Source organism: Chelonia mydas, chromosome 1 (assembly GCF_015237465.2).
Source record: "Chelonia mydas isolate rCheMyd1 chromosome 1, rCheMyd1.pri.v2, whole genome shotgun sequence".
NCBI classification, from domain to species: Eukaryota; Metazoa; Chordata; order Testudines; family Cheloniidae; genus Chelonia; species Chelonia mydas.
Genome location: NC_057849.1, coordinates 175356385 through 175500563, shown reverse-complemented (window position 1 = coordinate 175500563; position 144179 = coordinate 175356385). Strand labels below are relative to the sequence as shown.

The 144179-nt window shown below is 40.1% G+C and overlaps 2 long non-coding RNA genes across 2 annotated transcripts; both read left to right on the top strand.

The window, feature by feature from the left end:
• Window positions 1-35155: 35155 nt before the first annotated feature.
• Window positions 35156-85386, top strand: LOC122464108. The gene is made up of 6 exons (XR_006287992.1): window positions 35156-35202; window positions 35674-35914; window positions 36127-36231; window positions 36927-36962; window positions 84078-84218; window positions 84630-85386. It is a non-coding gene; the product is annotated as an uncharacterized LOC122464108 (long non-coding RNA).
• A 13748-nt stretch (window positions 85387-99134) lies between these two features.
• On the top strand, window positions 99135-107205 carry LOC119565232. Its single transcript, XR_005223871.1, has 3 exons — window positions 99135-99217; window positions 102317-102418; window positions 107181-107205. It is a non-coding gene; the product is annotated as an uncharacterized LOC119565232 (long non-coding RNA).
• The last annotated feature ends 36974 nt before the right edge of the window (window positions 107206-144179 follow it).

The following is a 144179-nucleotide window of genomic DNA, read 5'->3' as shown; positions in this document are numbered from 1 at the left end:
ACCACAGCTATGGGACTTGAAGCAGGAATTCAGGAAAGTTCAATGGCCTGTGTTACATGAGAGGTCAGGATAGATGATTACAATGATACCTTATGGCCTTAAAATCTATGAACTTCTGATATTGTACCCAGTCTGTCTTTCAAAATATAGTATCAAAAAGGAAAACCGCATGAAGTGTAAACATTTCACCTAAGAACTGATCAGCTTTTGTGAAACTGTATTTGTACAAAAACAACAAGGAGTCCGGTGGCACTTTAAAGATTAACAGATTTATTTGAGCATAAGTTTTCGTGGTTAAAAACCTCACTTCTTGCATCTGAAGAAGTGAGGTTTTCTCGTTGTTGTTTTTGTGGATACAGACTAACACGGCTACCCCCTGTATTTGTACGGATAAAACAATATTTGCCTTTCAACACTTCATCGTAGAGTTTTTTCTTTAACTGAAAATGATTTAACTACTCAGTTATGCTCAGCATCCTCAACAGAAAATGTGCTGTTAGCATTTTACAGTATGACTGCAACACACCACTTGAAGGGAGTGTGTGCACTAACAATGAGTCCATGGGCAACAGTGATGTTATGTTTTAACTTCAAATGCTGCAGTTTATCACTATCATGGTTTAAAAAATGTGTAACGATATTACACTTGCTGGTTGGTTTTCAAATGTATCTCAGCTACTTCATACAGATCAAAATAGTGGTTGCTTGCTGAGGAGAAGAGTAAAAAGTCTCCATTCACACTGCATCTGAAGCAAATGTCATTATGAAAACTTCATTAATATGTAAATTGCAACATTTTGATTAGCACGTGCAGACCCCTTTTGTTAAGAAAAGAGACGGAAGGAGCTAACCAGATTGCAATAATTTGCATAATAAAAACTCAGTGGTGGCAATGCCACCAAGAAGAGAATCTAAGGAAGGTGGTAATGTCTCCTTTAACAGCTTAATGCAGTATTAGAAACATACAGCACAAAAGGAATGAAAATATTTTTCTTTAAACTGACAAACTTTTTTTGAGGTAAATTACAGTTGGTCTGTAGTTATTTTAAAACGATAGGCTATAACACATAGCTGACAATAGAATGAATATTTTGAATCGTATGGTGGTTTTGAATTCAAATGAAGAGCTCATTTGGTAACGTTATTAGGAGGAATGTCTCTCCATTGAATCTATGCAATGGGGAAATTGGCCACTGACTTCAATGGGAGCAGGATTTGGTCCCAAGCTTTGAATTTTCAAACTTATTTCAGAATATTTTTAGTGGCAACCCTGTAAATGGCTAAAGATGGAAAAACACAAAATAGTGCAGATTCTCAGTTCTGTTGCGCGCTTACCAGGATTCAGAGGCCCCAAGGCAAAACAAGAAAAAGAGAAGGAAAAAAAAAAGTTTGAAAAGAAGAGGTCAATAACTCTGCTTGGTGCTACTTGAAAGAATATTATAGGAATCATTATCAGATTTATCAGAAGAAACAACTGGGATCTTTGAAAATTAACTTGCTTTATAATATAACTAGATCAAGTGTTTGGTGTAAGAGTTAATAACAATACAGCTTTTTAACATTAAAAGATAGTCTGTTTCAGTGGGAAAAATAGTGCCTATGAAGTAGTCTGCCCACAGGGAACTTCAGAACAGGGATGGATGAACCTACAGATATCTTTTTGGCTTTGTGAAAGCTTTAAAAACATTTATAAAGATTTTATATGTTTCTGATGCTATTTCTGAAACTGAAACTTTTGACAAACTTTTATTTCAGATATAATTCAGGGTGCAATAAATATACCCCTCTCCGACATATACCCATGCTTTTTCCAGCTAAGGGCTTGATCCTGCAAACGTTTACAGGGCCAGCTCCTCTGTTGGTGTAAATCAGCATAGCTCCATTGCATTGGATGAGTTTATTGAGATTAATGGAGCGATGGTGACTAATATCAGCTGAGGATCTGGCACACAGTGTGCACGTGAATAAATTTACTGAGTGGAGAAGTCATGCAAAGAAAAGAAAAGTCAGTGAAACTACTTATGTATATTAAGTTATTCCCATGTACAAGTGTTTACATAACCAGCTCCTAAACATATTAGTTGACACTTCTGGTGCATTATTTTCTTCAAAGGATAACTTTTTTTTTAAAAAAAAGTATTGTAACAAGTAAATGACATTGCCAATCAGCTCTGTGTAAGCTCAAAAGCTTCTCTCTCATCAGCAGAAGTTGGTCCAAAAGGATATTGCCTAACCACCCAGTACCTCTAATTTCCAGTCATTGATGTTAACAGGCAGGTACATATTAGAGCAGTACTGACTCATGCTTTCTTTCTGTATTTGTAGAAAAAAACAGCATTCTGGCCCCTCCTATTACTTCCTGAAAGCATTACTGCTTAAAAAGACAAACCTCTGAGATCTACCACTGTGTTATGGCTACAGAAAGCTTCAATGTATTGCACACAATGCCGAATATATCCACTTCTAAAATTACTGTGACTCCACCACCATGGCCCAGATTCTCTGGTTTGGCTGAGCTATGTTTGGTGCAAGAGAAGACGGGAAAATGTAGCATTTTAGTCATCTTTGTGCTCCCTATTTCTTGGGTCTGACAGATGAGAGTCTGCATTAACCATTCGTCTTCAGGTTAGTTTATTCTAAGATCAGCTACTCATGCTGGACAGGAACCATTCCTGAATCCAAGAGGGTCATGGCATACCCTGACAGCATCTCTTTTCTTCTATGTGACTCCCCACCTCAAACTGGCAAAGGTGGAAGATATAGGAGCTGCTATCATGTCCCTTCATCTTTACCAGCTCTCCCATCGACTTAATTACTCCAGCTCCCACGAGTGTTGGTCACCGTGTCATCAGGAGAAGCTCTCCGCCAACATAGCGCTGTCCACGCTGGCGCTTAAGTCAGTGTAATTTATGTCGTTTGGGGGTGGCTTATTCACACCTGTAGGTGTCATAACTTATACTGAGTTAAGCTGTAGTGTGTACATAGCTTTAGAAGACTTGACAGCCAGGCCTTCTATCTACACTACCAAGGCAGCCGATTTACCATAGTATTAAGTCTTTGCAGAATTCGATTTTTATTTTTGTATGATTTTGATGGATAATATCGATGTTTGTTTTTAAGCATCTTTTCCAATTTTTATGAATTTAATTTTTCAGTTGCTGGACATTATGGGGGAGGATGGTATCAGACAATTATCTGACAGATATTGAATTTGAAAAGTTAAATCTTTATAACCCTTAAAACACATTGTCAACACCCCACATCTAATATACAAAGTAAATATCCTTAAATCAAACTCTACTAAAGTTCTCAAGCAGCATTTTTCTTACTTCGTAAATTTTGATGGGAATATTTTGTGTGTGTGTGTGTGTGTGTGTGTATGGTAAAATCAAATTTTACCAACAAAAATCGAATCCTTCCAAACTTAAGTATAAACAATTCTGCTAGCCACCGTATCTATGTTGACTGGAGTGTTTTTACAATATGTATGGCTCTTTTGAGGTGTGCGTTGAGATGATGTATATTGATACCACTGCACCTCACCAATACTCAGCTTGATGCTGTGGCAGAAAAAAGAGCACTGATAGATATAGTATTGCTGCCCTAGCTACCTAAGAGACAATAGTTAGATGTGAGACAATATGAGTGAATGCCTCCATCTTTATTCCTACATGCATCAGGCAGTTGAATTGGGAGGAAGACCATGTAACCTCATTTCCATTTCATTCTTATTGGGAATGAGCTCTTTACGGGACTCAAAGACATCATCCAAATGGAAATCAGCACTCTATGCTTGGTTGCCTCTTCGCTAATCATTATTTTGCTTATAGAAGTGACTGATAATTTGAGTCAACAGGATGCCATGGGAGATCATGAGTCTGTACTTTCAGATCCCTTTGTGTGATCAGAGCCTTATACTCTACATTTCTAAGGGAAGGGATTTATCACTCCTAATAAAATTCAGTTTTATATTAAATAAATTTTAAAAACCAGATATCCCCAATTCCCATCCCACCTTCCTAATATTCTTCTCTCATGCCAAGCAATGGAAATGATACAAATACCTTTACTCACCATAGCACTTAGGTCCTCTGTAGCTGCAGACGTTTTTAACCTCATGTAAACTTACAATGCTCTCTCTCACTCACACACACATACATTATTGCATGATATATGTAAATCAATATATGGAAATGGATTTTTAAAAAAGCTATGAAACAAAACGTAAGAAATGCTGATGTGTAGAGTATAATCTCTGACCCCATAAATTCTGCTAGGAATCCTAGTGTATCTTGGGGTCAAAATGTCCACTGACTGTGACATTGTGGTGTTTCTCTTAGACATGCAATTTATGTGTCTGGTGCACAGCGTCAGGAATCGGAGGACATTAGAGGTATGTGGGATGCCTTTATTTTGCAATTCCATACATTCTATTATTGTTTTAGATAGAAAAAGGAATTAATTGTAACCCCAACTTTGAAGGGCCTGACTTTCAGACATTGTCTTTTTTAATACCACCACATTCTGTTAATCCCTCCCGTCATCTTAAATTATTGATGCATATTCACAACATTAATTCTAGTTAAAGGGTGGGTTTAATTTTTTCTCTATCCTGAGAATTTACCTTTACAGCATTTTTTTTACAATTGTTATGAAATCTTTCGGAAGCCAGTCTAAACTGTTAATTGTGCATTTGTTCTAACATGGTTCCTTCACTTTAACAGAAGGAATATCTTGTCATTATGCTCTGAAAATGTTATTTTCAATACAACTACTACCATAGCCTTCCATCTGCTCAAGGTGGGAGCATAGGTACTGCAGTGTTCATGTAAAGGCAAATTGGGGTGACTAGATCTCAAAGAACATTGATGTTCATGAAAGCAATATAAAGCAGTAACTGTGGCCTTGGATACTCATATAATCATTCACTTGGACTACAGAGCTATCATTTTGTCCAAGGAGAAAGAAAAATTGGTTAGAGCGACAATTTGTTCCTAAAAATTGGAATCAGCTAATCAACTATCTGATTTATTTGTGTAATAACATGACTGACAATTTACAGCCTTTGCCAATAAATCTCAAAACCACGATTTGCTGCAGCCAAACACAGTTTATTTTATATAGATGACCTTTAATCTCTCTGATGATTGATTAATCAGTGTATCATAAATTGAGTTGTGAGAGCAAAAAAATTTCTTGGTGACCAAGCTTTCCTATGTTTATAAAAAGCTCTGCAACTGTTATAGCCTGAGAGCATGATTCAAGTCAATGGAAAAATCAAAGTGGGGATTGATTAGGGCCTTGAGAAAAGATAAAAAAGGTAGATCTAGTTAGTATAAGCAATTGAACAATAAACAAAAATAATCTTGCAAATCAGTTGGGGCTTGGCTGTAACTTTACAACATATTCTGAGTAAAGGACAGTTTATAGTTGCTTAATCCCAGGAGCAGACCAGAGAACAAACTGGGACTCACTTATATGTCCTCCCTTAAGACCCCCTTGAACTGGAGAGGAAGTGAACTACTTCTCCTTTTCTGCCAAAGCAGCGTACTCGCCTTACTATCTGTGCACTTGGCCAGCTGCTCTGACCTATGAGTAAGGTAGAAGGAGCTTAACCACCATGGCTCCCCCCCACACCTTGCTCTTTTCTGTCCCCTAGCCTCATGTTTGCAGGAGGATGTAACAGGTGAGCAACCCCTGCTTTCTCTGCTGGGGCTGGGATCTCAATCTGAGCAGGTGAATGTGGGGGACCTTACTTCCCTGTACTGCTGAATAAGGTCTGTGACTCTCTGGTCCCAAATCTCTTTTGTGTTTGCCAAAGTATTTTGAAAGCAGGGGGCCTGTTTCTCACCTGTATAGCACATTGTCTAGCAGTGGTGAAACACTACTAAAGCCGAATGGGAATGTTTAATGCTCAGTTTCATTTTGCACAGATGTGAATGACCATCCAAGCTGTGAGCAAGTGCAGAATCAGAACCGTAGTATATGGAAAATACTATTCCTGAGTGACAGCTGGGATGGTGGCTTAATATTCTCTGACTTGCTGTCTCTTGAGCCTTTGATCTGAATCCCTTCATTTTTGTGAGGCCGATGAATTTACAGCCACGTAGTTTTACTTTGTGGGTGCTGCCTGATTGTGTGTCAGGACTAAAAATAGCTCCTTTTGGGTAACGATAGGAGTTTGCCTTAGTGTTTCTGATGCAATATAGTCCCTCCTTCCCCGTCACTGTGTTGACTTGCTGCCACCCTCTGTCCCAGCACTGGTGGGCTTACAGAGCTGCTGTATGTACTGTAGACCGTTTGCATGGCACTTGGGGATGACAAGTACAATATATATGTAAAATATTGTTGTTGTTTATTATTAATAAAGTGCCTTTATTTGCTTAGCAATACCAAAGTGATGTAATCTATGTTCTCCCTAATCTTTCTTCCATCAGTGTCGAAGATTGTTTGTTTGCTGTCTGGTTATAGTATGAATTAGATCTATTAGTTTTTTAAACGAGGAGAACAAGTAATATTTGGACTGGACTGGCAATAGGCACAGGCACCTAGCTGTGCTAACCATGTTCCTTCACTTTCTGGGGTGAAAGTATTACAGATGCTGCATGTTCAGCCCCTGGGGAGAGAGATTACCTCACATCACTCTTTGAATGACTCCACCTTCCCTGGTTCTAGGGAAAAGCAGATGGCCTGTGGAAAGAGGGTGATGTACTGGGGTTCCTCTGAGGGTGTGGAAAAGCAAAACGGGGAGGACGATGTTAAGATTCCCAGGCAAGGCAAACTGATGATGTTCTTTTGATATTTCTAGTTTTAAAATATAGCAATTTTCTGATGACATAATGAACCATCTTTTTATCCGTAATAAGGACTTGATCTGAAGCCCATTGTATCAGTGGGAGTTTTCCATTTACTTCAATGGACTTTGGATTGTGTCCAGCATCCCTAACCTGTGCCCTCCTCTCTTCTCCTTCAAAACACGGAAGCCAGAAAGTACCTCGCAGATCTCTGCCATCAGGCAGCAAATCTGTGTGCTACCTGATCCCTTTTCTTCCTCTGGCTACAACCACCCCATTACTTGGCTATCCAATGGGACAGGTTGATGTTGATGGAGCTACCTGCCCAGATTTTGTAGGTCTGCTTTATGGAAGCTTATTCAATAGTATTTGAATATCTGGTGAATGGTCCTCTATAGCTTTATTCATGCACATCCTAGCAAGGTTGTAATTCTATTTGGTGATTTATGGGATGGGTTGCTTTTTTGTTAAAGGATGAATGAAGTGAAAATATCCCTTTTAACACAGGATTTCCATTGGTATTTTCAAATCTGTAAACTTTTTCCTAAAATACATAGATCCCAATAGAATCTACTATCTACATAGACCCCAATAATTACTATTAACAGGGTTTAGAAAGGAATTCAGGTATTTGGATCTGTGGTTTAAAAAGCCCTAAAGATATGATTATTACAAAGGGTGACGATGTCAGGTTTATTTTCCAAAGGTATCTTCTCTAATATTTGTATGCCATGTTGTAATTTACATGCACTTTATAGCTCCTCTACTCTTCTAGAGTGGTGTAAAGGGGTCTTAGCAAAACTGAGAATTGGGCCTCGAGTTCGCAAGGTCAAAGTTTTAAAACCAGGGATGCAATTTAAAAAAACCCGACTGAAATAGACAGATTTCTGCAACCCCCCCGCCCTTCCTCTCCGGCAGAGTTCATGTATTCAACCATGTAATTAGCTCTTGATTTCCCTTCATTTAGCATGTATTTTAGTGAAAAGAAATAATATTATTGTCAACCCCATCGAAGCAGACACTGACATAGGCTCAACAATGCAATGGAGCAAACTGTTAAGAGAAGACAGAATTGCTTTTGGGGAGAGGGCCAGGGGGAGGAAAAAAACATCAAGTCGTTGGGACTCTCAGATGCATAAATTAAGTTGGATGGCGGAACATTTCTACAAGGAAGCCAAACTAGTTAGAAGACCTAGCTCATAACCTCTAATCTTGTGGTGCTGAACTCTATTATTTGCCATTAAAATTAGAGGTTACTGAGTTGTAACAGATGTCTTCAGCAGACACATCTTCATTACAGTAGTGGTTTAGGTAAATGGAAATTGAGCCCCAAATTTTATTTTGTAGATTATGGCACTGCAGAGCTTTGTAGTTGGACATGGCACTTTAAACATAAATTATAAAAGCTTTTAGAAACCAGGCACTACTTGATGCCTCAGCAGTTCTGCTGAATCAAAATATGAACAAGAACTATTATGAAAAGAGCAGCATAGCAATAAGCAGTTACCAGACTGCAGAGGCGCTGGGTCACACAGTGCCTGACACTATTTAGTGGGTCCATGTTGTGCATCTCAATGGAAGTATTTTAATTAACTACTAAGGGGAGAGGGCGGAAAGAAGAAAATCTTCCAGAAGACTATTAATAAGAACAAACTGGAGGATGCAAGATGTGATAGAAAGATCTTTATGAATATGCACCAGTGCAGGTGTTTGAATAAAAAACAGATGGATTAAGGTGATCTCTGTATTTATGACAGTTTAACAACAACAACAAAAAAGGCCAGAAACCCCATCGGAGTTGTTTTAACGAAGCCATTTAAGCTAGGATATCACATTACTGTGAAACTGCTCTTCGCAACTTGAAATGTCTAATATAAATCTAAACACATTAATATGCCACAATATCTGGGTGCATTTCCATGTGCCTCTAGTCTTGGATTAGAGAGTTTGGATTCCAGAGTTCAATGGTATTTTTTTCCACTTAACTAACTGTATTCAGCAGTGCTTCACAGTAAAATGAGCTTAATCATTTCAAAATGATTCCTCTCTGCCTGTGTGCAGAGTGGAAAAAGGAACTTAGAGATATAGAGCATGTTTGTTTTGTGACCTTTTCAGAAAATAAGTTTTTCCATTCATTGTTTTGTTAAAGGCATGTTATTTCTATGGTAGAGGTAAAGGCATTATTTTGACAAGATATTTTGGTGGTGGTGATGGTTAGAAGTTTAGACCTTGGATATTGTTGAGAATGTTATTGAGGATACATGATTAATTGCTTTTCATTAATTCAGTTACACTTCTGTCCATTTAAAATATATATATATATATATATATAATTATAGGAAATTGGGTAAGAGCTAGTTGTAAAACATACTGCCAGATTTGGCCTGTGATCCTCTGTGGGGCTGCTTGAAAAACCAACATGAAACAGTGAAAATTTTGTGAAGAGGCAAAAATATCTTGTCTTTACATGCCCAAATCTGCTTCCAATGAAGTTGTTTAAATACCTTACTCCAGAAATAATCCTATTGTTGTATATACTACTTAACATGAGTGAAGGGGGAAAGATAGTCATAAGTAGAGTTTTTTTTCACTCGAAAGACCACTGAAAGTTACAGTCACTGGGTTGTAAATCTCTGTTACGATAGAAGTATAAATTAAGAGTTTTCATTTTGTGCCTTGACACAATTACTTCTTGTAGTTTATAATTGGTGAGGTGGATATAACTAAAAATATAACTAAAATATCATTTATTTTCCTTCCTTAAAGTGAGTACTATAGGCCTTAAGCAGACACGTTATTTGCTGTACTGCACGTTTAACAAACTGGTGTCATAGATAGCTTTTTTTTTTTTTTTTTTAACTGAAAATCATTTCCAGTTTGGATAAGTTTGTGGAGATGAAGTTTACCATGGAGCATCTTACAGCTGATTTTGATACAGCTTTAGGAAATGCTTTCTTTCAGACCTGCTTATGAGTGACAACTTGTGGGGGGACATTAGAAGGTGTAGACTGGGGTTACAAATATTTCTGCTTTATTTTTCTGATCTTTTACATTATACTATGTATCATGGCTACCAATGGCTTTAAATAGACTGGAATGAATCAAGGCCTAACTTATGAATCACTCTCGTCTGCATGGATTATTGCCACATAAAGCAAAAATAATTCTGCAAAATTCAGGAGCTTTCTGTGACTTCTAAGGGTGGCATTTTTTTCACTCAAAGATCACTTAAAGTCTGCTTTGCCTCCTAATGGACTACCATTGCTGGAAGCTGGTTAACTTATCCTGCACAACTTTCAGTCTCATAGGACAATAATAATGTCTTTCCTCTTTCCTCCCCACAGTTCTGACCCAGGAGAGAGCACTGCTTGTTGCTTCTAAGTGCAGCAACTTCAGCTAACCCCACCCTGTCGGCTGCCAAACAAGTTTGTTTGGCCAATTGGTTAGGAAGCAGCTGCTGGTGCTGTGGCTCTGTGCTAGGATGAAAGAAGACTTCTTGCTGAGGTTTTTGCCTGGGTCTCTGTGAGTTGGCTCTCTGTATCTGAGAGTGGGATGAGAACTGTAAGTGTGGCTGGCAGCCCAGCACTCAGAAGTGGACAGCTTTTCCTCGGAGGAGGAGGAGGAGCAGCAGCAGCACTAGCAGCAACTGCCCTCCTCAAATCAAAGACAGAAATGGGGGAACTAGTGGTAACAGAAGCTGGGGGCATTGAGAGGAAAACTCTGGCGACAGGTCGGAGGACACACAGGGGAACTTGGGAATGACAGAGGCTAGAGCTGGGGCACAAACTCTAGGGTAAAAAAAGACTCCAATGAGGCCCCTTTTTTTTTGGTTGCACCTTTGACCTTTCCCCTGAGGGTTCTCCTTCCCCAACTCATGAGACCTTAGAGAATGTACAGGACGCAATGCCACCTTCACCACACAAAAAGAAAAGGAGTACTTGTGGCACCTTAGAGACTAACCAATTTATTTGAGCATAAGCTTTCGTGAGCTACAGCTCACTTCATCGGATGCATTCAGTGGAAAATACAGTGGGGAGATTTGTATACACACAGAACATGAAAAAATGGGTATTACCACACTGTAACCAGAGCGATCACTTAAGGTGAGCTATTACCAGCAGAAGAGCAGGGGGGAGAAAACCTTTTGTAGTGATAATCAAGGTGGGCCATTTCTAGCAGTTAACAGGAACGTCCGAGGAGCAGTGGGGGGTGGAGGAAATAAACATGGGGAAATAGTTTTACTTTGTGTAATGACCCATCCACTCCCAGTCTCTATTCAAGCTAAGTTAATTGTATCCAGTTTGCAAATTAATTCCAATTCAGCAGTCTCTTGTTGGAGTCTGTTTTTGAAGTCTTTTTGTTTTAATATTGCTACCTTTAGGTCTGAGATCGAGTGACCAGAGAGATTGAAGTGTTCTCCAACTGGTTTATGAATGTTATAATTCTTGACATCTGATTTGTGTCCATTTATTCTTTTACGTAGAGACTGTCCAGTTTGACCAATGTATATGGCAGAGGGGCATTGCTGGCACATGATGGCATATATCACATTGGTAGATGTGCAGGTGAACGAGCCTCTGATAGTGTGGCTGATGTGATTAGGCCCTATGATGGTGTCCCTTGAATAGATATGTGGACACAGTTGGCAATGGGCTTTGTTGCAAGGACAGGTTCCTGAGTTAGTGGTTCTGTTGTGTGGTGTGTGGTTGCTGGTGAGTATTTGCTTCAGGTTGGGGGGCTGTCTGTAAGCAAGGACTGGCCTGTCTCCCAAGATTTGTGAGAGTGATGGGTCGTCCTTCAGGATAGGTTGTAGATCCTTGATGATGCGTTGGAGAGGTTTTAGTTGAGGGCTGAAGGTGATGGCTAGTGGCGTTCTGTTATTATCTTTGTTGGGCCTGTCCTGTAGTAGGTGACTTCTGGGTACTCTTCTGGCTCTGTCCATCTGTTTCTTCACTTCAGCAGGTGGGTATTGTAGTTGTAAGAATGCTTGATAGAGATCTTGTAGGTTATTGTCTCTGTCTGAGGGGTTGAAGCAAATAAAACTATTTCCCCATGTTTATTCCCCCCCCCCCCCCACTGTTCCTCGGACATTCTTGTCAACTGCTGGAAATGGCCCACCTTGATTATCACTACAAAAGGTTTTCTCTCCCCCCCTCCCCCGGCTCTCCTGCTGATAACAGCTCATCTTAGGTGATCGCTCTCCTTACAGTGTGTATGATAACATCCATTTTTTCATGTTCTGTGTGTATATAAATCTCCTCACTGTATTTTCCACTGAATGCATCCGATGAAGTGAGCTGTAGCTCACAAAAGCTTATGCTCAAATAAATTGGTTAGTCTCTAAGGTGCCACTAGTACTCCTTTTCTTTTTGCGAATACAGACTAACATGGCTGCTACTCTGAAACCTTCACCACATAGTTATCATCTCCTTTCATAAGGCAACTTGAAAAATAACATTAAAGGTTGTTATCCAGCTTGTCCTCCACTATGTGGTTTCCAGTGACATGAAATGAATTAAGGCTGTCCCTCCGGAGAAGGATCTTAGAGGGTAGCAGTTCACTAGATGTTCCATGGTTTGAATATCTTCTCCACATTCACATATTGGGCTGGCCTTTAGTTTCTATTCGTGTTGTGGCTAATTGCAATCCCTATGTGGTCCTGATGTGATTCACTGTGATCCATATGTTACATGGCATGTTGAAGTCAGGTGGCTGATCCATGATTTGGTTTTGATCCTTGACCCTCCTATTTCTCCACCTCCAGCAGCCTCCACCACTTTTCTTTTACATGTTAGTCCTGATGCTTTAAAGATCTGGCTGCTAACCAGAATGGGTCCTGAAGGTGACATCTTGTGGGAGGGATTTGTAGCCCTTCGTAGATGGGTAAGTCTGGGTTTATCGCCTGGTTGTATTCTCATAGGGTTGCTGCTTATAATGCTGGTAAAATATGATAGAAGCCAGATTATTAGTGTTAACTTCAGCATTTCTGTGAAATTTCTTATAGTGTTCAGTTGCCCATTGACAAGTAGAGCATATCCACACTATAGACTTAAATTGACCTATGTTAGGTCGACTTACAGCCATTGCAGTAATTACTGCAGTGACTGATGTTCACACTACCCTCCTTCCACTGACTGAAGAGGGGCAGTGTGTGGGGCTGAGGGCCAGGGCTCTCAGCTGTTCTCAGCTCCCCACCAGAAGTCCAGCTGCTCCCTGGGCTCTCGGCTCCCTACTGGGAGCAGTGGGCAGCTGCCTATGCGTCTCTCATCCCTGAGCAGGAGCTTCTCTCCTCCCTGAGCCCTGAAATTGACAATACAGCCAACAGCTGATGTAAGTAATGCAGTGTCTATACACTGCATCACCCTCATTACACTGACATAAGCCCTATGCCTTTTGTGGAGGTGGAGTTATGTCGGTGTAGTAGGGCATTTACATTGGTGGGACAAGACAGTAGTGTGTATACTGACATAACTAGGTGGATGTAAGCTGCCTTACATCAACCTGTGTAGTGTAGACCAGACCATAGTGTATGTACCCTATCTGCCCATACTAGCGTACAATATTCAGTTGCTGAGAACATGGGGGCTAAGGCGGCTGTCCACAAGGAGTTAGCATTTGATCCCCAACTGGTCCCACTTGATTGTGGATTATATTATTCCTAGGCTTTATATTGCCAGTAGTCTTTGTTAAATGTTTGCAGTATGTGAAGTTTCAATCCAGAACCACTCTGAATTCTTTTGGAAAATCCTCGTGCTTATGTTTGATATTGCAAAAGGTGGCATTAAAGTGCTTTTTTTTTTTTTGCCTGGTGATTGCTCAGGTGAAATGTGGAGACAGCTGTTTTTTCAGGGTTTTGATTGAAGTTACCATAACCAGTAGCATTCCTCCAGTTTCTTCAGATCTTCTGTGACAATGCATTCTCCTCAGATGAAAGTGCTTCCTTGAATGGTAAGTGCAAGATAATCCTCTGAATATCCAAATATCTGTGACTGGGTCAATGGCATGTTGTTGTTATAAATATGAAAGAGTGATAGTGCCAAGATGGATTCTTGTAGGTTTGCTGGTCTGTTCCGTTGGATGTGTGTGAAACTTGCGGTATAACTGTCAGTAGGTGCACTGTTCTGCAACATGCAATATTTGACACTTTTTCAGAAGCTGGCTATCCTGCCAAACCATTTTGTTTGCTGAAGATAGGTCCACAAAGGCCACTGCTATTTTGAGCACAAGTTCATAGCTGGTTTCGATGTAAGTCGTCAGTGTGATTACCTGACAGGTGCTTCGTCCCAGATTTTTCTTTCCGTATGCACTTCTCAAAGATGGCTGTAAGTCTTTGAAATAGTATCCTTTCCAAGAGTTTGTACATTACACATAGTAACATAATCTGGTAGGGTTTTTTTTTTTTTTTTTTTTGGAATGTTGGCTGCTTTCCCCAGTTTCAGGATGGTGGTGACCTTTGCCTGTTGCCATACCTTGAGTGTTTGGCCAAGGACATGCATGTGGGTCTTGGTTATGTTGACCTAGATTTTTCAGAAAATCTGGAAAGATGTCATCTTGGCCTGCAACCTTGCCAAATTTGATTGTTATGGCCTTGTCCACTTCTCTGCTGAATAGCTTTGATAGTTGATGCTGCTCGGCAGTCACATAAAGAGGAGCTTCATTGCTCCCTCACTTTCCTTTTGTGATAAGAATGGCCATACTGGGTCAGATCAATGGTCCATCTAGCCCAGTATCCTGTCTTCTGACAGTGGTCAATGACAGGTGCTTCAGAGGGGATGAACAGAACAGGCAAACATTGAATGATCCATTCCCAGCTTCTGTCAGTCAGAGGCTAAGGACACCCAGAACATGGGGTTGCATCCCTGACCATTTTGGCTACTAGCCATTGATGGACCTATCTCCATGAATTTATATAATTCTTTTTTGAACACCGTTTTGGCCTTCACAATATCCCTGGCAACAAGTTCCATAGGTTGAATGTGCATTGTGTGAAAAAGTACTTCCTTTTGTTGGTTTTAAACCTGCTACCTATTAATTTCATTGTGTGGTGATTCTTGTGTTGTTTACTCTTTCACTTTTCCTTATTCACTCTCTCCACACCATTCATGATTTTATAGACCTCTATCATATGTTCCCTTAGTTGTCTCTTTTCCAAGTTGAAGAGCCCCAATCTTTTAAATCTCTCCTCATATGGAGTCTGTTCTATACCCTCAATAGTTGTTGTTGTCCTCCTCTGTACCTTTTCCAATTCTAGTACCCTTTTTGAGATGGGGTGACCAGAATTGCACACAGTATTCAAGGTATGAGCAAAGCATGGATTTATACAGTGGCATTATGATATTTTTGCCTTATTATCTATATCTTTCCTAATGGTTCCTAATATTGTTAGCTTTTTTGACTGCTGCTGCACATTGAGCAGATGTGATCAGAGCACTATCCACCATGACTCCAAGATCTTTCTTGAGTGGTAACAGCTAATTTTAACCCCATCATTTTGTGTATACACTTGGAATTATGTTTTCCAATGTGCATTACTTTGCGTTTGTCAGCATTGAATGTCACCTGCCATTTTGTTGCCCAGTCACTCAGCTTTGTGAGATCCCTTTGTAACTCTTCACAGTCTGCTTTGGACTTAGCTATCTTGATTGATTTTTGTATCATATGCAAACTTTGCCACTTCAATATTTTTTCCCCTTTTCCAGATCATTTATGAACATGTTGAACACTGGTCTCAGTACAGGTCCCTAGAGGATACCACTATTTACTTCCCTCATTCTGAAAACTGCCAATTTAATCCTACCCTTTGTTTCCTATCTTTTAACCAGTTACTGGTACGTGAGAGGACCTTCCTCCTTATCCCATGACTCTTTACTGTGCTTAAGAGGCTTTGGTGAGGGACCTTGTCAAAAGCTTTCTGAAAGTCCAAGTATGCTATATGCACTGGATCACCCTTGAGCACGTTTGTTGACCCCCTCAAAGAATTCTAGTATATTGAGGAGGCATGATTTTCCTTTACAGAACCCATCTTGACCCTTCCCCAACAAATCATTTTCATCTATGTGTCTGATAAATCTGTTTTTTATTGAATTACTGATCTGTTTGTGCGTTAGAGTTCAGGCCCTATTGGGTGGCGATGGCATTGGCTGTGATGTGTGGCTCTCTGCTTTGGGGAGTATTAGCACCATGAAGATTATGGAAATGCCTCCAGGCTTTCCTTTTAGAGAGAGTGAAATCTGGGCTCTGCATAATTTTTTGCCCATTGCTCTCACCTAGCAGAGTGTACTGATTCCAGGAGTGTAGTTGGAGCAACAGGGTTACCTGGTGTCTTGTATTGCTTTAGGGCTACCCCTCTGTCTGCCAAGAGTGTCAATCTAGCACTTTTCAGAACACTAGCTGTTTGGAAATAAAAGCTTACTGTATATGTGTGCTATGCTTAATATGCAACATATTTGGCATGTGTGATCCTTTGTTAGAAGTTCACAGAGTCCATAAAATGGGAAAGTTTCTACCTGCCTGCTTAACTGTTCAATGTGGCAATGTAGTTTTTGATATTAGATGCGAAGATCAGGGAGGCTGGCCTTGAACTTTGGAAAAATTGCCAATGTGGTCCTTTTAGGTGGGCAAATTTTGCGCACCCCGGTGTAAAGGACTGTAAAATGTGTATCAAGATAACATCTTGGTGGTGATTTCTTTGTTTGAATTATGTGAGCAACCAGACAAGTGATCACACACTGACCTCTTTTTTTTGTTTTTGCTTTGTCTACCAGTTTTCTTTTACCCTTACAACCCAGCCAGTGCTTTAACCAGGACTGAATATGTTACTCTACTGAAATCTGAACAGAAGGCTAATTCCTTATTAAAAAAAAGGCACTAATTTATTTCGGTAGAAATGATCATTCATTGTAAATTTGCTCTCCTTGAGCTATGCTAACATGCTGCAGGATTTTCAGCACTTCTGGCCAGGCTAATCAATACAACAGATCAAATAATATTCTATGAACAGTGCTACCTCTTTATTTATATTTTGAGACAAAGAAGCACAAACATATATTTTTAATTACATTATTATTAATAAACTTTGGTAATGAACATTTATTTAATAATGTCCTTACACAGAGAAAGAAGTGTTCCATAAAGGGGGTGGGGGGAATCAGTTTAAAAAATATGGAGATATTAGATAGCATTACATACTGTTTCTCATTCCCGCTGAAACAGATTATCCACAGGGCATAGTAAGCCTTCAGAAAAAAGATACCGTAGAGATACTGGGGGGGATCTCTAGTCCTATATCCAAAAGGTGGTGTTATACAAAGATGGAATTTGATATCATGAAAGAAAGATAGGTATATCAGTCTTCTTGGGGGAACTAGGCATCCCAATTGGTCTGCTTATCTATTTTACATAGATTTTTGCAGATTTCCAGGTGTCCTCATAATGGATGTGTGTGTCCACAAATGCCTTGTCACAGACACAATTGTTGTTTGCAGCACCATCTTCTTAAAATATACATTTTATAGGTTTATAATAACGCCATCGGGTAAATAGCTTTTGCAAATTGCAAATATGGTTAAAATCAACACAAGATACAAACATTAAACACAGCACTATTTTGCAAGTCTTGAAATATATACATCTGGATTCAATCACCTTTTGCTATAGCTCAGGAATCGAGCTTATTTGTGTACAAACATGAAGCTGGAACATTTCTGTAATTATGGTTTTATTATTCTGTTTGGCAGACTTCATCACAAGAAGATGAGATGTTTTATTCAGATTTAGTGTTCTTAACCTATAGAAAGTGTTAATTACAACAGAAATTATATTGGTGAACATATTAGAAGTTTTCAGATTTAATTATCTGCTGCTGAAGTGAATATGTGGCTGTTTTAATCTCCTTGTGGGACTTCCCTTTTAGCCGGAAACAAATACAAAGTAGGAAACCATATACATCAGGAGTTAGAAGCACATTATAGTATGTACCTAAAACTGAACTGCCTACTTCACTCATTCACAAGATTTTAACAAATTTTCAAAGAATGTCATACATCTGTCTGTTGTTCAATCCTATTCTTGAAAAGTTTCACTCAGCTCTCTTATCTACATCAAAACAGATTAGTTGTGTAATGTGTTCAGATTATTATAACATATGAACAAAGTATATAGTGTGTATACCTCAGATAATCTCAAAATCTAGGAAATAATCTTGATGGTGGGAGGTGGTGAGGGTGGGATATTTCTTAAATCCAGTGGAATCCTAGAAGCCAAAATGCATATCAACCAGGCTATATTCCACTTGACAATAAAACGATCTCAAATGCTATAATTAAAAATAAGAGTAACTTTCATTAAATACTGAACCCCCATTGTGCAAATTACCCTAGCAATGATTTGCATAATCATCATGAATCTATAATGCCGAAAGATACAAAATGAAGCTTACCTTGAATATATGAAAATGTAAGGGTATTACTGCATAATAGTAATTGGTGACGAACAGACAGCAGGTATTCCGCAATGAGGAGGGGAATAGGGGAGCTGATGGGGGGCTGCCAGCTGTGGACAAAGCAGGCAGCTAAACAATGTTATAGCGAAGCATTGCACAACTTTAAATGGAGCATATTCTGTAATTGAGCAGGGCTGTAAGATCAAAACAACGTTAAGCGAGAAGACGTTAAGTGGGGAGTTACTGTACACACAGAAATGGTTACCTTGTGTGAATGTAAGAAGGGAAATGGCCTGTAAATACATCTTTCTTGCTGCAGTTTGCCTGTTTCTTTCGTTCAATGAAAAAGGAACCCCTTGTATTTTTAAAAGTGGGACCCAACCAAAAAATAGTGCTTTGGGGAGAATAAGGAAAAGTCTTAAATGTCCTAGATTTCCCTAAGCCTATGTCTCTTGGTACCTAAATTCCTAAATGCTCCTTTGCTCTCTCTCTCCCTTAGCATAAGCGAGCCTTTCCTGTTTTGTATATGGTCAAAAAGTGAAATGCAAAAATTGATTACTCACTGCATTGACACAAAATATTAATTGGATTAATGTGAACAAGAAATGCTTTTAGTGGAAATCATGATACACTTGAAGGCAATTGATGGGAAAAAAAGGGGATGCATTTGAATGTGGTGTTCTTCAGAAATACTTTGTCCAGCCCATGATGATTGATGTCATTGTCTGGTGATTTGCTTTAATTTAAAACTCTGAAGGGAGTTAGAAGACAATATTCTGTTTATTCACTAGAGATAGATGAAAGCCAGAGTGACCACACTTTTTATGTTAGTGAGGTATAGGTGATAGGCGAAATCCATCCTGTAATCTGGGACTAGGGATGAGAGAGTAGCATAATCCATTTATCCTGAAAGCCACTACTCCATCCTGTGATCTGAAATACCAAGCATAGCCCATTTACTCCACTTCCACGGGTTACCAGGGCCACTAGAGTTCTCATGCTTCTGTCCCAGTTTCAGCCTTTCATGCTGGTTTATGCAAGGTTGGTGTGGAGAGGACTGCCTTCCTGGTGCACCACGGCAGACAGAGGGGCTGCCTGTATAGATTTTCAATGGTATGCAGAGAAGGATAATACCAAGGTGAATTTCATCCTATGTGCAGATAAGAGAACTTTATCAAACATTGATAGTGACTTAAAAACCAACAACAACCAGAACACCAACCATCTGAAACAATTGAAGTTGTTTCTCTTCCTTGTATGAAAGAATAGCCTAAAAGCAAGGCGCTAACTCCAGGATGAGGGTTTGCAGTGTGGTCAGAGAACGGACTTCTGAGATCAAAGAAGCAGTAGCATGGGTATGCTGAATCACCTTCCGAGTTGAGGAAGGGACAAAGACAAAGTGTCAGAGGAGACTATTAAGGCTCATTAATTCTTTCTTTGGATTAGATAATGAGATTCTCTTTGGAATGCAAATGAATATTCATGAGAAGTTTTCATTTATGAAAAGAACTTCATCAGTTGTGACAAAACTATCCAGCAAAATATGATAAGGTTGCTATCCTAATTCATAAAATAAGTGCTTCTTATTTGAAGAAGAATGTATACGTTTCTATTATGTATTGCTTTTTTAAAAATAAGTCTTTATCTCCAGCAATCCACCAAAGTTCTCTGAGATCTGCATAAGAATGCCCCCTTTATTGGCTTCAGTCAAGAAAATTCAGAGAGAACATGTTAACATATTTCTTATTTGAACCAGAACAAAGGAGTTTTATCTCTATACTTGTCTCTTTACATGAACAGATGATTTAGAAGCCATTGATTAATCAAATGCATATGGTTGCATTGTATTAATTTTTGTTTTAAATAAAGCAAATGAGTAAAATAGTTTCAGTAACCTATCTCTGCACCCTGCTTCAGGGGTTTTTTGTGTGCGCTATTTTAATTAATTTCCATTCTTTCTGCCTAAACTGCTAGCTGATCTGCCTTGCTTCATTTAGTGAATACAGTACCACATCCCAGATAGCTGATAGAGATCCACCTTCCCATAGACCTATGAAAATAACACAAAGTCACTTAAAAACAGGGAATTTTAATCTTTATTCCTAACTTTTATACAAAACTGTTCTCCCATGTTACAGCCATTGGGGAAACCCTACAATAAGGAGAAACTTATACCCCCCGCCCCCCCCCCCCCAAGAAGAGGTTAAGAGTTAGGCAAATGTATCTTCTGCTCGTAGAGTTAGGGCTTGATCCTGCATTGGCTTTTAGTCAGAATTAAAAGTGAGTCAGATTCATATGCAGTCTGCAGTGATGTAGCAGCAGATCCATACTGTGGAGGATTTCCTTCTTTGTAGTAGAATCCTGATGTGTTGTATTCCAGCTCCCTCCCAGTCTCTGGACTGCTGGTAGCTCACAGAAGAGCATCATTTAAGCTGCTCTGCTTTCTGCCCAGGACAGTGCTGCTACCAGTGAACCCCGGGACTGGGAAACCACCAATAATTTGTCCACTTACTTCTAGACTTGGGCCAAGCACAGCTGATCTGATACTGGACCACTATGTTCATTTCTGGACTCAATATTAAAATTCAGTAGAATCAGGTAGTTGAAGGTAATTTAGAGAAGAGTCATACAAATGGTTAAGAAGCCATAAAGATTTCACTCATCAGAAATTTTGTAATGGCTTGACCAAAAAGACAATAAGGGAGTAGATGTTAGGTCTAAACTCTAAAAAGGTACAGGAATTTTTAGGTGATACAATAATAGGAATGAGGGTAAAATAACAATTAGGCTATCAGGACAACATTTCCAATGTTGAGCTAGAAGACAGGCATTGTAATAAACACAGTAGGTAGGATTCGCACTAAGTAGGTGCAGCTTTTGCTATTGCTGAGAATGAGAAAGAGCTGCGATCTTGAGGCTGAATATGGAGAAGTGACTGGAGAAGCTATAAACTGATTCACAGCTTTCATAATTGTGACCGATACTGTCACTGTATTGTCGGTTCTTTTCTTAGATAAGATGATCTCCTTTCCCTTGGCACGTTCTCCAGTTCTCTCCTGATTGCAGGCCTATATCCAGCTTGGTTTTCAGTAACCTAGAGGCATCAGTCTTTGCACCCTCCCTTTAGTCATGTTACACACTCCAGATTTCATTTATTTTGAGGCAAATGCCAACTTGACCAATTTGCTCTGCCTAAGGCCTGAGCCTTTCCATTTCCATCAATGTAAACAAACAGCGCCTGAACCCACAAGATGCCAAGAGCCATCGATTCCCATCGACTGCGTGTGTGCTGAACATACTTTGAGATGTTCTGATTCTGCTGAACACACATTTAAGATTAGTCCCTTAATAAATACTGGGTCAAATTCATCCCTAACTATGGTTACAATGGTGTGAATCAGGGCTGCAGTTTATTCTTATTCCTGTTTTTTTTTAAACGTTTAAATACAATTTCCTCCTGCACCATTGAATTTTGAGACCACAAATGTGCCATGATTTTTATCTTAGTATTATGCTCTTTTCTCTGGATAATCCAACTATGCATCATAAAATTTGAGATGGGCCTAAACTAGCACAATTAACTAAATCCACCTATGACTTTGGGAAGTGGCTCAGTGGCCTGGGTGTTTTGAAGTAAAACAGGTTTCAGAGTAGCAGCCATATTAGTCTGTATCTGCAAAAAGAAAAGGAGTACTTGTGGCACTTTAGAGACTAACAAATTTATTTGAGCATAAGCTTTCGGGAGCTACAGCTCCGATGAAGTGAGCTCTAGCTCACGAAAGCTTATACTCAAATAAATTTGTTAGTCTCTAAGGTGTCACAAGTACTCCTTTTCTTTTTGAAGTAAAACATTGACTGATAAGAGGTTTTCACACTCAAACAAAAACCACTTCCATTCTGGTTTCCTTGTGTCTAAAGAGAGATCAACAGTTACCACACGTTGTTTTCTGAGATATCACGTATTACTACTGATTCTAAATACAGGGAGATAATATAATATCTCACAAACAATGGTACTGGTGAAGTAACCACAATGTGTATGTGTGGGTGGGTGTGTAATGTGTGTCTAAGTATATATGTATGTGTGCGTGTATGCGTACATGCAAAGAGTAGTGTGTATATGCAGAAAAAATGATACAAATATCTGTACTTATTTTTTTCTGGTACATGCTGCTGTTATGTTTAGAGTAGGTCTACTGTAGTATAACTACTATTAGCATGTGACATGGTATTTAGGTATCTAGATTCAAGTAGACAACCAGTACAGTAACAATATGCTACAATATTCCCACAAAGGGTCTTGATTCTACTTCCTATGTGATCTAAATACATTATGAAACCTCTAAGACTCCATTCATGGGATACATAAGAAAAGAGCATACAGAGTATAGCAGAGCTCAAGAAAGTGCTGATGGTTTTCAGTACTGTCATCCATCACCATAATGAGCACCCAAAACCCCTTTGAAAATTAGATGTCTGTGATTACACAGATTTCATAGCATAGGGACCTTCTGTATCTGATTCTGAAATATATTAATATGAATGTTATGCTAATATATATGCTTTTGACCTAGAGTTTATCTCAAAGATGCAAGAGGATATTGCCTCATTAACTAACTCACTCACAAAACAAAACTGCTATCACTTTCTCACTTCATTAGGTGAAATTGTTGCTTTTCTTCTTTATTGGGAGGAGCGCATAAACAAGAGTCCTTAAAGATATGTCATATATTTCAGCCTCATGTAGTAGTTGCTTCATGCATGTGTATATAATAGTTTTAAAAAATTAGTATTCAGCTCTAATTCTCTCCAGTCTAATGGATGGTGTTTTGATGGATTTGGGAGTTTCTAGTCTGTCTGGGAATTTTAGTGATGGGGTATAAAGCAGACCAAAACCAGCTTGATTTTCATAAGCTAGTTGACCTTGCAGGTCTGAGAAGCCGAAAACGTTTGATGTTAAACTGAATAAATGTTCCTATCAAGCAATGAAATGACTTAGTGTATGTCTCCACCAGCATAAAGCAAAAAGCACAGCCAAAATAGCCAAAATTGGCAATGCATTCTAAGTATTAAATTTCTGTTGGACAAAAATACATTTGTTCAGCTGTCTTAAAATATTTAGTAACCACAAAATAATTCTGAACATATCTATATATCCACATTGTAATTATTTGATGGCTTCGGACGTCACATTATGTTTTGTCAGAATGTTCTAACCAAACTTTAAAAACATTGCCTAATAAATTTGCATACACAATTCTCCATGTAATACAGTACTTGGTGGACTGATCGAGCTCCTACTGCATTCAATAGGAGTCTTTCCATTGGATTATACCTATTGTCATTGCTTGCTTGGTTTTTGTTTTTGTTGTACCCACAAATGTTTGAGCATACCACATTACAGGTGGTGTTGAAGTGGCTTTGCCTGGCTCCACCTTCCAACTGGTGGAGAGTGGTTTCTCGCCATCAGTCTCAAAGGGAGGCCATGCCCCCTCACTACAAGCAAATCTTATTTTTATGAAGTTGTTTCCAGTCTACAATTTAGACAAAATTAGTTGGAACAACCAGACTCATAGCTGCTTATCTGTGATTTGATTAGTTTCAGTCTTAGGCTATGTGTACACTGCACACCTTACAATGGTGTGGCTGGGCTGCTGCAGCAGTGCTGTTCCAACGTAAGCAGTGTAGCCACTCTTTGTTGCTGGGAGACAACTCTGGCGACGAAATAAAACCACCTCCAATGAAGGGTGGTAGCTTTGTTGCTGAGAGCCTGGCTTCCGCTGATAAAGCGCTGTCCACACCGGCAGTTTTTGTCATTAAAACTTTTGACATTTGGGGTTTCACACCCCTTAGCAACAAAAGTTTTAACGACAAACGTGCCAGTGTAGACAAAGGCTTATTCCTGGCAAACAATTGGAACATTGGAAGTATGTGGTGGTTTTCATTTAGAAACTGCCACAGTAAAAGACCAATGGAACAAAATGTTATGTAAAGCCTCCGCTCAATCCAGTAGAATGCGATTGTAAGATTTGTAACTTTTCAGTCATTGCTAGTATGTATCATTGAGTTCTGTAACCTTTTGCAAACTTCGTAACTTTAGTTATTGTTAGCATAGCCTTTTATGTTTTGTAACGTTTGCAAGCTTTGTAACCTTTTCAGTTACCACTTTTCAGTTACTATGAACCTCCAAGCTTTGCAATATTCCATCACGCGATCAGAGACAGTGTGAACAAGGGAGTGTGTGTGGAAGATAAGGGAGTGTGTGTGGGACTGGGTGGAGAGGAACTGCAAGGAGAAAAGAGCCCGGAGACAGGAGACAGGTGTGTCTCATATAATCTGCCCTGAGAAGGCAATTACGGAGTGCTGGAAAGAAAAGAAAACCTGGTATGCATGAAAGGAATGAGGCCTGGGAATGCTTCTCGGTGACGGACACAGAAGGAAAACTCAGTGTACATGACAGGAGCAGCCCAGTTCCAATAGAAGGAAGCAGGCACGCACACAAGCCCCTGCTCCTTCTTGACCTGCTCGCCGGCCTGGATCCGTGACTGTGCCTGCAGGCGGACACACCAGATCTACTATGCTTCGGTTTCCCAGCTTCCTACGCTGTCTCCGGTAACTCTCCGCCTGGGTGAGTGTGTGGGTGCATGAGTGTATGTGTGCACACATGAATAAGCACCAACCTTTTCTGTTTGATCCAATAGCGGCATTTAATAAAACCAATATAAGTGTAACCCTGGGTTGGTTTCTAGGGAAACTGAGGTAACACATGACATAATGTCTTTACTCTATCTACATTTCTATAAGTTTAGACATCACTATGGTCTGTAAAGTCCAACAACAATGGCTTATATCAGTTGGTGTAACCTCCAAAAGAAGATTAAAATGTTTCCTCTGGGCCATAATGCTCTACATGGCTGAAGATTTTACCTGAATCTCTCCTACCCAATCAACCTGTAGTATGAGAACTGATAGCCCTCGTAATTGTTTTCCTAACTAGTGTGACTACAGATCCTATTCATATGGTTTGCTTGGTTTTAGTTTTACCAGCCTATTTACCTCAATAAAATCCTATGGAGTACCCAAGGCTGTTTAGGCACCCCATCTGCCCTTTGTGTGAAGCTGTCTTGTCTGTGCCTGCTGTGGATTAGTTCCCTGAAAACCATCAGTCTCTGTCAGCATAAGCACCAACTTTTAGGACCCTGCAGATCTCACTCTCTCTCTCTAAAGGTAGCAATATGTATACACCAACCCAAAATACTCTGTAAACACTCACAGAATTACCAGGCCTGCTATTCCCAACAGAACAGCACAGACCAACTTGTAAGAGTGAACTCAGGATCATGGCTTTTGCTGAACACCACAGCAAATAGATAAACTTATACTTGTTTTCATTATAAATGTATTCAAGTGATAGTAAGAATATTGGAAACAAATGGTTACATATAAAACTAAATCATGCTTTCTAGTGACCAAACATAACTAGCAGATTAACCTTGTGTCGAAAGAAGTTTCTCTTACCCAAAGTTCTATTCAGCATTTTCAACCAAGCCAAGCTGAGAACCTTGTTGTATAAAGTAAAACTTTCTGTCCATTTATCTTGGCATCCTTCACAAAGGAAGTCTTTCTTTACCCTCCAAATATAGTAGAGCAGACCTTTGATGTATACCTCCCACTACTTTTTATCTCTTCCTATTAATTGCTTTCTGAAGTTCTTACAATCCTTCATTTGAATTCAGTTCAGACTGATGATAGGAGAGCCATTCAGATAAATGGACACACTTTTCTTGTCTGACAGAGCCTGTATTTTTTCACCTTTGACCCAGTACCTAGACATAGATTTTTAAGAACAGATTTTCTCTGTGTGTGTACACATACAACTCTTTACACAACATAAATGCATTTCACAATGACATTGATGACCAATGTGACTCCGGCTTTTGAGAGTTCACATGGAAATAAACGAGCCATCAAGTTTAGGCTTGAAATTAGATGAATGTTTCCAACTATCAGAGAAGTGAAGTTCTGGAATATGCTTCCAAGGGGAGCAGTGAGCACAAAAACCCCTAACACATTTCAAGAGTGAGCTTGATAAATGTATGGAGGTGATGGTATGATGAGGTTGCCTACAATGGTATATGGCCCATCTGCAACTGCTATCAGCAAATATCTCCAAAGGCCTGATATGGAACACTAGATTGGGAGGGCTCTGAGTTGCTACAAGAATTCTTTCCCAGGTATGTGTATGGGGTGTGTCGCCCACATGCTCAGGGTCTGTTAGCCATATTTGGGCTCAGGAAGGAATTTTCCCCCAAATCAGTTTGGCAGAGACCTTTGGTGGTGGGTTTTTTTTGTTTTTGTTTTAGTTTTTTTTTTTTTTTGCCTTCCTCTGTAATGTGGGCATGGGTCAATTGCTGGTTTGTACAAGCATAATGGTGGATTCTCTATAACCAGAAGTCTTTAAATCACGATATGAGGACTACAGTAATTCAACTAGAGGATATAGGCCTGTTACAGAAGTGGGTGGGTGAGGAACTATGGCCTGAAATGTGCAAGAGGTCAGACTAGATGGACATGATGGTCCCTTCTGGCCTTAAATTCTGAGTCTATGATTCTGTTTAATTAGAATGTAGACACTTAAACAAAGGAGACTCCTTAACCAATATGCATCACATCTGTGCCCTGTCCAGTTGGCACTTTGATTCCTGGGTGTCACAAATGTGTGTATTTTTATGGCCAGCCTTCCCCCCTCCCTCCCCCCCATGCAGCTACTGTGGCAGCCAGTACAGGCCACTTCTGAGTGGAATGTTTCAAAAGGAGCTACTCGGCTCAGGGAGGGAGTAGAACGTTTATGCGGGTTCAGGAAGGTTTGCATCAGGCAAAAGTGAATCTGTATGGGAGAATTTAAAGGAGGTTGGAGGCTGGCTATTAATTAAAAACAGTACTTGCCTGTTTTCCTCTCCTGAAAAGATCCCCATTGTTGAGAGGGCTAACAGTATACAGAAGGCCTTGTTTCAGTCAGAGGTGCACTATGTTTCCAGGAACATGCACACCAACTTTTACTGTTAGAAAGTTAAGGATAACATTTTGTCCTCAAATACTCATTCACAACTGAAATTCAGGGGTGTGTGTGTGTGTGTGTGTGTGTGTCTGAGGGGAAAATTTTACCTTATTTTATTGCTACTGTAATACTACATTATGGAGAGTCTAATAGATGTCTGAGTCTATAAAACTGGACCAAAAGTCAATTAAGCTTTTTAGTAATGTAACAAAATAAGTAACAAAGTTGGATGACTTATGAATATCAACAGAACTCAGTGATGGAACTCTCTAGTTGTCTATGTACAGTTCAAGATTGTTGCGAATACAACCAAAATTATTTATAGATCTTTTTGGCTTAAGTACTTTATGTGGCCCATACTTGCTTTCATTAGTACAGTAGACTAATGCAGACAGAAGATAGGCCCAAGCTACAAAGCTGAGCAATGCATAGGTCGGTCTTGGTCACTAGAGGGTATGCACTGATCCTGATTTAGACAACACTCTCCCAGACTTCTGGGTGCTTGGAACAAGAATTCTTGGTTGGGTCCCATTTTTTTTCTTTTCCATTTGCCAATAACAAAAGGTAAAACAGAAGTTTAAACTGTTTCACTAATTTTTTTTTTCAATCTAGAGTAAATAAACCATTTAAAAACAAAGGCCTAGATCTTGCTCTATTGAAGTCAATTAGAGTTTTGCACTCAGATACTATTGTGAAGGCTGCCAATATAATGGCATAGATAGAACATAATCTGGCTGTAAATCTGATGTAGCCAGGGGCAATAGTTACTTAAAACCCAGAGTCAGTTGTCAGTTTCAGCTTTTTAAAAACTCATGTAAACTGCGAAGAAAGATGTCACAAACATGACATTTCATTTTATTATTTACAGTTCATGACAAATTCTTATTGTCCATTTGGTGGTGAGTCTACTAATTGATACTAAGATTTCTTTGTTATGGAGTTAACCTTATACTATCGCTATCATTAAGTAATTAATTTGGGCCTCAATTTTCTAGAGAGGGTAATCAGTTTGTCTCAGAACAACCAAAGAGTAACTGTCATTTAAATGGCTTCCAGTTTCTTCCTAGTGTGTGGCAATATGTTCTGAGGAATAGATGTTACTTACCATAGAACTTAAATGTCTTTTATTGACAAATTGCAGGAGACAGACCCTTAGGAAATGTGGCCTTCATTAGCATGTAGCTTATATTATTTTATCAGAATGTTTGATTCTTTACAGTTTTGGGGTGGGGTAGTAAAGGACAGAGAAATAAATCATTCGGCAGAATAAAAGCAATGGTTTAAAAAGTTTAAATCTGTTTTCACCACGTGTGACACAGTCCTAGCAGCTCTACATTTTAAAGGATGGATGCAGTGATTGTAGAAATGATTTTATCTCTTCAGTTGCCAAGGAAGGGCAGAGAATTTAATTTTACACAGCACATTTTATAATCAAGGCATCACAAAGTGCTCTTCCCAAGTAATGATACTGGTGGTAGGCAGTGACTGCATGAATAAAATGCTAATTCTGTGTCTATAATGTACTCATCTTCAGGTGCATTGTAGGGTCAGATTGTGCTTTGCTCTTCTGCGGTTGCCATGTGATGTGGTGGCATGGTGGGCACAAGGAGTTATCCTCCTACCTTGCTAGGCCTGTAATAAGGATCAGGCCCTGTCAAGGTTCCTCCCCCACTCTGAACTCTAGGGTACAGATGTGGGGACCTGCATGAAAAAAACCTCCTAAGCTTATCTTTACCAGCTTAGGTCAAAACTTCCCCAAGGTACAAAATATTCCACCCTTTGTCCTTGGATTGGCCGCTACCACCACCAAACAAATACTGGTTACTGGGGAAGAGCTGTTTGGACACGTCTTTCCCCCCAAAATACTTCCCAAAACCTTGCACCCCACTTCCTGGACAAGGTTTGGTAAAAAGCCTCACCAATTTGCCTAGGTGACTACAGACCCAGACCCTTGGATCTTAAGAACAATGAACAATCCTCCCAACACTTGCACCCCCCCTTTCCAGGGAAATGTTGGATAAAAAGCCTCACCAATTTGCATAGGTGACCACAGACCCAAACCCTTGGATCTGAGAACAATGAAAAAGCATTCAGTTTTCTTACCAGAAGACTTTTAAATGAAATAGAAGTAAATAGAAATAAAAAAAAATCCCCCCTGTAAAATCAGGATGGTAAATACTTTACAGGGTAATTAGATTCAAAACATAGAGAACCCCTCTAGGCAAAACCTTAAGTTACAAAAAAGATACACAGACAGAAATAGTTATTCTATTCAGCACAATTCTTTTCTCAGCCATTTAAAGAAATCATAATCTAACACGTACCTAGCTAGATTACTTACTAAAAGTTCTAAGGCTTCATTCCTGGTCTATCCCCGGCAAAGACAAAATATAGACAGACCCACATACCCTTTGTTTCTCTCCCTCCTCCCAGCTTTTGAAATTATCTTGTCTCCTCATTGGTCATTTTGGTCAGGTGCCAGCGAGGTTACCTTTAGCTTCTTAACCCTTTACAGGTGAGAGGAGATTTCCTCTGGCCAGGAGGGATTTTACAGGGGTTTACCCTTCCCTTTATTTTTATGACAGGCCCAATTTCAGTACCTGTGCTCAAGGTAGTGCAGGAACTGCCTCCTTCCTACTTCCCCAGTGTACACAGTGCCATAGCCCATCCTTCCTTTTGCAATAGTTGCACCTGAAGGGATAGATCAGTGGGCACAGGCCACCTGCATGGCAAGGAGGTCAAAGGTAAATTCTGCCTCCTTGAGGCAGAATTCACCCAGGCGCTCTCCCAGGGACAGTGCATCTTAACACTGCCCCTAATGGTATGCTGTTTCTAGAAACACTCAGGCTGGAGGCCAGGTTCTGGGACCCTCCCCCCTTGCAATGTCCCAGAGCCCAGCCTCCAGCCTGACTGCAACCGTCTACACTGCAGTTGTATAGCCCTGCAGTACAAGCCCAGTGGGCCTGAGTCAGCTGACCTGGGCCAGCTGTGGGTGTTCTGCTGTGGTGTAGACATACCCTGAGGGAGAATCAGGAGGATGTAGTTCATTAAGAGCTTGTCTATGTGGGGACCCTCAAGAAAATTAATCCAAAATAACTAAAGGTGTAAATCTTAAGTGAATTAGTTAAAATTCATTAAACTTGCATGTGGGTACTCTCATTCACAGTTAAAGTGGCCTTAATTTGGTTTAGTTTAATTCACATTAAGATAAACAAATTAAGGCCACTTTCATTCTGAATGAATGTCTCCACACAGGGTTTAATGCAGTTTAATTCATGCCTTTTAGTTAATTTGGATTAACTTTCCTGAACGTGTCTGGGTAGACAAGTGCTTAGTGTCTCGTCCCCCGTAAATCCCCAAAGTGTGAATGGCAGTGGCCGTTTATGTCAGCACTTGCACCTACCCTGGATATAAACACAAGGTCATAAGCAACACACAATAATCAGAAAGAGACAGAATGGATGTCACTTTTTTCAAAACTATAAGTGTTAACAAAGAAGATATGAGAGGTACTGTGTGTCTTTCACTGCAGAACACAGCAGAAAAAGAGACATGTTAATGTCTTTGTCACAGACTTTTGGCTCAAAGCATGGTCATGTAACTTTGAAGTACACATAGCATCACTGATTCAGAATCAAATAGCATTTGGAGCTAAAGTGGGTTTTGTTTTGTTTTTTTAAGAAAAATTAGAGGAAGGTGTTTAAGAGATTCAGAGGTCATGCTGGATGGTGCAATAAAAATTTGTCAAGCCAGTGAAGATGGTACAGTTGCTTTAGAGAAAAATCTTTGCTACTAAGTTCTCCTATTTTCTGATCAATTTGATCAAATAATAGTGAGAGTGGACAATTTTGAGGGAAGAATTGTGTGCTTTCAGGGGCAATTTGTTCACACTGAGGAAAATTGGACCAGCAAACTGAGGAGACCGGGATTGTCATTTCAGTTTCCAATAGGTTATTTAAACTAGTGAGTAGCCACACTGAGCAGTTGGAAAGGAGTACTTGTGGCACCTTAGTGCAGCTGGAAAACTAGATAAAAGCCACAGTTTGTAGCTCCTTGGAAAGTGCAAGTGAGAAGCGTTGCTCACTTTTTTCGATAATAATGCATTGCTGGACAGCCTTATATCTGAGTTTCTCAAAGCTGTGTACAAGCACTAATGAGTTAAGCCTCACTACTCCTCTGTGAAGTAAGCACTATCACCCTCATTTTACGGATGAGGAGTCCACAGTGCAGGATTTAACCTGGGTTACATAAAATAAGTGAATTTACATTTTGGGGGATGGCCACACACAAAATAAGAGCTTTGGTATCAATTAGGGTAGAAAAAAAATATACTGTGAACTCAGTTTCCTGCTTAAAAAGGTGTAGGATGCAAGAAGAAAGATTATATTGTCTGACATATGAAAAGGATTCACAAAAGAATTTAGGCATCTAGGTCTCAGAATCAAGCCCCATTGACATTCACAAACCCCTGCTTGGCTGCCTCTGAGCCCTGGTCTACACTAGGACTTTATATCGAATTTAGCAGCGTTAAATCGATGTAAACCTGCACCTGTCCACACGATGAAGCCCTTTATTTCGACTTAAAGGGCTCTTAAAATCGATTTCCTTACTCCACTCCGACAAGTGGATTAGCGCTTAAATCGGCCTTGCCGGGTCGAATTTGGGGTACTGTGGACACAATTCGACAGTATTGGCCTCCGGGAGCTATCCCAGAGTGCTCCATTGTGACTGCTCTGGACAGCACTCTCAACTCAGATGCACGATTGTTTGCCATTGCTCTGACGCAGGAGGGGCGACTGACGACACGGCTTACAGGGTTGGCTTACAGGGAGCTAAAATCAACAAAGGGGGTGGCTTTACATCAAGAAGTATTTCAGGCAGGACTTCACGGAGGGTTCCAATAAGAAATGGTGCACTTAAGTTATTGTTCTTATTGGAACAAGGAGGTTAGTCTGGCCTCTGATTGATACATGGCTAGATTTACCTCGCTGCACCTTCTCTGTGAGTGACTGCAGTGTGACCTAGAGGAATGAATCCCCTAGACGGGGGGCGGGGGTGGGGGTTGCAAATGAGTACAAAACAAATCTGGTATATTTCTTGTTTTGATCCACTCCATCTATCTTTTACATCTTTGGCTGGCAGCAGACGGTGCAGAAGGACTGCATGCCATCCACATCTCATGGCTGCCCGGCAGAAGATGATGCAATAGGACTGCTAGCAATCCGTATCACCTGCCTGCTCACCATAAGATGGTTCAATAGGACTGACTGCAGGACTAAAGAGAATGACTTGATCAAGTCACTCCAAATTTAGTCCCTGCGCCCATGTCTGCCCAGGCGCTCCTGATCGACCTCACACAGGCGACCAGGAGCACCTTGGACATGATGATGACGGCTACCAGTCCTATTGCACCATCTGCTGCCACAAGGCAATGGGTTGCTGCTGCTGTGTAGCAATGCAGTACCGCGTCTGCCAGCACCCAGGAGACAGACGGTGACAGTGAGCTGAGCGGGCTCCATGCTTGCCGTGGTATGGCGTCTGCACAGGTAACTCAGGAAAAAAGGCGCAAAACGATTGTCTGCCCTTGCTTTCACGGAGGGAGGGAGGGAAGGGGGGCCTGACGATATGTACCCAGAACCACCCGCAACAATATTTTAGCCCCATCAGGCATTGGGATCTCAACCCAGAATTCCAATGGGCAGAGGAGACTGCGGGAACTGTGGGATAGCTACCCACAGTGCAACGCTCCGGAAGTCGACTCTAGCCTCGGTACTGTGGAAGCACTCCGCCGAGTTAATGCACTTAATGCACTTAGAGCATTTTCTGTGGGGACACACACACTCAAATATATAAAACCAATTTCTAAAAAACCGACTTCTATAAATTCGACCTAATTTCATAGTGTAGACATACAGTCCTGTAGGTGCCTAATCTCCCCAGCACCTAAAGTTTTGTAGTAAAAATTCTCTAGATGCCTATATTTCTGCCTCTGAGAATGTGCACTGCAGCCTTGTTCTAGGCATGTGGACACCTAAGCCATAGAGCAAATGATGCATAAACTGGGGGAAGAGAGATGTTCCTCTGCTGAACTTGCCTACAGGGTTTGATCTGGTAAGTGTTCTTAGAGCTTGCCTACAGGATCAGCCCCCCATAGGCAAGCAAATGGCCCAGGAGGAGAACAGTGATTGCTCCACTTTGTAACTTTTAGCCCCGTGGTTAGGGTACTCACCTGGGGTGACAGAGACCCCTGGTTCAAGTCCCCACTTCCACCTGAGGGGGAAGAAGGGATCTGCCATTTTGTAGGTGAGTGCCCTAACCACTGAGCGATGGGATATTTTGATGTGGGGCTCCCTCAGTCTATTCTGTTGAAGCTGTTCTAATATTGATAAATAATGACTCATTGGGCCCCAGAGAGAGCCTCTGTATCCCGGTTATAGCATTCACTTGGGAGGTGGGAGAGTCAGGATCCAGTTGCCTTTCTCCAATGACATTTTTCATTATGTAGCCATACTGGTACAGCTTTAACAGGACAAACTGAGGGAGATCTACATCAGAATATTACATAGCCCAGTGCTTAGGGTACTCACCTAAGAGGTAGCTGACTCCAGGCGGAGAGGGGACTTGAACCTGGGGTTCCCCACATCCCAAGTGAGTGCACTAACCACTCGTTTAAAAGTTATGAGAGGGAAGGGTCACCCGCCTTTTTCTCCACCCCTTGCAGAAACCATGTAGGTGCATAATACCCACAGAGGATTTGCAGCTGAGAATGCCAAGCAGAGAGAAGCACCTCCCTTCAGCCTACACTTAGGTGTCAAACTCCCTGACAGTGGTGGGGCTAAGGGCACACCTCTCACCTTGGCAGCTCCTATTGGCTAGTTTAGGTGGGGAGCCGCTCTCATATTCTGTCTTTTGTGAATCCCATTCTGAGGCGCTTATCACTCCCCATTCATTGTACAGGAAGAACTATGTGCCCAAATCTGTGAATCCCAGTGATTTTCTAGGTCCCTAAATGTTAGGTGTGGTGATGCTCAGTGTCTCTATGCCTAATTTCCTTTGTGAATCTAGCCCTATGTGTCTGATCCACAGTTACAGCTGGAATAACTTTTTTTGGCCAAAAAAAATAAATGCAAATTTGTTGACACTGAAATGTTTTGTGACTCTCATTTTTGCCAAATTGTTCATGTTGAAATCTCCTTTCCCTCCACCCCCAAAATCCAAAAAAGTTGAAATGTGTTATTTTAAAAATGTTGAAATTAAACATTTCAGTGTCTTCTTTTAAAATGACTTTTTCTTTCAAAATTTCTTTCAAATGTATTTTAAAAATAAAATAAAAACATTAAATGCCTGAAGTCTAAATGAAACATTTTGGGTTGAATGAAATAGTTTGGATAAAATGAAATGTTTTCTTCAGCCTAAAACAATTTTTTTTTATTTTTCAAGTCACTGAAAACTTTAAAAAAAAAATAATTTTTGGTTTGATGTGAAACCATTTTTTTTCTGATCTCTTTTTTCAGAATTGCCAGTAAAACAAACAATTCTTGTTCCCACAGCTCTTTCGGTAGTCCTGTTGGCTTTGTAACAGACCCCAGATTGACAGAGAAGCTAGTCAAGAAAGTTTAAAAGTAATCTGTACTTCCTCTTAAGAAACAATCTTGCTATCTTAGTATTGTAGGTAGAAATGTCAGTTGATTATGTGATAACGCTTGTGTAAGTATATGGGGGTCAAGTAAAGCGGGGTGAATGGCTTGCTTCTTACCTTTGGTATTATTATTATTATTATTATTATTTATTATTATTTATTATTTATTATCATCTGTACCATTGGTTTAATTTATATTTCTTTCCTTCATATATTAGCTCAATTCTGCAAGAAGATAATGGTAGTTGAGGGCTCTTCAACTCAAAAGCAGGTATCAAATGACTAGTATGAGCATGGTTAAGCAAATGAAATTGTCAGTATGAGAGTGACTGTGCTAGTCAGAACTGTCCATGGATTGACAGTTCTGTTTCATGACAACTTTTGAAGTTTCATATTTAGTTTTTATTCTGCTTTGAACAAAAACAAAACATTGAAAAAGTTTTTGTAACAACAGAAGTTTGCCAAAAACATCTGTTTTCAGATCAAAACCTGAGCTTTTTGATTTGGGAAGGTTTTTTGGACCAAATCTTTCTTTCTTTCTTGGATGCTATGCTAATAGTCTAAGTCCTTGTTCAGCCTGAGTCAGAATTTTCCATCCCAGAATTCTCTGAATCAGGGAAAGCAAGGATTTCAACCTCTGTCTCCCGTGTCCCAGGCAGATAGAAAACAAAAACCTTAACAAGAAAAAAGATAATGTCTCCAAGAAACATTTCAGCTTTGACAAAATTCTATTTTATTGCAGATGTTCCAAGAAGCACTAATGCTTGTGTTAAATCTCTGAATATACCCAGAACGTATTGATGTTTCCTGAAACTTAAAGAAATTCAGAATGAGTTGGACGCTCATGAAGAGAAATGTTGTGTCTTCTCTCCTGAAAAACCTGACTGCTTACAAAATATTATATTCAGAACTAGGTCCCATGTATGTGATTTAATTGAAACATTTGTAAAAAGATGTAGGAAGTGTTTCTAAGCCAGACTAAGGTGAGTTTTTAAATTATAAAGTATTTTGCTGAGAAATAGATAAAAGTAAACTGCAAATATATTTGAAATGAAAAAGAAAATAAAACAGAAAAATATATTTGAAAACAAAATATAAAAAATAATTAATTTCTTACTTTCGTGAAATGAGTGGGAGATGTCCGCACACATTTGAGGATAGATTTAGATTGTTGCAATGTCGTCTTGTTTTATAGATTCCCAAAGGCACAGTAAGTGTACATGCTCTCTGTTTTGTTTTCATTGTTTGATACCATTGACTCTCACACAAGGGAAACACAGATGAAGATCTTGGCAGGTAAGTAAAGAGAAACCAATTTTTCAGATGTTTTTTGCATGATAAGCAATGTTTTTTAAAAAATAAAAACTTTAATTTTTATAGATGCACAATTAATTGTGAGCACAAATATTACTACTAAGGGATCTGGCAACCTAACTGTGCTCACAAGCCAGGTAGTCAGATGACTAACTGGTAACATTTTTGCCGAAACAGAGAGGCCAAGCTCATAATGGGATCTGAGTTACCCAGGAAAGAATTTTCTGTAGTATCTGGCTGGTGAATCTTGCCCATATGCTCAGGGTTTAGCTGATCGCCATATTTGGGGTCAGGAAGGAATTTTCCTCCAGAGCAGATTGGAAGAGGCCCTGGAGGTTTTTTGCCTTCCTCTGTAGCATGGGGCACAGGTCACTTGCTGGAGGATTCTCTGCTCCTTGAAGTCTTTAAACCACGATTTGAGGACTTCAATAGCTCAGACATAGGTGAGAGGTTTTTTGCAGGAGTGGTGGGTGAAATTCTGTGGCCTGCGTTGTGCAGGTGGTCAGACTAGATGATCATAATGGTCCCTTCTGACCTAAATATCTATGAATCTATAATGTAAATGTGTTTGTGGGTTTTAGCCTCCTCTTCTGTTTCTGACTTACAATGTCACATTTTTGATAGTGTATTTATTGTTTAATCTATTAGTGACTTTGAGAATTTTGATGTGCTTGCGGGTAGTCCAGAAGTTTCATGCTAGCGACTGGAGCAATAGGGGTGAGTACGTAAACTAGAGATGACATCCAACTTTTTTATTTTACTATTTTTCATAGTTTCAGGTGGAAAAATATTTTTCATGACCTGTCATAAGAAGCTCTGGCTACTTAAGATGTAAAATTTTACATCAAAACTAGATCTGAATTTCTCTATTTGCATAGCAAAGAGATTAGATTTCCAAGCATTATTCAGGAGGTGGGTACACTGCCTCATGAACACATCGGACAGAACTGTATTTAGTACCTCTAGTCTTACAAATTGTCTCATGTTTATACATAGTTGGCCAACTGTTTCGTGCAAGCAAATTCCTCCATTCCAGGATGAACGGACACAAATGTATTTGCAGTACTATTCCTTCAAGCACGTAGAGATTCATAGGACATTGCACTTTGTGTAGTCATTTATACCAGTAAAGAGTGGGTGGCAAAAGCCATTTTATGCCGTTGTAAATGACTGTACAAGGTGTAAGGCAATGGTGAATTGGACCCATAGATTTTTAAGGCCAGATGGGGACCATTAAAATAATCTAAGTTGACCTTCCACATAACATAATCCAAAGAACCTCATCCACCAAAGATATCTAGAAAATGGAATATTCACAAGACTAGCTTGTGTGTTCTTTACTGGTCAAACCTGACTACAGAACACATTTAAAATGATATAAAATTGTTAATTATTCACTACTATGCTAGAGGTTTCCATGCTGTCAAGCATATTGGTTGCTATACTAATCAACATGAAATCCATATTCACATAATGGGTTACATAGCAGCAGTTCAAAAGGGAATTTGCATCAACCTATGACCTCAGAACATATCACCGCTAGTTCACTGTATTCCTCATCTTAAGGCACAGATCAAAAGCCACAAGACTGCCAACAGATTAGGTCTACATTCTGATGTCAGTTATAACATTACAACCCTTTTGAAGTAAATTTGCAGAATTGTTACTAAGTATAGAAACTGAGCTTTAAGCACTTCAGGGCAAGATTCTAGTTTTCATACATGTCTGTAAAAAGCCAAGCATGTTTGTAATATTTAAATAAATTATTATTAATAATCCAATCACTTTCCATTAAAATGGACAAGATATTGGGGAATAGGAAGAAAGAGTCAACACACATTTGTGACAACTGAAAGAATAAAATGGATAACAGTGAGAGTAATCATTGTTTCCATTACAACATTAGATCAGGTTGTGAGCCTCTTACCTGCATTCATGAGCTGTTATTCACATGAGTAGTATCATTAAGCCCTTTTATAAGTTAAAGCATATTATCATGCCCCATTGCACATCTTGGTTTGTAAATAAGTGCATATAATATATTAACAGATAAAACCCCTTGTGTATATGTTCCTGTCTGCAATTGAATTGATTATCAGCTTCCTTTTAATGTATTTAAAGAATGGGAGGGACAAATGTATGTTGCAATTTGCTGCAATGTTATTTTTTATTTATATTCACAAGATTGTTTTCCTCATAGGTCACTGTTAAAGGGCTCTTTTTTAAAATGGAAAAAAAGGACAAAGAATCTTATTTCATATTGTGATAGCAATACTCACAGAATTACTTTCTTTGTCACAAAAATAAATAAAATATACCATTACACATGGGCACCAGTATTCAAACATCTTTACATGCTACTATGTGGATCATTTATTTTTGATCTTGCTAATGCATGGTTATGCAAAAGTATATTTGCTGGCATTTCACACTGAGTCTGAGACCCTTAGGATATGCATTTTTAAACCAGAAAACTACACTACTGTACATCTATTGTACATATATTTTAATGACATTAAATTACTTAAATTCATTTAGACACAGGGTGGGTGAGGTCCTCTCTTTCATTGGACCAACTTCTGTTGGCGAAGGACAAATTAATTGAGAATTCAGTTTCTTAAGCACTGTTTTCTCCTTCTCTTCAGTCTGACTTCACTATCACTAATAGCTGTTATCGAATGATCTCCGCTGCTCAATAAACAAGTGAAGCTACATGGGGAAAAGGGGGGGAGAGAGGCGAAAGTATGGAAAATTTGACTTTTCATGAATAACTATGAGAGGTTTTTTCCATTTTGTGCTTTGTTCTGACCAGCAAAGATGCAGAGGTTTTGCACATACATGCACAAAGCAATAAGTGAGGAGCAGGGCAGAGAGCACATGGAAACCTGTGTTATGGATCCACAGGATTGGCCCCAGCTTTGAAACAGTTTGTAGGAGAAACTCCGTCAGTGTGCCAGACCCTCTAGGAGTCTCACTCTTTCTCAGAGTAAGCCACGTTGCTTCACCACCTCCTTAGACTGTAGTTCTGGGCCTTCAGCACTCCTGCTTTACACTGTGAGCTCCATTCAGGTCCAGCTGAGACAGATGCCCAATGGAGACTTGTTTCAGAGGGGTAGCCATGTTAGTCTGTATCAGTAAAAACAAGGAGGAGTCCTTGTGGTACCTTAGAGACTAACACATTTATTTGGGCAAAAGCTTTCGTGAGCTATAACCCACTTCATCAGATACATGGAGTGGACAATACAGTAAGCAGGTATAAATATATAGCACATGAAAAAATGGGAGTTGCCTTACAAAGAAGGGGGTCAGTGCTAACGGGGCCAATTCAATTAGGGTGGATTTGGCCCATTCCCAACAGTTGACAAGAAGGGGTGAATATCAATAGAGGGAAAATTATTTTTTGTAGTGACCTAGCCATTCCCAGTCTTCATTCAGGCCTAATCTGATGTTGTCAAATTTGCAAATTAACTTGTACGCTCTTCAGGGATTAATGCACCACACGAAGCATTTGCAGCAGCACTCGGGTTTATTCATAAACAGAAGGGTTTATTCATTAACAGGAGCACAGCATAGGAAGTCCTTAGGGTAGTATAGAGAAGGCTAAAGGCTGAAGGCTAAAGCATAGTCCATTCTGGTTAGCCCACAGCCCAGCCAAGTGTAGAGAACCTTGTGGTTCAAGTTCTGTCTCTCTCTATCTGACCACCTTTGCTAGACTCCAGGTGAGAGCCCTAACGCCTTCCAGCAGCCAACTCTTCTCCTCCCACCTCATACCTTCCTAGTCCTTTGTCTTCCATCTAGGGAATGTTGCTCAGCCTCCCTGCTGAGATTTAGGGACATCCAAATCCCTTTGGGTGTTGATTGCAAGATATCAATGTCTGGGCAATTAGATTTGCCATTGTCTTTTCAAATGGTCCATTGATATTGGGATGTAGCCTCAGACAGCTAGGTGAGATCCACAGGTATGTCTCTTAGCATGCTCTGAGAGCAAACAGGTTTCAGAGTAACAGCCGTGTTAGTCTCTATTCGCAAAAAGAAAAGGAGTACTTGTGGCACCTTAGAGACTAACCAATTTATTTGAGCATAAGCTTTCGTGAGCTACAGCTCACTTCATCGGATGCATACTGTGGAAAGTGTAGAAGATCTTTTTATACACACAAAGCATTTTTTCATGCAATCACCACTTATTCCCTGACCCTTTCTTGCTTTCTGCAATTATGAGTAAGGAAATATTAAACAAGGAACCTGAAACTTACTATTACTCTGAAGAACCATGCCTAGCTGTTAACATCAGTTACGCCCTTACACAATCTTAGTTCACTCTGCTGTGCACAAGACTTTGTAGGATAAAGTCCTCTAGAAGTTCTTCATCTCTTCTTGGTCCCTTTAATGGATGTGTGAGACTGGAGAAGAGACAGTGGGCTGTACTGTAGATGATGCATTGGTGCCAGCTCTTGAGATTTGATTCAGTCTTGTAGTAGTTGCTGTTTTTCTTAAAGCCCCAGCTGCTGGAATCATAGAATCATAGAATATCAGGGTTGGAAGGGACCTCAGGAGGTCATCTAGTCCAACCCCTGCTCAAAGCAGGACTGACACCAACTAAATCATCCCAGCCAGGGCTTTCTCATGCAATCTCAGGCTTGACAATCTTTCAATAAAAGCTGATCAGCATTTTTTTTTAAAAGTAATCTGCTAGCCTTTTTGTTTGTAGGTAAAAGCTTGAAAACACAAAGCAAGTGCATCCTAAAGGTTCAGAAACTAACAGGCAAATAAAAAGAACCAAGTGCAGTATTTTAAACCAAACAAACCCACAAGATTATTTTTCAGGCAACCTCATGATTTTTTGTAGCCTGACCCAAAAGTTTGAAAGCTTGAGGTTGGCAATATTGGTGATGTTCAGTAGCATAATTTTTTTCTTACGTTATTTGAACATATTTATAGAAATATGTTTGGTGGTACAGGTCTATGAGCACTAGTACCCCAAAGACACTAGAGAAAACAGCAGGATTTTTGGTAGTAACACATGCTTTAATATGTGACTAAATAGCAAGAATCTTCAATTCCTGAGAGAATGGTATGAATACGATTCTATTTTCTGATTTTACCTTTTTCATTCGGTAAGACATTCTTTTAGACTGAGCTTTGTTAGAGCAGTAGTAGCCCAAGGCAAGTTGGTTCAAGATGAGACATAATAAAATCTGGAAGATATAAAGTGAAAAATGACTGAGGAATGATAAACGCTTGTTGTTAGTTTGTAGCTAAATTTGTTCATAGTAATATAGTTAGATGTAATATGTGAACAATGTGTCCAGACAGAACTTTCATACAAAAAGGCTGACTATTTTTTCTGTGCTTTGTGTTTAAAGATAAATGAGTTCTCTGCTGTCAGGGTGGTTTGTGTTGTTGTGAAATTAAATCAGGGCTTGACATTCCCATCACGCATAGACACCAGAGAATTTTCAAACAAACAGCTTCTATTTTTTCAGTATTTATTAGTTTACTAATCTGTAATGGTCTTAGTACAATTGAGAATATAGAATGAAATAATTGGACACATGATCTGTAGCTCTCAAATGCTTTAATTTTTGAGCTGGTTTGAATGTCTTTAATATTAATCTGCCTTTTAAAGAACTACATATATATACTTTGGGATTTTCCAATGTTTTAACATTAATTTAAAAATCCCATGCTAATGCAATGCTATGAAACAGATTCTAAAAATTACAGAAATCAGGAACCAAACAATAATGGAATGGTAACAGGTCCTGCAGTCCCTTCAATGGCACCTATAGGCCAAGCATGGACCTTGTCCTAGTCCTATTTCATCATAGAATAAGGGAATTCTGGGAAGTGACATTTCCAGCGGAATCCTGGGAATTGTAGACTGTTGCAAGGCACACTGGGAAGGATTGCCAGTGAGTAGAAGGAACAGCCTCTTGTCAGCATGCAGAGAGATCAGATTAAGGTAAGAACTGGACTGGGGCTCTACCATCAAGAGAGCTTGGGGAAGTGACCTAAGTCAAGCTATGGATAAGGGGAAGGAATCCTAGGGATGGATTTTTTAAGGCCTAATCCAAGAGATGGAATGCTGTAAAGCAGTATAGGAAGAGTGGACCTAAGGGAAGGGGGGATGACAACAAGAAGGGTTCTTCAAACATGTCAGACAAAAAATGAAAGATCAAAGACAGTGTGGGTCCACTGCTCGATGGAAAAAAGTGAGCTGGTAAGAGAAGATGATAGGAAGGAGGAGCTGCTCAATGCCTACTTTGCTTCTGTCATCTCACAAAAAATAACATGTGACTGGATGACTAGCAAAATTACCATAGACAATAAAGGGACAGGGATGCAGATTGAGATAAGTAAAGAACACATCAGAGATCTTCTGACCAATTTTGAATGAATTCAAACCAGCAGGGCCTAATGCTATTCACCCTGGGGTGCTAAAGGGATAAGCTGAAGAAATCTCAGAGCCACTGGCAATAATATTTGCAAACTCATGGATGACAAAAGAGGTCCTGGAGGAATGGAGAGGGGCTGGCATAGTGCCCATCTTTTAAAGGGGGATCTGAGGAATTGTAGACCGGTCAGTCTTACCTTAGTGCTTGGGAAGCTACTGGAGCAATGCATATATTCAACATGTGAATACCTGGGGGATGAAGGGGTAATCACTTGCAGTCAGCATGGATTTGCTAGGAACAAATCATGCTAACCGGCTTGATTTCCATCTTTGATGGTGTAACTGGTTTGGTGGATTGGGGGAATGTGGTGGACATAATAAACCTGGACTTCAGTAAGCTTTTGACACAGTTGCACATGATATTCTGATAAGTAAGCTGAACAAATGTGGGCTCAGTGGAACTACCATTAAGTGGATTTATAATTGAGTGGACAGCTGTGGACAAAGAGCAGCTGTTAAACAAATGATGTCAGATTGGAGGGAGGCCTCAAGTGAGGTTCCACGTGGATCTGTTCTGGGTCTGGTATTGTTTGACATCTTTATTAATGACTTAGATGTAGGAATAGAGAGCATACTCGTCAAATTTGCACATGACACAAAAGGGGGTGGGGAGCAAAGGGGTGTCATCACTTTGGATGATAGAGCTAAGATTCAGAGGAATCTTGATAAATAGGAGAACTGGGCTATAGACAACACAATGAAATTCCACAAAGACAAATACAAGGTGCTACACTTAAGGAATAAAAACCAAATGCACAAATACAGAATAAGGTTAACTGGTTTGGCGGCAGCAATACTGAGAAGGATCTGGGAATTGTGGTTGATCAACCCCAATATGAGTCAGCAATGCGATGTTGTTGTGCCAAAAAAAGCAATTTTAGGTTACATTTTAGGTTACATTAACAGAGGCACAGCATGCAAGTCATGGAAGGTGATAGCACCACTCTACTCAGCGCTGGTTAGGCCTCAGCTGGAGTACTGTGTCCAATTTTGGTCACCATTGTATAGAAAGGATGTGGAGAAACTGGAAATGATCCAGAGGCAAGTGACAAAGATGATGAAAGGGATGGAATGCAAGCCATACACGAAAAGGCTGAAGGAACTGGGTATGTTTAGTTTGGAAAAGAGTAGATTAAGGGGGTTATGGTAGCAGTCTTCAGATACTTGAAAGACTGCCATAAAAAAGATGGAGAAGAGTTGCTCTCTATTGCCACAGAGGGCAGTATAAGAGGCAATGGGTTCAAACTACGGCATAGCAAATGTAGATTAAATGTCAGGAAAAGCTTCCTAACTGTGAGAACAATAGGACAATGGAACAGATTGTCTTGGGAGGTTGTGGAAGCTCCTTCACTAGAGGTTTTCAAAAGGAGGCTGGACAGCCATTTATCTTGGATGGTTTAGACACAAATCCTGTGTCTTGGCAGGGGGGTAGACTAGTTGACCTTTCTGGTCTCTTCTAAAACTACTATTCTATGATGTAGAAGGACTTTACCACTCAAGTTGTTACCACTCAAGAAAGAGATCTTGGAGTTATTGTGTATAGTTCTCTGAAAATATCCATTCAATGTACAGTGGCAGTCAAAAAAAAAAAGCAAACAGAATATTGGGAATCATTAAGAAAGGGAGAGATAATAAAAATATCATATTGCTTCTATATAAATCCATGGTAGACCCACATTTTGAATACTCCATCCAGATGCAGTCCCCCCATCTCAAAAAGATGTACTAGAATTGGAAAAGGTTCAGAAAAGGGCAACAAAAATTATTAGGGTTATGGAACAGCTTCCATGTGGGGAGAAATTAATAAGACTGGGACTTTTCAGCTTGGAAAAGAGACAACTAAGGGTATATGATAGAGATTTATAAAATCATGACTGTGGAGAAAGTAAATGAAGTGTTATTTACTCCTCATAACACATGAACTAGGGATCTCCTAATAATAGGCAGCAGGTTTTTAAAAAAATGAAGTATTTTGTCATGCAACACACAGTCAACTTGTGGAACTCCTTGCTAGAGGATGTTGTGAAGGCCAAGACTATAACAAGGTTCAAAAAAGAACTAGATAAATTCATGGAGGATAGGTCCATCAATGGAGCCAGGATGGGCAGGGATGGTGATCCTAGACTCTGTTTGCCAGAAGCTGGTAATTGGCGACAGGGGATGGATCACTTGATGATTACCTGTTCTGTTCATTCTCTCTGGGGTACCTGGCATTGGCCACTGTTGGAAGACAGCAAATGGGCCAGATGAACCTTTGGTCTGACCCAGTATGGTTGTTCTTAAGATCTTATGTTCTTATGATTCTGGGGAGAAGCAAAGCAGGTGAAAGAAGAGGCCATGGGTAAAGATAGCATCAAAGGCTTTGGATGGGGACTGAATACTAGCTTTCATTTTGGGGGTTCATGTCCAGGGGTTTCAGAGAGGGTGGGAGGAAGCACTCCATCAACAGCAGGAAGACCAAATCAGATCCTGGTGGGGAAAAGTTGACTGAACTATGTGGCCTGGGGAAAAGCTGAAAGACTTCTAAGCAACCCTGCAACAGTACTGAAGGAATGTTACGTGTGGGGAAAGATGAAGAGTTGACTTGTGACATGAATATTTTGTACTTGTCCCAGAGAGGGAGGACATTATGGTTTAGCTGGAAGGCTAAATCTTTCAATCAGAGGGTCACAAATTACCATACAGCCAGAGTGAAACAGTCTGCAGGAGGTATCAGAGGAGAGAATAAAGCAGTGATGCTACAAAGGTAAAACCCAGTTACAGGTATCCAAAGTGTATCAATTTAGCTTCCTTGAACATGGTGATAATATTATATTGCATACTGGTTTTTTTGCCTTAATTATTTATAGCATTTCAAAATTTTTTACAGTGTGTTAGTGAATTAAGGACCTGATCCTGCAAACAGAAATTTATGCATATGAGTAGTTTCACTGAAGCCATGTATCTAGGCCAGGCTACTAAATTCATACTAATCATTAGGCTCCGTTTTAAAAAAAAAAGTTGACCTGATTTCTGTTGGACTTAAGTAGCTAACCTATCTAGGTGCTTTTAAAAATCCCTGTAGGTGCCTATTTGCATCTTTAAATGCCTAAATACCTTTGAGAATCTAGCCTATAGGGCCCAGTCCTACAACCTTTATTCAAGTGAGTGGGAGTAACTCATTAAAGTGTTCTCATTGAAGCCAGTGGGACGACTCACATTAGTAAAGGCATCTATATTGTGCTTGTAGTTCTGTATGTAATTTCATTGTCTGTCTGTTTTGGGCCATGTAAATGAGTGTGCAGGTTATTAGTATGTAAAGTGATTCATTTAAACATATACAGTGTTTTTTAAACATATGTTTCACTGCAAGGAGCATGGCTAAACTGACTTCATTCTGCAGTTCTTGCACACTCTCTCTCTTGCATAAAAATATCCAGAGAATAAAGTATTTTGGCAAATGATATAAATCTCTACATATAAATATTTTTTTCTGATGAAGAATTTTTAAAAAGACAAGGCTATTATGCAAAAACATTTTTTTTATTTCATCAGTGTAGTAAAATCAATTTGATAGGAAATTATTGCGGCAATTTTGTCAGTTATACATGTTGATGTTTTAAAAAAGTTGAAACTACTATTTTGTTACCTAACTTCAGCGATGATCTTTCTAAGGTCAGAAACCAGAAATGCAAAGGCAAATGAAACTATTAATAATAGAATGTACCCAAATGTCTCAGAACAATAAGGAAGTTCCAGTTGTAATACTTGGTGATGAAGTCTCAGAGGCGCAGTTCTGATATTTTCTGAACTTGACCTTTAACATATGCACAACTCTTCTATAGCTTTCTGTTTTGGAATGCCCTTGAGAATTTAATGGTGAATTAGATCCATGGTACTGCATTCTGCTGGATGGTTTTAAAAAACCCAAATAAACTATAGAAAAGCTACCATATCATGTTGATTGTTTTTCAGTATAATTTCTACAGGACACAGTTGGTTTCTCCTTTCTTAAATTCTATAGGACTTTTCCAAAATGGAAACCATATTTTCAGATAGATTGTATCTATTTCTGACAATTCTTTTCTTTTTAACACTGAACAACACTTGTATGACTTCATAGAATAATGTAGATTTGTGGTCTTTGGAAAATAAAATGAAGTCATCCACTTTCATCATAGAAAAATACATATGAGCACACATTAAATCCCCACTTTATATTGATCATTTTATGCAGATTAGATCTGCTCCTGAAGTTCCTGGCAAGCTATGAATATGGCCATCAAGGGAGAAAAATGGCTGCCACTGCAGCTATATTGTGCTAGGAACTTGGGAGATATAAATCTGCATAGCTCCAGAGCAGTGAGGGCATTTTGACAAGCTGAACCTCTTGCCAATTATGAGAGGCCAAAATATGTAGTCCAATGTTCCATGAAGAGATTCATTGCCCTTTCTCGATGTGTTTTCTCATTTGGATGACTCTCCTCTGGTGGTTTGTGTTTTTGTTTTGTTTTTTTTTCTGAGAGGGCAAGAGGTGGTGATGTGATTTTTTTTTTTTTTTTTTTTTTTTTAGTGTTTTTAAAAGCCCTCACAGTCTTCATGGTAAAATCCCAATGGCTTGAAAAGAAGAAAGGAGTATAGTACCAAAATTATTGTAAAACAGAGAGGTCAGTGTAAAACCAGAAGGAAAATTAAGTTTTAAAACAGGAGTGTTTTGTCAAATCTGTGATGCCTAAGCATCGGCTGCATTGCCATCTCCTCCCTTACTAAGGAGGGGAAAATATGTGATTTTGCTGTCAGGGTAGTGTCTGGTAAATGAAACTGGTGGCAGTATTCTCAGTGCTAGCATACACATTCTATGTCAGCACGCGGGCTCCATATTATTGGTCCACTTAACTCTCAGAGGTACTGCAGCTGTTCCCCAGCAGTGACATCTTGGCAAATCTGTGTTACAACATAAACACTGAAGAAAGTTCAAGCGAAAACAATTCATATACTTTTTTCTTATGTGCAGACTTAAAGATATATGACTGTGCTGTCACAGTAATGCAAAGTAGACATAATGAACAATGAAAAGTGTTGTCTGGTTTGCTTAAGTGCTCAGATACTTTAGTACTTTCAAGCAACCAAAACCCTTCAAACAAAACAGGTTTTCTGTTCTTCTTTCTTTTTTACTATGCTAAAAAGAGTGACCTGACTTTCAGTGCTGTGTAATGAATGGGATGAAATCAGTGCCAGTGCCATTTTGATTAGAACCTTCAAAATATTTGAACAGAACAAAATCATCTTCTTCTACTAACCTCAATATAGAGGTATTTAAGGCCATAACCATACTGGAATCAGAACCATATTTGCTATGACCATTGTTAAACACGATGGTTAGTGGATGGGCTATAGCTTCTTTTCCTATTGGACAAGCCTTTCAGAAATAAATAGGTGGGGTGGGAATCACACTATGTGAACAGTATTGTTGTTTTATTTTGAGAGTGATATGTTAAAGATGTGCACCAGTGCTGTAGACTACTCAGGGAGGCAGGAAGTCTATACCAAGGTTTGTCTGGCAGTCAACATGGGTCAGAGAAACCATGCTAGAATTACGTTAGAAACCACATATTAAAACATACTTGCATATAGTGTGGTTTGGACCCTTGTCTGAGTAGGGCCTTTAAACATCACCATGCATGGTGCCAGGACGCTAATTTTCTTAATTTCCCTCACTATTAGGCTTGTCTACAGTGACTTGTTTCAGAAAATCTCTTGCTATTACTGTAGCACTAGTACAGCTCCAGTGACCCTACTAATGGGAAGGTTGCTGATGAAGACCATCTAACGTACTCACTTTTTTTAACCATCATGTTTATGGCTTCTCTGAGCAGGGTTACATGACGCAGTAGTGAAAACACCAGAGACCAGTTCACTCTACACAAGGAAACACCAGCAAATCCCCCCAGCCTTGCACTCCAGCAATGTACCATCATACACTGCTCAAGACCCTCTAGAACAATGCAAGATCATTAATTAGTTCACCGCTTCGTCAAAAGAGTCTTTGTAATCTGAGCAGATTGCCCAAACTCTTTAGACAAGCTCACTGGTAAAAATAAAACATTAAAATAAGTTTAACTACAGAAAGATAGATTTTTAAGTGATTTATAAGTGGTAGGCATAAAGGTCAGATACTGTTACCTAAGAAATAAAAGGTAAACACGCATTCTAAATCCTAAACTTTATCCTACTCATTAAGATTTGTCTCACCTCACTGGATGTTGCAGTAGGTTACAATTCTTAATACACAGACGGAATTCCCTACTCAGCTTTGGATCAATCTCCCCAGTTCAAACTCTTTGTCTTCTCAGCATTCTTGTTGCCTTCAGAGCAGGTGGAGGAGGAGAGAGGTAATCTCGTGTCCCTTATTTTATGCTCTCAATTCATGTCCCTGGAAAAATACTGGCCCAGACATTTCTTGGGATTGATGGCAGCTGAGTGGGATTTTGATAATCTAAATTTTGGACTAAGTCCTGTAAATCCTACCACAAGTGCCTCATGTGATTAGTGTTGATTAAGAGTGCCTGGGAACATCCAAAAACTGAAATATTGTTGCAACTGAAGTTCTATTTTTCACCCACTCATGCTCAGTCTGGAGAATGACCTATGGGGAAGAGCAGCTTGAAAATGAGAAACGTGCTGGTTTCCAAACTGCTTAGCTGCTGTAATTCGAGAACTAGCTCTTTCTTTCTGTTTGAGTAAACCAGTGGTTTATTGTATGCTCATATGCGTGTTTCTATAGTGCAGGGGTAGGCAAACTGCGGGCCACATTGTGCCCATCAGACCATTAAGTCGGGCCCTCAGCTCCCACCGAGAACCAGGGTCGGGGGTTTTCCCTGCTCCGGTGCTCAACCAGGGAGTGGGATCTGGGGCTTGTAAACAGCCAGGATGACCCCCCTCCAGTTCCTATGTACTACATGGAGGCATGGCCAGGTCCCCAGGCACCACCTTCACAGCTCCATTTGGCCATGGTTCCCTGCTAATGGAAGCTGCAGGGGTGGTGCACGCAGGCAGGGCAGCGCGCAGAGCCACCTGGCCTTGCCTTGGAGCTGTAGGGGGGGGGACATGCTTCCGGGATCTGCTTGCGGTAAGCGCCACCCAGAGCCGGCACCCCTGAACATGCCCTGCACCCCAATCCCTGCCACAGCCCAAATCCCCCTCCTGCCCTCCGAACCCCTCAATCCCAGCCCAGAGTCCCCTCTTGTACCCCAAGCCCTTCATCCCCAGCTCCACCCCAGAGCCCTCATCCCCCCCTGGGCCCCAACAGCCTGCCCCATCCCTGATCCTCCTCCTGCTCTCTGAACCCATTGGTCCCAGCCCAGAACACCTCCCTGTACTCCAAACCCCTCATCCCCGGACCCACCCCCAGCCGGAGCCCTCATACCCCTTCCCTGTATCCCAATCCCCTGCCCCAGCCCTGATCCCCCTCCTGCCCTCCGAACTCTTTGGTCCCAGCCTAGACACCCCTCCAGCAACCCAGACCCCTCATCCCCAGCCACACCCCAGAGGCGCCCCCCCAACCAACACACACCAACCCGGAGCCCCCTCCTACACCCTGAACTTCTCATTTCTGGCCCTACCCCAGAGCCTGCACCCCCAGCCGGAGTCCTCACCCCCTCCCACACCACTACCCCCAATTTCGTGAGCATTCATGGCCCACCATACAATTTCCATACCCCAATGTGGCCCTCTGGCCAAAGAGTTTGCCCACCCCTGCTATAGTGAGACTGGTTTATTTAATGCTTTTTGCAGTTGGTTATTGATATGCTACTCACTTTCTTATGAATGTGTACCATAATGACTGGTTAACTATGTGCTTTGAAGCAGTATGGACTTTTTCAGAGCTGATTTTGGTTTACAGGATGCTCTATATACATGATTTCAAAGCTGAAAATTTACAGAAGGCCCTTATATATAGTTTTCCATTGACAATGAGGGTGTTCACATGTTTTGTTTCAAATTTTATTTCCCTCAGTTATGGAAACTGGGAAACAACTATATTAGATCCAGTATGTTTCAAATGAATAACAAATATTTTTAACTCACTATCTTTTCCGGAAACTTCATGTCTCGAAAAAAAGCTAAATCCAAATAAATTGTTAGCAATAATCTGACCATTTCCAGTTAGGATATGTTGAAATCTATGATAGGACAAAGTAACATCTCTGATCTGTACTGCAGCTCTATTCTACTGCATATTATATACTTGTTCTGTGCATAGTAATTGCCATTCATATCAATGCGTGGGGAGTCTACATGAAATATCTGCACTCTAGGTGAAAGATGTACAAGCACTCAACTAACTCATTACTCATGGAAGCACATTTTTCTTGAAATTGGGTAACTTAATCAGCTTTGTTCCATTAAAAATAGGTTTATTTTGCCAACAGATGGCATCCATCGGGATCCTGGTTTTATTTATTTATGTTTGTTTGTTTTGTTTGTTTGTTTGTTTTCCTCTAGCCAATGATCTCCATCAAGACATTGGATGAATATTTAATTTATTTGGATATATGGATATGTAGGTCTGAAATACACTTTATAGCAGGCTTCACTGAAACATCTTCAATAGGCAGCTCCCTGTCTTTAGTAACCAGTTGAAAGTGACCCCATGCACTTTCCAGTACAACTTTGTTGGACATTTACTCAGACAGTCTTTTCTAGGCAACAGCTTTTCCCTTGGTTCCATGGGTAGTTGTTTAAAACTTTCACTGTACAACAGTGCATTGTCATTTGTAAGTGTACTTAAGATCTACAGTAGATTAAAAAGTGTCTCTCATTTAGTAAGATTGTTTTAAAAATATTTTTGCAGATTTTGAGAGGACATTTCTGAAGGAATGTTTCAAAACTTATTATGTATTTCTATTGGTACCATGTTGTTTGAAGTAAGTTTGAAACATTGATACACAATTTAATGGAAGATCAACTCCAAACGTGATGTAAAAAATCAGATTGTTTACCAGAAACAGCTTTCCATAGGTTTCCATGGTATGTATTCTGTGTGTGTATGTGTATTCCCTATCAACAGGGAAGGTCTTCTGAATAATATCTTTTTATCTTACCGCTTAAAGCTCTCTAAAATTGCATCCTGTCATGTTGACACTTGTACAGTATCATTTTTCTTCAGTGTTCTTGTACTGAATCATTTTCACATATTCAGCTGTCCTTGGTTTCATATAAGTACAACATAAATCTATTGGAAATCTGTTTGTATAAGGAACAAATAAAAACACTCTTTCTCTGTCACTGAGACAATGTAAAACCCAGGAACAATACAAATCAACAATACTTGAGAGAACCTATTCTTTCAGCACACTTTATTAAGTTCAACGCATGGTAACAGTAGCATAGCATGACCTTTTCACCAGAATGTTGCAGATATAAAATCTCAAGCAGATACTAAAACAAAACAAACAAATATCCGGTAGCTGCACATTTTAGTCATGAATTAGCTATTTCACTAGCCATGAAAAAGTGAATATAAATAGGGAAAATGTAGGTCAGGAACTTAAAATACCACAGAGACATGTCCACTTTTTAGCAGACTAGTGTATCAGTTTAAATAATGAGCCATAAATCTTTACCTCTATGTCCCTGTCACCTGAGGGACATACTGCTTTGGGTCTTAGAATTCAGGGTAACTTCTTGAGCGACCCTTCAAGTGATAAAAAGAAAAGGAGTACTTGTGGCACCTTAGAGACTAACCAGTTTATTTGAGCATGAGCTTTGAAGTGAGCTGTAGCTCACGAAAGCTCATGCTCAAATAAACTGGTTAGTCTCTAAGGTGCCACAAGTACTCCTTTTCTTTTTACGAATACAGACTAACACGGCTGTTACTCTGAAACCTTCAAGTGATGTGGGTAATTCAGTGATTACTTCATGGGTGAGACTTCATGGATGAGAGTCCTTGCTGCTGCCACAGAACCCCCAGTCTGCCCTAGTGGGGGCAATAATGGCACTAAGGGATGTCTGTGCCCTCCTTATACTAGGTTGTTTCATGCCTCCTCGTGCATATTTTAGATAATCCAAGGGTCTATATAAGGTGTAGTAGATTCCTGGGTTGCCTACTCCTGGCTCGGCCCCTATGCCAGGGCTTGTGAAGGGATCCAGGCTGTCTTCCTCAATTCCTGTCCCAGGAGAATCCTCTCCCAGCAGTAGCTGTGGCTTCTAGAGCTCTTTTATGCCATTCTCTCCCTTTTATGTGAGTAAAAAGGCTAGAATGGTGGAGTGGGGGTCAGAAGCTCTACCCCTAATTTAAATAAAATGTTGATTTAGTTCCTACATGCACAGTATTTTTTTCCAGACCCACCATTTGTGCTCAGTGACAATACCCTCTAACTTGGGTTTAGATTAGAGAAAAGGATTGCTTTAAAGCAGTGGTTCACAAAGTGTGGCATGTGAGCTGGAAGCAGGGGGTGCCTAGGCTGGCTTCTCAGCACAAGAATCCATTATGAGGACAATGATTATAATGGCAAAGGATGGCTGTACCAAGTACTTTAGTGTTATAACTGGGGTGCGTTAAGTATTATGAGAACCATGGCTGTAGGCCCCGATTCAGCAAAATGCTTAGGTATGTGATTATCTCCAGTGGGACTTGACCACTTTGCTGAATAAGAACAGCTGTAAACATATGCTTAATATTTTGTTGAACTGGGATTCTAGAGAGCATTCTGTCAGCACATTAGTAATACATTTTATAAGTGTTTGTGAGACGTCTGTCACTGGTTGGCTCAGCGGTTTGTTGAAGGGTTGTAGGAGCTCTTATCTCCAAGTCACTGATTCTAATCCACCCCAGTTCATTAGTGACTAACAGGATTTACCATGTGACAGCTTTTCAAAGAAATAAATTGATAGTCTTAATCCGGTTGCTAATGGAGAAGAGTCCAGCGCACAATAACTACCACTACAATGACACTAAATACAATCTTTTTTTGACAGTCTCAGGAGAGACAGGTTATGGAATTAGAGCGTATTTGTAGTGAGGAATTGCTAGGAATGCAAACAAATTGGGAGGAATCCCTGGAGACGGAGGCTCTGCAAGGTATTCTAAGAATTATCTAGGGTCACCTGACAGGTAAAATCTGAGGGCCAGATTCTGATGTCCTTATTTACACTGAGGAGCAACTTGTGCTAGAACTTCTTGTGGACTAAGTTGCTGTTCAATGTAAGGGTATCAGCATCTGGCCTTAAAGGTGTCATCAGACTTCACAAAATGACTCTTCCCCTCTGCTCCTCCCACCACTGCCAATCAAGAATGGGAGGTGGGAAACAACCTATCAGTAAAAAGAGGGTGAATATATTATTATCCACAGCTTCCATCTCATGTTGTCACTACAGCAAGGAGGCATTTGAATGTCACTGCAGCTATATAAACAATTCATCAAACTTCTGATGCATATATTCATATAAATATAATTATTTTCACTAGGCTGTTTTGGTAGTGCTTTCCCTATTTTTTTGGGGTGGTGAAAATTCAGAACATAAACATATTTCCATCCGTATGGAAAAAACTGATTGTGACTCAGATCAGACTAAATATCTCAAGTCTATGTTATGTCTCTTGGTCCATCACAAAGCAGTGGCGCCGAAGAGGTCCTGCTGTGTGGATAGGTGAGACTGTAAGCGTCTTCAGACAGAGACTGTCTTTATTAAATATGTGTGTCTAGAACAGTAGGGCCCTGATCCCAGAGTATCACCTGCTGTGTTACACCACTGGTTTTCAAACTTCTTAGGCTGCATATCCCTTTCCAAATAATATAGTCTACCTCGTACTCCCATCTGAGATAGGGCCATAATATACCTATGATTAGATTGCCAAGTCTTACTAAATAAAATGCATTGTCCATCATTACAGGATTTTTCTTGCGTGCCCGTGGACGAGAGCTCATTTACCATAGGGGTATGTGTACTCCAGTTTGAAAACCACTGTGCTACAGTAATGTAATAATTTAGTCACAAACTGCAAAAGCTCTATGCATCAAGGGGGCTCTACGCATCAAGCCAGACTCTCTGTACAGCTCTACATTATATCAGCAGGGTGGGTGGGTGGGAGTGGTGGTCACTAGCATAAGGCCAGTGTGTCTGTAAAGTATGTGGATCTGATTGCCAAAACCCAATATATATGGAGGTGTAATTGGACTCAGTTGCTACTATGAAGCAAAGTTGGATGGAAAGTAGCTGAATGACTGCTCTGCTCCTTGGCTCTGGGTTTGTGCGGTAGTATTCCCTCCCCATCCTATTGCACAGATTGTCTAAGTAAACTGTTGGCTTTGCTTTGGATAAGGGGAGAGAATTAGGCCTTAAGTCTTGGATCAATTACTGTAGTGTTGAAGGAACTCAATGAGTGGATTTCAAAGCTAATAACTGTCTTTCCTGCCATGAGAAGTTACTGTGTTTTGATTTCTTACAGCTGAAGAAGAGAGTCCCTGAGGGCAAAACTTTAGAATTCAGAAATATACAGCTTTTCACAGTTAGCACAGTATTTTTAATCTAGATCAGTCTGAAATAACTAAAAGCCTTTGGTTTCACAGAAAATAAATTATATGGTTCAACTAAATAATAGAGGCCCCATATTTTTATTTAGTTCATACAGTCTGTTTACTTCATATATTTAAAAAGTTATTCTAGCAAACCTTACCAAACACCAAAATTTTTGTAGATCTATTATTATGGGGCAATTTGTCCCTAAGCTCTGCAGAGAGGGCTAGAAGTCCAGGAGAATAGGGTTTGTTGAAATGTTTTTGACAGAAAATAGGGTTTCAGATGGAACAAAATGTTCTGTGGGTAGTGTCTGCTTTCTGTAGAAAATATAAATTTTCTTTAACACCCCCCCCCCCACACACACACACAGTTTTTGGCTGAAAATGCTTGGGATTTTTGTTTTTTCAATGAAAAGTTGACATTTTCCCTAGAAACATCAACATAACATTTGAATTTTGACTGTTGTGGGTAGGGAGGAGACAGTTTCAAATTGGCTCTACTTGTGAAGGTTTCTTGGAATTCTTCCATATAGGGTCACAGTAGTGGCTGGAAATCAGACCTGTAAAAACACAGATTATGTGGGATCTGCATAGATGAGAGCTATCCATGTGGAAGTGCCTATGCTTCTGCATTGTCTCTTAACTCCTGATTGTTCCATCCTCAACACCAGCAGCCCTTATCTCCGCTGTGGTCCATATTGGGTAAATTAATGCTATCAATGCAAAATTTACTCAGTGAACCCTTGTAGAACTCAGGTTAAGACAGCGCCGCAAAACCTGTTCCCCACTGGGATCCCAATACATTGGGAGAGTGAGAGAGATTACACATTCTGTGGCCTCTTACCCTGGTTTAGATTTGTGGAGTTTTGCCATTGTCTTCAATGGGAGTAGGCTCTGGTCCTAACTTTAGAGGTGATATGAAACTTTCTTTCTGACTGTATGAGCAATCTGCTGTCAAAGATGATCGTTTGTTACAATTCAGATTGTTTAAGCAGAAAACAGACTAGGTTTTGTTTGGTCCTGGAAGTCAGACAACATGACAGTGAAGGAGTCATGTCATGTCAACCCTGTGAATAAAATATGTATCTTAATCAATTGAGTTTTAGTATACTACCCTTCTTAAAGAGTTACTGTAACTGAACTTGATACAGTATGTACTATGGTTCTTAATAATAAAAAAGATTAATCAGATAACTTTCCCTGCTTGAATTTATTCTTAACTGGTTGCTATGACAATATTTTTTCTGGCTTATCTCTTTTTTATTCTATAGAAGGAGTTTGCCAACCTAAGAAGTTTCTTTTCTCTTATTTTTATTTCAAAGTTCTTTTTTTTCTTCTTTTTTGAAAAAGATAAAGCCAAAGAGTTAGATTTCCAGTGTCTCCATTCATATTTTTCCTTTTAAGTATTAACAATGAAATATGAAGGATGTTGGTCTTTAGTGAAAATATATCGCTTGTGTCTTTCATAAAGAAGAGCTAAATGTTGTAATCCAAGAAATATATCATTAATATAAATAGGATTAATTTAATAACTTGCAGTAAGTGCACAGGGACTGTACCTGCAAAGCCTTCTCAGTCATATTCTAAGGGTAGTCTAAAGTCTGTTATTGGGGTGGGAGGGGGTTGTGCAGGTCTTCTCTCAGAGTTGGTTGGAGAAGCTTGTAGAGCAGATGTTGTCGTATCAATGACTTCAAGTTGCATTTCATATTGAGTTTTTCAAGCTGGACTTTTGGTTGAATTCAAAAGGAAACTCAGAGTTCTGCTCTCAACCTATGGGAATGCTTTGAAAATCAGTGAGCACAGCCAAAAAATCACTGTTCTTTGGTCCACCATCTAATTCCAGTCCCTTCAGGGCCTCAAGGGAAGGACTTATGTGCATTGTCCTGCATGCTCTTTCGCCCAGGGAAATGGTTAGAATAGTCTTATCTAATCATAACTCACAGAGGGTGAGGATTGTAGTGCATGGAATGTGACCGAGCACAAAGATGATTTTCATTTAGAAATATATTAGATTTTTTTTAAAGTCAGTTGTGATAAGAACAGGCAGTTGTGCAAGCAAAATAGCTCTATTTAAGAAAAGACATGTCAATGCTTTTCAGGATAGCTATATTTTTATCAGAAGAACTCCCAGAAGACATGATGATTATCTGGACAAAAAAAGTTTTAACTGCCTTACTAGGATCTGCATGGTAGACTGACTGAATTATTAATTGATTATTTATATGTCCAGTCTCGGGAAGGGTAGCTCTCCGAGGCAGCAAGTGTTCCTAACAGTTTCTCATTCCTCATCATCATGTCCATTATGTTCACCTCAGAAATGTCTAAATTTATTCCATATATAATGGCAATGTTATGTAAAATGCAACATGACAGGAATATTTAGAATTGTGGAAAGCTGCACTGTAGAAACCAACTTGATTTGTCTTAGTCATCTAGCACAGGATTTGCATATTTTGGCTTTCCACATACATGTGGAAAAACTGCAAAGGGTTTAGACATTGCAGATGAACTAATGTGGTCATCTTTTAAACACATAACCAAACACAAAAAAGAAATAACCCATGCAGGAAGAACAATGACAAAGATTGTTTGGCATTGGCAAAGCATGGCAGTAGCTATCTATTCTTTGTTATAATGCCTACAGTAACTCTGGGATAACGCTCTCACAAGAGACAAATAATTACCACAGGCGACTCTTAAATAAGAGAAATAAACTCTGAATGAAAAGTGTCAATTTAAGAGGTTTACATACTGTAAAGAAAAAATAAAACAATATTCTAAATCTGAATGGTACTTTACCTTTCTATTTGTGATAAATGGAAAAGAGCAGAAAAAGTTTTAGTTTGAAGATTAGAGAATTAGGGCTGTTCTGTGATACTGGCAGGAAACTAGGTGGAAGTATCATCCAAATCCCTTTCATAAAACAGTTAGATGTGATTGGCTTCTCTAAATAATGTAAAATTTACAAAAGGCTGCTAGCTTTAATATATTCCTATAATTTTTTTTAAAAATCATGGATAGAATTACATACATAGCTTAATGTTTCCTTCTTTGTGTCTAACAATGCTTCAAAATCAGAGTATGTATATGGGTGAGAGAGGAAGATATAGTACTCTTAGGTTTCTAATATGTACATAGTGTGGATGTATGCCATACAATAAATGAGCCCCCTGCAAATATTCAGGACAGTGCTTTCAAATAGTGGATACTACTCAGAGCAGGGTAGTTTTGTAATACAGATATTTAAGTGATTATACTCTACACTCTCCCACCGCCATAACTGCCTCTGGATACCCAATAACATTCTCCTATCTGGTAAATTCACTGCACTGGAATTAATTCCTTTAGAAATATTTTGATAGCTATGGTATTATGTGCTACTATGTTGCTCTGTTTACAGATTCTGTCACTCGTACTCTTGCTGAAATATACCATATTGTTTGAGTAGTTCCTTTGGAAGGGGCAGCAAGTAGAGTAAAATACTATTCAAAATCTGTACAGGTTGCAAAATCTAGCCCATAGCGATTTTGGTGTCTTTTCATGATTATTCTCACCTAAAGGCAATGAGTTTACAACATGGAAGGTCTGTTCATGACCTTTTAAATTTAGACATGTGTTGGTATAAAAATCTCATCTTGTAATACTTGTGGATGATTCTGAAATGTTTTTTACTGCAGGGAAAATCTGTTCTCTCTAAACGTCTCTGCACATGGTTTGCATTTTTTGTGTGTTATCTTGATATAGCTGAATGTAGTCTGATGTGGTGCCCTACATAAATCATTTCAACAATATTAAGATGCAGACCCTTGCAGCTGGTGGCAGCTGTCACTTTATAACAGCCATGTGACTAGCAGGTATTATACCTCCATTTCCATTTTTCAGTAATGAGACAGAGTTACTATACACGTTAGTTTTGCACCACAAGTGAGTAAATCATGCACGTGCATATTAGGCCTGTTCAGAGCCAAACCAGGAAAACAAATCTGTAATTTAGCTCACAAGTGAAATTGCAGTGCTCAGTATAGTAGTGTTTGGTGCTAGATTAAAAAACAGGTTTTGATAGTTTGTTGCTAACATGTATCTTCTTTCCTCCCTATATTAGGAACATAGCTTGGATACAGCAAAGCAATATATTCACTAAAGACAAACCAATGGTACTTCTGTAGATCCCTGACTCCTCACATTGCTTTTGAGTATTTGAATCAGCTTTTCCCTGATGTAGATAAAATATAGTTAGGAGAATCCACAAACATTTGTGATAATTCCTAGGAAATAGAAAATAGTGTTTGTTTTTAAATTGGGTTTCTGTGGCAAGCACCTACTTTTAACATACACGAATGCTGCATTTATCTTGATTTTTTTTAATGTTATTTGAAATAGTCTCACTTTATAATGCTTGAAGATGACCTGTGTATTCAGGTTATTGGTATATATTACTAGCTACGCATCCTGGACATGGTTGTTACAGCTATCTCAGAGGAATCTGCCTACCGTATTTTGAATGGAAAGCTATTCATGTGCCTTTTACCAAAATCAATTATCTCCCTCCCCTTGGAGAGGGTAAGAACGACATTCTCATCTACGTTTATGGATTGAATAACTCCTTAATTAGAGACACTGGAATATAGGCCATGAACCACCTATTGCAACAGTTCTTAAATGTTCTGAACTCATATGAAGGATACGTTAAACTCCCAGACTGCAACATATTGAAGATGCTTTAAACATTTAATTTAAACAAACAATTAAAATCAAAACCAGTCTTAATGGCATACGCAATTGTTTTACCATAACTATCTTACAATATTGTTATAGGCTTAAGCACTGCCATTCATTAAGATAACTGTAGGTTAGTTAAGCATAGGTTGCTGTCCAAAACAAAGGAAGTCAGCTTAGAAATTTAGGGTTTAGGTGAAGGGATTTTGCTTGATATTATTTTTGGCATATTGTGTGTGTATGTGTGTGTGTTTGTGTGTGTATCTGTCTGTCTGTCTGAAGCAGCGCAGAGAGAGACAGACACAGCCTTGAAGTCTGTTGGGGCTCTGGGAGAAGCTTTGAGAGGGGCTTTGGGTAAGATCTACTTTTTGAAGGAAGCTTGGACCTGCGAGCAAGAACAATGTCTCTGATTCTTTGACTCCTCTGATGTTCAGAGAAGCAGGACTTTGATACAATGTTGTTTACATACAAAGGAATACTTGGCTCCTTGTAGTGAAAACAACCCACAGAATCCCAAACTTAGACTAGCAACTCAAATCAAGAGAGAGAATATTTTTACTTTATATAGCATGTTATGATGTACAATGCTTTATTTAATGTATTTTACATTATGTAGTTTAGATTCCATCTTAAAGTATATATGTGATATTTCCCTTATATAGTTTAGAGTGTGTGCAGTGTTTTGACCATAAATCTCCTTGTGGATACTAATCTGGTTGGATTTCTTTTCACTGTTGTTCTGAAGGATTTGAAGTGATAATTTAAAAAGGCTGATGGGATTTTTGGCATGTCCTATATGTATAGCTAATAGAATTGCCATGAATCTGGCCAGGTGTAGCTAAACGACGTTTCAGGCAAAGAACTAATAGCGAAGCTTTTTACACAGTAATTTCCTGGGTAAGGTTCAACAAAATGAAAACTCATCAGAAACCCTGCTGGGATTCCATCAGCAAGTACTTATTTGCAGTTGCTGGTACACCTGCTTACACAGTAATAATACACCAGTGAGTTAAGTCACAATGCCAATGCAAATTAGCTTTATTTTGAATCAAACACTGGATTTTAGCACATACAATAAGCTGAAAAATGTCCTGCCACTAGATGGATGCAGGCAACTGAAAAGCAAACCCCCCCCCCCCTCTACATGCATATTGGCTATTTATTTCTATCACTGCTTTTTTTGTATGCAGATATATCCCGTAAGACTACCCAGTTCCTATTATTTATAGTATGTATCTGGGACATATGCTGTGCTCCAGGTATAAATGGATTTTCTTTAGTCTGAGCCTTACCATCTGCAATATGACTTTAAAAAAAAAAATCCATATTTCAATCTGGGGAGCAATTTTTTTTTTTTAAAGCTTCCCATACACCATATGGATTCTACTTTTTGTAGACTCAGTTCTCCTCCATGTACATGCTTTTGTTTTCTGAAAAGGAGCCTCATGCTGACTTTTAAAAGGAATCTAATGTGGCCTCTTCTGTGAATGTTTAAATCAGTGTGGTTGAAATGCAGAAGTCCTATCCTTATGCCAGTTTTTCTGTGTTATTACGCAGACAAAACTTCCATTGTAGGCTGGGATTTTCAAAGGGGCTGAAGGGTGTTAAGTGCCCAAATGCCGGTAGACTACAGTATTTTGAAAAACCCAGGTGTGGTCAGTCAGCACTCAGACATCATAGTGATGAGGTGTAGCATTTAGAATCTAAGTAGAATAGTAAGCATTTCTGTGTTTGGCACTCGATGTAATTTTTTATCCCTGTGCTTCGGTCCTTTGTATTGCATTGATATTTAAAACAGACTTCTCATAGGGTTTTCCTCTTTTGTTCCTAGAGAACCTTCTTATGCTCTTACTTTGTTCCCAATTAGTAAAGATTTTTTTAAAAACATTTGTAACCTATCAATGTGAATTTTCATGGCAATAGTTGTATTTCCATCAGCCCATGTACTCCCCTCCCATGCAAAAACACGTAGGTAGGCAAAAATAGTGCACTTCACCGTTCTTTTGGAGCTACGCAGACTGTATATTCTTTCCCTTAATCCACAGAACCTGTGGAGCTGGGGCATAGGCAGAAGATTGGATGTAAGGCATCAGAAGCAGGGGATTTGTGATGACAGCAGCTCTGTAGATCTGGGAAGGTGAATGCCTCTGCCCATAGCTGTTCATGTTCCTCTGTAGTACCCCTCTAGCTGTGACAATATGTCTTTATTCATTTTTTTAAAAGGAAAACAATTTAGGATGTCAAGAATATTTGTTTAGTTATATGCTGATCTTGCAGTTCTTTCACAAGGAAAGGATTTCAGTGGTTGTTAGGCATACTTAAGAGTTGCTACATCAATAACTAAAAATTGCCTATGCTAAATAAATTAGAGTTTGCAGTTGGCAGTGAATATGTGTGTAGACTTAGGTGCTCCACTTGGCTGGCTGTTTCATCAGAAAATCAGCTTGACGCGCCACAATTGTGAGCAACATTGACAATATTATTTTAAACTAACTTCATTTTATGCAGCTCTGGGATTCAAAACATTGAAACTGGAGAACAACCCAAATAAATTAGCTCTTTAGTCTTGTCCCCACATGGATCTATATTATATATTCAGGGAATGTCTTCTCTTCCTCTAGGGGCTCTTTGAGGAATTATTCAGCTTGCTTGTATTCTAGCTCATGACTGGAAAATTGTCTTCAGGGCTGGGTTTGGCAAACAGAGTTCAAAATACCTAACCTCTTATAATAGAGAAGGTTTCAGTGTCAGTGATTTTTCTTCAGTATTTTGTCCCATTTGAGGTTCTTACTACTTTTTAATTGGTTCCTTATTTTAATAACATGCCTATTCAGTGAACTCAGCCTGGAAGAAACATATACCATATAGTGAAAATGCCTAAACAGCTGTGCATTTACAATAAAACCGATAGTGGTTCTCAAACCTTCACATGTTATGAACTACAGAGATCCTTCTAATGATCATCTTCCTTGCCAGTCTGGCTATCCCATCTCATTAGTCCCATGTGACATCCTCATAAACAAACTAGAGAATATGATCTAGATGAAATTAATATAAGATGGATTCATAAGTGGTTGAAAGACCATACCCAAAGAGTAGTTATCAATGATTCACTGTCAGATTGGAAGGATGTATCTAGTGGAGTCCTGCAGAGGTCAGTCCTGGGTCTTGTACTAGTCAAGTAATTTATGAAAATATTGGTCAGTGGAGTGGAGTGTATGCTTATAAAATTTGTGGATGACACCAAGCTGGGAAAAGTTGCAATTTGGAAGACATGATTAGAATTCAAAACAACCTTGACAAATTGGAGAAGTGATCTGAAATCAACAAGAAAAAAAATCCTTAAAGACAAGTGGAAAGTACTGCACTTAGAAAGGAAAATCAAATGCACAACTACAAAATGGGGAATAACTGGCTAGGTAGTAGTACTATTGATAGGGATCTAGGGACTAAAATGGATCACAACTTGCATATGAGCCAACAATGCATTGCTGTTGCAAAAAATACTAAAATCATTCTGGAGGTTAACAACTGGAATGTCACACGTAATACATGGGAGATAATTGTACCCCCTACTCTGCACTGGGGAGGCCTCAGCTGGAGTACTCCGTCCAGTTCTGGGTACCACACTTTAAGAAAGATGTGGACAAACTGGAGAGCATCCAGAAGAGAGCTACAAAAGTGATAAAAAGCTTAGAAAACCTGACCTATGAGGAAAGACTTAAAAGGTTTAATGTCTCCAAATATGTTAAGGGCTGTTATAAAGAGGACTATGATCAATTCTCCATGACCACAGAAGGTAGGAGAAGGTAGTAGTTGGCTTAATCTGCAGCAAGGGATACTTAGGTTAGATATTAGGGAAAACTTTCTAACTATAAGGATAATTAATAGGCCTAGAATAGGCTTCCAAGAAAGGCTGTGGAATCCCTATCACTGGAAGTTAGACAAATAGCTGTCAGGGATGGTCTATGTATATGTGGTCCTTCCTCAGCACGGGGAGCTGGACAAGATGACCTTTCCAGGTCCCTTCCAGCCCTACAATTCTATGATATTTTTTTTTTTTTATGTCTGCTCCATGGTGTGCTTGGGTACGTGACGGTGTCACCTGTTCCTCTGTAGTATATATTTGTCTGGGGTGACAACCGCATACGGTCAGGGGGCTGGCTACCTCTTGTGACATCTCTGTTGTCTGTGTCCAGGTTTCCCATTGTAGATATACACAGTGTCATTTTCATGAAGTGGTGGCAGCTCCTGGGACCCCAATATACATTCGAGTCCTCAGTGACTCTGAAATCCAGTTTCTTCCAGTGAAAACATTCTTGTTTTCAGTTTTCTGTTGAACAGAATGTCAGCAGGTGATGACACATGCTTCACTAGCACATTGTATAACACAACGGTGGTAAATATGGATCAGAGTCTGAATCTGTAGCCCTTTTCAGTAGGTGCTTTGTTATTTTGACACCATTTTCCACCAATCCATTGGTTTGGAGATAATGGGGACTAGCAGTTTCACATATAAAACCATACTTCACTATAAACTGCTTAAACTCATGCCCACTATACAGTAGCCCATTGTCAGACATTACTATGTAAGTTATAGCATATCTAGCAAAAATAGATTTGAGATGCATAATCACCAGTTTAGCTTTAGTGTCCTCTAATAAGACTAACTAACTCAGGAAAATGAGAAAAAATAGTCTAGAAAAAGTGCATTTTTTCCCCCAGGTAACATAAACAAATCTATGCTTACTTTGTTCCAGGAACCAGTATTTCCTGTACCGTGGGCTCTTTTGCTTGAGATCATTCACAAACTCTTCTATGGTTTCACCTTCTGCATTCTGTTTAAAAACATGTCTCTCATATTTAATTTTTATGTGAAGTGCAGTACTCCTTAAATCTCTTTAATACAGTTTCATAGCCTCCTCTGCCTGAATTAACTGAAAACTATCAAACCTATCAAGTGCGTCTGAACCAGTTATGGACAGAAATAAGGCTACCTGCTGACTGTCTTCCTTTTCGCTGGCAGACATAGAGTGAAGCACTGTTTAAATCTTCCCCAGTTGTTTTCCAGAGATTTCCCAGTCTGGTGGGGCTCTTAACTGCCCCATTCTTCCACTTGGTATTTTCTTCATTCCTTTTTACTGCTAGTATTGTATGGTGTTCAGTGATTACTTAGTGATTAAGGTGCTTGTAAGAGCTCTGCTTTATTCTGTGTCTGGTTCCACTTGACTGTAGATGATGACAACAGTGTCACAGCACCCTGCCCAGACTCTCTGTTTGGGAAATTCAGCCCTTAAAGGCATCACAACCCACCTTCTTCAACAAGTACTTCTTGATTTGATTTGTGCTGGTAAATGTTCTGCTACTTGGTGGTCTCTGAAGTAAACCCCAGGCTGAATCGGGCCTGCCTTCTATCCTTGTGTGTGAGAAGTGGAGGCTTTTACTTTTCACATGGACAGGGAGGTCTTTAGGATTTATGGGGCCCTACACAGTATTATTAAACTGGTGCCTCTACACCCAACTTGCTCTTAGCAACACAAACATAAGCTTACAGTATTGGAAAACTTGCCTCATGCATTTTATTGAAACCAGTTTAAACAAATTAAGCACTCTATAATGCTGATGGACGATGTCCCCCCATCCCATTGCTGACCTACCCCGAGCTTTGTATGGAGCTTTGTACTGTGGCAGCCTGGGCTCGCAGCCCGTGGGGGCGATGAGGCAGCAAAGGATACCGAGCTGGGGGGTTGAGGGGGGGGATGGGGCAGAGGGAACTGGGTCTCCCCCAGGAGTGCTGGGGGGAGGGGATAATTCAGGGGGAACTGGGTCTCCAGTTGCTCTGTGGGGCCCGGGCCAAGGGGGCTTACCAGAAACAAGGAGCACCCACTGGTTGGGGTGTCCGTCCACTGGGTGCCGGTGCCGCCTCCTGCCCAGCATGGTCTGGGAACCCCATGCTCCCCGGCCTCCAAATTTGAATAATGGTGGGGTTGGGGCGGGCACACGGGGCTGTGGTGGGAAGCTATATGCGCAGCAGCCTCCCACCAGCGCTCTCCCAGGTCCACTAGTGGCCCGAGAGTGCAGGGAGGAGGTGGGGTTTGTGCCACGGGGGAGCCCAGCTGTCTGCGGCGCAGCAACCAGAAACCCCCCGGGCCTGCTGCCGCTGAGCTCCCTGTTCCCCTCCTCGCACCACCAAGTGGTACGAGCCTCTGAGGTGGGGCTGGAGAGGAGCCACAGAGGCTGAGAGCTCCTCTCCGCCCCCATCACTGGCAGGTGCCCTCAGCTGGCGGCTGTCTGGCTGAGAGCAGCAAGTGGGCGGGGTGTGGGGGAGGCAGGGAGAAGGGAGCCCTGGACCCCCTGGCCGAGAGCAGCCGGTGGGAGGGGCTGGGCCGGGGAGGAACCAGCACCGTGGCCACTTGACTGCAGCACACATGGAGCATCAGGGCAGGCCAGCACACGGCCCTCTCTTTGGAGGGCCACTCTGGGCACTCATCCCAGCCGCCCACCCCATAAAGGCAGTCCCTGATCCCGGTGGTGCCCCACGTGGCGGCATATGTTGTGTCTGCCTAAGAACGGCCCTGTACATAGTGCTCAGGGGAAATGTAACTCGTAGACTTCCAAAATAACCATGTACAATCATGAAGCAACAGAAGTTGGAGCCAAGAAGTTCCAAGGAGCCAGATTTTTTCAAATGATGCTTTAATATTTACAGTAAACCTGATCAAATCCAAAAACGATACGTGAAGTAATAGAACTAGAAGAAAACTTTTTTGGTGATTTAAATGCGCACAAATGTGCCATGTACCGCACAGCTCTCTTATCACGGAGTGTGCAGAATTCACCTCAGCTTCAGAATCTTGCAACAGAATGTAAGCACCAGTTTCTTTTTAAACTTTCAGATATTAGCCAATTGGTTGCAAAGATAACCTTCCAAATGTGAACATAGTGTAAAACTGTGGGGGATATCTGCAGTAAGTAGCCTAGAAGTAGAGCTCTGAGAAAAACACACATCACTCCCATGCATTTCATTGGGGTGTAGACACTGAAATGCAACTACAGCTTAAATATCAGCATTGTTAACTCACTTCTTTCCGACTGTAATCAGATCTATTTCCTGGCAATTTCTCCCAATTAAATTATGTGCTGCCAATGCAAAATGTGAGGTAAAGAGTGAACTGCAAATTTGGGGGCAGCGTAAAAACATTGAATTAAATTTTGGATTGAACATTATACTGATTGCAACATATACCCCCTCTTTCAGTAAAAAAAACCTCTATCTGGAGCTGCTGCATAATTTCCCAGTTTTTGTAGAATTTAACAGCCAAGTGCTCTAGGAATCAAGGGATCTTGCTGAATTATTTAGATCAAGCTTGTTACAGAGCTTGACTGTAATCTACTAAGCAGTGTGAATGAAACACCATTGTCTTCTGATTTTTAAAATTCACAATTTTCATAACAGGAACATGAGAATACATTTTTTATTGCTGAATCATTAGAGTGGTTGATTCCAATGAAGAGCTAATAATTTTGACATTGTTTGTGAGCAACACTTATATTTATTGATTTTTAATCCTTTCATATTTCTAATTTATCCTGGTTTTTAAGTCAACTGGATATTCATTACCATCACTTCCTTTTAATCACCTCTGTGTTGGAACACTTTAGCACAATCCACGTGGAGCGCTAATCATCCCTTATTTGACAGGATATGGTGTAAAGCTTTCCGTTGTACACAAAGTAAGAGCTCAATCTAGCTCCCATTGAAGTCAGACCAGGATCAGGCCCTAAATCTAGGTAAATTAACAGTTATACCTACAAAGCTATAAAGCCATTATTTGTAACTAGTGTGTCAAAAAGAAGCAGCGTACCTGGCTTCCACTTGGCCATTTTCCATGTACATTACTCAGGCAATGGGGGTATGTTTAACCCCCAGAAGATATGGGGCGCTTAAGAATTTTGGCAGGCAGGAGAAAGCTACTCTTCACAAATGTTCCTTGGCCATCTTGGTGGTCTCCCAATTAATCCTTTATAGGCTATTGTGTTACCCGTGGCATGGGTGAGAAACATATTTGTAGTGCACTCGGGGTTTTTTTTTTTTTTTTTTGTATAAGGCTCTTCCCTGCTCCAGCAAAACACCTGTTCAGTAAAGCTGCTGAATAGTTTATTTTTTGTCCCTCTCCTCTCCTTAATGTACACATTTTGGATATTCACTAATACCCTTTCATCACGACTGATAAAAAGCTGTTCTTTCTGGACTGAGTAAAATATTCATGTGCAAGTCAATTAAAAAACAAATTAGTTTTTTTTAAAAAGCTGTACATTCATATGCTTGTACTGTAGGTGGGACTTTGGGATTCAGGGCTTCCTATCCATTTATATGATGCCGTTCTATTAATAAATGTCCCCAAGGCTCAGAGGGCTTATGGGACAGGCAATTGGTTATGGGTCCTTTTGATCATAGTCATCACCAATTTTAAAACAGCCCAGGTTGGTAGTAAGCAAAAATTGGCATCTGATTGTTCAGTGGCCTGCTGTGAACTGAGCAACTCATCTCAGTATTATTCCTAAAGAATAGGTGTTCATATTACAAACATAACTCGTTGTTACAACTAGAGCTCTGGTTGGCAGTCTTGTCAGACAGGCCAAGGACTGAATGGACATGGAGTATGAACAACTCTCCCCCCCTAGTCAAGGTGGAGGAAAATGGGCAGGTACATGCGGAAAGCTTTCATCTCTGATTACTTTGTACCTGTGTTGTGGAGAAGTAGAGAACAGAGGGCCTAGTTCTCATTTACACTAAGGCCCCTTTACATATAAAAGGATTTTAATGTATGAGCAGATTACGTTTATGCTTGCTTTAAAGCCCTGTTCCATTGCCAGAGGCTATATCTCCACTGCAAAAAGAGTGAGAGAGACCTACCTCAAAGTAAAATCCTGGTGGAGATAAGACAATCTAGTTTTTACCTCACCTGTAGGTAGTCACGGTAAACCCAAAGGGAGGTTAATAAGGGTGACCTTGACTACCTATATTGAGGTGTAAAAGCTACCTGAACTTTGTCTATGCTAAGATTTGACATTGACATGGCTATCCCATGCATTTTTTTTCCAGTGAAGACGGAGCCAGGGCTGCATAAAGGGGTCTTACTGAAGATGAGAATCATGGCCCTCTGTCCTATTTATAAGTCTTTGGGTGCCATTGAATTCGGTGGCACAACATCCATTGAGTTAAGTGATCTAAGATGAGGGCTCAGTTCTGTCAATCTAGCATTTATCATGAGAGCAAAATTCATGTTACAAACAAGAAAATAATTTACAGTCAGTGAACATGACTATAGTAGATGCTTTTCCTCAAATAGTCACCTTAATAAATAAACACAAGATGTATTGCAAATATTTGTATAGATTAATACATGACAAGTTGATCCTGTTAGGGGCTGAAGGCCCAGCCCTTCAACCTGTACCCATGTGGATAATCCCATTTGAATCAATGGGATTACTCTCATGAATAAGGATTACATGAGTGAATAAAGGTTGTAGGATCAGGCCCAAAGAGGCTCTACTTTGTAAGGCAGAGTGGAGATGTAACCAGAGGAGCACAAAATCAATTACCCTGATATTGCAGGCAACTGGAAGTGAGCTAATTGGGTCTAGAGACACACAGAGTCAGTATTTGCCTATTTGTCAACTCTTTAAAGAGTGACTGTTTCTGTAGCCTTATTTTGCTATTAATATGTGATCAATGGGTGTTAATCCTCTAGCCATCTCTAGCAAAATCATGTCTAATAAGAACAATAATTAATAACCATTAATGATAGGTCTCAAACTGTAACAGCAGACCCAAACCTCCTAGAACTTTGGATCCAGATCCAAACTCGATAGTTTAGGTCCATAACTAAATATTAGTTAGCAGTTTCACAGTGCTTTTCATCTTCCAAGTTCTTCACAAACAATTGATCCAGCAACACCAATATCCGGTGGGTAAGCATTATCACAATTTAAAGGTGGAGAAAATGAGGCAAAGAGGTTGTGACTTATCCAAAGCCATAGAAGGGGTCAGTGTCTAAGGCAACATTAGCATGGAAGCTGGTTGAAAAGGTAAATTATATTTCACTACATTTTTTTATGAAAGAAATGCACATTTTTTATTTTGTTCAAAATTTTCCATGGAATTTGTCATTTTTCAATGACATTTTTCTTTCAGTGGAGAAAAGCATTTTATCTCACTTTTTAACTCCCCAGCTACTCCCTTGTTCCAGTAAAATTCAGTGGAAGTGTGTGTGTGTGTGGGGGGGGGGCGGGGGATTTTTTCCAGCAAAATGATTTTATTTATTTAAAAAAAAAATCTTTTTTTTTTTGGTTCAATTAACAAATTTTGAGTAACATTTTTTGGACCATCTCTAATTAGAATTCCTAGGCACTTTGGCTTGTGTTTGGACCACTAAAACACATTTAAATGAAACATTAGGCTTTGTCCTTACTCTTTCTTTGTTGTGTGTCCTATTCTAGTAATTGGATAGTGACCTCATTAGAAGATGGCTTCGTCTGGAATAGTATTGAAAGTGTGATGTTAGTATGCAGTAGCTAACATTGCTAACATTTTAAAAATCTGAGGTAGACAAGCTTAACACATTTTAAAGGCAGTGTGCCTTGTCAACGCTCAACTTTTAAAACATATTAGCTAGCACATGTTAGCTAAGGGTGGTGGTGGGGACTAACATCACACCTTTAAATCCTAGTGTAGAATCATAGAATATTAGGGTTGGAAGGGACTTCAGGAGGTCATCTAGTCCAATCCCCTGCTCAAAGCAGGACCAACACCAATGAAATCATCCCAGCCAAGGCTTTGTCAAGCCGGGCCTTAAAAATCTCTAAGGATGGAGATTCCACCACCTCCCTAGGTAACCACCTCCTAGTGAAATATGTTTCCTAATATCCAACCTAGACCTCCCCCACTGCAACTTGAGAACATTTCTTCTTGTTCTGTCATCTGCCACCATTGAGAACAGCCTAGCTCCATCCTCTTTGGAACCCCCCTTCAGGTAGTTGAAGGTTGCTATCAAATCCCCCCTCACTCTTCTCTTCTGCAGACTAAATAACCCAAGTTCCCTCACCCTCTCCTCGTAAGTCATGTCCCCCAACCCCTAATAATTTTTCTTGCCCTCTGCTGGACTCTCTCCAATTTGTCCACATCCCTTCTGTAGTGGGGGGACCAAAACTGGACACAGTACTCTAGGTGTGGCCTCACCAGTGCCACATAGAGGGGAATAACAACTTCCCTCGATCTGCTGGCAACGTTCCTACCAATACAGCCCAATATGCCATTGGCCTTCTTGGCAACAAGGACACACTGCTGACTCGTATCCAGCTTCTCTTCGACTATAATCCCCAGGTTCCTTTCTGCAGAACTGCTGCTTAGCCAGTCGGTCCCCAGCCTGTAGTGGTGCATGAGATTCTTCCTTCCTAAGTGCAGGACTCTGCACTTGTCCTTGTTGAACCTCATCAGATTTCTTTTGGCCCAATCCTCCAATTGGATTGGACACTCTGGACTCTATCCCTACCCTCCAGCGTATCTACCTCTCCGCCCAGTGTAGTGTCATCTGAGAACTTGCTGAGGGTGCAGTTCATCCCATCATCCAGATCATTAATAAAGATGTTGAACAAAACCGGCCCCAGGACTGACCCTTGGGTCACTCCGCTTGATACTGGCTGCCAAATAGACATCGAGCCATTGATCACCACCCATTGAGCCCGACAATCTAGCCAGCTTTCTGTCCACCTTAGAGACCATTCATTCAATCCATACTTCTTTAACTTGCTGGCAAGAATACTGTGGGTTACCATATCAGAAGCTTTGCTAAAATCAAGATATATCACATCCTCTACTTTCCCCATATCCACAGAGCCAGTTATCTCATTATAGAAGACAATCAGGTTGTTCAGGCATGACTTGCCGTTGGTGAATCCATGTTGACTGTTCCTGATCACCTTCCTCTCCTTGAAGTGCTTCAAAATGGATTCCTTGAGGACTTGCTCCACAATTTTGCTGGGGACTGAAGTGAGGCATCATTGTGATCAGCAAAGAATATAAAAGTGAATGCCTTTGGACTATATGTACATATGCTGCTACTAAAATGCCTTTAGACTATACCACCATATTTATGTTGTTCTGTAAATGATTTAGCAGGAGTGTAGTTACTTGTTACATTTAACCCTCTGAGAAAGTTTTCCATCTCCTCAAAAGATTTCTTTCCTTGCCTCATCTTAAAAGCCCTTTACTTAATTTTTATTTATAGAAATAAAAATAATTATACCTATAATATTTTGATATTGTATTGAGGTATTTTAACCAAGAAGGTAACCAAAAAGCAACAAAATGAAAGAAAAATAAAGGTGATACACAGTTTGAGGGGAAAGGAAAGTTAGATATTGCTGAGCTATACAAAACAGGAATATTGCAAATATATTTTAGAGACTACATTTAACAATGCATTTAAAAGATGGATGATTTGGTTTTTATAAAATACATAAATAGTTTTTGAGGATTAGCTGTAGAGCCAATACATCTTATTCCTCTGTTTCCTTTATGTAATAACATTGTGGTCCTGAGGGATGACAAGAAAAAATAGTTTCATTTACTAGATCTTGAACTTTAGTGGCTTTAAATCTATAATTTTGTGACAGAGTAGCACAATACTATTTTTTTCTCCAATTTATATCCAAGACCATGGGAAAATGTCTAACAGAATAGCGGATACTATAGAACTTTACATGGCTCTGTTCTTTGTTCATTTATTTTTTCGTATTTCTTCTTTCAAGGGTTCGATTGTGCAACCTTCACAAATTGAGAGTCATGGCGATGCTTTCATGAGCAAAAGTTGCAGAATCAGGCCCCTATTTTTCAGCAATATTCTATGGGCCAGATTCTATATACTATTTGTATTGTGGTAGTTCTTAGAGGTGACAACCCTGTGGTGCAGGACGCTGTACAAATACACAACAAAAAGACACTCTGCCCCAAGGAGCTTATAATCTGTTTTATACTTAATGGTGTATATCTTTTTTCATGCAAGCATGTCAATACTTTAGCAAATATAACCAGAGATGTTTATCTTTGTGCTCCTGTAAACATTCTACACTTCACTATATGCAGGCCACTATATTGTTTGCAGCTGTAATGCCATTAGTTTTTAGTGAAATATTATAACTAAAGAAAAAAATACTTATCGTGCAGGAATCACTTATTTTTGGTTTTATACATAAAGAATCCAACAGAACCTCAGAATAACCTCCACAAATAAAACAGTTATTGTTATGTTTCATCTCTGAGAAATGTTTATTGGTCCCAGAAGACTTCACTCAGATGTTTAAATAATTTGTGTAACCTTTTGCTCGTGTAATTTATTTGATTTATCTGACAAGATTGTAGACAAGAAATTTCATCAACTCTTCCTGGCTTGCTAGCCATCCTTTGTCCTAGAAAGCATAGGAAATAAACTAGTTTAAGTTCAAGCCATGCTAGGCTTTTCAAAATTATTGTAAATAATCACCTGCATGGCTACATGAACTGTGGGTTGTCTTCTACCCTTAGACATACTATGTGCATATCTTGGATGTTTAATATGGCTTGCTCAGAAAGGGCAGAATAAATAGTTGCCATCCTAGGCAAATGAGCCAACTCACCGAGCCATGGCACCTGAATGGATACACAAGGAGGTTGTGAAGATACAAATCCTTGAATTCCACAAATGTAGGCATAGATGCATTCTTTTGCTCTCCTGCATATGTGAACTGCTTCACCATCCTAAACATCTTGGTGTATAAAGCCTCATGTGATCCCACTATTATTGTTTGTGCTACAGTATTTCCTGCAGGTTCAAACAAAGATCAGCATCCCATGGTGCTAAGCACTGTACAAAAACATGAATGTAGTCCTTGCTCCAAAGATTTTACAATCTAAATAGAAAAGACAAACAAATGGATGTTCGCTACTTTACAGATGGAAAATTGAGGCATGGAGAAATTAAGCAACTTGCCTAAGATCACACAATATTTATTCTAGAGCTGGGAACTGAACCCAGATCCCCTGCTTCCCTGCCCAATGTTTTAACACAAAACCATGCTTTCTCTTGCAGGAGAAAATGTCATCGGTCATGTATATTCTAGTGAATGAGTTCATTGCTTTCTGAAAATATTCTCTATTTCCATAAATTCATTACCGAAGTATGAACGAATAATGATGAGTATTTGAAAACTCTACCTCTTAGTGTTATGTTTATCTAATAAGAGAACAGAAAAAGTCCCATCTGACTTACATTCATTCAAGACTAACAAATGTTTCTAAAATTTTGAGTACTGAATGCTTACAACTGGCTGTCTCAAACAATCTGTAGACTAAATATCTGAATAACTTTGGTGAATAATACAGTAGAGAAAATTAAATAACAAATAGTTAAAATTTATCTTCTTTTTTCCTAAGTTTCTTACTATCAGAATTGCCAATTCTCATAGCTCTGTTATGAGTCTTGCTATGTTGATATAGGGTTGGTTTGTTTGTGTGTTTCTCATGATCTGTTCTATCAGACTTGTTAATTTGCCCTTAGTCAGAATAGTGACCATCTCCCATTACTTGTGGAAGTCTAAATCTGTCCTCTGTCAAGATGGCCACTATTTTCTTGCTCCTTTGCCTGTGAAAGTGAGTCTGCCCCTTGCGAAGGTGATCACCGTCTCCTATTTTTTTCAAAATGACTGAAACCGACCACTCTCAGAAAAGAACTCTTGAACTCTGTTTGAGGAAACTGGACAGGAAACCTTGAGGAATTAGAAGGATGTGGGCAGGAACAGGGAGATTAAAGGGTGTACAGGGGAATATGGAGCACAGGGAGGAGATGTAGTGCTGCAGTAAGATTAAGGACAAGAAACATGAGAAGCAGCAGGGAGAATAAGGGGAGTTGCAGGGGCCTGTTGGGAGATAAAGTAGGCTAAAGGGGGGACAAAGGAATGGTATGGTTTGCCAGAGGGAGACAGGACTATATGGGGATCAGGAGGAGGTATACTAGCGTAAAATGATGGCAAGGAAAGTTGGCATCAGAACATCAAATTCAGATTTGTTTATTTGCTTAACAACAAGAAGTTCATGGTTGTTTGCTTGTTACGCTATGAGAGGAAAAAATATAGGTGGACAGATAGCTATGGGGGAGCATGAAGGAAAATATGAATAGGGAAAGAGATTGGGTGATGGAAGTAAGGAGACTGTGAGGGAAGGAAACAGGTCAGCAATGCAGGAGGTAGATAGAGAGGGATTAAATTGCAGTCCCCACATACCAGAGGTTAGGAGAGTTTAGCAGCATCCCCTCCAAGTCAGCTGGGAGTCTTGCATTTTTGAGTATGGTTTAATTTTGCACTTGAAATGATCACATATATAAAGTGGGGGTGGGTAGCTTCCCTCTAAAGTCTCAAAATATCAGAAGGCCCCAAATCCCACATTTTAAAAATAAATTTTGGGGCGTTTGGACTCGCAATGAATGTTTGGGTTTGCATTATGATTTATTCACTTTCTTATTCTTCTCAACACCTGATTCTTCCTGTTTTCTCAAGTCCTACCCACATTTTTGACAAAAAATAGTAGATTTTTACTACTGCCGGATGGACTCTGTTCTGCTTTGTGCATTGGCAGTCAGATTGTCAGCTGAGTTCCATTATCGGTGGTTATACAGACCATACTGATAGAATACAGATTAACTCTCAGATCCCATGTCAAGCTGGTAGTGCGAGAACATGAGGGGGGAATGGCATTATTTTGCCTTACAAACTTTATACGGAAGTAATTGAGAGAGAGAGATAGGAAAAATAGATACAAAGCTATGCAAGGCCATTTTAATAGTCACTTTTAAATTAAGAAAAAATGCTTAAACAAACATTGAAATGAGAGTTAGGGTCTGATTCTGTTCTCATGTTGGTGTAAGACAAGAATCATTCAATGAAATCAGCGGAGGTATACTAGCGTAAAATGATGGCAAGGAAAGTTGGCATCAGAACATCAAATTCAGATTTGTTTATTTGCTTAACAACAAGAAGTTCATGGTTGTTTGCTTGTTACACTATGAAGCAAGATGGTCTTAGTGAATTTCTTTTTGAAAAGCAGGAGCTTTAATTTGTGTTTTTTTTTTTCTTAGAAAAACCTGATATGCTAAAAATGTTGGAGGACACAGGCATGAAAGGGTTACTTCTGTCTATTACTATATTAACATGTTAATATACCTGGACATAAGAAGTCAGTCTGGACTGTTTCAAAGATAGTGATAATTAACAAGGTGAAGTACTCAAAGAAGCAATTCAGCTTAGTTATAGTAAATCATGGTATGGTTTATTTCCCTTTATTTCTTTCAAGATTATTCACTATGTGTGGGAGGAGAGCCTTAGACAGAATTGCTGTACATGGAATTTCCTTGTTTTGAGATAAACATTCCTCTTCTCTCCTCCCCCCATGACCCTAGTGGAGCCCAGCTGCTTTCTGCCACTCTCCCCAGCTCCTCCAAAAAAGTCCAGCCCTAAATCAGGCTTAACTAGATAATTTCAGATTCCTCCTGCTTACAAGGTTTCATGGGTGACATAGAGCTGCTACAGTGATTGTAATATTGCTACTACCTCTATATTCTAATGCAGGGAAAGGAGGAAAAGGGTGCATAGCCATGGTATCCCTACATCCCAGTTGCCAAATGACCCCCTGGGGCCATAAGCAGCTGGCATAAAGGAGTGTCTTCAGGATACTCAAATTCAGATTGCTGACTGGCACACACAACAGCCCTAGGATATGGGGTTGCAAAGATAGCTTAGTCCTGTATCCTAAATTGCACTGAGCACAGCTCCCTGCAATGCAGGATCTGAGCCTCTTCCTGGTACCCTTCAATTGACCCTGGTGCACCATGACCTTTAGCTGGCTGTATGAATCTTTGAAGCTGTAATTTTTATATCTATAAGAGTCCATTCACGTGATATGGCTCCTGAGCTCCTTCATTGTTAGGCTAAACAGCCTCAGCACCTATTAACTGCAGTGGGAGCTGAAGATGCTTTATTGTCCTGAGGGATCAGTTCCTGTGTAAGCAGTCAGCTCTTAACAAGACATGCACCATCCTTCTAAACTTTGATTCTCACATGAAGGCTCTCCATTGGCACAATGAGTAAAAAGCCTAGGCAGTTCCTGAACACTGGACTCCCTGAAACTAGTGCTAAAGAGCTGACAATTTGTCATGATGCCAATGAATGACCACATTTTCTTTCATATGTGAAGAGTGCTTGAGACTGAAGTAATTACAGTTATCTCTTTGAAGCACCTGTCAAGGTTTGCAAAGTGTATTTATTCCCTGCCATGTCCTAGAAACGCTTGAAATTGCCATATTCCACCTGTTCTCCCAAGCACAACCCTCAACAATTTCTGTTGATGTGGTTCCAATCAAATGCCATCAGATTTGTAGCCTCCAGGAACAATCAAGGTGTCAAACAAAATTTGATTTTTACCTCTATATTCTTCTGAAGTATAGATGGCTCCTGCTCAGTAGTAGTATTAGTATTATTCCACAAGAACCAAACCCTCATGTCTTCAAGTTACGATAAATGCTCCTCACTCAAGGGGGTAGGCAATACATCTAAACATAACACTAGTGAAGTAAGCCAGAAAAATAGCGTTTTACAAGTATGATTTATATTTTTCCCCTTAGGTAAAATAACTAGTTCACCTATATAATAGGTACCAACTACATTCAGTATAAATAAATAAAATATAGGAAATTACTGAGCTCTCCTAATTGAGTTTATCCTTTTAAAGTTTGTATTGACATCTGTAAGTTTGCCTATTTATTCCCCATATGAAGATCATTACCTCTTATAATATAAAGTCTGGTGAAAGCCTGGCCCCTCTGAAATCACTGGGAACTTTGCTCTTGACATCACTATGGCCAGGATTTCTCCATAAAGTCAAATGAAGGAGGTTCTCATTGAAAACCAGGGAAAATTGCCTTTGTGAGGACATGAAGCATGGTCTCCAACTCCTAATAATCAGGAGGGAGTCCAAGGCAGAGTGCTAATTCATTATCCTCAAATGCTGCATAATTAGAGATGGTTGACATTTTTTGAATCTCAAGTTTCTGATTAATTGTTTCATCAAAGTCAATTTTTGATTATATAAAACTTTTCCAAAATATTTCAGATTTTTCGACCAGTTCCAGAGCTTGTCACAAAACTATGATAATCAAAAAATGCACTTTGGAATTTTGAAAAGCCAAAAAAATTTATTTGAGAAACTCCAGAAAGTGTTTTTTGTTCTTGGGGATGCCTTTTTAAGCCCCTTCTAACATAACTGTATATCCTCCAGTCTAACAATTGTCATTAATACCGCACATATGCCAAACCTCACTAATTATAACTTTTCCTTGACAGCAAATTCCTGGAGGCTGAAATGTCATAGCTCAGTTTTATTTTCAGCATGCATTTAAAATAATCCTTTTGGTCTCTTTGTTCGGTGCTTATTACAGTGGTTCTGTGCCTCCTTTTGGTGAAATCAAAGGAGACTTAGTCTGAATAGTTTTCCTTCATGTCACTTTTATTTCTAATTTCCTGTTTTACTCACCTAGAAAGTTAGAAATGTCTTCAAATAAATCTGTTAAAACTAGCTTAATTAACAGTGTGAACATCAATCAACAGCCTCTGCCCCTTGTAATACCTGTGGCTGTGTGTTATATTATGTCTTAGGTATTTTTCGGTCATATCAAGGAACTGAATCCCCTGCCCAGTTGCTCAATCTGAAGTGTTTAGAAGTTAATGAGGGAGCACTGTAGGGATCTTTCTTTCAGAAAACATGTCTGTAGAACAGTCTTGATCTGTACAGTCTAATCTTTTTGGGTACAAATGGTCAGCAGGCCATCTATTTCAGCCCCCAGTGTTTCATTCTCTGAACATTTTAGTAGAGCTGGAAAAGGATAAACCCCCATGGAATCTTATCAAAATACTGCAGAGCACTCAAATGAATTATATTATTGGTATTAATAAAATGAAGAATTAGGCATTGCAAAGCACACTGTAAAATGTTTCAAATCTCAGAGAGGCTTTCTTCAGGAGGTAACCAAAGGAAACTATGACAGCAGGGGAACAGATCTGAAGAGGTTTTTCAAGTTTGGAAATCAAAGCATTCTAGCTGAGTATGTAGAGTTTGGATTAAACCAAATTAGCAAATTTATTATAGATTGTACATGTATACAAACCACACAAGGAAGGAAGGACTATTTTTACTCTAAATCACAGCTACCTTTAATCTAAAAGATGTTGTGGCAAAAAGCATGTTTTCATGTGAAAGTAGTCTGGTGAAGTGTGTTACAATAAATTAAAAGCCCAGAAATGTAGCAGGTAGTACAAAAGTATCCAGAGAGCAAGTGGATGGTTTTCTATTGTAAATGGAACTTTTTGCAAGTGTCAGATTGAAGCATCCTTCACTAGGAGGGGTCATAAAGCTGAAACATGCAAATTGTGAGGGGAAAATATGTAGCTCTGGAACATCTTATTTGGTTAGTACAGTGAGCTGAGGAAAAAGTGAAGTGTACTTAGTGATTTTTAAATTACTAATTTGCAGCTTTGGCATCAGCCATTCAGAAGGGGAAGGGGAGAGGGAAAAACCTTGACAAAAGTACCAAACTCAACTTCTCTTGGTTTATGGGTACATTCTTCGTCTGCACCCTCAGCAGCGCTCTGAAGTTTTCCCCATTTGCACAGCCCATCTTCAGTCCCTGACGTTTACCTATCATGTTTTGTGTTGTTGAGGACTAGATGGAATTACCTTGTGAATCCTTATCTGTGCAGTGTTACAGTCACAACTGAAGATTACAAGTAATTTCCTATCTTATCTGTACATGTGTCACAAATATAGCAATGCTGGTTTCTGCTCCTATGACTAACCTAGCTGTTTAGACAACCACCTCCATGAAAGGAATGTCAGGATATTTACGCAGTAACAAATGGAGGATTAACAATAATTTTACCTCACGGTCAGCAGCACACATATTGTTGTTATGATGCAATAATGGCATAAATAAAAGGTGCAGTCTGCACGTTACACAACAAGAAAAAAAGATAGCATGTCGCAACACGTGGCTTGCCCTGGCAAGGGTATGATCATGTATCACATCAGGGCTCTTAACCTGAGTCACTGTTTCTCAATGAGCAGGATGCTAAAGAAGAATGAATATTGTCTCACTGAGGAAATCTTGCTAGCAGCTGGACTTTACCCCATGTTTAGAACTTATCTCAGCAAGAAACCTTATATGTACATTAATAACGAGAGATAGGATATATCCTTCAGGATTTCTGCTGTATTTAGTATCCATAACATACAAAAGCCACTCTGTAATGACTCTCAGTTTTGAAAAGCTGCTGCAAGGTCCACTAAAAATGAGCTCTCAATACCAATCTTTTATCAGGTCTATGTGTAGAAAGTTTTGCTGATATAGTAATGTTAGGGGTATAATTTTTTTAATGACACTGTTATACTGGCAGAAGCCCTAGTGGACAGTTATAGTGGGGGAAAAGGATATTTATTAATATAGCTTTTTTTTGTTCAAGGAACTAGGATCAGCTATACTGTCAAAAGCTCATTTTTCTCCATAGAAGCTGTCACTATATCAGATGGTTTGTAGGTATAGCTATATCAGCATACCTTTTCTATGGCAGACTAGACTATAAACTAGGACACTTCACCAAAATTAACTCTTAATTTTTGCATCCTGTAAAATTTGAGGGAGATTTTCAAAATTACTTAAGAGATTAAGAGCACAAATCCCACTGATTTATTCTCCTAAATCCCTTGGGCACACTTGAAACTCTTCCCATCTTTCTATTTGTAAGGCGTTACATTAAAAACTTGCTAACTTAGTTGACAACAGTATTATCACTGAAGAATATCCAATCATCCTCACAACCGACATACAACAGAACAGTTTACTTTCCACACTGCATTCTTTGATACAATGTGTGTCCTGCATTTTCCTTAATAGTTGTATATAATGAAGAATAAAAAAGCAGTGGAAATTATGCCGATGATGGGCCTTTTCAGAGCTATAGAAGACTGATTGATCCAAATGAAAAAATGAAATAATTCTCTATTTCTTTCAGTAGCAAACAAAACATAAAAAGTTTATTTTTATTACTCAAGGTACTATTTTCTTGATGATTAAAAGACAATATAATTACAAGAAGGCACAATTATTGATATAAAAACAGTAGTAACAGCACTTAGTATTAGATGAAAATATTTGACAATTTAGAAATTGAGAAAATGAAGAAATTTGTGAACCTATAGATTCTTATACATTTTTTCACTTCAGTGGTAGATCCCCAAAGCAAAGCTATGGAAAGGGATTGAAAAGTGCACTATTGCTCATTTTTGAGACTGTATGATGAGTAGACAGCCTCCCCAGAATAACTCTCTAATGAAGGCAACAGAATTACTACAGGTTTACATCAGTGTAATAGAGAACAGAATTTGGTTTCTCATTTGTGTCATTGATGAGTACTTTTACAACCTACTGGCAATTTTATGTACCACTTATTGGCCTGAGAGAGTAATTAGAGAACACTCTATAGAGTTAGGAAGTGTTTAATTTCTCTTTCTTCTTAGTGTCTTAATTTTTTTCTCCTACCTTCTATGAAGTGGTGACAAGATAATCCCAGCTATTCATATTTAGATAACTCATTTAATAAATACTTGCTGAATATTTTATGTTCAGATGGGAGAAAAGTGCTGTTTAGTTGAGATGGGTTACATTTGTAAAATTTAGTGACTATAAGTAGCAGATAATTTTACTCTAAACCATACGTAGTTAGCATGGCCAGCCAAGGTGAATACAGATTACTGGGGAAAAAAGGCTAAAGCAATATAATGAATGATTTCTATATTGCACAAACATGATATTGTTATGCTGGATGGTGTTAATGGCTGTCATCAATCACAGATAAAGTTGGGGGTGTACCAAGCATCCTTCATTTCAGGCTAAGTGAAAAAGCAATTAAATGTCCCTTTATGTAGTGATAGCTGAAACAATAGAAGGCACCTCCCAAGGCACTGGCCAGTATGGCAAATCCTGAGGAGACGCTAAGTCATGAGAGCCACGGGGGTTTCTGTGGGGACTGATTGCAAATATAGGGGCTGGAACACTGATTGGTTGCTGCTGTGTGTCAGTGTGTCAGAAGCAGAAAGCATCCAGAAACCTGAGAGAGAAACAGCAGACAATGAGAGAATCATTCATGGGGATGCTCCTGAAAGGGAGTAGAGAGACAGCTCCTTGGACTCTCTGGAAAGGCAGACTTGGAAATTGTGAGCAGAGAAACTACCTACTGTTGTTTGTTTCTGCTAAGTTCAGGGAAAGAAGGTTTTGTTTTGTTTTTTTAAAAATAAACATTGAAGCACCAAAGAAACACCTGACTTATATAATCAATTTTTCCCATCTACTGGAAACACCCTGGCAAGGCCCTGAATAATGGTTAACCACTCAGGCCAAGAGGCAACAATATTACCAGTGTGGGGTATCATTTTGTAACAGATATAACCAAACCTGAAAGATACAATCCAACATAAATTAGGTTGTATCAATAGGTATGAGGCTAAAGGGAATTTAAAGGATGGTTACGCTAATCTTTAGATCAGACCCTAAAGATATGTCTACATTGGAGCAAGAGGTGTAATTTCCAGTTTGGGTAGAAATACCCGTTCTATGTTTGAACAAGCTAGTGAGCTAAAAATAGACGTGTAGCTGTGGGGCATGTACAGCAGGACAGCCTAGGGGATGGGATTGTATTTGGGGCGGCTAACCCATCTGGCTGTTTGTGCCACCACAGATACACTTCTATTTTATTTACTTTTTTTTTTAACCGCACAAACTCAATCAGAAATTATACCTCCAGCTCCAATGTAGACATACCCTATATTATGCCTTCTCAAATGATGTAATAGAACACGGGGATAAAGAGGGTTGTGAGTGCTGATGTTACCTAAAAGTAATGCACCATGCACTTCATGTACAGTTGTATAGAACAAAATAATTTATTCAAGTCATAAGGCTAGGTAAAATAGCCTATATTTTGATTTATTCACAGACATCTTCCAATCCTACCAGGAACAAGGAACCTATAGTATTAATAGAACACTACTCAGTGTTTTGTTTTGGGTTCTTTTAATATCCTGGAAAAGAATGTGAAAATATTTTGAGAAATGAACTTAAATGGTAAGTGTTTTCTCTGGCTCTGGACCAAGACAAACTGTGCATGAAAAGGGCAGTTACTCTAGGGCATTGAGAATAAGTGTCAGTCTATGGGAACTGAATATGCTTTGTTCGCTTCATAAATGAAAAGAAAGGAAATAGATTTCTTTCAGCTAGCTGTTGTGATAGAACATCAGGACCAAGGTGGGAAAACTGGGAAATGCAGAAAGTGATAGTCTTATTTTCCAGGGAATGTTTTCTCAAGGTAAATGTTAGGTTTACTCAATTTTTTTTTTTTTTTTTTTTTGCGGTGTGTTGCAATGCAATTTGGTGTGATATGCAGTTGAGGTTCTGATTACCTCACCCTTACAAGGGATTGTGAAGAAGCTGTATGGACAAACATGAAGAAAATCTGGGGCTTGTGAGATGAAATAACTGGTGTTTTCAATACAAAACCACATTATTACAAATATTTATGTCTATTGTATTGCTGAGCTAGGGTATTCATATTTTACAGGTGTTGGAATTCTGCAGATATAAATAGATTAGGAGGCTTTAAATCAAACTTGTATATACAATTAGGAATGTCTGATACCCCTAATTTGATGCTCCCAATTAGTTGGATGACTTTTCCATTTAATTGATAAACTCTCCACAATGAAATCTAGTGCCACAACTGTAATCGCTCTGTGTATTCTAATGCTGACATTATAGACCTAAGTCCTGATTCCAAGCTCATGCTGGTGTAAGTCAGGAGGAGTAACTGCATTGAATTCAGTGGACTGGAGTTACACCAGCGTAACACTGGTTAAAATCTGCACCCTAAGCTAATACATGGTTATTTCCTTTCAGTAAAATGTACATAACCACTCTTTCTTTTCATGTGTTGTATTTTCACCTATGTAAAACATCCCTCTATTCTATACAGGGCCAGCTTTGAGGTGCTTTTGATCTAAATACCAGGAGGTGTATTCTCTTGATTTGCTGTAATGGAAGTGGCGCACTTGAATGAGAGGACAATAGATCATCCTGTGTCTGATTGAGATTACTTCTTTGGAGTTCTAGAAAGGTAATTTGTCTAAAAAAATGATGTTGCTTGAGGCTGCTTTGTTTGTTCCTTAACTGCAAAAAAACTAGAGCTGTCAACTGCCCAGAAATAACGGGAATCTTAGAAAAATACTTAGGTACATTGAAAGTTATTTCTCAGAAGCTTAGACAATGTGTTTTACAAGCGTCTGATATGTGGATAAGGAAGATCTTAACAACGGTAAAGTAAACCAGATACACACAGCTTCAGTCTTCTTTCAATTGTTCATTTCCTATATCCTTTTAACATCTGGCAATGAAATTAATTATCAGTATTGAAACACAAATATCCTGGCTTAATTCCTCAGAGTGAGTACAGTTTAAATGACATGGTATAAGTACACTACAATGAATAGCAAACATAACGTAATAAACTGTTTTTTTTTTTCCCCAGGAAAAATCTGGTTACGAGGGGGTCTCATGATCTGCTGTAATAAAGTACCAAAGGAGAGAGCAATCTTTTTAACATGACAATTTATGTCCACTTAGGAGAAATTCATGGTGCTTGAAAATGAGGCAGATATAGCCAAATAGTCACTTATGATTTATTAAATGTCCTGATTCACAGGACTTCATGTTATGGGTCAAATTGTGTCTGGCTGGAAGTGTATATTTCAACAGGGCTGGGGAAAAGGGTCAAGCTATAAAAAAGATGTCTTCTAATATTCTTTGAACAGTGTTTCCCAAACCCTTAGAAAAATGGTTCTCCAACCATAAGTTGTTACTGAGTACTGACTTGAAGAGAAAGAGAGTTTTGTTTATTACCAGCATTATGTAATAAGAGGAAGAGACATGCAACTGCCTCCCAAACAAATGGAGAGAGAGTGGAGTTATGCAGGTGCACCAAAGAATGGTCAGACAATTTGGCCAAACTCTGCTTTTACTATGTTAGAGAGCATAGAGTCTGAAGTGACTCTATGCTAATGGGGTTATTCCAGCTTTGCACCAATGTAAGCAAGATCAAAATTTGGCTATGGGGTGGTTTGACTTCTGCTGTGGTAAATAAGAGCAGAGACCAATCTGGAGTGTATAAAGATGTTCTGCAAAACAAAAAGGATGATCCATTTATTTCACCAGGATGTACTAAGTGCCTTAGAAGAAGTGTATTCAGCCACTAATTTATTAATACGTGTAAAGCACTTCGATATCCTTCAGAGGGAGGCACAAAGGAAGTGGTGTATTATAAACAATTTTCTAATTGTTATCATTTGGTCCCACCCATCAGTTTTTCTGGGCTGTACAATTTTCAATATTTTTATTATTATTATTTTACAACCCACAGGGTACAGTTACCAGTATTCTCTGGATACTTCAATTCTAGCCCTTCCTCACCTGAATTACTCTATATAAACCCAACCAAACAAAAAACCGTGTTGGCCACTTCCTCTGAAATCCAGATATCAGGTTTATAAAAACAGCAGTGGGAGAACATGAGGTCTGCAGTTGTATAAATCATCTTGGTCGTGACAAGGGAAATATTTTTTCAAAGGGAAGTTCCTCAGAATGTGACTATATCTTGAAAGGCTCAGTTCTTCCCATGATTCAGATGTTTCCAAATGAAGGAGAATTGCTCTGAGGACTACAAAATCTTCTAGTTCAATCCTATTTTTATATGCCAACATATATGTACCTCTGTGTGATCTGTAAGATTAACCATGGCCTATGCATGTGTGTGTACCTAAGAACAGATCTCAGGTCTAAGATCATATTCTCAATATATAGGTAATCTGAAAAAATGTTTAGGCCTGCAGAATGGTAACATTCAGTGTAGATGCCACTAGGAGTGCATCCAAATCCATTTTTAAAGGGTGGAATTGCTCAGTTAACTTGCTGGCTGGCTCTAAATCAAAGATTAAGTTATTCTATTTTGGACACCTGTTGCCATAGATTCAGATTTTAATTTTTGTTCCTTTCCATTTTATCTATTTACCAAAATGATATGTATAATTAGATATTTGATAAACTAAGCCAAAATACCTCCAAAGCAAGTAATTTTTTTAGGCATGAAATGGTCACAGTTGTATTATAAACCTTCTTCCTTTCCCCACCCCTTCCTCCCCAATCCTCTGCTTATTGGTGAGCCTCCTTTGAGAGCAACAGTTAATTCTGATATTTCTGAGCTCTGGATTTAAACCCGTATCTCCAACATTACCATCCCAATTTTCAACTTTCTCTCCAGCCTTAGTTATTTCCTGCTAAGCAGAGATAGCTCCGCTTACTCAAAAAAAATAGAAGTTACATTATGACATATTAAAATAAACTTTTCCTGTCAGAAGACTTTTTATTAATAACATTTTACTTTGAATTGCATTTAAAACTAAGTGCTGCAGTAATTTTCTGTGCACTAACAAGAATTTACTACCTCTTTTTTTTTTTTTTTCATTCAGTAACATTTCATCATGTACTGTAAAAGTACAAATCTAGCCAATTAAAGTCTAGGCCATATTTTTTGCAACTTTATTATGGGTGTGCTCTTTGCCTGGAGGAGACATAAAGGCTTTAGTTACTGTCATTGTTTACTAAAGAAACAGTAGCATGAGTCACTTAAAAAGAAAACCTCGTGTTATAGTTAAAGGACATAGTTCAGTGGATGGGCAAATGATGCTTCACATGCAAGTAGGGAACTTCAATGTAGCTATCAGTCTGTTTCGACAGCTGCTGAACTTTCACACCTGCCAAATGGCCCATGCTATCCTGGATTTTGTAACCAGGAAGAGATTCCCTCCCAAAAGAATCTATTCCTGATTTTACCCTGGCCCCAATGCATGCTGGAATGAGAGTTAGAAAGTGAGAGTACTTGTGCAGATGTACATGTGGTGGACTCTTTTTTCAATAAAACAGTTATTTACTTTGACACTGAGTCTTAAAGTCAAATATAAGTCCCTGCTTCATGACGTTTGCAACAGAAAAGGACATAAAAGGAATAATAGAATCATAGAATATCAGGGTTGGAAGGGACCTCAGGAGGTCATCTAGTCCAACCCCTGCTCAAAGCAGGACCAATCCCCAACTAAATCATCCCAGCCAGGGCTTTGTCAAGCCTGATCTTAAAAACTTCTAAGGAAGGAGATTCCACCACCTCCCTTGGTAACGCATTCCAGTGCTTCACCACCCACCTAGTGAAAAAGTTTTTCCTAATATCGAACCTAAACCTCCCCCACTGCAACTTGAGACCATTACTCCTCGTTCTGACATCTGCTACCACTGAGAACAGTCTAGATCCATCCTCTTTCAGGTATTTGAAAGCAGCTATCAAATCCCCCCTCATTCTTCTTTTCCACAGACTAAACGATCCCAGTTCCCTCTCCTCATAAGTCATGTGTTCCAGACCCCTAATCATTTTTGTTGCCCTCTGCTGGATGCTTTCCAATTTTTCCACATCCTTCTTGTAGTGTGGAGCCCAAAACTGGACACAGTACTCCAGATGAGGCCTCATCAATGTCAAATAGAGGGGAACGATCACGTCCCTCGATCTTCTGGCAGTGCCCCTACTTATACATCCCAAAATGCCATTGGCCTTCTTGGCAACAAGGGCACACTGTTGACTCATATCCAGCTTCTCGTCCACTGTAACTCCTAAGTCCTTTTCTGCAGAACTGCTGCCTAGCCATTCGGTCTCTAGTTTATAGCGGTGCATGGGATTCTTCCGTCCTAAGTGCAGGACTCTGCACTTGTCCTTGTTGAACCTCATCAGATTTCTTTTGGCCCAATCCTCTAATTTGTCTAGGTCCCTCTGTATCCTATCCCTACCCTCCAGCATATCTACCTCTCCTTCCAGTTTAGTGTCATCTGCAAACTTGCTGAGGGTGCAATCCATGCCATCCTCCAGATCATTAATGAAGATATTGAACAAAACCAGCCCCAGGACCGACCCTTGGGGCACTCCGCATGATACCGGCTGCCATCTAAACATGGAGCCATTGATCACTACCCGTTGAGCCCGACAATCTAGCCAGCTTTCTATCCACCTTTATAGTCCATTCATCCAGCCCATACTACTTTAACTTCCTGGCAAAAATACTGTGGGAGACCATGTCAAAAGCTTTGCTAAAGTCAAGGAATAACATGTCCACTGCTTTCCCTTCATCCACAGAACCAGTTATCTTGTCATAGAAGGCAATTAGATTAGTCAGGCATGACTTGCCGTTGGTGAATCCATGCTGACTGTTCCTGATCACTTTCCTCTCCTCTAAGTGCTTCAGAATTGATTCCTTGAGGACCTGCTCCATGATTTTTCCAGGGACTGAGGTGAGGCTGACTGGCCTGTAGTTCCCAGGATCCTCCTTCTTCCCTTTTTTAAAGATGGGCACTACATTAGCCTTTTTCCAGTCGTCCAGGACTTCCCCCAATCGCCATGAGTTTTCAAAGATAATGGCCAATGGCTCTGCAATCACATCCGCCAACTCCTTTATCACTCTCGGATGCAACGCATCCGGCCCCATGGACTTGTGCACGTCCAGCTTTTCTAAATAGTCCCGAACCACTTCTTTCTTCACAGAGGGCTGGTCACCTCCTCCCCATGCTGTGCTGCCCAGTGCAGTAGCCTGGGAGCTGACCTTGTTCGTGAAGACAGAGGCAAAAAAAGCATTGAGTATATTAGCTTTTTCCACATCCTCTGTCACTAGGTTGCCTCCCTCATTCAGTAAGGGGCCCACACTTTCCTTGACTTTCTTCTTGTTGCTAACATACCTGAAGAAACCCTTCTTGTTACTCTTAACATCTCTTGCTAGCTGCAACTCCAGGCGTGATTTGGCCTTCTTGATATCACTCCTGCATGCCCGAGCAATATTTTTATACTTATCCCTCGTCATTTGTCCAATCTTCCACTTCTTGTAAGCTTCTTTTTTGTATTTAAGATCAGCAAGGATTTCACTGTTAAACCAAGCTGGTCGCCTGCCATATTTACTATTCTTTCTACACATCGGGATGGTTTGTCCCTGTAACCTCAATAAGGATTCTTTAAAATACAGCCAGCTCTCCTGGATTCCTTTCCCCCTCATGTTATTCTCCCAGGGGATCGTGCCCATCAGTTCCCTGAGGGAGTCAAAGTCTGCTTTTCTGAAGTCCAGGGTCCATATTCTGCTGCTCTCCTTTCTTCCTTGTGTCAGGATCCTGAACTCAACCATCTCATGGTCACTGCCTCCTGATGATCCACTTTTGCTTCCCCTACTAATTCTTCCCGGTTTGTGAGCAGCAGGTCAAGAAGAGCTCTGCCCCTAGTTGGTTCCTCCAGCACTTGCACCAGGAAATTGTCCCCTACACTTTCCAAAAACTTCCTGGATTGTCTGTGCACCGCTGTATTGCTCTCCCAGCAGATATCAGGGTGATTGAAGTCTCCCATGAGAACCAGGGCCTGCGATCTAGTAACTTCTGTTAGTTGCTGGAAGAAAGCCTTGTCCACCTCATCCCCCTGGTCCGGTGGTCTATAGCAGACTCCCACCATGACATCACCGTTGTTGCTCACACTTCTAAACTTAATCCAGAGACTCTCAGGTTTTTCTGCAGTTTCATACCGGACCTCTGAGCAGTCATACTGCTCTCTTACATACTGTGCAACTCCCCCACCTTTTCTGTCCTGCCTGTCCTTCCTGAACAGTTTGAAATGGAGAGGAAGAATAAGGTGTACGTGCTTCCTAGGAGGCATCATATGGGGGCAGACTAGGGAAAAGACAGTTGGAAGGTACTCTGCAGAGAACAGCAGAACATATCCTGCACCCTTTGAGTGAATACTTAAGCATTGGCTTAAGTAACTTCTGCAGAATGGATCCACAGCTGCTCCACAAGTTGGGTGGGAAGATTCCTTTCTCCTCAGCTGTGCATCTACTCAGCACTCAGGCTGGACGCTGGGAAAAGAATTTGGTTCTGAGTGCATTAATTCAAGTTGTGCCCCAGAAGCCTGGGACACTACTTTGTGCAGGATTTTGCTGTGCGAAAAGCAGATGAATCTCAGAGATGAGGAGGGTATTTTCTATAAATTGTATCAAATAGTACATCTTCTGTTCATAAAAAAGCATAGCGCACATACTGGGCCCTTTTGCTCTAGCCTTAATTGAGAATCCAGAGCTATTTGGTATGTTCTAAGGATGGACCCAAACTGAAATGCTAGATCTGATCTTTCCATTTCTGAGACGTATCAATATATATCCAAACTTGTAGGCTTAGGTCTAACTCTGAGATAATCTAGCTATTACCACAGTGGGAAATAGCACACCAATTTGAAGGATTACATTATCAATGTGACCCTTCCAGAGGAATTAGGCACACAGGTTCCACTAAAAATAAATGGAGTTGGGGATTTAATTTTCATACACTCATGATCAAAATGTTTCCCCAAGTCTCAATTTTCTCTAATAAAATTGAGACAAGTGAATGGTTTATGTAATTCAATTTTCATGTTATTCCTATTCAGATTTTTTTAAAAAATAGAATGAATTATGTTTTGAGGATTTCCATAAGAAAAAAATAAAAGCCCCAAAATAGAGGGAAAGCTAATGATCATTTCCAGCAACAAAAGGATTGGTTTTGATTCCCTGTAATGTTTCCTCTTCACCATTAGACAGTTATTGCTGTAGTGATAATTTCTATGACATTCTAAGCTTCCCAAATACTGCATGTGGAGGTGGCTCTACCCTTCAGCTGGTAGGATGGCAGGAAATACTGGAATAAAATTAAACCTTTGTTTTTTCTGTAATGCAAAATATTCACCTTCCATAAAATATGCTGTTTGAAACTTCCCATGGTGATGTGTCATGCCTCTTTATGGTAGCATGTTCTGTTTCTTAAAGATAATGAAATGTGTAGTGGAAGTTTTTCACATCTTCTCTGCATGTTTTATATAGAGTTCTTGATGAATGATATAAGGCATTTTGTACCCTTGCAAAACTGCTTTAAATAGCAAGACTAAAAAGGCTAACGTAATATCCCACAAACATGTGAAAGGTGCTAAAACTGACAAACCAGATTCTCCAACTGGTATTGCACTGTTGTAATTCAGTTGACTTCAGTGCAGTTAATACTGATTTAGGACTAGATTGTTGCTAACTGTAATATACCTATGCATGGGGGGAGGGACAAAAGAATCCCCTTGTGCTGCCCATATAAGGGATAGCCAGAATTATGAATGTGCTCAGGGAATGATACAGATGAGCTTTCCTGCCAGGAGTAGCATCACACTAGAAAGGGATGGCGAGTTAGAAAAGCCATATCTCCAACTCCCCCATGGTCTGGCCAGTATTTGGCTGGCCATGTGGTGGGGTGGGGATGAGCCCAACCCTTTAAAGGAGTGTAGCAATTTATTTTCATGCACACAGCTAGGTTTCTCTGGGAGGCACAATGTCTTCTGGTACTGCTGAGGGATGGTATTCTAGGGGGAGGGGGACTCTACATATCTCCCTACTATGATCTGTACTTAAAATGCACATGCTAGCTCTTAATTTAAACTCGAATCAGACCTAAACATACTGCAAACATTTAACGGCTGTTTGTATAAGAAATAATGGTTCTTAAGATGGCTGACTGTTCCCTTTAACTTTTCATCCATGATGAGTAAAATCTAGCATCCCCTCCCCCAATGTTTTCTCAGACTTCTTCCTCAAAAATATTTTAAGAAATGCTTTTTTAAAATGTGGCCCGTTATCTGCAGGGGTGACAAAGTGGTGTCGTTCAGTGTCCGGATCCCCTCCTTTCTCTCCCTTCTGCAACTACCAGCAAAAGTGCCATTTGTCTTATTTGTGATGTGTACCTCTGAATACAGTGTGCGATAGCAAACACTGTCCATTTGTAAGACAGGATAAATGGAACGCCAACACATATCCTCCTCATTTAAGTTTCTTTTCATTAATGAATCACAAGCTACACTGACAGCAAGAAACCACATATATTTGAAAGGACAATAATACGTATAGTTTTACTGTCCTTTGTACAGTTCTTGTTTGTTAAGATTTAATAAAGGAAGGCCTATGTAGATGCTCCAGGCATCTTCATAATAATTTAAATTTACACTCTAGTTGGACTAACCACCTCGATGGTGTTTTCAAAGGCACTTAAGCTAGCTCCTGTTGACTTCTTTAAGTACCTGTAGGCAGGCATGAAAGTAAGTCAAAGGACTTACCGGTACGCCGGAGTCCTGTGCAAGGGGCGTGGCCTCAACCGGAAGAGGCATGGCCTTAAATTCTACCGCAGTGGAGCCCCAGGCCCTTTAAATCACTGAGGAGCCCTGGGGCTCCCGGCTGCCACTGCTACCCCGGGGCTCTGGCAGAGCTTTAAAGGGCCTGGGGCTCCCCTGTGGTAGGGCTGCTGGAGCCCCGAGTCCTTTAAATCCCCTCCTGAGCCCTGGGGTAGCGGCGGCCGGGCTCCTTTGGGAATTTAAAGGGCCCCGGGGCTCCAGCAGCCGCTACCACCCCAGCCCTTTAAATCCCCTCCGGAGCCCCGTGGCCGTTACTCTAGGGCTTCGGCATCAGGGCTTCAGCGGGGATTTAAACTGCCGGGGCAGGAGCGGGGGCTGGAGCTCCGGGGCGGGGCTTCTCTGACTAGGGGTCCTATAAAGGCAGCCAGCCAGCGGCACAGACAGCTGTAGCGGTACAGGAGCTAGCAAACAGAGCTGTAAACAAGGGAGTTTGAGTGGGAGTTTGTACGGGGAGTTTGTGTTGTGGTGCTTTTTTGGGGTTTGGTTTTGCTGTGGGGGGTGGTGTTTTGGTGTCGTTTGTGTCTCCCACATTAACAGGGTTTAGGTGGGAAGGCTGTGACAGATACAGAGGCAGCAATCGGAGTGACCCATGTCGTGAAAGACACAATGAAGATGACTGGATGTGGAAGCTGCGGTATGTACATGATCCTGGAGGGGGTACCTGGTAAGAGTTTTGTCTGCATGAAATGCCGTCTGATAGAGCTGATGGAGGAAAAGATCCGAGGTTTGGAGATGCAGGCGGAAAGTCTGGTTGAGTTTAGGAAGGGGTTTGAGCAGATGATGGAGCAAAGACATGAGGTATCTGAAGGGAAAAGCTCAGACTTGCAGATGGAAGCAGGGCTGGGGAAGTCTGAGGGGAGACTGGGTGAGGAAAGTGGTCAATGGAAGCATGTGATTAAAAGAACGAGGCAGAGGAAAAGACGGGCTAGTGAAGGAGAAATAGAGCTCAAGAACAGGTTTGCAGAGTTGGAAAATGAAGAAGGGCCTCAGCAGGTAGTTGCTGAAGGTGGAAGGGCAAGGAAGAAGAGAAGAGTGGCTAGTCCTATAGGAAAAGGGGAAGGGTTAATGGAGACTACACCAAATATGAGCCCCAGGAGGATACAGGATGGGTTGTAGAGGATTACAAGAGAGAACAGGAATGGAAAGAACTTGCAGCCAGAGGGAACAGGGGATAGACTGGAGAATAGCACTGTCACCAGGAAAAGGCAGGTCGATGTGATCGGGGACTCTTTACTGAGAAGAATAGACAGGCCTGTAACCAGAACTGATCCAGAGAACAGAAGGGTGTGCTGTCTTCCAGGTGCTAAGATACGGGCTGTAGACCTGAGGTTGAAAAGGACGCTAAAGGGAGCAGGAAAGAATCCCCTAATTATCCTTCATGTGGGAACAAAGATATGGCTAGATTCTCGCTGGAAAGTATTAAGGGAGACTATGCTAGGCTGGGGAAGACGCTTAAGGAAATTGAGGCTCAGGTAATCTTTAGTGGGATTCTGTCTGTTCCTAGAGAACGGCAACAAAGGTGTGACAAGATTATGACTATCAACAGACGGCTTAGGCAGTGGTGCTATAAGGAGGGCTTTGGGATGTATGGCCACTGGGAAGCATTCATGGACAGAGGACAGTTCTCTCGGGATGGACTTCATCTGAGTAAGGAAGGAAATAGACTTCTAGGATGGAGGCTGGCACAACTGATTAAGAGAGCTTTAAACTAGAAATCTGGGGGAGATGGTTGGGAGATGTCCGGGTAATCTCCACGCTGGATTTTAGCGTTGAGAGGCAAGAAAATAAAGTAAGAAAGGACACAGCCGTGGGTAGGAGAATGTGTATAAAGAGGAAGGGCAGTGTGGATACCAGTCTAATAGGTTATACTGGCAGTAGAGTGACCATGGCTAATAGGGTACAGAATGTGAGCAAGGCCAAACAGCAAAAATTAAGATATTTGTACACCAATGCGAGGAGCCTAGGTAACAAAAAGGAGGAACTAGAGCTACTGGTGCAGGAAGTGAAACCGGATATTATAGGGACAACAGAAACATGGTGGAATAGTAGTCATGACTGGACTACAGATATTGAAGGGTATGTGCTGTTTAGGAAAGACCGAAATAAAGGTAAAGGTAGCATTGTATATCAATGATGAGGTAGAATGTAAAGAAATAAGAAGCGATGGAATGGATAAGACAGAGTCTGTCTGGGAAAAATTACACTGGGGAAGAAAACTATTAGAGCCTCCCCTGGGATAGTGCTTGGGGTGTGCTATAGATCACCGGGATCTAATTTGGATATGGATAGAGCCCTTTTTAATATTTTTAATAAAGTAAATACTAATGGAAACTGCGTGATCATGGGAGACTTTAACTTCCCAGATATAGACTGGAGGACAAGTGCTAGTAATAATAATAGGGCTCAGATTTTCCTAGAAGCGATAGCTGATGGATTCCTTCATCAAGTAGTTGTTGAACCGACTAGAGGGGATTCCATTTTAGATTTGGTTTTGGTGAGTAGTGAGGACCTCATAGAAGAATTGGTTGTAGGGGATAATCTTGATTCAAGTGATCATGAGCTAATTCAGTTCAAACTGAACGGAAAGATTAACAAAAATAAATATGCAACTAGGGCTTTTGATTTCAAAAGGGCTGACTTTCAAAAATTAAGGAAATGAGTTAGGGAAGTGGATTGGACTGAAAAACTTACGGATCTAAAGGTAGAGGAGGCCTGGGATTACTTTAAATCAAAGCTGCAGAAGCTATTGGAAGCCTGCATCCCAAGAAAGGGGGGAAAAGTCATAGGCAGGAGTTGTAGACCAAGCTGGATGAGCAAGCATCTCAGAGATGTGATTAAGAAAAAGCAGAAAGCATACATGGAGTGGAAGATGGGAGGGATCAGCAAGGAAAGCTACCTTATTGAGGTCAGAACATGTAGGGATAAAGTGAGACACGATAAAAGTCAAGTAGAGTTGGACCTTGCAAAGGGAATTAAAACCAAAAGTAAAAGGTTCCATAGCCATATAAATAAGAAGAAAACAAAGAACGAAGAAGTTGGACCTCTAAACACTGAGGATGGAGTGGAGGTCAAGGATAATCTAGGCATGGCCCAATATCTAAACAAATACTTTGCCTCAGTCTTTAATAAGGCTAAAGAGGTTCTTAAGGATAATGGTAGCATGACAAATGGGAATGAGGGTATGGAGGTAGATATTACCATATCTGAGGTAGAAGCGAAACTCAAACAGCTTAATGGGACTAAATCAGGGGGCCCAGACAATCTTCATCCAAGAATATTAAAGGGATTGGCACCCGAAATTGCAAGCCCATTAGCAAGAATTTTTAATGAATCTGTAAACTCAGGAGTTGTACCGTATGATTGGAGAATTGCTAACATAGTTCCAATTTTTAAGAAAGGGAAAAAAAGTGATCCAGGTAACTACAGGCCTGTTAGTTTGACGTCTGTAGTATGCAAGGTCTTGGAAAAAATTTTGAAGGAGAAAGTAGTTAAGGACATTGAAGTCAATGGTAAATGGGTCAAAATACAACATGGTTTTACAAAAGGTAGATCTTGCCAAACCAACCTGATCTCCTTTTTTGAGAAAGTAACAGATTTTTTAGACAAAGGAAACGCAGTGGATCTAATTTACCTAGATTTCAGTAAGGAGTTTGATACCATGCCACATGGGGAATTATTAGTTAAGTTGGAAAAGATGGGGATCAATATTAACATTGAAAGGTGGATAAGGAATTGGTTAAAGGGGAGACTACAGCGGGTCCTACTGAAGGTGAACTGTCAGGCTGCAGGGAGGTTACCAGTGGAGTTCCTCAAGGATCGGTTTTGGGACCAATCTTATTTAATCTTTTTATTACTGACCTCGGCACAAAAAGTGGGAGTGTGCTAATAAAGTTTGCGGATGATACAAAGCTGGGAGGTATTGCCAATTTAGAGAAGGACCAGAATATCATACAGGAGGATCTGGATGACCTTGTAAACTGGAGTAATAGTAACAGGATGAAATTTAATTGGGAGAAGTGTAAGGTCATGCATTTAGGGATTAATAACAAGCATTTTAGTTATAAGCTGGGGACGCATTAATTAGAAGTAACAGAGGAGGAGAAGGACCTTGGAGTATTGCTTGACTACAGGATGAGTATGAGCCGCCAATGTGATATGGCTGTGAAAAAAGCTAACGCGGTCTTGGGATGCATCAGGCGAGGTATTTCCGGTAGAGATAAGAAGGTGTTAGTACCGTTATACAAGGCACTGGTGAGACCTCACCTGGAATACTGTGTGCAGTTCTGGTCTCCCATGTTTAAGAAGGATGAATTCAAACTGGAACAGGTACAGAGAAGGGCTAGTAGGATGATCCGAGGAATGGAAAACTTGTCTTATGAAAGGAGACTCAAGGAGCTTGGCTTGTTTAGCCTAACTAAAAGAAGGTTGAGGGGAGATATGATTGCTCTCTATAAATATATCAGAAGGATAAATACCAGAGAGGGAGAGGAATTATTTAAGCTCACTACCAATGTGGACACAAGAACAAATGGATATAAACTGGCCATCGGGAAGTTTAGACTTGAAATTAGACGAAGGTTTCTAACCATCAGAGGAGTGAAGTTTTGGAATAGGCTTTGAAGGGAAGCAGTGGGGGGAAAAGATCTATCTGGCTTTAAGATTAAACTCGATAAGTTTATGGAGGAGATGGTATGATGGGATAACATGATTTTGGCAATTAATTGATCTTTAAATATTCATGGTAAATAGGCCTAATGGCCTATGATGGGGTTAGATGGGGTGGGATCTGAGTTACCCAGGAAAGAATTTTCTGTAGTATCTGGCTGGTGAATCTTGCCCATATGCTCAGGGTTTAGCTGATCGCCATATTTGGGGTTGGGAAGGAATTTTCCTCCGGGGCAGATTGGAAGAGGCCCTGGAGGTTTTTCGCCTTCCTCTGTAGCATGGGGCACGGGTCACTTGCTGGAGGATTCTCTGCTCCTTGAAGTCTTTAAACCACGATTTGAGGACTTCAATAGCTCAGACATAGGTGAGGTTTTTCGCAGGAGTGGGTGGGTGAGATTCTGTGGCCTGCGTTGTGCAGGAGGTCAGACTAGATGATTATAATGGTCCCTTCTGACCTTAGTATCTATGAATCTATAAATCCCCACTGGAGCCCCACCGCCGCCGCTACCCCAAGGCTTCATCAGCAGGGCTCAGGCGGAGATTTAAAGGGCTTGGGGCTCCGGCAGCCGCAACCACCTTGGCCCTTTAAATCCCTGCCAGAGCCCTGCCGCTGCTATCCCTGGGCTTTAAATTGCTGTCTGGGAAAGCCGGTCCCGGTACAGCGCACTGGCATGCTGTACCGGGGCATACCGGCTTACTTTCACCTCTGCCTGTAGGTCAGGTGCCCTTGTATGGACCTACGGGCTTGAACAGGATTGTACTTGGGGTATCTAACCTGTTTTGCTGCCTATGCCCCATGGCTACACTGTTATTTTTAACACACTAGCTCAACCAAAGCTAGTGTGTGTATATGTCTTCCCAAGTTGGAAATTGCACCTCCAGCTGCAGCGTAGACATGTCCTTTGAAAATCTCATTCCCAGCAATTTAACACCTACACATGATAAAGTAAATTAACTTAACCAGTGACCCAAAGCAAGACCCAATTCCAATCCACTCTAAACCCTGTACCCTCAGCCCTGTCTCAAAGTTCTATACGTAGATAGTTGCTGCATTGTGTCCTGAAATTCAAAAGAAGCATGAAATTAGCTGATTTGGCCTTTTCTATTAGATACACATCATTTTGTCCTGGTTTTGAATGGAGATAAATTTAAATTAGCTATTTTTTGGTTTGGTTGTTTAACAACAATTTCAACTTTTATACAACAGCAGGTTTTAACACCCAGATTTTTGTTTATGATGCAGCGACACTGATTTGTCAATCAGCACAGCTTTGGGAATAATGTTTTGGAGTCACGTACTGCTTCAAAGCCAGCAGAGGGAGCACAAAACATTGTTTCTTTTTTGTCTTTTAATTTCTCAATGATGGTGTTTAAAATCAACAACCAACAAACAAACCTAGAGAATCCCAGACAAACTTAGAGTCCCAAAGAGTATCATCAAATTATAATTATTAATATAGTTGTCATTTCTGACCTATTTTGTGAATAGCACCACTAATCAAAAATACACACACAACTTTTTGATGCTGGTGGTTTTCTTCAGAAGCTCTCTCCAGTGAAATTCTGATCAGATTGAGTTTTGATTTCACTTCTCCATATCAGATTGCATATCTCTTGTTTATCGGGCACCTGTCTAGTTAAATTCTGCAATAATGAGGATTTTATAAAATTGTTTAAATCAAAAAACAGGCTATGTGGGCTGCTGCAATTCCTGTGTAAATTAGCAACACAACCTTGTCAATTCAATTTTTATATATATATATGTGTGTGTGTGTGTGTGTGTGTGTGTGTGTGTGTGTTGGATCACAGTGAAATTTCCTCTCACTGCCTTAGGCCACTAATCTGAAACACAGCTCAGACTCTTAAACTTGTCAAAGATAATGTAAAGGTAAAATCACAAAAGAGCTCGTTTTTGAATGCCTTCCCATTTGATTCTGTTGCTGCTCCTTTTGCTTTCCTAAGATCTCCTAGGTTTCATTTCTGTTCCTGAGGGAAACTGTATGCAAAGCTTCCTAAGAATGAATTGCTTTCACAAGGCTTCATAATAGTGAGACTAGCTGCACAAGTGAATGGAGCATGGCTGAACTCCTGAACACTGTGGCACAGACTGACTCAAGCTTCCAAGGCTCTCTGTAAGAATTAACATTCTTGTCTCTCTATTATGTCCTCTATAGCTTTTTCCCCATCTCTCTGTAGCTGTTCTCCCAATATATTATAGAATTCACACAAAAAGCATTCTACAGCATAAGAATTAAACTGAGTCTTAACCTAACAAAGGGAGAGAACTTCACAGCCAAGGCTGCCACTTTAACCCTTGTACCTAGGTATTGTAGTTGAGTGAGAACAGTGAGTTATCTTACATACCAGACCAAAGCGGAAGCCTGCTTGCTTTACAAGTAACATCAGTGCGACAACTTGCATGACTAGGGTTTGGCTCTTGATGCATAATATCCTGCTTTGCTAGTGAGGGCTGCAGAAAAGGATTACAGGTGTTTAGAATTCCACTTTGTTGAGCATCATTTTTGTACACTTTCAGGGCTAGTTGCCAGCACAGCATTTAAGGAGAAAGGTTCAAGTGTAAAACGTCTCAAGTGATGAATATGACAAAAGAGTGTCTAGCTGGAAGGGGGTCATCCAATATGAGGAGGAAAGTAGCTGTATCATGGTAAACAGGTAAATAGTAGCGAGGAAACCACAGGCCATATTCTGTGAAGTGTTGAGCACTCAGTTATCATCTGCAACTCCCATTAAAATCAAATGGAATTTCAGGTATTCAGTCAGGTGCTCAGCTCCTCTCAGGGGAAATTTCTGCCTCTGCATTCCCTACCAAAGAAATGTCTGCATCTGTAACTGTCTCATTGTCTGCAGTGAGCACTTTAGGGTTTGCTGTTTTCCCCAAACCTTTTATGCCATTTGCTATAGCCTGCTTTTTGTTACTGCAGCTCGTGCAAAGGATTGTGGAGCATTTGGGGGAAAGTTCTCTTTCCAAAGAGGTGCAGCAGGGAAGTTCAAGCAGACTTACTTTCCACTGGCTTCTATGATATTTCTACAGGATTGCCAGGGAACATGACCTGGGAAGCGGTTGTTCCATGGCTCCCTACACTGGTCTGACAAATATTTCCAAGACTGTTGTGCTACGAGCCAATGATATTGCTACAAAAATCACATGAAGGCTTTGCCTCTTCTTTGTGAGAGGTAGCATGGTCAGGTGGATGAATGGATGTTCTACTCACAGCTCTGCTATATGTGACCTTGTACAACCTCTGATATTTTCAGTTGCTCTATATGTAAAACTGGGAGAATTATACTTGTCTTCCACCTAGGATAGGGATATGGCCAGACTTAATTACAGATTTGAATTGCACAGAATTATTACACTAGTCAGAGGAAAAGATGAAACTAAGGTTTATGGCCTCCCAGCTTCCAGCTCAGGGCATCTTCATTTTGCCACAGAACGTTGTCATGGTGGGGAAAGGAGGAGCAAGGGGAGGATCAATTCAGTCAGTGTCCTAGGTGGAGTTTTAACTATGTATGTGTTTAAGATGCAGAAGGCTGAATGGGGTCTAGAAGTTTGGGCCACCAGAGTTGGAACATTCAGAAAATGATCAAGTGTATAACTGGTTCTACTACAGGTACACATTGTGATAATTTATATTTTATAACTCAGCCAAATCTGGATGAATTTTCAGTGGGATTGTGAAAGATATCTCTAATATTTTTGGGCCATCCTCTTGCCAAATTTTAACTTTCTACTCAAAATCAGGGAGGTGTTAGAGCAGAACAACAAAAACAGAAAGACTAGAAAAAGGTTAACAGTGGCAAAAATACTTCTTTTTTTCCCACTCATTTTATTCATGGAAATACTTGTACCATTTTTGCTCAAAATTTCCAACAAAATCCATTCAGCTTGAGGCAGAGACCAAGCATGGAAAGTGTAGGCCAGAATTGCTAAAATTTTTGAAAAGTATAAAGAATTAAAAGCAATGGGTTATAATGGAAAGTGTTAGGTAACCTTCACTCTAAGCATCACTACTGGTTCTGTGTATAACAAGTACATACAACCTTAGCACAGGAACTTTCAGGCCCTGATCTTCAGAGATATTTAGGCACCTGTGAGAGTGTGAGTAGCTTAAGGCTGACTCACCCCTCATGCAGTTTGTAAACATTCCCATGTAGGCCAAACTGAGGAGATACTTGATTAAGCAGCAGGTGACTAACCAATTACGAGGTGCTCCAGCTTGTCAGCTGAGGACAGTTAAAAGAGAGATGGGGAAGCTAGAGAGGCAAGCCAACAAGTGAGTAAAGCTCAGGATCTCAAGGAGGAGACATCTCTCCTTCCTCTAACGGGTACCTGGGGAGAAAGTAAGGCTTTGTGTCGGGGGAACAAGCACTTGTATAGTATGCTGTAAATAAAGCACATGGTGTTCGACTTGCTATGGGAGTGTGCAATGATGGTTTGCTGCTAGGAGTGCAGGGTGAAGGAATCCCACCTTGTTACACTACCTAACTTTCATTGAGGTCAGTGGGAGTAAATAACTTTGAGAATATGGCCTGAAAGTTACTAGACCAGTGGTTCTGAACCCTTTTTCATTTGTGGACCCTTAAAAAAATTCAAATGGAGGTGTGGACCCCTTTGGAAGTCTTAGGTTGAGAATCACTGGACTAGATGACAAGTCTTTAAAATGAAAGAAGGATTTCCCAAATTAAAAAGGCTTTTTTTTGTTTAAAGAAATTGTTTTCGTAAATAAAGCAAAAGAGAAATGAGAGATCAAAAACCACAATAAAGGTAACTTATAGAAATGGTAGCACTGACTATTTGAGGGTTACATATTGCTAGTGAACATTGATGCAGAAAATTCAAAGGATTGGGGGAGAGGATAGACCTGAAACTGGTCAGAACATCCAAAAAATAGGTGAATGACTGAGGAATTGCCGAAGCAGAAGGGACTTCATCCCGCAGTTAATACTAAAAGATGAAATAAAAGAACTATTGGCAGATTTTTAACTCCCTGCTGGGAAGGTAATGGGAACAAGAGACCAGGGAATGGAGAGAAGTTAAGGTGATAGTCATATTTAGGATGGGATCAAAGCTTAACTTCAGACCTCGGAGAGGTTCCAAACTAACTGAATAGGAACAAAATAGGAGAACACTTGAACAGGTACAGACTTAGGTAGCTCAAAGCTAGTTAAAGGAGAGGTCACGCTGAACAAATCTGATTAATTTCTTCAAGGAAATGACAATGACAGCTGACCAGAGTGAAGCAGTAGACATAATCTACTTGGATTTCAAGAAGCTGTTTGCTACAGTGCAGCATCAAAGACCAGTGTATAAGGTTAGTAAGGGTGATACTGCAAAATTTTCAGTGGGATCAGCACTCGGGGTGGAGGCGGAATTGTTGGAGGCTAAAAGCAAATTCAGACTTGGTTCTGAACATCTTGGCAGTGACTCTTCTATTAATGGGTAAATAATATGCATTTAAAACAGGCCTTACTCAGCTCTAAAAGCTTAAATACGGCAAGTGTTTACCCCAGCAAAGAAGGCTGACTTTGCAGTAAGAAAGATGATCTTGCCCTTAACTGATCGTTGATAAAGAATAACGACATACATCAAGGCAAATAATGTGAAAGCTTAGTTAAAAGGTCAGGAATTTCATATTTAAGGCTCTGATCCTGTGAACACTAAAACATGTGGGTAACTTTACTCATATGTGTAGTGGTCAGGGCCTAAGGTTGTCCCAACATCAGTGTAACTAAGGCCTGGTTTACACTTAAAATTTTACCAGTTTAGCTATTTTGGGTAGTACGGTGATTTTGTTGTACTGATATAGTTGTACCAGTAAAAAGCTAGTGTGAGCACAGTTATTTTGTTATAAAAATGCTGTGCCAATATAGTTATAGCTTTTTTTTGCCCTTAAAGGAAGAGGAATACCAGCATAAACTCATTTATACAACTGTAATTGTGTCCACACTGGATGGGGTTGCATTGCTTTAACTGTAATTATGTCGTTAAAGTGGTACAACTCTTATGTATAGACAAACTGTCACTCTGCTATATTTTTTCCACTCAGGAATGAGTTAAGGATGGATTGTCAGCATCGACTAGAACTTCCTGGCTTTTGTTGATTTCAACCAGTCTACCAATGTTATTTAAACTCTTTTTTTAATTGACTGGTTGTCTGAGGCTGAAAACCAAGACCTTAGTGATAAAATATTGGTACTCTTGTCAGTGTCAGTAAATAAATAGCATGAATCTGTCTTCATTACTGCCATGCATGGTGTAATACAAGAGTCCACCAGGTGGGAGGAGGTATAATATCTTTTGCCATTATCCAAGTGCTAAGTACTACTCTCCACCTTAAACAGACAAGTTGTCTTTGACCATCAAAGGAAGGTGACAGTCATTTTGGCTTAGAAATTACTTTCAGAGTTTGACATCTTTATATTTCTTTATATATCTTTATATTTGGATGTAGGGAGCGTGGAGCTGGGTTGTCCTCACAAGTTCTCAGTGGAAGTGAGGCACCTAACTGCCATTTGTGCCTTTGAAAACCTCCCCCTAGATGGTTTGCTAAAGAGGGATGTTTATCCCAATTGGAGTCACATCCTTTTCCAGCTCGGTGATGGTAAAAACACACTGTTGCACTTAGTTCATAGTTCAGTTTTAGATTACTGAAATAATGGAGATTATATCACCTTCTTAAAGGCTATCTGCCTTTTTTTCTAAAAATGTGTTCTCCAAACAATCAGTGCTGAATGTCTTGAACTCTGTTCTGTGTCACAAATACAAGAAGTCCCTGTTGGAGAATGCAGACTACATAGCCAGCATGTAGGATGAGGTAAGAGGCAGGTGTTTTTATTGTATAGCACAGTTTTGAAAAGTTTCTTTATGCCAACAGAACCCCTGTATAGACAGTGCTAAGTCAATGGAAGAATTCTCAGGGAGGTGGATTACCTCTGCTGAAAGATGAATACCTGCCATCAGAGTAGGTAGTGAAGCACTACAGTGGTGCAGTTGAGCTGCTGTAGTGTTTAAGTATAGACATACCCCCAGTTTAGGAGGACACAGCTGTAGACCGCTCTAAGGATCTGTCAACACAGCAGCTGGGAGGGTGCTTCCCAGAGTAGGTGGACCAGACATGCACTATCTCTGCTTGATCTAGTTCACTAAAAATAGTAACGTGGCCATGGCAGCACAGGCCAGCTATCAGAATACATACCCAGGAGATTGGGCAGGCTTGTACTCAAGTGCTTAGGTCAAGCGGCCCATCTGTGCTACCATGGCCACACTGGTATTTTAACCATGCTGGTTTGAGCAGAGCCTGTGTGTCTGCCTGCCTGTGCTGGGGAGCACCCCCCAGTTGCTGTGTAGATGCACTATTTCTTGAGGCAGCAGAGGTACTGACTGCAACCCTCTTTAGTGCTGCAGAAAGGAAGACTCTGGTTAAAAAAGCGTTAATTGCCACAGCATGTTATCCACTGTTGTACGCTGTTAAAACTTGAAGACTCATTCCTTTTTCTTAACTTTTTGAGCGTACTGCTGATTGGTTAGACAATGCAGGGGAATTTCAGGAAAATGGGTTAGATCGCAGAAGTTTTGTAACTGGGAAAGACATTTCAGATAGTCTTAACCTGTTTCTTCCAGGGTGACACCAAATAATTGGTTAATTCCAGATTCGATTCCTCAATATGGTTATCTCTGCAAATTCTTTTTTGTTTGTTTGTTTTCGCTCCATTTACATTTAAAACATCCATTCACCTTCTGTGTCTAGGATTGGTAGACATGTGCCACGTGTCAATGCAACAAAAGTGAAATGCATCGATCCAAAAGTTTAGGTATTGTCATGAACCCCCCAACCCTCTCAAACCTTCTGGTGGAGGCTGAGAATTCCAGGAGATGCTCATGTGTGCTGCAGTATTACACGGCTCATTGTACACCGGTTACAGAACCCATCATCAACCAATTGGAAGTCTGAGTTTTTGAGGACCACTGAACATTCCCAGTATTTGCAATTACAGGAAGAATTCTGCTAAATAACTTTGCACTGATGACATGTGAACGTGCACATAGTATTCATCAGTTCTCAAAATTCCCCATTGCTTGGTGTAGGAGAGTCTGATTACACATCGTGCTGCAGTATGGAGTATTTTAGGGATGGGACATCTTGCTTCAATAATGTCAAAAGAGACTGAGTTTGTCTACAACATACGGCTGTACTTTCATACCTTGTTGAATTGCTTCAGTTTTGCATTTGGCACTCTAAAAAGAAGGGCAGAATTTGGGACTGATTGACTCAGTTCTCTGAAACCTTCAACCACATAACACACAATATTATGGACTGCTGTAATTCTGCTTTGCTAAACCAGTGTAAATCTGTAGGAAATACAAAGAACTGAATGCACTTAATCTAGGTACACACCAATGTAGATGAGAGCAGAATTTAGCATACTCTGCTCTTCCTTTTTTCAGAATGCTAAATATATGTATATTACAAATATGCAGCAATTCACAGCTCTAGCAGACTGTGTAGGCAATGTACATTTGTTTTATGAGGTTAATGAAGCAGTGCTGTATGTCACTTCCTGAGCAACTAGAATGTGAATCCCTTACTCACACAGGTGACCAATTTATTTCCACAAGTGTTCCTACTTGAAATCATGGAGTATCTGTTCACCATTGTGATTAAGGGGCTCAGTCTGCCTCTAAATGTCTTATACTGAAGCCCAGCGTCAGTCAGACTTCCCAGCTATGTGAAAAGAAAAACAGGAGAATAAAAGGAAATGGAGACTTTTACTCATAGGTGCTGCGGGTGCTGCCTCACCCCCTGGCTTGAAGTGGTTTCCATCATACACAGGTTTACAGTTTGGTTCTCAGCATCCCCACTGTACAAACTGTTTCAGCACCCTTGCTTTCACCTCTAGCACTGGCCCAAACTGGTCATTGCTTACAGTTAGTAGTATTTGATAACTATTATCTTACTAATCTGAGATGGATTGGTGGCGTCACTCTAGTTTCCAGATGGCACATGCATATATCCATCACAACCTGGCTATCATGGTTAGCATCTACAGTGAGGTCAAAAATGAGTAGGTATAGAAACTTGGTTATCACCCTTAAATATGACCCCTATAGGTTAGCGTTTGAAGTACTTTGATAAGATAGTGAAGGAAAGTTTCTGCTCCAAACGTTGTAGCTCTTCTGTGCACAGCCAGAGGATTTCTGTATTCAGAACTGCAAATCTGTTATCTTTAGGGAACGCTAAACTACTTACAACATTTAAAGAAGAGGGATGTGTTGTAGCTGACATTTAAATAATTGAGATTATCCAATAGCTGGAGAAAAGTACTTCTGAAATTCTATTTCAACACAAGTGAAAATACAGAAAAGCTAGTGTAAACCACGCCTCCAAGGAAAAGATGAAACCGTATAAGATTTATGGTGATGAGGTAACAGAGTGAAAGGACAAATGTCTGTCTGCTTTACATGGGGTGTCTGGTACCTCAGATTTTGGAAGTCCATGAATGCTTGCAGGAATACTTACAACAGTTCGCTGTATAAACCATTCCACAGCCCCATCTCTACAACAAACTTGAGCCATTGTTATCCTAGGAGGATGGATTGACAGAATGAGAAGCTTGACTAGCGAGGCAGAGGAAAAATGTAGTTCTTTATATGCCTGGGTTGAAGAGAAGTCATTTATATTCTGATCACAGAATAGAAATGAACATGATTAAAGTTAGAATGTCTAGAAATAAGGATTTGAAATTCCATTGGGAAAAGCCTGAGGAAATGTAAAATGGGAATCTGTCATTCTAATAAGAAATATTCCATTAGTAAAGAAATAAATATTACATTTTGATGTGTTCTATATTCTAATTATTAGAAGACCTGAAAATAGCATCTAATAAGGAAACATAGCATGTTGTTGTTGTTGGGTATTTTTATTTTACTTTTCAACTCTGATGCCTCAGAAGCATCTGTCAATAAAATTGCTTTAAAACCTGCCAGGGATAGAAGAAGGGATCGAAAAGGAAGTTAAACATGACCATAATGTTGTCTGTTTTCACATGAATGTTAACATTAATTCATTCTTTCAGCTCTTAAGTGCATGCATCTGGAGGGAAAGTGAAGGAGTATTTTAAAATAATGGAAAATGTTTGTGAGGCTTCGGAGGTGAAGTAAGTGACAAATCTTAAATGATGATTTACTTGCCTTGGTAAGTTATTTCATATGATTGTTCTATGGATGTGAGAGGTTTATTATTAGACACACACTAAATTGAGAACAAATAAATTCAGGAGTGCCTGACACAGCTATATTGTACTTGTAATTTTGTACCATTTCAAAAAATTCAGGCAGGCTTCTGCTGGTCCTTTCTCTACAGTTCTCAGGTATAACATAAGAGAGGTGGAGAGATGGATTCTCTTAGAAACATGAACATGTGAAAATTTTCTCTGGCAATAATGTATTCACCATATCTGTTTTAGTTCATCTGCAACTCATGCTGCTTTCAAATATTTTCTATTTAATTGTGTACATTGTGTAAACTTCATTTTGTCTTTCCAGAGTGCGAAGTGAAAAGTGGCCATGAGCAATCCTGAGCTTTCATTTGCCGTTGCTATTCATGGGGAGAAAATTTTGTCCCTTGTACAACTACAGTTGATTCTGCGTCCAGTTTTGTTGAAATAGTAAAATATTGCATTGGGCAATAGTGCCACTGCAGTTAAAGGTTTATCTTACTTACAATGTAAGTAGGCCACGTCTGAATGGTTTATAATGGTCTCCAGACTAACACTTGATATACATGGTCTGCTCTCAACTTGCATGCTGGTGGGGAAGATGCTTACCTTTAGAAACACATGCATCACATGTTGAAATCCATGTCCACTTGTGTGTTGTTGGAAAAACAGCGATTGTATATTGAAAGCATAATGCTGTCAAACACATCCAGGATACTGAAATCAAAACCAAGGTATAATACTGGCTAAACACACACCCCTTATATATCAACCTCACAGGCAGTGGTGATCTAGAGGGATGAACTTAGAGACATGCACCAAAACACCATCACCAGCTCACAACAGGTACATCTACATTTTGAGCTGTGGATGTAATTCCCTGCTCAATAACGTGTACCTGTGCTAGCTCTGAGCAAGACCGCATGCCAAAACTTGAGTGTAGCCTCAGCAGCAGGAGGGGATAGCCACCCCGACTACCTAGTTGTCCAAGATGCTAGGCACGTATCTGAGGTAACAAGCTCCTTCCACCGCTCTCGCTGCCGCAGCTACATTCTATTTTTAACATGCTAGCTCGATCAGTGCTAGCATGGGTATGGCTCCTTAACCTGGGAATCATACCCTGTGTGTCCAGTTAACCTGTCTGTGCCTCAGTTACCCTCTCTGTAAAATGGGGCTAATACCCATCTCTGTTAAGCACTTTGAAATCTGTAGACAAAGTGGCAAGTGTTTTTAATGTTTTAGTGTGAACACTGGATATTTTCACTTGTGTTCCTGGCATATCCAGATACCAAGGAGGACTTTTGGGATACATAGGCAATTTACCAATTTTAGATGCTCAGCTGAATTTGGATTTACAGATCAAGATGAGCAAAAGGAGGCCAAAGACACTCAGGGCTTGTCTACATGTGATATTAGTGCACTGCAAGCCAGGGTGTGAAGTTGCATAGCAAGCCCACTGTAGTAACATCCCACGTAGATACTGCTACAAGCGCAGTAAGTGCTGTGGAACTTCTAGTGCATGGTAGCAGAGTTCACAGAATTAGTTAATACACTGTAGATTCACACCCCAACTTGCCATGTATTAACTTGCCATGTAGAGAAGCCCTTAGGAAGTATGGACAAGCGTCTAGAGCACTGGACTGTGACTGAGCCCTGGGTTCAAATCCTCACCCTAGCGCAGACTGTGGGCAAGTCATTTTCCTCTGTGCACCAGTTTCCCCATCTTTTAAATGGGGATCATGATACTGACCTCCTTGTAAAAGCACTTTTGGCTAAAAAAAATGGTACATAAAAGCTAGGTATTGTTATACAGAGTTCAGTCTGAAATTACATACTGTAAATCATTATTCCTGCTTTGGAAATTGCGATAAAATTTAGACATAGGGAGGAGGGGGGAAATTACTACTTTAAAAAGTCCATCTTTCTGGAAGCACTGTATACAGTTCCCAAGAAAGCAGACACATTTGGTCTGATATTTAAATAGATACTGTACTCCATCTGGTACACCTAAATGTGGAGGTATAATTTTTAAGCTTAATGTATAAAATTCAGTATATTGAGTAAAGTTGTGTGGTATAAAAATATTACAGGAAAAATGTTCTTTGCTGTGTATAGTATGCCTGACTCATATGAAAACAAATGTATAACTGCGGAGATTTTTAAGCTGCCACATTGGCAATGTAATTAGAAATCTTTATCAAAATTAGTGCCAAGGATTATATTGTGGCCAGAAATTAGCCCATTGCTGTGATTAACTGTGGCGCTTTCTAATTAAAAAAGTAAATTAGGCTGAAAATAGTAGTGCTATGAAGTGTATGCATGTGCTGTTTGATAACATTTTTAATCTTAATAGAACTGAAAGAATAAAATGATGATCATTGACTGTTAAACACTGATCTTAGTATAAAAAATGTCAGAGGAAAAGAACTGTTGGCTGCCTGAGATAGGAACATAGATATCTAACTGAAAAGCAAGTTTTTAATATATTACAGAGCAAAATTACACCCAGATCTTGTACTGGCTAAAATAAAGAGACATAAACGTATAGCAACACAATGATAAACAAGTAAGCAAGCAAGCTAATATCCTTTTTGGACCAACTTCTATTACCTCACCCTTCTTGTTTCTCTAATATCCTGGGATCAACTCAGCCATAACACTGCATACAACATAAGCAAGTGGTAGTTCTACTCCTTTTTTTACTCACTACCAACCAGTGCATATACTAATAAGTAATATGTCTCTATTGTCTCCTATTTAAGCAGCCAAAAGCACTTAACAAATGTTAAGGAATGGGGCTCAATCGAAACCCCATTAAAATGAATAGAAAGATATTAATGATCATACCCTTGATTAGCACAACATACCTGTGAGTTGTTAACTGTTTTTCCCATGTCCCCAAAGGCCACACAGCAAGTCAGTGGTAGAGCAGTCTGGATTGTAGTGAGGTGGAGCTGCTGGTTTCCAGGATGGCACTTGTTTCTTTAGCTCACACTGTTCCATTTCTAAGGGCTTTTCTACACTTAAAATACTACAGTGGCACAGCTGTGTTGCTGTAGAGCTTCAGTGTAGATGCTACCCAGATGGGTTCTCCCATCTGCATTGGTAATCTATCTCCCTGAGAGGCAGCAGCTAGGCTGACAGAAGAATTTGACCTAACTCCCTGTGTAGACAGCACTAGGTTATTGAAAGAATTCAATGATTTTTCACACCCCTGAGCTACCTAATTATGTCAAACTAACTTTCTAGCATAGACCAGGACTAAGGGTTCATGAGTAACTATCTTTCAACTTAATGGACACTGCATACCCGTATAAGACAGCTCTCCTGTGGCCACACCCACTCCACACAAATCACATGCCAGATTGCAATCTTGGGGTGAAGCAATGGTGAAGATGTATGTAGAAAGTTGTGCTGGATATGGACTGTGCTGTCTCCTTGCTGTGTGTGCACGCGCCCTCTGTACCTGCATCATGCAAGCTGCTCTGGGACTGGCTCCCAAGAATCTTTTATTAGCATGGTCAGAAAGAGATATCTAGGACTGCTTAACATTTTAATGGCTGATGTATTCTTCTTTCAGGAAGGTATGTACTCTTTAGAGAGTGGCGGTGGAAGGGAAAAGAAGAGAACAGCTCAGTTGAGGCTTCCTGGAAGTACAATGCCTTCATGGCTTCTGAATAAAATGGAGAGCAGCAATATTTGCTGCATCTGTAGCAAAGGTACAGAAAATGCCCCCATGTTGCTCTCATCCCAGCGCTGTCTGGTGCAAAGGGGAGTAGAACCGTTTTTATGACTCTTCCCTTCCTGGACATGCCCCTTTGGGCAGTCCTTAGCTGGCACCTATTCCCTTCGCTCTCCAGAGATACATACAGCCGAAATATCTCGTTGTGTGTGTGAAAGAGAGATGCTCCTTGCCCCTCTTGTTTTCCCCTGCCCCCATAATAGTGCAGAGGCATTCATAAGTTAGACCTGTATCGATAGTTCTATTTCATAGCCTTCTGCTGGCACAGAGACTGCAGCGTGTGGCACAGAGCTGGAAAGCTGAGTGAACAGAAAACTGAGTATTTGAAGATCTGGGTCTACTGTGTTCTTAGTCACAGTTTTACCTTCATTCAATTTTTAGATATATGGAAATATATATATTTATATTTATTTATATATGGAGATGATTCCATAGAAAGAAATAGGGCCAGATTCTGTACTGGATGAAAGACGAGGGAGTGAGTATAGATGGTGTGGCAGTCCCTGTAATGGAATGCTAAACTTTATTATATTCACTCACTAGGTGGTGCTGTGTGTAGCATGCCTTATTCACACCAACCTCAGCCATACCTGGCAGAACATTAAAGTATCTTTTGATGACTACAGCTGGTGTGTACGTTGGTCAGAAGGAAACTCTGTAGCCAGCTCATATCTCATAAAAAGGACATGACAATCCCTGGGTAGGTTGCCCCTGCTAAGATCCTTTTCCAGGACACCAACCCTAAGGATTCCAGGAATCCTTTCAAGTGGCAGGCCCAAACCTCTGCTCTTCTTTGGGGTAGGATCCCACAATTCAACCACTGTCTGACTGGATCTCTAGGTTACGTTTCCCTGATTGCCAGTTGTATTTAACAGACCCAATAGGCTTGGCACCAGCACCTGGTACAACATATATGCAGTGAGATAGAAACAGCCTCTTCAGAACAAAGCATGTTTTATTTTGTCAAAAAGCACACCGCATTTAAAGAAATGGATTTAAAACAAGAAACCAGTTCACGCTGTTACCTAAGCTCAACCTCTTTATCCACAGCTCAGACAGGCTTGGCTTTTTTCTCCATCTCTGAGTTGGGGCACACTGCTTGCAGCCTGAACCCTCTGTATCCCAGCAAGGCCTGATCTACATTTAAACTATAGGTTGACATGAAAAATCCACACCCCTGTGCATTGCAGCTATGATAATCTAAACCCTGGAACAGGTGCAGCTATGTCGGCAGAAGAATGGTTTCATTTCCCTAGTGTGGGAAGATGATGCTCCTGTAATGATGAGAAAACCCCTTTTGCTACTGTAGGCTGAGTCTACTCCATGGGGTTATGTCAGTATAGCGTAGAGATGGCTCAAACCACCTTGTCTGTTGGCTTTTTCACTCACACCCCCAGGACCAGCTCTTCCACCTAACACAACCCTCTCCTGAAAAGTGTCTCTGAGATTTTGTCACCTTTGATCCCAGTCTTAGCCTTGAGAAGAGCAAAATGTCCTAGCCTGGAAGGAGACAGGTCATTTCTTCCTCGAACTGATAACCCAGTGATTTATCTTAACTCCTTTGAAACTGGATACCTGAGATGCTTTCATTGAACCCTTTCCTGGATTCTTTAACAACCCCTTTACAGGCTCCTTTTGACTTAACACTATACATACAGGCAGACAACAATACAAAATTTGCCACAGATGGGACTCCATCTGATTTAGTGATGTGACCTCTGCTCTCTTGACACAGGCCACATAGGAAAAAAACCTGCTAGTTGGGTTCTGTATGAGTTAATAATTCGTATATTATATTTGCTTACTAGTGCTTTCTTTTTTTCCCTGCCCATCATCTCCTCATTTCCTTTGCCTGCCCTCAATAACCAGCCAGATACAGTGCAGATGCTCACTGGGATTGGGGGAGGACTCCCATAGCGGGAATCCTTATCCAGACCCTGCGTGCTGCCAGGTGGGAAGCTTGCACAGAGCTGACCTTCATGCCTTTCATGTGATATGCAAAACCAGATCCAGTTCTTACAGAGCAGGACTGAACTGATTCCACTGCCTGAGGAGCCTCCACAGCAATGGCGGAGAAGGCTGGATTTGCAACTCACTGTGGTGGGTTTAATTTTTGATAGTAGTTGTCTGTTAACCAAATATTTTAGTTACATATGGAGAGTTTGTTGTTTCTTCTCTTCGGAATGTTAGATGTATTTCAGGTCCATGAACTGGATCTAGATTTTGACTAATCAGATGCATCTGGGTCCAGGTTTTGGTATTGCCTGTTGCACTATAAAGAAATGCATTGTCCCCTTCTCCTTGAAGTTCTCTCATTAACCTACCTAGAGATCTCCCACATATGATTTAGAAAGGGCACTCCAATGTTAAAACAAACAGGAAAGAACACAGTGATTGGAATTCATTATGTAAGAATCATTTCAGTAAGTTTATAATTTACATATTCAGCTGACTTCCCAGTACAGAATAGCTTTCTGAGAACAGTTGTTTGTGAATCTGTTTGCTGCAGGAGAGTGGAAGTCAAACACACCATACCACGCAATGGGTTTTTGATAGTCAATGTACAAAAAGCTCTTATGGTTAAACCTTCCCTAATTAATGAAAATCCCCCTTCAGTGAACAAATACATATATGTATCTAATAGTTACTGCAACAGTTGAAAAATTGGGAAAATATGTTCACAGCTGGGATGATACCACCAGCTAGATTTGAACTAATTTGTAACATAGAATTTATTTAATTTTGCATCTCTTGTTTGCATGTAGTCCATGATCAGATCAAGATGCCTTTGTTATTCAAAGTAATCGTTGGTCTGTAGACTATTCATGATCAGAATATTCAACATACAAGCTGTATTGGTTAATTTTTGATTGATATACTGTTTGTCTTCATATGTTTCTGTTCCTTTATTGGAGGAGTATATCTTAGGTCTAATCTAAACACATTTGTTATACCAGTGTAACTATGTTGGCTAGGGTTGTTATAATTTTTTTTTAACACCAGTCTAGTGATACTGTTATAAGGCCCTAGGGTGTCTTGTACATGCATAACTTATTTTCCTTCATGTACAGGAATAGCTATACTGGTATAACTGTGTCTGCTCTAGAGATTTGTACTGCTTAAACTATACTGGCATAGTCAAGGCTGTACAACTTTTCTGTGAAGACAAGGTCTTAGAATCAGGTTTCTGGTATGAATACTCAGACTTGCTCTGTACTAGGAAAATAGGCGGTATAACTACATCACTCAGGGGTGTGAAAAATCCACACTGATGAGCAACACAGTTAAACTAATCTAGCCCTCGGTGTAGACAGTGCTAGGTTGACAGGAAAACATTTCCGTTGACTTAGCTATCTCCTTTCGGGAAGGTGGAGTACCTGCGCCTAAGGGAGAGGCCCTCCCATCGGTGTAGGTAGTGACTTTACTGAAGCTCTACAGTGGCACAGATGCAGCTGTCGCACTGCAGCGTTTTAAGTGTAGACAAGCCCTCACATTTACAAATATAGGACCTGATTCAAGAAAGATCACTATTCTGGATAGCAGGGAAGTATGCACTTTCCTGAACTGGGACCTGAAAAATCACTTTTAATAAATATTCACTTAAAATTTGCTGATGCTATGAATGGTCTTGCTGGCAAACTCATGCACTAGAATAATCACCAGAAGCAAGCACAAAGGGTATCAATATAGCCAGAAAAAATCTGTTTGCAAATTATATCCTGACTCTTTTTTTGCATTGTTTGCCCAGCTCTATTAAAGATGTCAAAATATTACTGAGGCTTTCAGAGAGGTGAAGGATTATTTTACTACTTTGTTTAGTAAATTGATGCATTTTACATCATGCGAGGAATAAACAGTGACTTTACAGCATTATGCTAATAAATAATGAGAATAACCATTAACCAGGGAAACCAAATTAATCTATTTGTAAATGTAATTAAGGCTGTGACAGAGCCATTGAATGTGAGGTAAACCAATATTTTCTTTGGAAATTTCTTGGCTTTCTAAGACAGCTGTAATTTTCATGAAAGTGGGGAAACTAAAATTATTTGTCTTTATCCAAATGTCCATTGCTAAAGTATGTTTCCATTTTTTTAGACACATAGGGTAGAATTAGTCAGTATATAACTGACTTAAAAGATAGTTGATGTTGCTTATGGTAATTTGGACTCATCTGATTGTATATATAATGATTTAAGAAGGCAATAGGGGAAATTATGTCATTGTCTGAAAAAAAAACCAAATAACTAACAATGAGGACTTGTGTGTGTATGAGTTGCATGTGATTCCTGAAGGCCCATTAACCAATGTTGGCTGTATAATATTTAGGTAGTTATAAGAACTACAGCAGAAACCAAAAAAAAGCCAAGTCAGTTCTTTGCTACAGTTCTACAATGGCTTTGCACTAAAAAGAAAGAGCCATATTATTCATATTGCATAATCTTACTCTGCCAAAAGTTTATTGACTTCAGTATCATTAACCATGGATCAAGGTGCTACTCCACCATAAGAGTGGCAGACTCTGTGTTCAAATTAAGCTTGCACATGCTCACACAAACTGTGGGCCAGATTTCTGTGCACAGCTCACAGTTGACTTCAGTGGAGAACTCTGCTTAAAAGCTGATGTTACCATATGGCCCTGTGCTATTTCTTATTGGCAGCACAATCTACAATATCTATAGAACCCTGTTTCTTTGTAAACATCAAGCCATCTGAAAAGATTAAAAGCCAATGTAAAAATATGTGCCTTATTCCTAATTTGTGCTAGTTTTTCATGAACTGCATATTAAAATGTAATGGATCCCTGAATTTATAAAATTACAAAGAAAGCCACTGGGAATCTAGCCCATCATAATTTAAAAACTAATTATATTACACAGAGCAATGGAGGCTGAGTGAAATTTTGTAACGCACTGCATCATGAAATTCCCAACAGATATACAGCTAAGAATTACACCTACCTCCCACTAGACCTAGAAATTTAGAACCAGACTCTCAAAGGTATAGGTCTAACTCCCGTTGAACTCAGGTGCCTAAATACCTTTTGAGGATATGGACTATAGCATTCAGGAGAGAGGTGTATGGCCCTGATTCAGAATCAAGTGAAGTCTTTGAGATTCTTTTTATTGACTTTAGTAGTCATTCCATCTGATCTCATATGGGAACTTAAATAGATCTGGTCAAAAATTTTCAAACAAAATGTTTTGTTTTTAAATAGAGCAAACAAAAAAAATTCAGGCAAAATGGATGACTTTTGTTAAAAAGTAATTTCTTGTGAAAATTTAATTAACAATTTGATTACAAGTGTTATCAAAATGGTCATCAAACTTTTTTTACCAAAATCCAAGTTTTCAATAAATGAAAAGTTTCTATAATGATTTTGACAGAAAAATGTGAAGGGGGGAAAAAGAAAAGAAAATGGGCCCATTTCCAATCCTACAAAATGGGGATAGATTTGCTATTTCCATTTTTTTCTTTTTCCAGCTGTAGACCCCAGCAAGCTCTTCAAGAAGTTTTGAAGTAAGTGCCTTTAGGTAAGGGACTACAGCTGATCACAGATTGGACAAAGATAGTGGCTTGGAAAGTAATTATCAGTCATGTAACTTGTTAAATTGTGGAAAATGTGAATGTTTCAGAAAAATGCCTGAAATTTTTCAGCTGGAGAAAAACCAAAGCTCAACCAATCTTACTATGGGTAAGCAAAATGTTTAGTCCTATAGTTCTACAATGTGCACTGAGGGTCTAGACAGTGTAATCTGTTGTTTAGGGGTCCCCACTAGTTACTAGAATATTGTTAGTGGTCAAATGTGGAGGAGAGAAGTGGTGGTACTCATCCAAACTCTGCCCACAAAATAAGCTCCACCCAAAGGTATTGTCAACCTGAGATCCCATTCACTGTATGTTGTGAAAACGTTCAAAATATGATGGTGTACGCCACTTGGCTCCATTGGGATCCTTTATCTTGGAGGCTGAACATGCCCATAGGCTCAGCTAGTCCCTTAGGGATGTATCTTTCTTGACTGGTGTGTGTTTCGCAGGGAGGGGGAAGTGCTGATATCTCCCAAATAGTACCCACCTGTGGCACCAAAAAGAGATGTAACTCACAGTAAAATTGTAAATGTTTATGGCCTTCCTTTTCTTTAACGTGAGACATGAGTGGTAATGTTGAGGTTTAAATGTTCATCACTGAGCATCAGAGTTAACACTTCTGTGAGATGAATGGGGCTGTTCACACTTCTCTGCTCTATAGTTCCAGACTCTCTGCAGTTCATTTCTGGATCACGTATACCCTGCTCACATTTTTGAGGTTCTGTTCACAATTATAATTGTGAGAGAGACTTTAAAAAAAAAAAGAGAATGCTGAGATTCTGTAGAACAAGATGATAGCTTCAGAGAGTGCCAGAATGCTATAGGGTGCATACCAGTCATTTCAAAATCCTCAATACCGTCCTAGCTCAACCCCAAAGCCTTTTGGAGAACACATTCAACATAGTCTGAAAAAATAAAAGTAGATCACCAATAATGTACACATTACAATAATGTACAGAATAACCTGATTCTGCTACCTTTACTCATTTTGAATTTACCTTACAAAATGAGTAGTCTCATGGACTTCAATGGAATGTCATACATGAGGAATAAAGTGCTATTCAGTCTGAGTAAGGGCATGAGAATATACCTTCTAGTCTCTGTGTTCTGACATTTCAGAATAGTGTCATAATATTTTTAGAAATTAGGACACCTTTGTCTCTGCAAACACAATTTCCTCTGATGTAGTCAGGAAAGCCCCTCTCGGTTCTCTGACCTTAACATGTTTAAAATTTTTGTGAGGCTGAATCTTTCACACCTCAATGTATCAAGCATTTTGCCAAATTAATCCTTTTTATACAATTTCAAAATATAACTTGAAAAAAATAAGCTAAGTAAATGACATCATCTAGGATTCAGCCAATCTTTATCCTAATATCTCCACCAACAGAGTTGATATCTACATTTAAAATCCTTATCACTGCAAATCATCAAATTCACTGGACAAACACGATTTGAATTAACTGCTGCCTGCTTGCTCAAAAACAATTTGGATGTTCATTAATTACACAGGAAACAGTTTTAGTTCTCCACTTGAATTTACAAAACAAACAAACTCCTATGTCTTTAAAGAGCCAAGAAAATCTCGTCTTGTGATGCTTATCATTTACTTTTTTTTCAAGGAAGTGTAATTAAAAACAACAGCCCTCCTTCCCAAACTGTGAATTAGAGTTAACTATTACACTTTCAAACTAACAACACCGGTGCAGAGTTCACTGCCCTTCGGGTCAGAAGAACATTTTGTCCAGTCTGATTCCTTATGGATTGACACCATTGAGTTTCCAGGAAGTGAAAGTCAATTAGAACGATTGATTTCCCCCCCCCCCACCCTTTTCTGTGTTGAAAATATGCAAAAGCTGACAGTTTATGCATGATTTTATTCAAAACCATAAATCAACTCCTGGGTGAATTCAGACCTTGTTGATTGCTATTAGTAAATCCTTTGACCAATGTAGTCTGACTTTCAAGGTTGAAAAGAAACGCAAAACCAACTAGTGGCATGTTTGTTTTAATTTGACATTAATTTGTATTTCATATAGAATAGAAAGACTGGTAAGAGCGTGTTAGAAAATATATAAAAGAGATCTTTTCAAAACAGCCCCATTTCACTCTCCCTGATTGGAGCACCACTGACTTTATTCCTGCCCTGAGGTTTCAGTAAGTGTGGTAGGACCTGTTCTTAGAGAAAGGGGGACCAGACTCTATTGAGAGTAATTGGGGGTTGGAGGCATGTTTATTTCTATAGCATGCCTAGAGGAATTTACTGTAAACTAGGTTTTGCGGGATAAACCAGGAATAGCAAAGTAAAAGGCTAGAAGTAATTGTCAAGGTTCATTTCCTTAACACCCATACAGCTTTCCTATACTAGCAGAAAAGTTTTCTGATGGCTTTAATTGGGGAATTGGATCTAGAAGGAGTGAGGTACCAGCACTCCCAGATGAAGCAATTAAAAGCAGTGAACCAAACAAGGAGCTAGTTGTGGAAGATACCTAAACATTCTTGTGCACAGGTAGAGGTGTGATCATTGTCACTGGTTACATCAGTCTGTGTATTTTAGTTGTTTCTTTCTACCACGACTGCAAAATATTACAAAGGCAGTGGAAGGTAAACAAAGAATCAGTAGCATCAGGGTCAGAGGACCAGTGTGTGCAACAGACCCGCCCCTTCCAAGCATCCCAAAAATAAATACATGTAAAGCATTTGTACACTGATAGAGCAATGCAATGCTTCTTTGTTTGGATTATAATAATAATGAAAAGCTACTTTGATGTGGTTGTAAAGATTCAAGAATTACACAGTCTCCCATATATGCATCTCATTTTATTAACATCATCCAAGATGCATTGACTGCAATTTTCAGGACATGTTTCTGTTGATTTTTGTCACAGTTACTCTCAACGGTGGTTTCTTTTGGAGTGTTCCTTGCACTCTGCCTGCATGTTAATGGAAGGTGTTAATTAGAAGAGCGGTAATAGAACAGTTTATGCTTATAAACACATCTTGTATAAGGAACTTGCAAAATGAGAAGAAACAGGCCAGATCATTGATATGAATAAGTTCTAATTGCTGTTTCTGAGACTGCTAACATTGTTGCCAAGAACACAGCACAGAAATTTCAGAAAGTCAAATGAGTGACTTAAAGTAATCTATAAAATGAGCCAAATTCTGCCCTCAAATATGAGCTCCCAACTCCCACAAAAGTTAATGGAAGTTGTACATGTTTACCTGAAGGCAGAATTTAGCTGAACTTATATACTTATGCCTTTAAGCTTGTATAGGAATGTAGGCTCTGATTCGACATCCATTGAAGTCCATGGAAGTCTAGCTGTACTGAGCTCTTGCCTGTTTTCAAAGTGGGTGCAGAATATTAAGATCATAACTGTAATGGTTTACAAGCCCTTTGCTCAAGTTTAATGACAACACAAGGTGCAATGGGAAAACCATACCCATAGTATAAAAATGCAGGGCCATATTCTATCACAAAGTAATTTAATCGGAATTGATTGGGGATATATCAGGAAAATATCAGGGAGGAATTTAGCTTATGCTCAAGAAAATTTATATTGAAGTACCTTTGGTGCTGGGAGAATAGTTTATAAAACAAAAGATCAGAAGATAATGGAAGAAAACATTAGAACCCCCCCCCCCCCCCCAGGAAATAACCAGAATGATGGAAAAAAGTAAAGGGGAAATGGTGGCAAGATGAAATACTGTTAGCAAAGAATAAAGTGAGAAAGAAAACAAGAGGCACTTCTGTTTGTTGCATGTTGCTATTTATTTGTGCTTACAAAGTGGTAGGATGAATACACAGTTTATTGAAGAAAGTAATTTGATTACTTCCCTCCTGGCTTCATTTATTATATTTGTGGAATACATTGTACTTCATGTATTACACACTGTTGGAGCTGAACAGTAAATATATATTTTTTTGCTGTATAAGTACACATATTCATGACTTATAAGTAGTCATGGTAAACAGCAAACTGAATTTGTTATAGTTTGGACTACCAAGAATGATACAGTGCAAATCTTTCTCCACAAGAGGCTCAGCAGTTTATGCATCCGGAAGTACAATGAGTTCTGGGGGGCAGGGATAACTCAGGGGTTGGGGGGAGGGATAGCTCAGTGGTTTGAGCATTGGCCTGCTAAACCCAGGGTTGTGAGCTCAATCCCTGAGGGGGCCATTTAGGGATCTGGGTAAAAATTGGGGATTGGTCCTGCTTTGAGCAGGGGGTTGGACTAGATGGCCTCCTGAGGTCCCTTCCAACTCTGATATTCTATGATTCCTTTAGAATTATATTGTTAATATGTCTAATCATGTGTTCTCTTATGGAGTTTGGCAGGGACAAATCTAGCTTTCTTTACTCATACATGTAGTCAGCCAGTGGGGCTACTCACATACATAACAGAAGTAGGGTTTGGCTTTTAAATTTTACTATGTCTTTATTTGAATTTTTAGTTGGTATAGTAGGCATCATTAAAGAGTCTGGATAAAACTGAAATACAAAACATTTGATGGTTAAAATGTGGATGCAATATATACATAACAGAGAACACAACACAATAGCACAAACTAGTATTTGTTGTTCTCATCCACAGCTATTCCCTGCTAAAACTTAAGAATGGGATTTTAAAAGTTCCCTGGCATTGGCCTAAGTCTGTCACCCCTGAAGTCAGTGATGAAATATCCATTGACTTCAGTGAGATCAGTGTTATGCCAACATTGAATGCTCTTCAAAATCTTACCCGAAGGGCCCTGTTATCCCCTCCCACAAGGAAAATAGAGAAAGTAAAACTGGAAGGTTCTGTTTAGTTAATACTTTGGAGTTTCTGAAGTATCATTTCCTCCATGGGGATGAGCTGAAGCTGCATAGGGGCTAAAGTTGCCGTTTTTGTGCCTACATCATATTGGGGATAGTACTGTATAGCCTTTAGAATATCAGCATGCTGTCCCTAGCGTGCTTTATCCTCCACAGTGGAATGCTACGGGGGGACCCCAATGCCTGATGAGCATGAGATTAAGGAGATAGAGGGCAAGGGGTCTGCAAAGTCAAGAGGAGTTGGCAAAGGCAGGGACATTTATGGCTCTGAAGCTGCATCTGATGGCATTCCCAGGTGCCAAGGGGGCATGATCTGCCAGTTGGGTACATAGTTAGCCTACAGATATCTCATCCATATCCTGCTATTGCCCACGGGTGCTCAAGGTTTTCAAACTGTGCTTTGTCATTGTCTTGAACCTTTCTGCTGTACCCACAGAATGATTCTGAAATTGTGGCTCAGTCATTGCTGCTCTTTGGCCCAGCCTAGCAAAGGGAGACAGAGTTTTGCCTTTTGTTTCTATCACACTACTATGGTAGCAAAAAGATTGGCAGCCAGACACTCAATATAGCTGTTTCACCTGCATTGCTTAAATAAGTCTCCTTGTTTTTCAAATGTTTCACTTTTAATCTTGCATTTCAGTCTCACCTTGCTATTTCCTATTATTGCTCTGAATTTTGCTGATTTGATATGAAAGTGTGAAATGCTGGGAACATTAAATAAGATACATTTCTGCCATAAACAAGTGTTCTTGTGAAATACAGAATAGAGAACATTTTGTTCTGGAGTGAGGTTTTTTTTCTTTGCTTTGAAGAGAGGATTTGGGGATAATTGCTATTACAGGCTTTTTTTTTGAGATCTCTCTCGCTTCCTCTGTGTATAGAGAACATAATATAATTGTTTGTGTATAAACACACTTTCCCCCCTTCCTGCTTTAGATCATATTTTGGAGTGTGTGCTTCTATGTGTGATAAGTGGTAAATGTATACACTTCCCATTTGCTTTTAGGTAGGCTGTTTTTAATCTTCACAGCTATGTTGGTTGTTTCATTACATGGGTAATAGCGGTGGTGGAGGCATACTAAGAATTCTATAAAAATACCTTGAAGTTCAAGCTATTACATCCTGGATAAACATCATAAGAAACAGAAGTAACAGAGTCTTATTATTCATACAAAGTGGAGTAGAAGGAGTGGGGGCAAGGACAGAAGAAGGCATAAAACAGAGGTATCAGATGAGAGGAAAATGCATACAACAGACTGTACTTGATTGTATTTCAAAAGCAACCAGAAACCACAACCTTCCCCCCGGCAATGTCCTCTATGTTCATCCAGGCTGGAGAATGGGAATGCATTCTAGAGAGCAGGTGAGAATAGTAGCTGGATGGTATTAAATGCAACTTCTGAAAAATAACTATTAAATTGTGTGAATTGAAGGATGGAAGAGAAGAAGCTGGGAGGATAAAAAGAAAGGGGTATGGAAAGAAAAGGTGGGAAAGAAGGGAAACAAATGGCGAACATAGAGGAAATTCAATGCTGAAGGAAGTGTCGGAAAATGGTGGCCTGTGGAACATCCTAATATCTTTTTGCCCATCTGTCAACTCTGAATTCCATATTGAGTTATTTGGACTTTGTGTGAGGTTATTACTCCACTCCTGCACCATTACAACTATCTTGTATCTGAGTATTCAGGTAGCATCTTAGGGCAGGTCTACACTACAGACTTGCATAGGTGCAGCTGCCCCAGTGAAGACACTCTAAGCCCACGGAAGAGAGCTCTCCTGTAGACTTAATAACTCCACTTCTGTGAGAGGTTGTAGCTTCTGTCGCTAACATAGCACTGTCTGCATGGGGGGTGAGAGTGATTGAAGTCAGTATAACTATGACGCTCAGCATGTGGGATTTTTCACAGCAACATACTTTGGTATAACTAAGTGTGTAGTGTAGCCCTGGCCTTAGTCTCATGTAGCTTTGTCAATAAAAGTGGGGGGAGATGGCCAGTTTAATATGCCTTTTTTCAAAGTCAGATCCTGTAATTTCTGTTTATATAAAACTCCCACTGACTTTGGGATGCTATAAGGAACTTCTAGATCAGCTTGCCTTTGCTCTGAAGTATAACCAAGTACTGTACTATAACTTTCCTATGCTACTGACTTCAACCAAGTAATCTGCTATCGAGTACATCCAAGTGCAAGGTCTATAGCAATGGTTCCCAGACAAGGGGTGCTGCTTGTTCAGGGAAAACCCCTGGCGGGCCAGGCCAGTTTGTTTACCTGCCGCGTCTGCAGGTTCGGCCGATCACGGCTCCCACTGGCCGCGGTTCACCGCTCCAGGCCAATTGGGGCTGCAGGAAGCGGTACGGAAGCGGTACGGACCAAGGGATGTGCTGGCCACCCTTCCTGCAGCCCCATTGACCTGGAGTGGTGAACTGCAGCCAGTGGGAGCTGCGATCAGCTGAACCTGTGGATGCGGCAGGTAAACAAACCGGCCCAGCCCGCCAGGGGCTTTCCTTCAACAAGCGGTGCCCCAAGTTTGGGAACCGCTGGTCTATAGGCATTTTGGCTAGGTTTCTAGTTGTGACCGGTATTTCTTATAGCTACAGCCAGTTTGAATCAGAAGAAGAGAGAACTGTGAAGAAGAGGATGGAGTTTACAGTTTCTTCTCAATGCTATAGTTTCTCTGAGTTGGCTTTGGGGTGGAGTTTTTGCCTCCTCACCCTACTCTATTGGATACTGTTAAAATATAATTTGGGCATTTCTGGGGATATTAATTATTCAGCCCCCTAGTTAAAAAAGAGAGCAGCCTGTAAAGCCTCTTGACATAGGGAGAAAGTATCTATTAGCAGTGAACTCTGAGCACTGAGGCACTAGAAGAGAGCTGGGGCAGGCAATAATAGCCTGCCAGGAAATACAGACGCCACAGTGGTTCAGTGAAAATCTCAGCATATAATTTGGCTACTCAGTGGGAAGGAACTCACACAATGCTAGATCGGGCAGAGCAAAACACTAGTGAAGTAATGTGAAGCAGCTGTGAGTGTCAGACCCACTTTGGTTGTTGATCTCCTGTGTGTTCCAAGCAATGCCTTGGATACCTGTTTCGAATAGCATTATTTCATATAAAACAAGAATGTTGCACCTTTTATTATTGTTTGCTGGATGAACACCATAATGGTTCATCCCTTATGTTGAGACTCAACAGTTTATGTTGAGACTCCAGTTTTGCTGGCACTCTAGTGTGATTATCATAATGTATTTTTAGTGAACTCTGTCAGCAGAGCACGGTATGGCTAATCAAGCACTCATTGAGGATAAACGGTAGACTTAATATTCTTATCAAGCTGCTGGAGCTTAGAAGTTACTGACCCTTTTCCCACTTATATCAAAGCCACTCACAATGTTACCAGCTTGTAGAAAATTCATTTTCTTTTCATGTCTGGATGCACTTGATGATACATAGAAACAGAAAAACCAAAAGTGGGAAGGACTGAGGGTCATTATTTTCTGAGGTACTAATGCACTTGCAGGATATTAATCAGGTTGGATACACCAACCTAATCCTCATAGTTTTATCTATATCTATAAAAAGAAGCTGTGTTTATAACAATCAATTATTTGAATCTCAATGATTCAAAAACACCCAGGTTCTCAAATAGGTTCTGATGTCTATTGATTAAAGTGAAGTCTATTAATCTCTATCTACCCTTGTACAATGTGCCAAATGATGTCTGGATAATATAAATTGTAGTGTAGATAATCCCTGCTAACCTGCTATCATCTACCCCCCACAAAATTCTCCAGCAATGGTCTCCTGTTTCAGTTTAAATATCCATACCCCAGGAAAAAAGTGATACCCTTTTATATTTTTATACGTGGAAAGAAGATGCAAATGTGCATTTACTTTCTACGAAAAAAGAAAAAGAGTACTTGTGGCACCTTAGAGACTAACCAGTTTATTTGAGCATAAGCTTTCGTGAGCTACAACTCACTTCATCGGATGCATACTGTGGAAAGTACATTCTTACAACTACAATACCCACCTGCGGAAGTGAAGAAACAGATTGATAGAGCCAGAAGAGTTCCCAGAAGTCACCTACTACAGGACAGGACTAACAAAGAAAATAACAGAATGCTACTAGCCGTCACCTTCAGCCCCCAACTAAAACCCCTCCAATGCATCATTAAGGATCTACAACCTATCCTGAAGGATGACCCAACACACTCACAAATCTTGGGAGACAGGCCAGGCCTTGCCTACAGACAGCCCCCCAACCTGAAGCAAATACTCACCAGCAACCACATACCACGCAACAGAACCACTAACCCAGGAATCTATCCTTGCAACAAAGCCCGTTGCCAACTGTGCCCACATATCTATTCAGGGGACACCATCACAGGGCCTAATAACATCAGCCACACTATCAGAGGCTCATTCACCTGCACATCCACCAATGTGATATATGCCATCATGTGCCAGCAATGCCCCTCTGCCATGTACATTGGTCAAAGTGGACAATCTCTACGTAAAAGAATAAATGGACACAAATCAGATGTCAAGAATTATAACATTCATAAACCAGTCGGAGAACACTTCAATCTCTCTGGCCACGCGATTACAGACATGAAAGTTGCGATATTACAACAGAAAAACTTCAAAACCAGACTCCAGCGAGAAACTATTGAATTGGAATTCATTTGCAAATTGGATACTATTAAGTTAGGCTTGAATAGAGACTGGGAGTGGCTAAGTCATTATGCAAGGTAACCTATTTCCCCTTGTTTTTTCCTACCTCCCCCCCAGACATTCTTGTTAAACCCTGGATTTGTGCTGGAGATGGCCCACCTTGATTATCAGACACATTGTAAGGAGAGTGATCACTTTAGATAAGCTGTTACCAGCAGGAGAGTGGGGTGGGGGGAGAGAAAACCTTTTGTAGTGGTAAACATGCATTTTTTCATGGTTTGTGTGTATAAAAAGATCTCCTGTACTTTCCACAGTAGGCATCCGATGAAGTGAGCTGTAGCTCACGAAAGCTTATGCTCAAATAAATTGGTTAGTCTCTAAGGTGCCACAAGTACTCCTTTTCTTTTTGCGAATACAGACTAACACGGCTGTTACTCTGAAACCTGTCATTACTTTCTACGAATCAATCACAAATCATTTGAAAATGTCCCACTGTGGGGATGTCTCTACTAGACTTTATCTTGAGTTAACTGAACACCAATTGACTTGGGGTAGTTAACTCATGTGTAATGGCTAGTGGACGCTTCATGCCTGTTTGATCCAGACTACAAATGTTTGTGCTTTAAAGCAGAGATAAAAAAGTAGTACATTTTCAAATGGTATGGGATTTAGGCCTAATGTAGGTTTGAATATTTAGAGTCCAGTACAAATGTTTGTAGCCTGGTACACACCCCACACTAGCCTTTACAACTTGAGGTGTTAACCTCAAGCTAATTAGCAATCAGTTAACTTAAAATTAATATCTAGTGTAGTGTAGATAAAACCTTATTAGAGGAGACTTGAACCTTGTTAGTTAAAAGACTCTTAGTCCTGGTCTACACTTAAAATTTAGATTGACCTAGTGACATCGCTCAGGGCTGCCTGGCGTTAAGCTGACCAAACCCTGGTGTATAGGTGGCTCTGTTGAGGGAAGAATTCTTCTGTTTGCCTAGGTCTGGTCTACACTATAGACTTACACATCCGTGAGTGACGCAGTCATATTAACCTAACCTCTGGTGTAGGCAGTGCTATGTCGATGGGAGAGATTCTGACATCGACACAGCTACCGCCTCTTGTGGAGGTGGATTAACTCTGCTGGGAGAAGCAGCGTCTTCACTAAAGCACTACAGGGGCGCAGCCGTTGCACCTTTGTAAGTGTAGACCTGCCCCCCGGCCCCCAGCTACTGCTGCTCATGGAGATTGATTATCTAGGACTTGTTTACACTTAACATGCTGTACACTTGTCTACACTTAAAAAGGACAGGTGTAGCACTTCCTGTTGGTGTAATTAATCCATCTTCCCATGAGGCAGTAGCTAGATTCATCGACCTAGCACTGTCTATACTGGGGGTTAGGTTAGCTTAACTATGCTGCTCCAGGGTGTGAATTTTTCACAGACCTGAGGGACGTAGTTAAGCTAATTTAATTTTCTAGTGTAGATTAGGCCTTACGTAGACTGGAAAAAAATCCTTCCACAGGAAACATCTACATTGTGGTGCTGTAATGACATAGCTGCACCGTTGCAGCTATGTTGCTGTTGTGCCCGTAGTGTAGACAGGCCCTTAAGGTGTGTCTTCACAGCACAGTTAGTTAGCTCAAGATATAACTTGAGTTTTAACCCTAACCTGACTCTTGTCCATGCACACCAATCTCTAGCTTGAACTATGTGGGGCTTTAAATTCTAACTAGATGGCCATTGGGGATATTTAGGTACCTAACTCCCAATGATTTCAATAGGAATTAGGTGCCTAAGTACCTTTGTGAATCTGGGCCTAACTGCTTTTCCTCAGACTTGCTCCCCATTATAGTATTTATCTTACTGTAAGTCCTGGTCTACACCTAAAATTTAGGGTGACCTATCTAAGTTGCTCAGTGATTGAAAAATACACGCGGCTCAGAGATGTAGTTAAGCCGACCTAAGTCCTGGTGTACAAATTCTTCTGTTGACCTTGCTACTGCCTTTCAAGGAGGTAGATTTACGACAGTGATAGAAAACCCCCTCACATTGCTGTTGCAAGTGTCTAAGCTACAGCAACTTAGTTGTAGCTGTGTAGACGTAGCTTCAGATAGGTATATCTCAGGTTGGTAGGTATATCCCAAATCATATTGTGCTTTGTAGGCTGAGGCCATGTCTATGCTACAAACTTTGACACAAGTTCCATCAGCATAAAGCCACTGAAGTTGTTACATCACTTGTGCGTATGCATATTTTGCTTCTTGTGACTGCTCTGCTCATGATCACCAGGAGTTCTTGTGCTGCTGCGAAGTGTTGTGCACCACAGGTTGGTATCCGAGTGCACCACATGCCATTGTTTGGTGCAGTGATTTCTGGGAAGTTTTTTGCACTGTATTATGGGGTAGAAATGACATGCCCAAGGGCCTCTGTGAGCTAGGAGTCAAGTCCCTAGTATACAACTTTCTCCATTCCATGATGCAATCTATATCCCATCATTTTCACTTTTTTCTTTTAGTCCCACAAATTGATGTGGGTTTCTTTTATGATCTGCCATCTCTGACAGAAACATGGAGCCTGCACAGCTCTGCAGTATTATCATCAACGTTGCAAATACAGGATGAATGATCCTCTGGCATTAGCAGACCAGCTGAAACAACTGCAACAGTGGGTGACATGATAGATTCTTTGAGTACAGATTAAGAAGCATAGCACAAACAATTCAATGTGGTTGCTGGCATTCACGGAGCAGCTGCAGATGGTGGAGTGCCACTTCTGGGCCCCAAAAATGAGCACTGGCTGGTGGGATTACATCTGTGGGATGATGAGTGGTGACTGAAGAAATTTTCGATGAGAGGCCGTATTCCTCGATCTGTGTCCCGAGCTCACTCTAGCTCAAAATTAGGGAACCAGCATGAGAGCAGCACTGACAGTTGAGAAGCAAGTGGCAATCATATTTTGGAAGCTTGCAATGCCATTTTGCTACCGGTCAGTAGGAAAGTATATTGGAGTTGGAAAGACCACAATGGGAGCCATTGTCATGCAACTGTATGGGGACATTAATCACTGTGATGGAGTCCCAAGGTTGAAATCTGGACTGTCACAATATGATGCATATGTCAAGCTACAAGCCTCTGACAGTCACTGCATTTACACAGACATCCACAGGCAGGGACACACCCAACTGAGTTACATGAATGATCACCCAGTTACTCCTGAACCATCAGTACAGAGGTTACAGACAATTCCCCCCATCTCCCCAGCACTGTTCCCTCTAAGCTGTGCGTGTGTGCGCATGCACACAGATCCTAAACCCCACGCACAGGGAGAAACACCACATGCACAAAAATTTGCAAAGAAGCGCAAACATTTGCACAGAAGAAATTTTTTGTGCACGTGGCCTGTCAAAAATTGGAGGGAACATTGCTCCCCAGTCTTGCACCCCAGAACTGTGCCATCTTACACTGCTCAGAAGCGTGGCCAGTGTAAGCTCATTACCTAGTTTGCTGCTACTTCATAGGAAAGTAGACACGCACCAGCCTTTGTAATCTGAGTTGAGACTTCTGAAGCATTTCAGCCCAAAACACACTGTTTTGGGTAAAATATAAAACAGATTTATTAACTACAGAAAGATAGACTTTTTAAAGTGATTATAAGTAGCAGACACAGACATCAAAGTTGGTTACTTAAGAAAAATATAAATATAAAAACTAAAAATAGAAACAGTCTAAATACTAACTTTAGCAGACTAAGCAAGATTTGAATCAAGCAGTGTGTCACCCTAACAGATGGTACAAGAAGGTATGGTTCCTCAATACACAAGCTGGGACTGCCTTCCAACCTGGGACCAAACTTTGTCTTTGTCTTCCAGACAAGTGATGATGTCACTGTCTCTCTTTTTATACCTTCTTCCGTCTGCTAGAAAGATCCTTGCTGTGATGTGGGGGTCAGTCAGTCCCCATGGGCCACGCAGATTCCATTTTGTACATGCCCTCTCTAAGGAGCCTCTGGGATAGTGGAGTTTTTTCTTGATGGGTCATCAATACCTGGGTGGCCAGTGATGGGTGCTCCTTTGTCCTCCCTGAAAATCTGGCTGTGAGCGTTTCCCAAACTCTCAACATATTTCAATAGCACATATAGCAATATTTCACAACTTCACATACAATCCAACAGGATATTAATGTTCATCAAATGGAGACTTAAAATGATACCTCACAAGGTATACTTTGTACAAAACATATTATAATTACATGACAGTAGTGAATATGAGGGTGCCATGGTGCTACTTAGGGGGACAGTGTCACAATCATGTTCTGCCATGCAGGACTGTAGCTCTTGGCAGCGTGCAGAACATAGTGGATAGGTTTTCAGCAATGGGGTTTCTGAACTTTGGTGGGGTGATGGATGGCTTACACATCCCTATTTTGGCACCAGCCCACCTTGCCAGAGTACATCAGCAGAAAGAGCTACTTTTCTATGGCTATGCAAGCATTGGTGGATCACCAATATGAATGTTGGCTGGTCAAGAAATGTGCATGATGCCTACATTTTGATGAACACAAGACTGTTCAGAAAACTCAAGCACAGACTTTCTTTCCCAACCAATGGATTGTCACTGATGATATTTAAATGACAATAGTGATCCCGAGGGCCTCAGAATACCCCTGGCTTATGCTGCCATACACCGGCCACCTCAACAGCCCAAAGGAAAGTTTCAACTACCAGCTCAGCAGGTGCAGAATGACAACTGAACGTGCAGTTGGTAGATTGAAGGGGTTTGGATCTCAGTGATATCCAAATGGTTATAGCTGCCTGTTGTGTGAGACAAAGAGGGGAAAAGTTGCTGTCAGGTTAAAGGTGAAGGGGCTGTTTGCTGACTTTCAACAGCCAAGCACAAGGGCCATTACAAGACCCAATGAGGATGGTGATAAGTTGTATGGTCAGTTGCTTGACCACATGTTGGTTTGTTACAAAACATTCAAGAGACAAAATAACCAATATCAGTCAGGTTTGTTGCTAAAAGCTGATGATAATATAGCACAGAAGAAAGATTTCAATATATCACCAGTCTCCAGGAAGCCATCTTGTACAGCATTGCTACAGTCACCTAACATAGAAAGTATGCTCCCAAGTTTCACATTTCAGCCAGGAGTATTTATGGGATGAATTCTAAGTTACAAAACTCTTTATATGTCACTAAAATCCAACCCATAAGGCCTTCCCAGTTGTTCTGTACCTTTCCTTACTTTTGTTTTGGATCCTAGCATTCCAGGTACTGATCTGTCAAGGTACCTCCGTAGCCTGTACTAAGACCCAGAACAAATGTTTTGATTTTGAAATGTTTCCCATCTGCTTATGCCAAAGGCTGAGTTGTACTATTACAGGGTATTTTGGGATGTCGCTTAGCACGAGTGAATGGAACTCAGTTATGAACATAGGCCAGGTCCATTCTTGTATCTGCCAGGCATTCATATAATGTGGTATATGCTTACCTAACATATATGGTGGCTAACATGGAGCTATGCAGTTGCAGGCGACTTTGAAAGAGTATTTTAATGGTCAGCCACATTAATGGACTGTGTTTGACTGACTGCACTCTGGTCCTGAATATTATTGGCTGTTAGGAATTGTGTAGTGCCTGGTGTATATTTATATATATATAACATTGCATGTTTTTTTAATGAACCTATGAATTATGTTGTGCTTGCTATACATTTACACATGACTAGGTGTTTTCTTGAACCTATAGATTCTGTGGTACAGTACACTTACAAGTCCTGGGTGCTTTGAGTACTACTATACATTCAGCAGCTGGAGGATTGTTACTGTTAATATAGGTAACAAAGTGTCTACACTTGCACTGCATCGACTTGTTAGGTCGACCATAACTCAGTGTTTTCCGGGGGGTGGTTTTGCTGTATTCTTAATGGGGTGCTTACGTAGGTCAGAGACAAATGACAAATCTGTGCTAGACACACACAAATAGGTCAATGCAAGGCAACATTTGTCAGCCTACCTTTGTAATATAGACCTGGCCTAAGACCAACATCTTGAATAGCACCAAGAAACCCGGTAGGTAGCTAGTGAAGATCATGAGTCAACAGTTTACAGTACAGGCATTTCATTTTTATTTGTATGTTAATTGGTTTCCAATTTACTAAAGGTAGAATAAGTAGTGAGTTTTAATATGGGGAAAGAATTAACATTAAAAAGGGGGAATTATTCACCCTCTTATCTATTTTCCATCTCTTGAGTCTTGACTGGGATGTGTGAGAATTATAATATGTATTCACTGTATAGATTCAGAAAATGTTGCCTTGGAAAATTAAAAATATTGAATTCATCATGAGTAAATTTCCCCATATTCTCTTTTGAAAAGTGTTTGTTTATAGGTGTATGCAGGAAGTAATTTTGCTTATCTACTTCATCAGTATTAAACTTTTGGCAGCCAGAATTTTTCACTCTAGTATTTTCTCCCACTAATTGTATGACATTAGGGGAAGAAAGATAATAATTTCTTACAATGGTATCATGCCTTTCATTCAAAGGATTCCCTAGTGTTTAAAAAACTATATGCTGTACAGTGGGACCAACATTTACAAAACTGGGTGCCCTAAGTTAGGCACTAAAATTGATGTTTAGATACTCAAGCATCTTTAAAAATCTTACCCTTAAATATGTGGTTTAATTTTCACTTGTGCTGAACATCTGCAGCTCCTGTTGACCTAAATGAAGACAATGGGTACTCAGCACCTTTGAAAGTCAGGGCATGCTTATTTACATGCTGAAATAGGTCTATAATCTCTTCACTCACCACTGAAATGTAGGGTAGAATATAGATGTAAAAGGGCTATATCTGAAGCTCATTGAAGTTAATTAAAAGACTCCCATTGGCTTCAGTGTGTTTTGTATAAGGTCCTAATAGCACACAGCACTGCTCCATATGTGTCTGGGGCAGGACAACCTCAGATTCCACCTTGGGAGGAATGGAGAAAATGAACATTTTTATCAAAAGTTACAACACCCAAAAAACTTTAACTGTACCCTGCAGTGACATCTGTCAATAACCATATGTTTGTTAATGCATTTTAGTGCATGTGGCCCCAGATTAGATTAAACTGATTATTAAATACACATTATATTTCCCCTTGTTATTCTTCATAGCAGAAAGTCTTCAGCTCCTGCTGAAAAAGAAAAAATTTCTACAGAGAATCCACTTTTAAAATGGTTGCCATCTCCCATTTTCCCTAATAGGACAGAAACTACAGGCTGCCCTCAGTTGGTCATTTTGAGGGGACAAAAAAGGGCATCCATCTCTGCCATCTTCCCTGGCTTCGTTTTCATTGGGAATAATGGGAGGTGGTGGCCATTTTGAAAGAAGAAATTATTTGTTTCTCTGAAGGACAAGAGTTTGTACACCAACCTATGCTGAAGGATAACTTTAGTTATGACAAACAGTGGCTTAAATGGTCATTAATCCTAAATATTTTTTCCAAAGGTGACCTTTTGCACTACTCAACAGAAGGAATGGGAAAATAGAGTGTGTGTCTGTGTGGATGTGCAGGCAGGAGAATGTAGGGGATGCAGGAAAGAGAGGGAATTTGGCATGGGCTTGTTGCACAGAGAAACAGAGATGGTGCAGGAGGAAGGCGAAACTGGGGTGAGTAGTGGAGGAGATGTGAGGAGAACTGGAGGGAGAGAGAATTTTGGGTGTAGATTCCAGTCACTTTATATTACTCTGGCAAAAAAGAACAACTGTTTTTTGTGGATCTTATTTAAAGGGCACCCTTCAAGAAATTTAGCACCTGGTGTGAGACTTTTTTGTTTGAAATTTATCTTAGTAATAAAGATGTTTAGACTTCCTATATAACTTAAACCAGGGGCATGCAAACTTTTTGGCCTGAGGGCCGCATCAGGTTTCAGAAATTGTATGGAGGGCTGGTTAGGGGAAGGCTGTGCCTCCCCAAACAGCCAGGCGTGGCCTGGCCCCTCTCCCATCTGACCCCCCTGTTTCTCGCCCCCTGATGGCCCCCCCAGGACTCCTGCCCCATCCACCACCCCTTCTCCCAGTCCCCTGACTGCCCCCTGCTGCCCCATCCAACCCCTCCTCTCCTTCCTGACTTCTCCCCTGGGACCCCTGCCCCCATTCAACCCCGCTGTTCCCCCTCTCTGACCGCTTCAACCCCTATCCACACCCCTGGCTCCTGACCACCCCCCAAACTCCCCTGTTCTCCATCCAGCCCCCCCACTCCCTGCTCCGTTACCGCGCTGCCTGGAGCACCCGTGGCTGGTGGCGCTACAGCTGCACCACCCGGCTGGAGCCAGCCATGCACCGCACAGCACAGAGCACCGGGTCAGGCCGGGCTCTGCAGCTGTGCTGCCCCAGGAGCTCGCAGCCTCGCCGCCCAGAGCATTGCGGTGAGGTAAGGCTGCGGGGGAGGAGGAACAGAGACGGAGGGGCTGGGGACTAGCCTCCCAGGCCAGGAGCTCAGGGACCAGCAGAACGGTCCCACGGGCTGGATGTGGCCCGTGGGCCGTAGTTTGCTCACCTCTGACTTCTACACACAGGATTTCAGTGAGTTTGTTACACCCAAAACTTTTTTGTAGGATTAATTCTTAAACTAATAAGAGATTTAGCTAAAAAATTAATTCTGTACTTAGTGAATAAGTGCTATAATTTTGGGGAGGAAACACTATATTTTTATGCATCATAAAAGGTTGATTTCCAGTTTGAAGTGTAAAATTCAACCTGAATATGGAGCCAAAAACTGACATCTCCATAATGTTTCCCCAAAATTCTGTTTGACATACATATGTGTAGTGTCAAAGTTTGACTCAGACTCACAATTTATCAGACCACTCTGTTTTATTAGCAAAGCTGCTCTGCTAATACATTTAGAAGTGAGCCCCTCGAGTGGGGCTTGTGTCTCTTAATTTATACAGTTTTTTGGAGAACAAGTTACAGAGAAGTTACAGACAAAAGAAGAAAAAGATTTTAGTCACCACCCTTCGAGATCCCTGAGACCAGTCACGTACCTTCAATTACCTGCCACCCTTAACAATCTCCTTTAACAGCTTCCAGTTAACTTAACTAATTGCCCTTCACACCTTCCATTCTGATGCCTGCTTCTTAGACGTGCTGGCTCTATCTTAATTGCTTCTCCATTCAAAAGCTAACTGTCCCTACGTGTGCTCCCTCAGATACTTTGTAACATGTTTTGGCATGCCCTCTCATATACAATGTATCCAGCATGTCCCCTTATACAACGTTATACTTATACAATGTTATACTTCCACAATAGCAATATTGTGTCTTTCAGATACCAACAACTAAGAAAAGTATTATTCATTGCTATTTTTTAGAAATTTCTTAGCACTGGCTGACTAGTTAAAATAAGTTTTTATTTTCTCTCTATCTGTGCTGGTACTCTTACATTTCAGCTATTTTAACACCCTGCTGTCTCCCTCATACTTATGCACTTCTTGGTTGGGAGAGTATTCAAAATGAAAATCTGCTTTGATAGCAAATGTTTGGTTTTTTGCAAATATTGTTATGGATATCCTGAAGATCTGTTAGCAGCAGATTTTATTCTTTTTTGTAGGAAGCCTAGGTATGGCTCATTCTTTGTATTCATAATATGTTAATTCTGGCTGCTGTTTGCCAGATTTTTCTGTTCTGCAAATGGAAAAATTTAAATAGTAACAAAGCGTCTAGGCAGAAAGTGAATAATAATAATGTACCCAATTGCAATTGAAAGAAAAATTAGGTCGAATGTAAGGGCACTGGGGTTAGCACCAGTACTCTTGCAAAAAGTGTCATGAGCTCTATGATGAATTACAGTGGTCTGGACCTCGGTTTTTATGTCTAATCAAGAAGACAAAACCTCTAGCAGTATAGTGCCCCCGCAGACACTAGACTGAGGCATTTGTTCAGTATTGAGGCAATGGGAAGATTGCCACCTACTGAGTCACCACTGCCATTTCTTGCAGCACCTAAATATCTCCTGTCCAAGGGTAATCTTGCTTCAGTGGTGAATCCTGACGAAAACACAGCCTGGCTTGGGAAAGCTGAAATATTAGCACTGCATTTGCAAAGATCTTGGACTACTTTTAGAGAGCACTGTTATGGACCTGTGTGTGTTTAATAAAATGCTTTAACTATCTGCATAAAGTAATCTATAATTTCATTTTAAAATAATGGTTCTGGGTGCACAATGTATGCATTGCATCCTGTGATCTGTCATGCATACTCTGAGCATGCTGGCAGAATTAATATTTTTTTTACATGTCAAAGAATGTGTTTCTTGGTTCGTCAGACACTCGGGCAAAAGCTACCTGGCAGACAGTAGAATTGTTCTTTTGAGAAGTGAAAGTTCAGCAGACACAGGGAAGGGCTCTCTCATGGTTTGAGCTGCTCACAATTCTTATTGTATGAAAGCTTTTCCTTTTCATGTCACTAAAAAGAAAACATTCATAGATCATGTGTCTGTTAGGAGTGAAGTCAGGGGAGTGAGCTCTTCTCTAGCAATTGTACAATGTCACTGAAGTAATGTCCTGATACCATTGGTGTGTCAAAGTAACTTTAAATAAATTCACAATTCACTTCTGTTACTTCTGTTCATTCAACTAGGGTTAGTAAAGGAAGGATTTAGCTCAGGATGTATTTACATCTCTGAGAGGAAAACATGTCTGGCAATATTCATCATGCACAACCTGATTACACATACTTCCTCCTATGATGGGTAATTGGCTTTTCTGAAGTCACCAAGAATTAGCACATTTGATGATTAAATAAATATATTCCAGGAATTTCTTTTTAATAAATGTACTTCTTGTTACCTCATTATGATATCCAGACTACTCATAGTAACCTACAGATGAAGATAAATTGTGAAGATTACAAACTAGTATTAGGTTTATGAACACCTTAGCTCTGTGAAATTAATCAAGTCGCCACCACATCCACTGATTTGATGGAAGTTTATTTTAATCTTGTATTGTATTAATGTGAGCTTTTTTATGTAACTGAACAGCATAACTGTCAAAGAAAAGGCATGGGATAAAGCTTGGGAGACTGGGAGTGAAACTGGTCCATGAACGGACCTTTGTGTTCAGAGGTTAGTCACAACATAAAAAAAGTTAAGAACCACTCTGTTAATTCAAATAAATGCCTCTTTTGCACGATGTAACTGAAGGAAATGACAATAAGTACAAAACTTGCAATGCAGCTAAAGTAGAATGCATCTCTAAAAATATAAAAAGCACAGGGCTGAAACTGGACAAAGGCTTCCATCAGTCTCACCTTTCAGTTTATTCCCAAGGAGATTGCTGTTTGAGGAATTGAAAGATGCTTTTCTATATTAAAAAGGACTTCTGTTACCAGTTCCTTAGTTTATTGTTGACTCATTCAAGTGGCACCCAATAGAGCAACAGCATTTTATTTGGAAAGACATTCTGGGGCTTAACTGTTTTGGCAGTATAACTTTCCTCTGGCTTTGGGAGTGCTCCCACCCTCCTCCCCATCTTTTTACCATGCAAATGTGCCCAGTGAGGGATTCAGTTGGAAATTACCATGAGAATAAATCCCTGAAAGCAAGAGCCTTAGGTATGCCCCAGCATACACATTCACACAGGCTGAAGTGAAAAGCTTTCTGGGAATTGCTAAGCATGCAAAGTGACTACTTTAATCTTACTTTTTGCATTAATGTTTTCAAGATGAACATGCATTCCGAAAAGTATCTACTTATTTGAGATACTGCTTGTTGGAAGCCATCTCTGTGTTTTCCAGCTGATATAATCTTGTCTGATACAAAGTTGGAACTTTCCCACACATGAATTTAATGAACTTTTACTCTAATATTCACTCCTTTTAGTTCCTACTTTTTATTTCTTGAGTATGGGTACTATGAATGTAAAAAAAAAAAAAAAGAGGCTCCCTCATGCAGTATTTCTTCTCCCACTCTATTTCATTTTTTAGTCCAATTTTCTAAGGCTGTCTGACTAATCCAATCCCCTTTGAGCCAATGTAGTTTAATACTATTTGGTTTTGGTGTATTCAATTCCACCTGCTTTCTGGCATCCTGGTTATGTTTTCCTGCATATCATTAGTAAGGATAAGATTTTGTCATGGAGGTCATGTATTCTGTGACTTTCAGAGACCTCTGTGACATATTTTGCTTTGGTTTCAGATGCGACATTTTCCTTAGTCATGTGAGCAAGGGGTACCAAAATGAACAAAGACTTGATGGATCAGAACCATGGTGGCAGCAGTAAAGGAGCCCTGGAAAGAGGTCTAGTGAAAGTGCAGAATTGAATGATTGAGTTGTTTGGGTGGAGCAATATTGATTAGAGGCGGCAAAACTAAACAACTTAGGGGCAAAATTGATTTTGTTTGGAAAGGAGTAGGGAAAATCATGGTTGATATGAGTGGCAGAATTGACTGGGGAGGTCAGATTGATATCATTGTGGAGACAGAATTGATTAATATATTTGGGGACTAGAATGGTTTTTTTGGGATAGTAGAATTTATTTTATTGTAGAGGAATATCATTGATGGATTTATTTAGTGGTACAGAATTGATAGGATGAGGGATGAAACTGACCAGGCAACCATTTATTTAAAAAAGTGGTGGAAAGTACTTTCTGGAGAGGGAGAACTGATTCATTTGGTGGATAGGGAATGGAAGATGTTTCAACTGAAAGGAATGAATGTGAGCTTGGGAACATAGCTTTATTGCACCTGGCAGTGTAGGTTTTCTTCATGTGGACTAGTAAAGTTGAGTCTTTGGACAAGGAGTTGTCTGGGAAGTTTTTGAAGTCATGCCCTTCATCACACTTTATCCACACCATGTAGGTAGTAAAGGAGCAAGCTGTGTTTCATGACTAGTGAAGACACCTAAATTCTACCTATCCACAGGCCCAACTGGATATTTTGGAGGGAATATTGTGCATTACATCAAGTAGTCATAGCCTGTGTCCCAGTGTTGGTGCATCGGCAGCGTCTCTCTCACATCATGGAAAGTGGATGAAGAAAACAGGGATGCATCTATACTGAGCATTTTAGGCAATTCTCTAATTGTTCTAGCACTCAGCTCCACTGGGAGAATGCTAATGCAAAAAACTCCTGTGGATGATTGACACTACACTGTTGCTAGAACAATGGTGAGAAAATGGCCTAAAATTCTTAGTGGATTACTTAACATTACAGGTATAACCTATATCCCAAAGCATTCTGCAGTCATATCCTGTGGAACAAGCTTGGAAATTTAGTCATCTCCTAAAGCAAGGACAAGAATTTAGAAAGGGTGATCCCTGCGGATAGTCATAAGCATGAGAATCAGATAGGTAGATAAAGCTGTGGTGGAGTGTGAATAGACCACCAGGTTACCAGATGAGAGAGAAAGTCTGAGGATTCTGATTGACTGTACAGTCAACCCTTCACTTACAGGATGATGCTCATTGCCTGTGTATTTATTCTCTTTAATTTTCGTTACCTTCTAGCTATCTCTATAGTGCTCCTCGGACTTTTGTGACAGCTCAATGGATTTGATATTATAAACTGGGGGAGGCCAAAGAGTGTCCTGCCAGCTCCACTGGATCACAGTCCCTCCCTAGTGAGGCCAGCTACAATCTGCTTTTTATGTTAATTAGGTACAACCACAAGGTTGCCATTGAAGTTTTCAAAAGGCCAAAGTTTGGATGGTCTTGATCTAAGCCTTTCTTCTGCCTCTCTCATGTAAAATTCAGCACACTTTCAACCAGGCGTGTATATTTCCTTTGTTGCTGTTGCTAAAATCACTGGTGTAATGTTCAGTTTGAAACACTTTCCATTAAAAAGACTTAAGCAACTTGGTTCAACCTATTGGGACTGATTCTCAAAATTTGGATCCAGTTCTGGATTTCAACCTTCCCCTATACTCCCAAAAGCATCCAGGCCTGATCCGAGGCTTTGGGTCAGTCTATTATAAAGAATGGGACCAGCCATAAAAGTCAGATCTGGATCTGGGTTCAGATTCTAAACGCTGCCAAAAATTTGGGCAAGTGCGGACCACGCTTCAGGCCCATCTTTAATTTTGATCATTACTGGATTAAATAGGAAACATTTAGTTGCTACTTGCCAGTGGCCATAAATGGTTTTGAGCACAGCCACAGTTATATCACACAGAATTTTTGTTTTAAAGTGGACCTATAAAACTTCATGCTTCAGGGCATAAGCCAACCACCAACTGAAAGGGATTAGGAAGTAACTTCCTCTAAAGCAGAATATTCACTTACAATGTTTCTTCCACTGTTCTCTGACATAGCTGGTGTGACAGGGAAATTTCCTGCAATATCTTGAAAGACCTTATTGTATTAAATTTATGTATTATTGTCAGCTGGGATTGCATGTAACCTCTCTAGGGGGGAGAAGCGACAGATGTAAGACCTGGGAGTTCAAAGACTATATTGAAAAGGTAGCAGACAACTATGGACTTTTGGGACAATAAGTGTTAAATGGATTTTCTGGGGAATCCCTAGGGAGAGGTTAATGCAAATTACCCACTTCATTATGCAAAAACCCAGCCTTTTGAAGCTATGCCCTGAGGAGAGGGTGATTGTCTGCTGATTACCTGATACAGAAGGCCAAGATCAAAGGCCTGAGCTGTATAAAGAAATGTTTGATCTGCCCAGTCTCTGTTCTGGTTCTGTATCTGAGTCAGTTATGAACTTGTAACCACAGGGAAAATCCAGCTGTGGGTTTTGAAGGATTGACATCTACCAGAGCCTGGGATTGGCATTGGCATTAGGTTGGTCTCTGGTAAGCTTATTAGCACATGTGCAGGCTCTTTTATTGTTTTTTAAATATGTTTTCTCTCTAATGCTTTCACCTTAAGAATAAATATGCTTGCTTAGAAAGAACTGTGTGGCAACTTGTAATTGTCAACAATTCCACTGTTCATAGTCTTTGGAGAGAAAGCAAAGAGTAGGCACTGGCTTGTTTAGGCAGTCTGGCTTGCTGGAAATATCACAGTGTAAATAAGGGTGCACTGCAACCGTAATACCCTGGGCAGAGATCAGCATTTCCCTCCTGACCAAGTGAGATAGCAACTGGGAGCTGGAAATCTTTAAGTGGGGGCCCTTAATGGACCATACAGGGGGAATACAGGTGCAGTCACCCTGAACTGTGACAGTTGGTCCTGGCCATTATCAGAGACAGGATTCTGGACTAGATGCACCACCGTATATCAGTTTTTGTTCTTTTGTGTATTAGCATTTTGGCTGCAGGGCATGGGGTGCACTTATATTTTCTTATAATATTAAAAATGAAGAAATATGAGGTCTTTATTTATTAGCTGTGGGACTTCACAGCAAATATTACAAGTTAATTTTCCAATTAAACACAAGAAACAAAACATCCTGATTAATGAAAAGCCATGCTGCAAAATGTCATTGGAATGATACTTCATCAATGACATGTTCTGCAGTAATATATCTAAGGTCATATATTGTGTTCTCAGCACCCACATGTTATTAGGAAATGCTCATTTTCTCAGTGAAATCTGTCCTGTGGTTGCGGTCACTTCATTTTGATGTTTCTTAATAAAATATGCATCTTTAAAATGGGTCCTACTGCTGATTTGCCCATTAGCAAAACGTCTGATTGACTTAAAGGAAGCATTCATGGCTGAAAGGATATACAAGCAATGAATTATTTTTTGTTTGATAACAGCGCATGCTAGATTTTGCACATATACCCCAATATCACAAAATTATTTTACAAAATTGTATAGGGCCAAAGAAAATTCAACTGACAACAAATGTGAAAAAAGTACACTGGTGAGTATTTGACGGTTTCTTTAAAGGACTTCCCATTTGTGTCACTGGAGTTTCTTTTAGGTAAATAGTTGTTTGAGGACAGGGGAAACATGAGATTTGATTAACCTTATTATCTTAGCCTACGTACCCAAAAATGTTTATTAAAGGTCATCGAGCTGTGTTTTAAAAATCTAGCCCCGGTGATTGTATTGGTGACCTCTTGTACCAATGAATCCCATAAGTTAATGATATGACCTGATTGCTGATCTTTCTTTGGGACACTAAGCTCCAAAACTGTAATGCCTTTATCCAGAAATGAGTAACCTGATGCTCTATAATGGCTGTCCAGCCTTCCCCTCCCAAGAGCCCAACCCATGGGGATTAAAAAAAGTGGGGCCTCTCTTTCCAGCTATCAAATCATGCCCACAGCTGCACTTCCCTACCTCCATGCTCCCCAATCCTTAGAAGCTGAGTCAGACAATTCTGATACTTCTCTCCCAGATGCCTATCTCCTTTCCCTTCAGGAATGTTAGCTTGTCTGATTTCATCTTGCTCCATAGAGAGATGCTTTGTGTAATCACAATTTACTTTAAGCAGATCTTATTTTAGAAGAACAGCTCCAAAATGTTTCTCTCCACCACTGGGGAAAGATTAACTTTCATAATATTATGTGAATGCTCCAACAGAATAATGTGGTACTTTGGAAAAGATCATATTTTTGCTAATTAAAATTAAGCTTACAGTTCTTTTGTGCTCTGTAACAATAGGAAATAAGGCTAGAATCTAAGTAAATGCATAGTGATTTACTAGTTTATTAAACCATAAGGAGCAATGTAGTCCAGAGATAATTTTTTTAAATTATATTTTATATTATAGTGTGAGTGGTTTTACTTGACACCACAGTTAAGGAAGCCTGAGTTAAGAACATGTTTAACTCTTAAAACACCAGCTAGTCCTAATGTGAAATCTGAATCTGAGAGTCTGACCACTTTCAGGCTATTATGGGATTGTCTATGTGGAAATGTGGTGAGAGGAGGGGAAAGAGGTCAGGCAGGCTGGGAGTGACAGACTATTTGTATATGTGAGGGTATTGCGTGGAAGGTGATTAGGGTTCACGTTCAAGAAAGGGGAGGGAGTTGGAAGAGGAAAGAGCAGTAAGAGAGGATGGTGGTAGGGGAGAAGAAGAAAAAAAGAGATTTGGGTTATGAATAACTTGCCTCAAATCCTTTTTCCCCTTAAAATATAAAAGGAGAAATGTACCCTTTGTTAGTACATTAGGGGATGGGATAGAATGACCAACATGTCTCAGTTACGGGTGACTCTGTTTTTCCTTTGACTTCTTTCCCATTATTATTATTTATTTATTTATTTATTATTGCATTACAGTAGCATCTAGAGGCCTCAAGGTTAGATTGGGCCCCCATTTTACTAATGGCCTTATAAATACTATGACACAGTCTGGAAGAGCTTACAATTTAAAGCCTTCATCCTGCAATGTACAATGTTTGGGCAGATGGTGCAGGTGCAGTAGAAACCCATTGACTTTGATAGGGCTCCATGTGGGTGCAGCAGTTCTGTCATGCATTGTATTATTCCCCGGCTGAGGCTTAAATATCAAAGTGAACAAAGGGTGAGAGGGGAAATGGCAACACACAGGGGTGAAGCAACTTGTCTAAGGTCACACAGTAGGTCAGTGGGAGAGCTGAGAATAGAACCCAGATCTCCTAAGATCTAATGAAATGCCCCACCCACCCTTTAACAACATCTGGAAAACTAAATGTTAAAAGGTTGTTTTAATTCAACATTGAATGGTGAGAAACAAATACACAAGAATGGGAAATTCAAAACTTGAAGGATTTTGACTCAGCATCAACTCAACCACATGGTAATTTCCAGTGATATCTCTTAAAATAATAAGAAAAAGCCTTAATAATCTAGTGCTTTGTTATTGAATGTATACCACAGAATATAGAGCAAGTGCAAGGTTGCCAAGTTAGCATTGCTTTAGAAACCTTAAAGTTTAGGTCTGTGATGATAAATGACTACACAAATAGTATTTTAGGGTTCCATGTTTATTGTCTCAATGACCCCCAACTCAAATGTGTTCAGTTACCAACCCCCCTTCCCTCCCTGCCCCGGCAAAAAAAAAAAAAAAAAAAAAAAAAGAGAGAGAGAGAGTTTTTCTTACAGCTAATGCTGTAAATTCAACCTGGGTACGTGAGAGTCAATCTGGGTTCTCTCTGG